Below are 144,179 nucleotides of genomic sequence, written 5' to 3'. Positions count from 1 at the left end.
TGATTGTACTCACACTAGCATCAGTACATGCAAATTTTTTTCCAGGTTTTTCTGAAATCAGCCTGCTCATCATTTCTTAAAGATCAATAATATTCCATTATATCTGGTCTCTGCATTTTTAAAAAACTGGTGAGCTTTATTCTTAATTCCAGGACATTAACTTTCTACTACTTGCAGAACTAACTTGGATACCATCCTAGACCTAATCCAGAGACCCAGCACCTCAGGGAAAATGCTTGCCACATCTGCATTGCTGACCATTTTCAAGGTCATCAAATTGCCTTAATATATAAGTTCAAGCCTGCAGTGGCTTCCTGATTCTCCTGGGGATAAAGGGGAGATACTAACTCAACCATTACTCTGGGCATAGCCAAGGCCAGGTGTTGGAGCTAGCCATGAGGACCATCCAAGGGAATTTAGGCTATATCATTCATTGGCCATACAAAACACTCAACGTATAAAACTCAGAGGGAGGTGATTGTACCTAAACTTTCAGCTCATTTCCTGTGGTGGCTGTAGCAAATGATTTTGTCATGTATCCTGGGGGTTAAATGAGCCCCCCCAAGGCTATGTGTTCCCCTAATATCAGCCCTGTACTAACTGAAGAAGCCTGGGTTCAATCCAGAATCTCCTACTTGAAGGCAGAAGCTAAATGTTTGGTCATCAGCTGACTGGCAGCAAGTAAGGAAGTCTCAGGGACCTGAGGGGTTGTTGGCCCCTTGCCAAGCCTTTTTGGATTATAGGCTCATCCTCAGGGGAGTCACTGTCCCTGGGATCAGTGGAAAAACAGATTTTTACAAAGAAAATCCCAAATTCCATTTAAAAAGAAAAATCCAGATTTGTCCTCTATATTCCTTTCTCTCCATAAAATTAATGTAAAATGAGATACATAGTTTTAAAGTCACAAGAAACTCAATTTCCTTAATTTTTCAATTTTTTTTGCCAGTTCAAAAAAGTATATTAGTACAAGTATATACATGATTGTCCATCTTTTTACTTCTTGTCAATTTTCTGCTCTATACTTTTTTCCTTTATTCCTTTTCCCTGTTTTCTTCCCCCACTCCCACCCCCAGAGCAGGCTTCAGTTAAAGATATATGTATACATATGTAGATTATACACATACATTCCACCCACATTTTTTATATGCCTGCTAATTTTTGCTTTAATTCTGGTCCTTAAATTGTCTTACTATTACTTCTATTACTACCTATTCTTCACCCCTTATTTCTTTATAGATTTTGCAGGGTGTTATACCCTTCACAGTATATATGTAGTGTTGTCCATTAAACCCATTGCCCAAGAGAATAGGATTTCAAAAGTGTGAGCGAGCCCATGTCTTCCCTAATATGCCTGTGTGTCTTAATTCTTCCTCTGTACCTCGTATGTATAATGTAATATTTTTACATCATTTCTGCCAATCTTTCAAGTGGTATACCTTATTGTTGATATCTTAAATATATATTTCCTATGTAAAACAAATATGTAAACAATTTGTCCATGTTAAAGTTTGTTCATGTTTAATTCCTTAAAATGAGTTATTTTATTAGCTTTGCGATGTTAAATTTTCAGTTAGCTTCAGGTTTGGTTGAAAGTCCTGAAAATCTGCAAGTTCATTGAATGTCTTTTCACATTCAAAATTATAATTTTAGTTGGTTATGATATTTTTGGCACAGGCCCAGTTTTGATTGTTGGTAGATATATTTCCAGTCTTTTACTGTGGCTCTTGATATGTCTTGTAAAAGCTGCAGTGTATTTGTAGCTGCAGTGAATTTGAATTTTTTTATTGTAATTTAAAAAACTATTTCTTTGATCTGGGGATTTCAAAATTTGGTACTAATATTCCTATATATGTTCCACAAAAGATTTCATTGTGGTGGTAATTGGGGAATTTTTTCTATTTCTACTTTCCTCTCACAATGTATCACTCTAGGACAATTTTCCTGAATTATTTCTTGCATTATTGTGTCAAGCTTCTTTTTTGGTCACAATTTTCAGGCAGTCCAATTCTTATATTTTCTCTTCTTAGTATGATCTGTCCTTTTATGTTTCACATTTTACCATATTTTTTCAGTCTTTACAATTTGTTTTATTTCTTGGTTCATCATAGCTTCCCCGGCTTCCTCTTACCCAATTTTCATTTTCAAAGGATTTTTTTTTATCTTCCAGACACTACCTCCTTTGCAAGTTAGTTATCTGTGTTTTCATAATTTTCCGGGTTTTGTTTATTTTTTCTTTAGTTTTTCCTCATTGTCTCTCATTTGGTTTTTAAATTTTTTGAGTTCTATGAATTCTTTGGGCAGGGAGCTATTTCATATTACTCTTTGGGGTAGCAGCTTTTTTATTAAAGTGTATTTCCCCTCTGAAGGGGAACCCAGATCTTCCCTATTCCCTATTCCTATAATATGTTTTGATGATGGGGGGTTCTTTGCAGATTAATTTTTTAAAATAAGTATTAGGGTAAGTACCTCTAATCAAGGTCTGTTTGGGGGGAATGGTATTTCAAACTTCCCTACCCTCTGACCAGGAACCTCAACCAAGAACTCCACCCTCCTGCAAGAACCCTCAGCCAGCAGGTCCCTGTCCCGCTGCTTCCACACTCACAGGGTGCTGGTCCCTTCTTGCCAGAGCCTCATTCTCAGGTTCTCAGTGCCATAGCTGGACTTGGTGATCCTTATCAGTCCAGGTTCACTCAGGCCTCTGGGACTCAGACCTCAACTTGACAAATAATTTGGGAGATAAAAGTCTCTGTGGTTCCTGCTGAGGCTTCAACCACCTAGATAGCTTGAAGGGTCTCCACTACTTGGTTCTATGGATGAGCCTAAAGGTGTTTGCCCTTCAGACAGGTTAATGTCCAGTCCAATGGCTTTCTTCAGAACTTCTTGGATTGTATCTGAAGGACCCGGTTCTGTGACAAGTCTTTTGTTTTTAATCAATCTATATTTGCCCTGAGGCACAAATTTGTTCAATTCGTGGGGGAAATCCAGAGAGTGAAATTTACCAATCTACCATCCTCCCAGAATCCTCCACAAGAAAATTTGTTTAAAAAAAAAAAAAAAAACTAAAATGGTGTTTGATGTTTGGAATATCAAATGTTTGGAACGTCCTCCCTGGGGCCTTTGGGTGGAATCATTGGGGACAATCTTAGGAGGATCTTGTTTTCCAGGGACAAGACAGGCTGGATTTGGCAGCTCCTTTTGGGAGGAGCACTGACTGATTTGACAGGAAAAACCGAGGTGACTTCTTGATGATCCTGAGGGAGAACAAGAAGTAATTGCCCAACCATTATAATAGGCACTGCCAGTGTCATGTGAGGTACCGCCCAGGCAAATTTCTGACCCATAACGGGTCCACAAGATCCTCCTTCTGTGTCACTGACCCAATACGAATGATATCCTGGCCTTTGATGCAGGACAGCTGCTCAATGCTGGAGCCCAAGGTGCAATCCAGTGACCTGGAAGTACCACTGACTTGGCCTGCTGGTACAGGTTTTTCTGCCACACCTTGACCAAGTCTGTGAATGAAGAAGAAAACATGTGAGCAACGGGGAAGGAATCAGGAAAAAGGTTGTGGATGGGAAACAGAGCAGCAGAACAGGGATTATGATCTACCAAGAATGATACCTGGTCTTTGGAGGAGAACCGGACCCTTTTTGATGTGCTCTTACATGTTCTACCTCATTTCTTACTTGGAAGCCCAAGAGACAACTTTATTACTTCCAGTTTTTCTTGTACACCATTTATTTGTACAGAGTTGTATGAAATCACCCTCTTAGACTAAGAGCTCTTCCAGCGAAGGGCCTGGCTTGGGCCATTTTGTTCCCCCAGTGCTTAATATGGAGCTTGGCCCACAGCAGACAATAAATGTTTATTGACTATTGCGTCCACTTATTCTTTCCCCTTTCACTCTCTTCTAAATTCTCTGTACTCTGGCTTTTTACATCCTCATTCAGTTAGTTTTACTAGCTAAAATACAAAGTTACTAATAACTTCCAAAGTACAAAATTGAATTACCTCTTTTTTGTTTTGTTTTGTTTTTAATTTTAATATTTAACCCATTATATTAAATTTTTTTTCTTCTACTTTTTTTTAAGATTTTTGCTTTATAGGTTCTCTTCCTGATCCCTATACACAATTAAGAAATTGCATGTGAAGTTATGCAAAACATTTCCATAAAAGTCAAGTTGTGAAAGAAAATAGATCTTCCACCCTAATGAAAATAAAAACCCATAAGAAAAGCTTGAGCTAAAAATAAAGAGAAACGGAGAATATTTCAATCTGTATTCAGATACAATCACTTCCTTCTCTGAAAATGGATAGAATTTTTTTTACTATAAATCTTTCAGAGTAGTTGTGGATGATTTACTACTGAGAATAACAAAATCATTTACAACTGGTCATCCCAGAACATTGCTATTGTTTTGTATGTGATATATTTCATTTTGTTCATGGAGGACTTCCAAGGTTCCCTCCCTCCCCAAGAACATCCTGCTCATCATTTCCCAGGGAACTATGATATTCCATCAGAAAAATTTGATTCAATTATTTTTCTTTACACAATTAGTTCCTAATTGTATTTACCCCCATTTTTCTCATCTCTCCTCAGAAATGTTTTGACAACTCCCTCCCATAATATGACCTGTTCTTTTCCCCTTCTCTTTCCCTTGCCCTTTCTCTTTAACCTCCTATTTTCCTGCAGGGTAGATTCTATGCCACTATTGAGTATTTATGGTACCTCCTATTCTAATTCTGATGAGACTAAGGTTGGTTCACTCAACCTCTCCTCTCCCTCTTCCCCTCCATTGGAAAAGTTGTTTCTTGCTTCTTTGTCTTATGGCACATAATTTACATCATTCTACTTCTCCCTATCCCTTTCCCACTACATTTCTATCTCAATCCTTATTTTCATCTTTTTTAAAAAAGATATTATCCTTTCATATTCAACTCACACCTCATACCCTCTCTATGTATACTCCTTCTAATTGCCATAATAATGAGAATGTCCTAAGGAATTAGAAGTATCATCCTCCCATGTAGGAATATAAACAGATAAAACTTAAACCACTCACAGGTATATTGATCCTTCATCAATTGAGTTCTTTTCCCCAATTCCCACATAATATCTGTTGAAGATTTTGACCTGGATGCCCAATTGCACTTGAATCTTCACGTGTCCAAAACACAATTCTTTGTTCCCTACCCTCTGCCCTCTTCTGAAATTCCCTATTCCTTTGCCCAGGTTTTCAGGCCCAGTCATCCACAACTCTTCTCCCTGCTTATCAACCATTTAGTTAGACATCTTTCAATTCCTTCCTCAATATCATTTTCCCCACAAGTTTTCTATTCTTCATTCCCATAGCTATCAACCTGATGACCCTGTATACCACTCTTCTATTCTAAAAGCCTCATTGTTCCATTAGGATTAAGTTTTCTGATGTTATTTTTATATACTGTATCTTGCTTATTCTTAGTTCGACTTCTTGTCCTCCCTTGTAGAATTTTTTTTAATATCTTCCTCATTTAGTACAGTGACTGCTATAAGATTAAGTATTACTAAATGTTTGTTGATTGATTCTCACCCTTGGGAAATATTCTATTTCTTCTCCCAATGCTGGATGTCAAGGATTTCCTGAGGGAAAAGAAGGTCAACAAATAAGTACTAAGAACTCTGATTACAATAACTACCCTATCTTCCCATCTATTAGGAGTAGAAAGCAGCCCAAGAAGTCCCTAATAACTAGTGCAGGCTACATTGGTACAGGCTAGCCATTGCTTTTCATTGTCATATTTTATATATATATGTGTGTGTGTGTGTGTGTGTGTGTATATATATATATATATATATATATATATATATATATATATATATATTGCTGAGACTATTGGGGTTAGGTGACTTGCCCAGGGTCACACAGCCAGGAAATATGTGTCTGTGATCCGATTTGAACTCAGGTCCTCCTGACTTCAGGGCTGGTTCTCTATCCAGCTGCCCCATTCAATATGTTTTTACTGTAGAACCAGACTCAACACAATTGATTAAAATGATTAATTCCTACAGGCCCCTTTCCTTGTTTCCTCCTTTCTCCATCCCATCTTTCCTCTCTCCTCATCATTACAATTGAGGGAAAGAAGGGAGGGGGATGAGCATTGCATGAAACTTGATCTCATCAGATTTGGCTCCAAGAGACAAGATCAAATATATTTAGTTCAATGCAGAAACTTCTCTCATTTTATAGGGAAATAGGAAAGAAAATAGCAAAGAAGGGGGAGACCAATAAAAGGGAGAACAGAAGTAGAAGGGGAAAGAGATAAGAAATGGGAGGAATTGTAAAAGGGAGGGCTGTTTGAGAGAGGTAGTGGTCAGAAACAAAATATTGGGAAGGGGGGAAAGGAAAGAAAAAAGTAACGGGGAAAATAAGGTGGCAGGAAATGCAGAATTAGTAATTTTAAGTGTGAATGTGAATGAGATGAATTCTCCCATTAAACCGAGTCAGAAAGCAGACTGGATTAAAGAGCAGAATCCTACAATATTCTATTTATAAGAAACACATTGAAAGCAGAATGATACATCTTATACAAATATAACAGCATTCTTTAAAAAAAATTAAATTTTATTTTATTTCCCATTGTTACATGGGAAAGTAAATTTTTTTTTGCTTATACAGGATCATTTTTTCCATATATATTTCCATATGGATCATATGTTGGGAGAAAAAAATCAGAACAAAAAGAAAAAACCAGGAGAAAACAAAAGGGTAAAAATAGTATAATTTGATTTACACTTAGTGTCATAACTCTGCCTCTGAATGTGCATGTCATTTTTCATCCAAAGTTTATTAGGACTGTCTTTGGGATCACTGAACTGATTAGAAGAACCAAGTCTATAATAGTTGATCATTGCACACCCTACTGTTGTGTACAATGTTTTCCTGGTTCTGCTTGCTTCACTCAGCATTTATTCAGGTCAATTTTTTTAGGCCTTTTTAAAATAAACCTGTTAATGAATTTCTATAGATCAATAATATTGCATTACTTTCATACCATAACTTATTCCGCCATTCCCCCATTGATAAGTGTTTCCTTATTCTCCAATTCCTTGCCACCACAAAAAAAAAAAAAAAAAAAAAAAGCTACAAATATTTTTGCACATGTAGGTCCTTTTCTATTTTTTTATGATCTCTTTGGGACCCAGTAGAAAAACTGATGGATCAAAGGGTATACACAGTTTGATAGCCCTTTAGTTGGAGTTCCAAATTGCTCTCCAGAATGTTCTGATTAGTTCACAACTTCAACAATGGATTAATGTTGCAGTTTTTCAACATCCCCTCCAATATATTTATCATCTTTTCTTGTCATCTTAGTCAAATGGATAAGTGGAAGATGGAATGCTCTGAGTATTTTCACTCTCACTCAGAAAATGCTCTTTTGTAGCACCCTCAAGACTCTCTTTAATACCTGTTCAGAGGAGGAATACCTATCCAGCAGAAGCCAGCAGAAGACTTATAGACACCCTTCATCCATCCATATGCCCCATTGTTGGGGTTTCAAATTACTTTTGTTTTTTGTTGACATGCTTACCAATTGGGTGAAAGCTTTCTAATATAGTATTGAACAAGCTCAGGAGGTATCTTAATTTACTAAAAGAGATTTTCCCTTGTTTGGTCCTGTCCCACTCTTTACAGAGTGATAGTAGTCCAACTTTCACTTCACACATAACCCAAACTATGACTGAGGCATTTTAGGCCTGGAATCCTCAGTCTTGGGGAAAGGTAGAGAATATGAATCCTCCCCTCCTGGGAGTCCTTGGATGGTTATATTCACTTGCTCCAGCAGTTGTTGTTTTACATACAAGTCTTGGATGGCTCCCAATTCTTGATCTGCTGGGTACCAAATGGAAAGGATCTCATGAGGTTATTTTAACCATTCTGTTAACCTCAGAGGCCTTCCCACCTGGACTCATGTTTCCAGAATCCAACATGCTATTCCTTGCCTCTGCTTCTCCAGACCTTTCTGACTTCTCATGAGAACCCAGAGAAGACCTCAAACTGCTGTTCCCCAGAACCTCTGGCAACACTGGAAAGTTATATGGAGAAGGGGGAATTTGCCTGTGTCTTTTTTTGCATTTCTCCTTGTTACTTTCCATTTTCTCCAACTTAATTGCTTCCTCTCTATTTGAATGTTTTTCATGCCCTTTAAGCTATTCATCCCAAAAATGAGGGCCCCACTCCTAGTGCTAGTTCTCCATGTCTGCTTTCCACACTTTTGGGCTCCCTCATATTTAGGTTGGGAAACTCAATAGGCAACAGAAACATCCAGGATTGTGCTATGTGCATTCTCAAGGCAACCCACATCTGAGACCTGATGCTACCCCACTTGTACTAGTCACCCCCTTGCCAACAACTTAACCCTAACTATTCCTTTTTCTTGCCAGAAAATCTCTTACCCACATATATCTCAATTCCTCTGTCACAGGCACAAAAAGTGTCAGTGGAACTTGTGGTGGTTTTGTTTTAATTCCAGATGTGGGGCCATGGACTTGTAACACAAACACTGCTGGAGCAAGTGAATATAACCATGCTCACATGTGTCTAAATTTCATCTCAGCCACTTGTACTACTTACATTGAGTTCTTGAGCACTCACTATACCTATGATGAAGAGCCACCTATACAGAGAATTGTGTCTTATCTGTTCCAAAACAATTTCAGCAAACTCACCTACAACAGTTCTGCACCACTCCCCTCCGGTTTTCTCCAGGATCTCCAGGTATATTGTCATGCAATAGAATGACCCCTGGGGAGAGCTAACCCAGAAAGCAATTACCAAAGGTGACCTAGGGCACCATTTATATCCTTGAGGGATGCACTTTTATCTATAAACTGAGACTTCTTCAATTTCACTTTACTAGTTCTCATGGCTCTAGTAGGAGAAATGCCTCTGACTGGAAACCCTCTAAAACCATTATCCTCTCTATCCAATGTATAACTCCTGTAACCACTATGGTGCTCACACCCTTGGCTGCCCGAGTACTCCTTTTACTGTGTATAATGCCAGCATTCTGTCCAACAACCTTACCATCTGAGGAGATCGAAGTGAGTCTTTGGGGAGAATGTTCTGGTATTTAAGAAAGGAAAGAGCAAAGGTCATTCCCTAAACTTCCTCTCTAACCCGAGTGCGACCACTCACCAAATGACTAAGAAAATAGGTCACTTTCTCTAAGAATTCCAGGAATCCCTGGACTTTCTGATCAACATGGTCTTAGACAAGTGGTTGCCCTAGATGATCACTTCTTGACTTTAATGGTGTTGCCTGTTTCTTTGCCAATACCACCTTGGTGAAGGTTGAACTTTGTACTGTGTGAATCCTAAAAAACAAAAGAAAATATTGTATGGCTATTAGATGATATCTCCTCCCCCTCATTCCTTATTCCATTAGTAAGGTTCTAAGGTTGGATTCTATCTTTTTTTTTTATGAAAACTATTAGTAAAAACATTGCTAATCCTGAATTTGAGAGGATGGTGCTATTCTAGCTTCACTTCAGCTCTTCCCTCTGACCTGGAACTCCAAATCAAAAACCCCATCCTCCTGCAATTGCCAGAGGAAGCCAGCAGCCCTCCCTCCCCCTCTCCCCCATGCTTCTGCACCCAGCAGGTGTGCCTATTTCTGCTTGCCTAAGGCCATCTCTCATCACCACAGCTGGACCTATAATTCCTAATCATTAAAGGATCCCCTCAGTCTTCTTGGCCTCAGTCTCCAATTGGTCATGCAGTCTGGGAGGTGATCGTTCCTGTGGTTCAGCCAAACCCAGCTAGCCCCAGGTGGCCATATTTGCTCTTTCCCTGTGGAATTTGTCTAGAGGTGTTTGAACTTCACACTGCTTAATGTTTTTTATCAGTCTATAACACAGTCCTGAATCTGCAAGAAAGATGCCCAACTCTAACTGGAACTAACTCTAAGCAATAAAATAACATAGCAATAGATATTCTAGGAAATGAGCATTTACATAGCAATAGTGCTTTTAATAAAAAACCTCAGGGATTTTTTGATCCTACAAAGTCTAAGGCATAAAATGAAGATGTCAGTAGTTTACAGAAGTGAAATGCCTAAATGAAGAACCCCAATTCTACTTCTAAGATGCGTGTTTTTTAAAAGCATCCTTTGTTCCCTACTTTTTTGCTAATTCTCTTGTAATTTATGCATATTTCAAATAGTATTTTTTGCCTGTCAAAAATCCCCTTTCTTTCTAGAAAGCGACCACGAGCATGTCACACATGAAAGGCACATTTGGAGTCAGTATAGAAGTTCCCTTTTTGTCCTTTTTCCCATTTTAAAGCTCTGGTGAGGACAAAGTGCTCCTCATCGGAGCAGAGGTCCCAGGAAGAAGCAGTTTTGCTTCCAAAGTATTCTTCAGGGTCTCTATGGAGTCACCTTACCTTTCTATCCCCATCTTCAAAAAACTGGACCCATCAGTAAAATTCACCATCTGGATTGTTGAGAGGAGTTTCCCTCAACTCAGGTAAATAGACTCAGTCAAAGTTTCTTCTCAGTAATAATGTCCCTGGACTATGTGGTGTCAGGAAGTAGTTTAGCAGGGTGGAGAGTATGATACACTTAGAGAGTTAAATTGGAAGTGTCTAATAAGAGGACCTGATATTTATTAAGCCTTCTGCTACCCAGTAACAGATGACCTTTAGCTTCTAGAATTCTCTTGTGCCTCATGAGGAGTTGTTCACAACAGTTTTTAACTGTTGGTAAAAACTGTTTTAACTGTATTTAAAGTTCTCAAAGCTGTCTCCACTAGATCGGTCTTCGGAATTTGAGGCCCTATGGATAACTTCTGCAACTCCTGAATGTCTGGGGCAGCCTGACTAATAAAATACATGCTGAGGAGAGCAGCCTCTTCAGAAGAAGTGGATTCTAAGTTGGTCTATTTCTTTTTAGTTTTTTAACTTAAATATACAATAAGAAAAAAACTAAATAGAAATAGAAAAAAGAGAGAAAATGAAAACTAAAAATATTGCCCCATCCCAAGAGAACATTAAAGAGGATTCAAAATATGTGACAATAAATTTCCTTTTTAAGAAAACATATGTAATAACAGAAGACATATTAATAGTTATCCTTTTTTGCTTTCTTTTAGGATTTTTTTTGTTCTCCTCTGGGCAATTTTTACTGTATATTTTTCCCACTTTCCTACCTACTACCTCTCCCAAAGAGGTTCATGATAGAGGAAAAGTGTCCTTCTATGACCAAAATTTTTCTCCACTGGCAGGAGCCCACAAAGTTGGCCAGGGAGAGCTAGAGAAAGCATTAAGAACAGAGTCCTCATCCTTGGGATGTGTGGTTAAAGGGGCAAAGTAAATGGTTTAAGAAAGGTGGGAGAAAGAAATTCACCTGAAGAGAACATAATCAATTTCTCCACCTTTCATCAATGTAAAGATCACAATTTTCAAGTTCCTCTAACAGAGTTTAAATTATTTATAACAAGAAGGCTGAGTCATTTTCATTTTGTAAAGAGCTGGACAGGCCAAAATGAGGTACCAAAGAAAATCAGAAGTAACTTTGAAATCCCTATGGGCATAGCAAATAAGGTATTTAAGGAAACATGTTTGTAACAGAGGACACACAGTGCAAACATTATTTCCGCTCTAGTAACAAACTAATAAAATTGACTTTTTAATTGATGTAACACAAAATATTCCATAAGTTACTTTCCTCAAAGAAAATTAATTTCATCCTGGAAGTGAAGCATAGCACAAATTTGATATACCAGAGTTTTTGCTTGAAATTAGAGAGTGTAAGGCATAAAATTATTTCAGTGGTTCACAGTAGTAAGATGCCTACCCTAAATACCCCAATCTTCCACTAAGATAAGCGCTCTATAAAGGCACTATTTGTTCCCCATTTCCTTATGAACTTCTCTTGGAATTTCTCCTGTCAAAGACTTAATAAAATTTTTGCCACTTGATTTGGAGATTGTTTAAACCTCAGATTCTTTTTTTTTATTATTGTAGCTTTTTATTTACAAGATATATGCATGGGTAATTTTTCAGCATTGACAATTGCAAAACCTTTTGTTCCAACTTTTCCCCTCCTTCCCCCCACCCTTTCCCCCAGATGGCAGGTTGACCAATACATGTTAAATATGTTAAAGTATAAATTAAATACAATATACTACATATTCTTTTAAGATATTTCATGACAGCAGCCCAGAACCCCAATATTTTGGGTGTTCAGCTTTCAATCCTCAACATTTGGTGATTTGTACAGGCAAAGTCTAGTTTTACTTCATCCATTTCAAGATAAGCTCCCCCTTTTTTGCTCTATCCTATGACTAGGATATCCCCTTCAAATGGGATGGTTTGTTGGGTCTTGGAATTTAGAATTTTGGAAATTTTGACATACTTCCCCTCAAGAATATTTGCCACCTTTCACCACCCCCTCCACTTGGTTATTTACAGTCTACAGGAATAAGAAAAAAATGTGTGGCTTTCTAATTCAATTTGCCAATCTATTTCAATTTGCAAGGACTCTCCACTAAGCTGCCTCTTTTAAAAAAAAATAGACTAGTTTGGCCTACAAGATCTCAAAAAAAGACAAGGCTCATTTTTTTGGAAATACTAGTATCAGTGTACTCTGAAAGAGAAGAAATGGCACATCAATATGTCTCCCATTCCTTTTATCTCAATATTTTATATTGTACACTTAGTTGTTCTGTCTGTGTCTGTGTCTCTGTGTTTGCAGAATGTCTATGTCATCTTTGTATTGTGGGTTAGATTCTCTTATATTAAAAAATTAAAAAATCTACCCAGCAGGAAAAATAATAATAAAAAACGCTCAAGGCAATAGTTGAAATAATGGAAAAGGCTTATTAAAGATATTCCCAATTTGGATTAAAAAAGGTGGGGAGGACTACCCTTCTGTAGTCCTAACTGGAGCCAACTTTGTACTACAGAAATAAAGATGAATACTTAAAGTTGTAGAACCCTAAAAAATATTTTAGCAGATTCTGAAAGTTCTGAAATTGCTCATTAAGAAGAGAATTGCAGGAAAGAAATCCTGAGACTAAAAGAGTAATTCCCAAGATTTCACTTGTTTCTGAATCATTTTAACAAGTTTTCAGGTATATAAAATTTATTTTAAGGGAAAATAAAAACTAGATCTTATAAAAGTTCAAAAAGTTATTAAAAGCAATTGACAAGATGAAGATCATTGCAGCCCCTGTTCCTCTTTAACCCTTGTCACCTCAGGTCAGATTAAGAAAAGAGAATGTTGTGAAGATGCTCACACAAAATCATTTGTATTATGTTGACCTTAAAATCATTTCCTTAGATATCAAAATAAGCTATGAATTTTCTGGGATGAATGTACTAATTATTTATAGTATGTCACTCTTGAGAGCTGAAACTGAAGCTCTGGTGTGAAACTTGCTATTTGGGATAAAATCTTTTGGTACCATAATGGATATGGTTTTGAGTTTTGAAATCAGGGCCATTAAGTCAGTAACCCATCATTCAACAGAAATACTACAAATTACTTCAAGGATGTGATTCTGAACTGTTACAAGTGAAGGTTTTTATCTGGGCAGGATCTGAGAGAACAAGCTTAAACTTAAGCTTAAGGTGGAATCCTTCTGGCTCAGTTTTCCATCTTTGTTTCTTTGCTTTCCCACCTGATTATTCTTGAGTGTAACTATGAAGTGAAACTGTTACTCCCTGATTGCTTGCCAGCTGTAACTCTTACCTTAAGTTGAGGAAGCTTTCCATTAGAATCATATCCCTGCTTTTCCCTCTAATTCTGAATTTCTATAATTAGAACAGGTGGTCAATAGAAGACATGAACATCATAACAGACTTTTTTTTAGTGGCAAGAAAATGGAAACTGAGTGGATGCCCATCAGTTGGAGAGGCTGAATAAGTTATGGTATATGAATGTTAAGGAAAATTATTATTCTAAAAGAAGCCATGAGCAGGATGATTTCCACAAGGCCTGGAGAGACTTACATGAACTGATGCTAAGTTAAGTGAGTAGAACCAAGAGAACATTTCACACAGTAACAAGATTATGTGATAGATGTGGTTTTTTTCCACCATGAAGTGATTCAGGCCAATTCTCATAGACTTGTGATGGAGGGAGTCATTTGCATCCATAAAAAGGACAGTGGGTGCTGAACATGAATCACAACATAGCCTTTTCACCTTTTTGTTGTTATTTGCTTGCTTTTTGTTTTCTTTCTAATTTTTCTCCCTTTTCATCTGATTTTTCTTGTTCAGCATAATTGTGGAAATACATATAGAAGAATTGCAATGTTTAACATTAAAAGAAAGAAGACACGAATGTGATGCAAGTATGTAAGACCTTGCTGCTTTCATGACAATTCAATAATTGAATATTTGATACTTAACACTTCCTACCTGTGTGACTCTGGGCAAGTCACTTAACTCCAACTGCCTCAGAAAAAATAACAATTGTAGAAAATATAAAATATTTTGGGATCTGTCAAAGTCAAGAAGTATATTAACATACTTATCCACACAAATAAAGTCACATCTAATGAAATGGAAAAATATCAAGTGCTCTTGGATAGACAGGGTTAATATAATAAAAATGATAGTACTACCTAAATTAATCTAATTATTCAGTTCCATACCAAACTCCCAAGAAATTACTTCACAGAGCTAGAAAAATGAAATATAAAAAGTTTCGGATCTGCAAAGAATCAAAAGGTTATAACATCTTATCACAGACAAATAAGAAGTCAATCACATAAATGGAAAATGACAGTGCTACCTGGATAAAAATGTATATATAAAAGCATAGTCACTAAACTTAATCTAATTATTCAGTTCCATACCAAACTCCCAAGAAATTACTTCACAGAGCTAGAAAAAATAACTTAAAAGTTCATCTGAAAGAACAAAAGGTCAAGAATTTCAAGAAAATTAATGAAACAAAATACAAATGAAGGTGACCAGCTGTACCAGACAAAAAACTGTATTATAAAGCAGTGGTCATCAAACCTTTAGTACTTGACCCAATAATAAAGTATCTATCCATAGAATAAGTTCAATGGTTCATAATTTAAATATCAATGACTATGAATCTAGTTTTGAACAAATCCAAAGACCACAGATTTTTTGTTTATGTTAAGATCTGCAAGAAATGGAATGACACTTAATACGTTACCAAAATAAGTAAAATGGTTTCAATATTAGACATAAAATGATTATTTTAAGAAATTAGAAGATTTAAAAGGATATTTATTCAAATCTGAAGAGAAGAATTGCCAAATGAAGAAAGAAGTTCAATATAGGAAGCAAAAATAGATAATTTGGAAAAATTAAGTTTAAAAGTTTCTGAACAAAAATCAAATGCAGATCTAAAATTATAAGAAGCAGTAAACTGGGAAAATTAGTCTATAGTCTAAAAAGGATAAATGGTAAGGATTAAATTTTCAGATGAAGAAATTGAAACCATTTCTAGCCATATGAAAAAGTGCTCTAAATCATTACTTATCAGAGAAATGCAAATTAAGACAACACTAAGGTACCACTACACATCTCTCAGATTGGCAAAGATGACAGGAAAAAATAATGATGAATGTTGGAAGGGATGTGGGCAAACTGGGAATACTTTGTTGGTGGAATTGTGGAGTTGGTGGAGTTGTGGTGGAGTTGATGGAATTGGTGGAGTTGTGAATATCTTCAACCATTCTGGAGAGCAATTTGGCACTATGCCCAAAGGACTATCAAATTATGTGTATCCAGCAGTGTCTTTACTGGGCTTGTATCCCAAAGAGATCATAAAAAAGGGAAAAGGACCCACATGTGCAAAAGTCTTTATGGCAGCCCTTTTGTAGTGGCAAGGAACTGGAAGCTGAGTGCATGCTTATCATTTGGAGAATGGCTGAAAAAGTTATGGTATATGAATGTTATGAAATGTTGTTCTATAAGAAATGATCAGCAGGATGATTTCAGGAAGCCTGGAAAGACTTACATGAAATGATGCTATGTGAAATGAGCAAAATCAGGAGATCGTTATACATGGCAACAGTAAGAATATATGATGATCAATTTTGGTGAACATGGCTCTTATCAACAAAGAGTGATTCAGAACAGTTCCAATGGTCTTGTGATGAAGAAAGCCATCTGTACCCAGAGAGAGGACAGTGATATATGAATCCCACTTGATCTTAGTGTATTATCCTGCTGATAAATTGCTGTAATCTCTTTAGTAATATTTTATTTAAAATTTTTGCATCAATATTCATTAGGGAGATTGGTCTGGAATTTTCTTTCTGTTTTGGCTCTTCCTGGCTTAGAAATCAATGCCATATATGTGTCATAGAAGGAATTTGGCAATACTCTTTACCTATTTTTCCAAATAGTTTACACAATAATTGAATTAATTCTTTAAATGTTTGGTGTTAAGTCACTTGTGTATCCATTTGGCCCTTGAGATTTTTTCTTAGGGAGTTTATTAATGGCTTGTTTAATTTCCTTTTCTAAAATTGGACTATTTAGGTAATTAATTTCCTCTGTTAACCTGGTCAATTTATGTTTTTGTAAATATTCATCCATTTCAGTTAGTCAGACTTGCTGCTATGCAGCTGTGAAAAATAGTTCCTAATTATTTTAAAATTTTTTGTATTGATGGTAAGTTCGCCCTTTTCATTTTTGGTGCTGGTGATTTTTTCTTTCCTTTTTCTAATCAAATTAAACAAGGGTTAGCATTGTTTTTGTTTTTAAACAAAATCAACTTTTAGTTTTATTAGGTCAATAGGTTTATTAGTTTCAATTTTATTAATTTCTTTGAGTTTCAGAATTTGTACAAAGTTGGGGAAAATATAACTAGTATCTCTTATAAAGGTTCCAGTTCTAAAATATATAAAGAACTGTGTCAAATTTATAAGAGTACAAGTCATTTCTCAATTGATAAATGCTCAAAAGATATGAACAAACTATTTTCAGATGATGAAATCAAAGCCATTTACAATTATATTAAAATGCTCTAAATCACTATTAAGAGAAATGAAAATTAGTATAAAATATTTAGGAATCTATCTGCCAAGGGAAAATCAGAAACTTTATGAGCAAAAGTACAAAACACTTGCCACACAAATTAAGTCTGGTCTAACTAATGGGAAAAATATTAAATGCTCTTGGATTGGGCAAGCAAATATAATAAAGATGACAATACTACCTAAACTAATCTATTTATTTAGCGCTATACCAATCAGACTTCCCAAAACTATTTTAATGACCTAGAAAAAATAATAACAAAGTTCATATGGAAAAACAAAAGATCAAGAATTTCAAGGGAATTAATGAAAAAAAAAATCAAATGAAGGTGGCCTAGCTGTACCAGATCTAAAAATTATATTATAAGGCAGCGATTACTAAAACTATCTGGTATTGGCTAAGAAATAGACTAGTTGATCAATGGAATAGGTTAGGTTCAAAGGACAAAACAGCCAATAACTTTAATTATCTAGTGTTTGACAAACCCAAAGACCCCAGTTTTGGGGATAAGAATGCATTATTTGACAAAAATTGCTGGGAAAATTGGAAATTAGTATGGCAGAAACTAGGCATTGACCCACACTTAACACCGTACACCAAGATAAGGTCAAAATGGGTTCATGATCTAGGCATAAAGAATGAGATCATAAATAAATTGGAAGAGCATAGGATAGTTTACCTCTCAGACCTGTGGAAGAGGAAGGAATTTATGACCAAAGAAGAACTAGAGATCACTATTGACTACAAAATAGAAAATTTTGATTATATCAAATTGAAAAGTTTTTGTACAAACAAAACTAATGCAGGCAAGATTAGAAGGGAAACAATAAACTGTGAAAACATTTTTACAGTCCAAGGTTCTGATAAAGGACTCATTTCCAAAATATATAGAGAATTGACTCTAATTTATAAGAAATCAAGCCATTCTCCAATTGATAAATGGTCAAAGGATATGAACAGACAATTTTCAGATGATGAAATTAAAACTATTACTACTCGTATGAGTGTTCCAAATCACTATTGATCAGAGAAATGCAAATTAAGATAACTCTGAGATACCCACTATACACCTGTCCGATTGGCCAGAATGACAGGGAAAGATAATGCAGAATGTTGGAGGGGATGTGGGAAAACAGGGACACTGATACATTGTTGGTGGAATTGTGAATACATCCAGCCATTCTGGAGAGCAATTTGGAACTATGCCCAAAAAGTTATCAAACTGTGCATACCCTTTGATCCAGCAGTGTCTCTACTGGGCTTATACCCCAAAGAGATACTAAAAAAGGGAAAGGGACCTGTATGTGCCAAAATGTTTGTGGCAGCCCTTTTTGTAGTGGCCAGAGGCTGGAAAATGAATGGATGCCCATCAATTGGAGAATGGTTGAGTAAATTGTATATGAATGTTATGGAATATTGTTCTGTAAGAAATGACCAGCAGGACGAATACAGAGAGGATTGGCGAGACTTACATGAACTGATGCTGAGCGAAATGAGCAGAACCAGGAAATCATTATATACCTCAACAACGATACTGTATGAGGATGTATTCTGATGTTAGTGGATTTCTTCAACAAAGACAAGATCTAACTTAGTTTCAATTGATCAAGGATGGACAGAAGCAGCTACACCTAAAGAAAGAACACTAGGAAATGAATGTAAACTGCTTGCATTTTTGTTTTTCCTCCCGGGTTATTTATACCTTCTAAATCCAATTCTCCCTGAGCAACAAGAAAACTGTTCGGTTCTGCACACATATATTGTATCCAAGATCTACTATAATCTATTTAACATGTATAGGACTGCTTGCAATCTTGGGGAGAGGGTGGAGGGAGGGAGGGGAAAAATCGGAACAGAAGTGAGTGCAAGGGATAATGTAAAAAATTACCTTGGCATGGGTTCTGTCAATAAAAAATTATTTAATAAAAAAATAAATTTAAAAAAAGAGAAATGAAAATTAAAACTCTTGACACCTCTCAGATTGACTAAGATGACAGGACAAATGTTGGGAGAAATGTGAGAAAACAGATTACTATTGGATTGCTGGTGGAGTTGTGAAATGATCCAATTATTCTGGAGAGCAATCTAGAACTATGCCCAAAGGGTTATAAAGCTGTGTATGATGCCCTTTGACAGAGAAGTGCCATTACTGGATCTGCATCCCAAAGAAATCAAAGGACTCACATGTACAAAAATGTAGCAACTCTGTCATAGTAAAGAATTGGGAAAGGAGTGGATGCCCATCAATTGGGGAATTGCCAAACAAGTTGTGGTATGTGAAGGTACTGGAATATTATTGTATAATAAAATGATTATTTACGTGAACTGATGCTGAATGAAATAAGCAGAACATTGTACAAAATAACAGCAAGAATGTATGATAATTATGAAAGGCTTGGTTCTTAATAGTTCAGTGATCCAAAGTAATCCCAATTTTGGACAGAAAAATGTTATCTGCATCCAAAAAAAGAACTGAGGAGAATGCATTCAGAAAAAGAACTGACATTGAGTGTAAATCAATACATGCTATGTTCACTTCTGTTTTTCTCTCCTATGGGATTTCCCTTTTGTGATTTTTCTCTCCTGACATGATTCATAAAGAAATGTGTATTTCAAAAAGTTTAATATACATGTATAACCAGAAAAAAAGGCAGTACCAAAAATGCTTTCAGAGAAATCCTGAATTAGGATTAAAAAGTCATTCATTTTTGTGGTTTAGAGCTTAATTTCAATTAGTAAAACTTAATTCAATGAAATGAGAAGCCAGAGTGCAGAGTTTAGAAGTGAAAGGAGAAATAAGTGAAGGAAACAGTCAGTCAATAAACATTTATTATTGGCTACAAGCCAAGATCCGTACTGAGCATGGAGTATAGCAGACCCTGGCCTGGAGGAGCTCCCAGTAGCTCCACACAAACAATTTTGCACAAATAAGTGGTTTACAAGAAAAATTGGAAGTGACTCCATGCAAACAATTTTGTACAAATTAAGTGGTTTAAAGAAACATCAGAAATAATGAAGTTGTCTCTTGGGCTTCCTTCAAGAATAATATGAAAGCATATTCAAGAACACAATGAAAAAAGGGTCCAGTTCTCCTTGAAAGGCCAGCTATCCATCTAGGTACATCATAATATCTGTTTTGCCGTCTTTCTCACCTATAGTGTTTCCTCATTGCTTCCCCTTTGCTCCTAAGTTCTCTTCATCCACAAACTTGGTCCCATTGCCTCAGAAAAGCATCTTTCAGAAGGCCAATTCAGTGCTGTCACTAGGTCCCCTTCACTGGATTTCACCATTGTGGGAAAAAGATCCCCTGTCCAGCACTGAGCATGTACCCCCACCCCAACTGCCAGACTGAAAATGAGGCAGGTTCACTGCCTTACAGGAAGGAGCTTGTGCCCTCTTCATGGTTCGAACACCTGGCTTTGCTTGTGCCACACTTGTCTGTTCCCAGAGTCATGGATGAGCCATAACCTTCCTTTGAGCCCCAGGACCATCGGGAAGCCATCCCAGCCCTGCCCTTCCATCAGTGGTTGGACACAAAGGAAACCTCGGTGGACATAAAATTGGTCACCAAATGCAGTGCTCCTCAAAAGTGCAACCTCAAAAGCCAGCCTGCCGTTGCAACCCACAACTCCTCAACTGGCAGAGCAGCTTTCGGGGTCCTGAGCACCTTCCTGAGATTGTCCCAGGCAAAAGGACCTTTCAAGGCTGATTCTGATCAATTCCACCCAAAGGCCCCAGTCAGAAATTGCTAACCACCAGGCTCCTTTTAGAGAATTTCTTAATTATGTAATTTGCAAAGTACTAAGAAGCTGCATCTGCCCTATTGGGCCTAGGACCTCCCTTTGCCAAGGAACACTGCTAGCCAGGGGCCACCCAGACTTCAGTCTCTGGATTCCTGCTTCATTTGATGAGCCAGATACAAATGAAAAATCTTAAGGGCACTGTGAACATCAGTTTTTCAAAAAATTTTGAAAAAAAAATTTAATTTTTCAAGGAATTTTGTGTTTCTTGTGACTTTAAACCCATGTGTCTCATTTTACATGTCATTTTAAATTTTATTTAATTTTTAAATAAATTGGGATTTTTTTCCCTTTAAAATCAACTTGATTGAACAGCTTCCATGGGCAATGACTATCCTGAGACTAAACCTGTAATATTAAGACTGCTAGCAGCTCGAGTCCCCAAGACTTCTACACCACTCCCAGATCAGCTATTAGCTGAACACGTAGCTTTGGGGTTCATCACTCAGGAGATCCTAGACTCTACTCCAGACCTCTCCAACTGCCACAAGGCAGCTGTTGGAGGAATACAGCCTTAGGACTTTTCTGACCTTCAGGCCATTAAGACCTAAAAAATCATTTACTAAAATAACCACAAGTAGTGCTGAGCTAGCTTTCTCCCCACTTCTTGAGTTCTATAAGTTGATCATTTTGTAGGGCCAGTAAATTGAGTTATATGGAGTTGAGGACTGGTCAGGTCTTTATTTGGTGGGCACATACAATACCCATAGTTCCCTGGGCCAGAGCTCATGGGGGAAAACTTACAGAAATGTGTTTTTAGGCCTGCAAGTTCACTAGGTCAAGTGTCGGGCTATTATCTAATTTACTGGGCCTGTGTAAATTTTAGGCACATCATTACTGATATTCATTAGTTTCATAAAAACATTTTCACCAATTCAGCATTGGTTATCTTTACCTCTGGCATTCATTTGAGTTTAGGTACCTGGCTCTGCAAAGTAACAAGAGGAATATCACCTAAATGAATTCACATAGTTTGGGGTATGTTTTATGTCATTTCACCAGGATCTAGCATTTAAGAGTTTTAAATACCTTAGGCCCATTACTACAGCATTCCTAAAAATTGCATTAATTTAGCAGACCTCAAAATTGTACATCAGAAACGTCCCACTTGATTCTCCTCTCAAGCATTTAGGACCCAAATTAATTTGGTGAACAGGGATGAAGGTCTCATCTTCTGCAGTTATTTTCTGCTAGAAGGGGTCCTAGAGATGTTACTGCCTAGTGGGGTCCAGATTGAGGAGCATAGATTTGTGACAAAGAGGTTAGGGAGAATCCAGGAGGTGCTAGGTCTCTGGATCAGGTACAAGATGGTATCCAGGTTGAGCAAGTGGCTGGAAGTTCATGACCTATAAGTTAGAAAAAATAAAGTTACTTAAAGATGCAACAAAAATGAGCAGAAAAAAAAGATTAAATTGAAATAAATATGGGATTCAATAGGGAAAGTAACCAAGAACCCTATCCAGATGAAAACTTGGCTGGAGGGGGAGAGGTGTTGGGAGTGATGGGGCAAGTAAAGGGGTGGGGATAAGAGAGGGTTGTCTAACATCCATAAAATCTTTTATTTTTTAGGATTAATTCAGTAGGAAGTTCGACCTCCCCCAAGGTGGTGTTGGCAAAGAGACAGCTTCCACCACTCAAGTCAAGAAATGAGAATCTAGGGCCAACCAGTTGTCTAAGAGCATGTTGGCCATGGTCCAGGGACTCCTGGAGGATTTAGAGAGAATGTGCCATTCTCTTAAATCATTTGGTGGGTGGCAGAGTCAGGTTAGAGAGGTTATGTTCACGTTCTAAATACCCAACCTAGGGAATGAGTTTTGCCCTTCCATTCCTTAAATACCAGAGAATATTCTCTCCAAAGGCTTTCTTCTATCACATTAGAGGAATAAGGTTGGTGGAGGGAACGTTAGCATTGTAAGAACTAAAAGGAATATTCAGGTAGCCAAGGGTGCATGCACCAAAGTGTTTACAGGGGTTAGACGTTGAATAGAGCAGATGACAGATTGAGAGGGATTCCAGTCAGAGGCATTCCTCCTAATGGCATCTGAGAACTCTCAATGTGAAATTGGAAGACTCATGTTACAAAGTGCATCCCTCAGGGGCAGAAATGGTGCCCAAGGTCACCCTTGATAATTGCTTTCTGGCTAGCTCTCCCTGAGGGGCCCTCTAGTTGCCTGATATTATACCAACAGGAATGCCCATTCACAGGATACCATGGACAAGCCCACAGGCTTAATGTGGTATAGAAGTATTGTAGGGAGTTTGCTGAAATAATTTTGGAAAAGGTACTGCACGATTCTCTTCAAGTGGTCTATATAGTCATACATACAGTGAATGCTCAGGTCCTCATTATAGCTAGTCTAGGTGCCTGAGGTGAAATTAATATGGGAATGGTTACGTTCCCTTGCTCCACTAGTGTTTGTGGAGCCCATAGCTACCATAGGTGGGCAAGAACAAAAGTCATTTTCTGGAGTTACTTCCTGATGGAAAGGGTCATAGAAATGTCCCTGTCTAATGGCGTCCAGAGTGAGGAGGGGAGATGTGCAACAAAGAAGGTAGTGCAGGATCCAGGGGGTGCTGATATCAGGATTACAGGATGGTAACCAGGTTAACCAAGTAGCTGGAAGTTCACAGAAGAAATAGAGCTCACAAGAAGGTGGAAAATGAAGGGGCCGAAAATGAGCAGGAAAGGAATGATTTAAAAGGGGACCAAGTACGGGATTCCTTAGGGGGAGTAGACAAGAGCTTCCCTCCCCAAAAAGGGAAGATTTTTTGAGAACTTTTTATAAATGTCTTACTTCCATCCTGGTTTTTTAAGAACTCTTGCAATATGAAGTTCAACTTTCCCCAGGGGTTGATGTACGTACAACAGCAGATGTTGGCACAGGCACAGCCACCAACCCTAAAGGCAAGAATTAAGTAATTTTAAGAGGCTTTTTACCCCCTCTTCCCAAGTCTGCAAGCACAACTTAGGGAGGACTCCCTGGAGATTCATTTTCTGCACCTTTCCCCAAGACTGAGGATGCCAGACAAAGTGGGGATAATTAGTCTAAAATGCCTCAGCCACAATTTGGGTTATCAGTCAAGTGAAGGCTGAACTACTCTCATTCTGTAAATAGTTAGGCACTCCAAAATAAGATAAAATTTCTTTTAGTAAAATCTTTGATACCTCCTGGGCTTATTCAGTCTTAAAAGGGAAGGCTTCCACCGAATTGGTAAAGATGTCAAGAAAAAACAAAAGTAGTTTGAAATCCTTGGAGTGGGGCCTACGAATAAAGTCTATCTGCCACTCTTCTTCTGGATAGGTAACCCTTCTCCAAACATATTTAAAAAGCTGTTTGGGATAGAGGATTATTTAACAGCACCATCAGGATTTACTTGAGCACATATTGGACAAGCTTGACTAACCTGCCTAATTATCTACTAGCTTGTGTCCAGCAAAAATAGATTTTATAGAGGCAGCTTGGTGGTGCAGTGGATAGAGCACCAGCCCTGAAGTCAGGAGGACCTGAATTCAAATCTGCTCTCAGACACTTAACACTTCCTAGCTGTGTGACCCTGGACAAGTCATTTAACCCAAATGCCTCCGCAAAATAAATAAAATTTAAAACATTTAAAACATTTTTTTTAAATAGTTTGATGTAAGTCAAAGAGAAGTTACCACTGGCTTGCCTCTGGAATTGGAAGCTGGCCAGAGAAGGTTTGAAACACCCAGAGGGGGAAAAATTATTCTCTAATAAGGGCCTTTCTCTAACAAGGGGCTGTTCCTGGAAACTATAAGAAAGTATACAAGAGTCAGGGAGAGGGTGGAGCAGGGATGTCATGGTTAATTCTGCAAGCTTGTTGCCTCTGATCTGGAATAAAATATTACTCTCTGAGTTCAGGGACAACCTGCAGTCAAAGTAGAGTTTCCCCTGCACATTTTATGGGGGAAGTTTGGTCTTCAGAAATCCCTCTTCTTTCTAGAGAGCCCCATGAGCATATGAAACCTAAAAGGCACATTTGGAGTCAATATCGAAGTTCCCTCTCAATCCTTTCCCCCATTTTAAAGCTTTGGTGAGGGCAATGAGTTCTTCCCTCTGAGCAGAGGTCCCAGGGAAAAGCAGTTTAGCTTCCAAAGTGCTATTGAGGGTCACCATGGAGTCACTTACCTTTCTGTCCTTGTCTTCAAGAAAATGGACCCATCAATAAACCATTCACCATCCAGGTTGTGGAGAGGAACATCACTCAAGTCAGGGCCACTAGAGTAGACTGAATCTGAAGTTTCCCCACAACTATGAATAATGTCACTGGACTGTATGGTGTCAGGAAACAAGGAGGCAGGGTGGAGATTGTGACACACCCAGAGTTAAATTGGGAATGTTTAGTAGAAGGGCCTGATATTTGGTTAGCTTTCTGCTAGCCAGCAACAGATGGCCCTTGCTTCTAGAATGCTCTAACCCAGTTGAAAGCTGTTCAAAACGGTTTTTAACTGTTGGTAAAAAAAAACTGTTTGTAACGGTTGTTCAAAACTCCCAAAGCTTTCTCCAACAGCTGGATTTGGGGAATTTGTGGCTCTGTGCCTAACTTCTGCAGCTACTTGTGAATATCTGGGGCAGCCTAAGTAATAAAATGCATGTTGAGGACAATGACCCCTTCAGGAGAAATGGGGTCCAGGTTGGTGTATTTTTTGTTTTTTTGGTTTTTTTTAACTTTTAAATCAATATGTAAAAACAACAACAACTTAAAACAGAAAAGACAGAAAGAGAAAAGAAAACTAAAATTATTACCCTGTCCCAGTAGAACATCAGGGAGTTTTCAAAATATGTAACAAATTTTCTTTTCAAGAAAGCATATACAATAAGAGAAGACATTGTATACATAATAGTACCTTTTTTTGCTTCCTTTTAGGATTTCTCTATGCACTTTTTACTTTTATCTTTTTTTTCTCCTTTTCTTCCCTACCACATCTCTCATGCACACTTTCATTCAACATATATATAATATATTAATGTACACATATATATGTGGACATGCACATACACATACACAAACACATACATGTATATGTAAAATGTACTTTTTACATACTCAAGTATACACACACATGTATTTACACAGACACATAAAACATACATAACCATAACATCTAAAACAACTTTTATTTGACTGAGGTGTAATTTCTCTCTTGATTGAATCTTTTGTAAGTTTTACATTGTTTAAGATTAATGATTAACTCTAATATTTTTCTCATAAATTCTACTTCTGATCCTTATTGTATTATTTTTGTATATATCTTATTTTCCATCCCTTTTCTGTTTTTTTAACTTGCTCTTACTTCCTCTGACAAGTCTCCCTCTCTTATCCTCTCCTCCCACCATTTCCTTCCCTCTTTATCCTATTTCCATTATCACTCTGATTAATCTAAATACCTTTCTGAGGACCATCTTATTCTATACCATCCTGTCAGCCCTTTTATTTTTTTCTCAGTAATCTATTGTCCCACTACCATTATTCTACACACCCTTTTATACCCCACCTTATCTTATTCCCTTCCTCCTTTCTTCTTTATAGATTTTGTATGGTGTTATACCCTTCATGGTCTCTCTCTCTCTCTCTCTCTATATATATATATATAGTCTCTATTTAACCCATTTTAAATGTCAGTAGATTTTCAGAACTATGAATCTTGTCCATCCTTTCCCCTCCACAAGAGTTCTTCCTCTGCACTTCATTTGCATAACATAACTGCTATATTTATCTTTGCCTAAACAGTATTGCTTTTTAGACTCAATTTTTACTCAACTCTGCCCCAATCTCTCTTTTGAGCAACCCAATTAGTGATATTAATCTTACATATATGATATATATTTCCATGCACAACATATAAATGATTTGTCCATGTTTTCCATTTGTCCTTGAAATTAATCTTGGATATTGACTCTTCTATGTTAAATTTTCTATTAAATTTGGTTTTGATTGAGACAAAATCCTGAAAATCAACAAGTTCGTTGAATGTACTTTTTTTATTCTTTGTGATCAATAATTATTCTGAATAGGATATTCTTAGTCACAGGCCTAGTCTTTTGTTAGAATATATGTCATTCCATGAACTGTAGTCTTTTATTGTGGTTGCTAAGTCCTGTACATTTTTAATTGTAGCTCCAGCATATCTGAATAATTTTTTGTTTTGTTCCTTGTAAATTTTTCTCTTTGATCTGAGGATTTTGAAATTTTGCAATAATATTCCTATGTGTTTGCCAATGTGATCAGTGGATTTTTTTTTTCTATTTTCCCCTTCTATCACTCTAGGACAATTTTCTTGAATTATTTCTTGTAATATTGGGTCAAGGATATTTTTTTTGTCAGAGTTTTCAGATAGTCCAATTATTCTTAGAATTTCTCTTCTTGATCTGTTCTCCTGATCTGTTCTATTTTGTCATTCTTTATATTTTGTTATTTCTTAGTCTCTTATAGCTTCACTGGCTTCCCCTTGCCCAATTCCACTTTTCAAAGAATTATTTTGTTCATTAAATCTTTGTATCTCCTTTTATACCAAGTTAACTTTTTCCCTTATCTTTTCTTGGATGGTTTTTATTTATTGTAGTATTTCCTCAATCTCTCTCACTTAATTTAACATTAATTAACATTACTCTTAGGAAGAGATTTTTTTTACATTTCACTATCCTCCTGTGAAGATGAGGCCCAGTTTTCCTTATTTGCATAAAAAGTTTCTATGCAAACATTTTTTTTATTGTTGCCTGTTCATTTTTTTTTTAAATTTTAAATAAGAACTATGTGAATAAGTACTTCTAATCATGGAGTGGGGGCATCATGCCTCAACCCTGCTCTCCTCTTTGACCTGGAAGTCCAAACCAAAAGCTATAAACTTCTGCAAGTGTGGAAGGCAGCTGTGTTCCTGCCCCCCTGCTTCTGCATTCACTAAGTGTGTGAATTCCTTCTCATATTGAGATTCATGACCAATGGTGTATCCAATTCAAAATGTCTAACAGTTATCATGTGAGAACTGGGGAGTAGAGTTCAGGAGGACTAGGGCAGGATCAATATATTTGGGGATGGTGCATGTGGAGATGAAAATTGGATGCCAGGAAAATTGGTGAGGTCCCCAAGAAGGAGCACACAGTGCAAAAAGATGTTCAATGACAGAAGTATGGGGGGCCACCACATTGGTCCATGACATGAATAAAGATCCAGCCAAAGAGACTGAACAATAAGCAGGTCACACCAAGTCAGTAAAGAACCCAGAGAGAGAAGAAACACGAAATTTCAGAAAAGAAAATATCCTGGAGGAGAAGAAAAGGCAGTCACTACCAAAGTGCTGAAGAGTCAGGATTAAAAAGAAAGAGTTCTTTCAGTTGTGCACTTTAGAAGTCATTAGTAACTATTCAATTAGTAACATTCAATCGAATGAGAAGGGGAGAAGCCATAGTGCAGAGAGTTTAGAAGAGAGTGAAAGGAGAAAGAATAAGTGGAGGTATCAGTCAGTCAATAAACATTTATTGTTTACTATGGGGCAAACTCAATAATAAGCACTGGGGGATCAAAAGAAAGGCCCAAGCCAGTTCTTGACCTGGAAGAGCTCTCAGTCTAAGGGACTGCAATTAACTCTGTACAAATAATTGGGTTTAATTAAGGAAGTTGTCCCTTGGTCTTCCTGTGGGTATGAAAAGTCAGCACATGCAAGAGAACTTTGAAAAGGATCCAGTTCTCCTCCAAAGGGACAATATATATGCAAGAGCAAGTTCCAAAAAGTCCAGTTCTCTTCCAAAAGTCAAGTATCACTCTTAATCTCTACTCCTGCTTCTGTCTTTCCCACCTACATTCAGTGTTTTCTGATTCCTTCCCCTTTGTTCATATGTCCCCTTCTTCATCCTCAGACTTGGTCCCATTGCCTTAGAAAAGTCTCTGCCAGCATGGCTCTACCATCTGGCCTTAGCTGGATTGCACCTGATTCTGGATGTTCCTAGAGTCATGGCTGAACCATTACCTTCCCTTCAATCCCAGGAGTATCAGAAAGCCACTCCAGCCTTGTCCTTCCATTGGTCACCAAATGCAGATACCAGCCTGACTTCTTTCAAACCTCAAGCAAAGTTCTAGGCAAAGAAGTCCTCAGATCCTAAGCATCTTCCTGGTGTTTTGCTCAGGCTACAAGATATTTCTGGTGTGTTCCACCTAATAGCCCCTCTCTTCAGCAATTGCTGATCACCAGGATCCTTTTTCACAATTTGTTAAGAAGTTAACAAATCTACTACCTAGAAACAGAATAAGTCCTGACTATTGAGCTAAGTAATAGCCAAGTTCCATGCAGCTTTCATTTTTGGGTCACCCCTTCAATGAACATTGATTGTAAAGCCACGCATATTCCAGATCCTAATGTCCAGAACTAAATGACTGGGAAACTCTAATCCTGAAAACAGACCAGCAAGCCTCAATACCAAAACTTCAAGATCCTCAGGCAAGACCTCAAATGGGCATTGACCCTGAGGACACAAGTTTCCCTGGCCACATCTTTTGGGCAATGCCTCCATCCAGCCCCAACCTCCAGCCAAAAGCTCCTCTAGAATCATCAACTACTCACTGAAAATGTCAATGGGACCATACCATTGGGTCATATGAATATACTTCCATACTTCCCTACTTCTGATTCTCCATTCAGTCCTGCACACCAAACTGAATTAAATCAGATTTCACTACCACATTTCTGGATATAACTCCCAAAAATCTGAAAAAACCAAACAAACAAACAAACAACAAAAAAAAAAACTAAGAAGCCAACACTCCAACCCACAAATATAAGATTGTATTTAAATCTCAATCAGATTCTAAGGATAAATTTGAAGTTCTTAACAATTGGTAGTGAGCACAAGTCTGGGGCTGCAATAACCTCTGACCCTGAACTGAAATTTCCATCTGAAATTCCATTCCAACCCTTATCATTCAGATCTCTGCTACCAAGATATCCAAGGAGACAAAAATGAATTTAAATTTAAATTCATCTATCATGTAACTTTAAAATGAATGTTTCATCTTACATGTGATTTTCAAATTTTATAGAGAGAGGAATCCAGAAGATGTCTGAATTATTTTTTTAAAATATTTTGTTTTTGGTTTTGTTTGCTCGTTTTAGGCTCAAAAATCTGGTAATTTAATCCACTGCTTCCAAGAGCAATGACTATCCTGAGTTGGAGCCTGGAATTTTTTTTTTCCTGAGGCAATTGGGGTTAAGTGACTTGCCCAGGGTCACACAACTAGGAAGTGTTAAGTATCTGATGCTAGATTTGAACTCTGGGTCTTCTGATTTCAGGGCTGGTGCTCTATCCACTGTGCCACCTAGCTGCCTCTGAGCCTGGTATCTTAAACTGCTAACACAGACTTGGCAGCTGCCAACCCTTGGGTTGCCAAGACCTCCACACCACTTCTGGGGCCCAGCATTCAGAAGGTCTTACATTATACTCCAGACCTCTCTAACTGCCACAGGGTAGCTGTTAGGGGAACACAGTTTTAGGGCCTTTCTGATCTTTAGGCCATATAAGGCCTGAAAAATCATTTACTACAGCAGTGATAAGCTGAAAGCTAAGCACGGTATCTTCTCACTGCCTGAGTTTTATAAGCCAATCATTTTGTAGGGCCAGTAAATGGTGTTATTTATTTCTTTGACAGAAAAGAGGTCCCCAGCACAGACCTAGGGGAAGAGAGAAAAAAAGATCTCACTAAATGTTAAATGAATATCTCACTATCTCTCTCTTTCCTCAGAGTGATAGAATGAAAGACTTCACAAAAAGAGTTATCTTAAAAGAATTCTCAAGTTCAAGTAAATCTCCAAGTAAATAAGCAAAATTGTTTTATATGACAAACTGTGGGTCAATTTCCAAAAGAAGTTAGCAAAGAACCAGGAGCAAGAAGGTAAATTCCTAGGGAAAAGTGAAATGAGAAATGAGCAAACTGCTTCATGTCAATGATATCCTGATTTAATGGCTTAGATGTGGAGTGGAAGACTGGTCAGGCTCTTACCCATAGTACCCTGGCCAGGGAATCCATAGTTCCCTCTTTGGGGGGAGGGAGGGGAGGGCCTCCAGAGAAACCTTCCAAAAGTGTGTTTTTAGGCCTGAAAAGTCATAGGTTCAGGGTTAGGACTGTCTGGTTTAACTTTGGATACCTCATTATTGATGCTCAATAGTTTTAGAAACCCCATTATCACCAACAAACAGGCTAGTGTCTTGAACATAGGCTTTTGGACTTAGCTATCTGGCCTTGTAAAATAACCTGAGCAAGATCACTGAAGTACAATACTCCTAAGGTAAGATAGTTTGGGGTCTGTTTTACATCATTCTCAGCATCTTAGAGCTTTTAATACCTTGGTCCTATTAATATATTATTGCTGAAAATTGCATTAGTACAGCATTAGTACGCTTGGTCTTCAAATTCATTTGGGACAAAGGAACAAAGGTCTCATTTTCTAAAATTACCTCCTGCTAGAAGAGGTATAGAATTGTCCCTGCCTAATGGTGTCCAGATTGAGGAGGGGAAATGTGTGACTTAAAGAACTTAGCACAGGATCCAGGAGTTATCTTGGTCAGGAGAAGATGGTAATCCAGGTTAAGCAAGTAGCTGGAAGTTCATAGCCTAGAGCCTAAAAGAAATAAAGCTCACAAGTTGGTTGAAAATGAAGGGACTAAAAATGATCAGGAAAATAATTAAAATTGGAATAAGTATGGGATTGCATAAGGAGAGTAGCCAAGAGCCCTCCCCTCAAGAAGAAGCCTTTGTAAGAGGAGAAGTTTTTGTAAATGTCTTACCTCCATCCCATGTTTTTTTAGGACTCAAGCAGTATGGGACTCAACCTTCCCCAGGGGTTGATGTACATACAGCAGGAGGTGTTGGCACAGGCACAGCCACCAATCCTAGAGGCAAGAAATGAGTCTATGGATTACCATGTGGTCAGGAAGTCCAAGGATTTCCCCATACAATACCTTTCCAATCCTCCAGCGGTTCTGGGGAACAGCAGTTTCAGGTCTTCTCTGGGTTCTCTTGAGGAGTCAGGAAGGTCTGGAGAAGCAGAGGTAACAGGAACAGCAGGTTGGAGTCTGGAAATGTGAATCCCGCTGGGAAGGCCTCTGAGGTTAACAGCAGGGGGATGGTTAAAATGACTTCATGTGGTCCTTTCCTTTTGGTGCCCAGAGGGTCAGGACTTTGGACTAGCCAAGATTGCAAGTCCCCGCCTTTACTGGGGTGACAGTCTGGGGATGAACACCTGCTGGTTTGGGGAGATGTTCACATATTCAGAAAGGGCCTTCGGGGCTCTGCCAAGCTGTGGGGCAAACTGGGTGACCAAATGCTGTTCTGATCTACAGAATGTCAGAGGGGAAGCATGGCCGCCCATGAGAAAGGTCAAAAGGGCCCTAGCTCAGTGTTCTCAAGGGCACTGCAGACTGAGTTTTATTTACCCCCTCTTCCCATGTCTGCAGGCACAGATTAAGGAGGACTCCCTGGAGGGGAGGATTCATTTTCTCCACCTTTCCCCAAGATTGAGGATGCCAGACAGAGATGATAATGTAAAGTGGCTCAGTCACAGTTTGGGTTAACTGTGAAGGGAAGACCAAACCACTGTCACTGTGGAAAGAGATGGGCAGGCCACAGTAAAATCTTTTTGTAATATCTTTGCTACCCAATTACTGATGTCAGTCTAAATATATAGTATTCATTTCTATGCACAATACATAAATACTTTGTCCCTGTTGAGTTCCTTGAAATTAAAATTGATTATTGGCTCTTACAGGAGCCAATTTGGGTTTGGTTGAGACAAAGTCCTGAAAATCTGCAAGTTTGCTGAATGTCCACATCTTTTGTTCACTATTATGGATAATTTTCCTAGTTGTTATTTTTCACTTCAGGCCTACATCTTTTGATTGCTTGTTTATATTATTCTAGGACCTGAGGTCTTTTATTGTGGCTGCTGCTAATCTACAATTCCGATTTTAGCTCCAGCATATTTAAAATACTTTATTTTTTGGTTTTTCTCTTTGATTTGGGAGTTTTGAAATTTGGCAATACTATTTCCATGTGTTTTTGACAAAGGATCTTTTGAGATAGTGATAGGTTAGTTTTTTCTCTGTCTACTTTCCCCTTGTGTGCTTTCACTTGAGTACAGGTTTCTTTGATTAATTTTTACATTATCAACGTTAACACTTTTATGTAACCTTTTTTTGGTCACAGCTTTTAGGTAATCCAATTCTTAGAATTTCTTTTCTTGACCTGTTCGCCACATCTGCTGTTTTTCTTATAAAGTGGTTCACATTCTTTTTTTTTTTTTATTTCCCCCATCTTTTTTATTCTCATACTAAGTTTTTATAGTTGGATTCTTCTTTGCCTTCATTTTTTTAAAAATGATTGACATAATGTAGCTGTAATCCAGGAGGTGGAAGGGTAAGAATGGTGCCTCTAGGTTTGCTTCAGCTCTTCCCTCTAATCTGGAATCCTAAATCAAAAGGTCCCCTCTCCTGTAAGTCCCTGCCTTACTGCTGTTTTCCAGCTTTTTAAAATACATGTTTTAAATAAAACCCAAATAAAGCATTTCTATATATTACTGACAAAGTTCATCAACAAGAGATAGAAAGAGAAATTCCATTCAAAATAACTATAGCAAAATAAAATATTTGAGTATCTGACTTGCCAACAAAAAAACAGGAACTATACGAACATAATTACAAAATACTTCTCACACAAAGTCAAATCTAAAAAATTGGGAAAATATCAATTGCTAATGAGTAGGCCTAGTTAATATAATAAAAATGACAATTTTGCCTAAATTTATCTACTTGTTCAATGCCATAGCAAATTGCCAAAAAATTATTGTATAAAACTAGAAAAAAACATAAAATTCATCTGGAATAACAAAAAGTCAAGAATATCAAGGAAATTAATGAAAAAAAAAATACAAAGGTTGGTGGTGTAGTATCAAACCTAAAACTATTATAAAGTAGCAGTTATAAAAACTATTTGGTATTGTCTAAGAAATAAGTGGTTGATCAGTGGAATAGATTAGATATACAGAACACAACAATCACAGTCTATAGTAATCCACTATTTGATTAAAGCCACCAAACTCCAGCTTTTGTAATTAAAAACTCACTATTTGACAAAAATTACTGGGAAAAATGGAAAATATGGCAGAAACTCAGCATACACCTCCATCTCAAATCCTATACCTAAAACCAAGGTCAAAAATGGGTATATGACTTGGGCATAAGGGATGATACCATAAATTAGGAGAGCACAGAATAATTTATCAGATCTTTGGAGAAGAGAGAATTTATGACAAAAAAAAGACTAGAACATAAAAAGCAAGTGGACAACTTTGATTTCATTAAATTAAAAAGGCTTTGCATAAACAAAACCCACAAAATCAAAATTAAAAGGGAAGTACAAAGTTGGGGGGAGGGAATATTTACAGCAATTTTCAGATGACAAAATTAAAACAATGCTCTAAGTCATTATTAGAGAAATGCAAATAAAAAATCTGAGATACCACCTCACATATCTCAGATTGGCTAAAGTGACGGGAAAAGATAAATGTTGGTGAGGATATGGGAAAAATGGGACACTGGTGCATTGTTAGTAAAATTGTGAAATGATCCAATCATTCTGGAAAGCAGAAGGGAGTTATGTCCAAAGGGCTATAAAACTCTGCCTATCCTTTAACCCAGATGTGCCACTACAAGGTCTATAATCCAAAGAAATCAAGGAGGGAAAAGGACCCACATGTGCAAAAATATGGCATCTTTTTTTTGGTATCAAATAATTTGAATATGAGATGTCCATCAATTGGAGAATAGTTGAATAATCTGTGGTATATGAAGGTAATGGAATTTTATTCTACAAAAAAAAAATGAATTTTATTCTACAAAAAAAAATGAACAAGCTGATTTTTAGATAGAAAGGCCTGAACAGATTTGATTCTGAGGATGCTGATCCTCAGCTGGAATTGATGCTGAGTGAAACAAGCAGAACCAGGAATATATTGTACACAACAGCAAGAACGTGAAATGATCAACTTTGAAAGGCTTCTTTTCAGAGGTTCAGTGATCCAAAGCAATATATATATATAGACTTTGGACAGAAAATGCCATCTGCATCCAGAAAAAGAACATCTACAATGCATTAGTATCACATAGTGTTTTTAAGTTTATTTTTAATACATATTGCTTTATGAATCATGTTGGGAGAGAAAAATCAGAGCAAAAGGGAAAAACCATTGGAGATATAAATGGGACATCAAGTTCAAAATGTCCTGCCGAGGTGTTTCAATTGTGAAACAGCTCAGGAGATCAGGAAGATCAATATACCTGGGAATGGTTTGTAGATAATTGTTTACCTGGGAAATTTATCAGGTCCCAAAATAGCATACAGAACAAAAAATTGACCAATAACAGAGGTATGTTACTAACATTCAATTGAATGTGAGAAAGAAGAGTGCAGAGAGTTTAGAAGAGAGAAAGGAGAAATAAGTGGAGGGATCAGCCTGTCAATATTTATTGTCTGCTATGGACCAAACTCTGTACAAGGCAATGGGCACATACAACGCCACAAGCCAATCTGTGAGCTGAAGGAGCTTGCTATCTGTACCTGTACAAATAAATGGTTTATAAGAAAATTGGATGTAACAAAGTTGTCCCTTGGGCTTCCTGTGTGAAATAACAGTACATGTAAGAGTATATTGAAAGGATCCAGTTCTCCAAAGGTCAAGTATCACTGAGTAGATCTCTGCTCCCTATTCCGGTACTATCTTTCCCACCCACAATTTATTTCCTGATTTCCTTCCCCTTTGCTCACCAGTTCCCTTCTTCCTCCACAGACTTGGTCCCAGTGCCTCAGAAAAACCTCTGCCAACAGACCAGGTCAGTGCTGTTACTGAGAAGGTCAGGGCCTTCTCAACGAATTTCCCCTTTATAGGAAAATGACCCCCTCCCCCAGGTCCAGCACTGAGCAGGTGCCCACCCTGAACTGCCAGATTGCCAGATTGAAATTAATGCGGGGTCACTTCAGTGCCTCACAGGAAGGAGCTTGTGCCCTCCTTGTGGCTTCAATACCCAACATTGGCTGTACTGCACTTAGACTCTTATGTTCCCAGAGTAATGGCTGAGCCATAAACTCTCCTTCGATTCCAAGAGCATCAGGAAGCCACCCAGCCTTGCCCTTCCATCAGAGACTGGACACAAAAGGAACCTCAGTGGTCCTAAAAATGTATCAAATGCAGTGCTCCTCAAAAAATGCAGTCTTAAACCCCAACCTGCCTCCCCAACCCATGACTTCTCAATTGAAAAGAAGCCTTCAGATCCTGAGCACCTTCCTGAGATTGTCCCCAGGCAAAAGAACTGTTCAGTACACTCCACCCAAAGGTCCCAGGCAGAAACGGACCACCAGGATCCCTTTAGGGACTTTTTTAAAGGTGCTTAAATGTAGAGTAAGAAGCTGTATCTGCCCAGCCTACCAGGCTGAGGACCTGCCTTTGCCAAGGAGCACTGCTAGCCAGGTTCCATCCAACTTTGGTCCCTGGGGTCCTGCTTCTTTGGAAGAGAAACCAGAAAGGCACTGGACATTCCTTTTTTGAACAACAAAAGGAACTTTCAGTGATCCAGATTCTTATACACTCAACCCAACATCCCCAGTCAGAAACTGCTGACCACCAGGATCCTTTTGTAGGATCAAGGTTACTTGCAAAGTACTACCAAGAAGCTGCATCTGCCCTGCCTACAAAACTGAGGACCTGCCTTTGCCAACCAATACTTCTAGCCTTGGTCCCTGGATCCCTACTTCATTTGTTGAAAAACTACAAAGGCATGATTGTACATCTTTTTTTCAAAATCTTTGGAAAAGAAAAAATTAAATTTTCATGGCATTGGCTGTGCTGCACCTGATTCTGGATCTTTCCAGAGTAATGGCTGAGCCAATGTCCTTTTACTCCAAGGAGTATCATCCATCCCAACCTTGCCCTTCCATCAGAGGCCAGACACAAAGGGAACCTCAGTGGCCATAAAATTAGTCACTGAATGCAATGTTTTTCCACTTGGCCTCAAAATCTGACTTGCTTTTTCCCCCTGGCAAAGAAGCCTTCAGGTCCTAAGCACCTTCCTGAGGTTTCCCAAGGCAAAAGGATCATTTAGTAGACTCTACCTATAGTCCCCAAGCAGAAACCGCTGATCACCAGGCTTCTTTTAGAGGATTTAAGGTAACTTGTAAAGTACTACCAAGAAGCTGCATCTGCCCTACCTACCATGCCCAGGACCTGCCTTTGCCAAGGAGGACTGCTAGCCAGTTTCCATCCAACCCTGGAGCCCTGCTTCTTTGGAAGAGAAACCAGAAAGGCACTGGACATTCCTTTTTTGAACAACAAAAAGAACTTTAGTGAGACAGATTCTGATAATATTCAACCCAACATCCCCAGTCAGAAATTGCTGACCACCAGCATCCTTTTGTAGGATCAAAGTTACTTGCAAAGTACTACCAAGAAGCTGCATCTGCCCTGCCTACAACACTGAGGACCTGTTTAGGAGGTTTTTGCTTGGGAGCTTAGGAGCACTGCTAGCCAGATTCTACTCAGCCTTAAGTCACCAGGTTTCTGCTCCACTGAGCATTGATAAGGGCAGAGATATTGCAGACACCAATGCCCAGATGAATGAAAAATCTCAAATATGATACTGGACATCTTCATTAGAATTTTGAAAGACAAAAATTTTCATAATTTTTAAATACTTCTGGTGATTTTAAAACTCTCATTTTAGATGTAATTTTTCAATTTTATGTAGAAGGGAACATATGACTGAATTTTTTCCTTTTTAAATAGATTGGGATTTTTTTCCCCTTTAAAATCAACTACATTGATTCACAGTGAGTACCCTGAGACTAAGACTGCAACATTAAGACTGCTGGCAGGGACTTGGCAGCTGCCTCAAGTCCCTAACACCTCCACACCAGTTCTGAGGCATCTATTAGCTAAACATGTAGCCTCAGGGCTCATCACTCAGGAGATATTAAACTCCAACCCAGACCTCTCCAACAGCCACAAGGCAACTGTTGGGACGAACACAGCTTCAGGGCCTTGCTGACCTTCAGGCCATATAAGGTCTCAAAAATCATTTACTAAGGCAACCACAAGCAGTTATGAGCTAAAGGCTAGGCAAAAGCACCTCCCACTGTAAGTTGGTCATTTTGTAGGACAAGTGAATGTTGTTATATGAAGTTGAGAACAGGTTAGGTTCTTAACTTTGCGGGCAGATGTAGTTCCCATATTTCCCTGGCCAGAGTTCATGGGGGGAGTCATCTCCAGAGATGCATTTTTTAGGACTGAAAGATCACTAGGTCAAATGTCAGGCATCTAATTTTATACTGGGCCTGTGATAACTTTAGGCATCTCCTTACTGATGCTCATTATTTTCATTAAAATCCATTTTCGCCAACCAGCAGGCTGGTATGTTGGCATTCCTTTAAGCTTAGCCATCTGACTCAGCAGGATAACCTGAGAAAGATCACCTAAATATAGGACTTCTTCATTCAGATAGTGTGGAATCTGTTTCATATCCTCCCTGGAATCTGGCATTTTAGGGTATTTAATAACTTGGACCCAGTACTACAGCATTTCTAAAAATTGCATTAGTATAACATTCCTAAAAATTGTATCACATTAGAAATGTCCCACTTCATTCCCCCTCAAGCATTTGGGACCTAAACTCATTTGGGGCAAAGGGACGAAGGTCTCATCTTCTGCAGTTACTTCCCGCTGGAAGGGGTCGTAGAGATGTCCCTACTTAGTGGGGTGCAGATTGAGAAGGGGAGATGTGTGACTTAAAGAGATTAGGGGTAGAATCCAGAAGGTGCTGGGTCTCTGAATCAGGTAGAAAGGAGTATCCAGGTGGAGCAAGTAATTGGAAGTTCATGGTCTGGACCCTAGAAGAAATGAAGCTTAGTAGTTGCTTTAAAATGCAAGAACCAAAAATGAGCAGGAAAAGATTGATTAAAATTGGAGTAAGTATGGAGTTCAATAGAAGGAGTAGCCAAGAGACCCCACCCAGAAAAAAAAAAAAACTTGGAGAAAATGTCTCGTATTTATAAAGACTTTTGTTTTGTTTTTTTTAGGATCCTCATATATGGCATTCAACCTTCCCCAGAGTATTGATGTACATAAAGTAGGAGGTGTTGGCAAGGAGACCATCACCACCACTAAAGACTTTAAATGAGCATCTAAGGCTAACCAGTTGTCTAAGAATATAATATGTTGGGGGCAGCTAGGTAGCACAGTGGATAGACACCCTCAGCCCTGAAGTCAAGAGGGCCTGTGTTCAAATCTGTGTGACTCTGGGCAAGTCACTTAACCCCAATTGTCTCAGGAAAAAAAAATGTTGGCCAGGAGTCCAGGGATTCTTGGAGGACTTGGGAGAGAGTGCACCACTTGCTTAGCTGTTTGGTGGTAGATGGCACTCGGATTAGAGAGGATATTTTCATGTTCTAAGTACCCCACCCAGAGAATGAGCCTGACCCTTCCTTTCCTTACAAACCAGAGAACATTCTCTCCAAACACTCACCTCGATCTCATCATGGTAAGGTTGGTGGAGGGAATGTTGGCATTATACATGGAAAAGGAGTATTCAGGCGGCCAAGGTGCATGCACCAAAGTGTGTACAGGATTAGACATTGGATAGAGCAGATGACAGGTTGAGAGGGGTTACAGTCAGAAGCATTCCCCCTAACAGCCATGAGAACTATCAAAGTGAAATTGTACAAGACTCACTTTACAGATAAAAGTGCCGGAGGTCACCTTTGGTAATTGCTTTCTGGCTAGTTCTCCCCAGGGGCCCCTCTAGTTGCATGGCTTTATGTCAACAGGAATGTCTGTTCTCAGGATATTCTGGAGGAGCCTGGGGAGAGGGATGCAGAAGTGTTGTAGGTGAGTTTGCTAAAACACTTTTGGAACAGTTTTGGTACTGCTGTTCTCTCTATAGGTGGTTTATGGTCATAGTATACATATGACATTTTTACATAGTCATAGGTATAGTAAGTGCTCTAGCCCTCATATACAGGTGGCTAAGGTGAAATTAAGACACTTGTGAGAGTGGTTATATGCACTTGCTCCCCCAGTGTTTGTGCTACAAGTCCTTGGCTCCATATCTGGGATGTAAACAAGGCCATCACAGGTTTCTGCACCTGTGATTAGACATGCTGAGCTATGAGAGAGATTTTCTGGCGAGAAAACAAGTAGTTAAGGTCAAGTTGTTGGCAAGAGGGTGGCTACTACTAATGGGGAGGCATTTAGGGTGGAGACCGTGACTCTCAGAAATGTGGCCTTTGCTAAGAGTGCGTCAGGTCAGAGCTGCCGGCTGCCGTGGGGATGTCCACAGCACACATCACAACCTTGGACACTCCTGCTGCCTATGGAGTTTCCTAACCTAACCAAGGAGTTATGGCCCCACTGGAGGGAGCTCCAAAGTAGGGTAAGGAGACCTGAAGAAAGAGCACTGGGAGTAGGGCCCTCATCCTTGGGATGAATGGTTCAAAGGGCACTGAAAAAGATTCAGTAGTTTGAGAGGAAGAAATTAAGTTGGAGAAACTGGAAAGTAAAAAAAGAGAAATGAAAAGGGTTAAAAAAGAACACAGACAAGTTCACCCTGCTCCATACGATACCTTTCCAGTGTTCCAGGGGTTCTGAGGAACAGCAGTTTTAGGTCTTCTCTGGGTTCTCATGAGGAGTGAGGAAGGTCTGGAGAAGCAGAGATAACAGGAGCAGCATGTTGGATTCTAGAAACATGAGTCCAGGTGGGAAGGCTTCTGAGGTTAACAGCAGGGGGGTGGTTAAAAATACCTCATGTGGCCCTTTCCATTTGGTGCCCAGTGGGTAAGCCAAAATTTCAAATATCCTAGGTCCCCCACATTTACTAGGGTGACAATCTGGGGATGAATACCTGCTAGTTTGGGGAGATGTTCACATATTCAGAAAGGGCCTTCGGGGCTCTGCCAAGCTATGGGGCAAACTGGGTGACCAGATACTGTTCTGAATCTACAGAATGTCAGAAACATGGCCGTCCTTGTAAAAGATCAAAAGGGGCTGAGCTCAGTGTTCTCCCCAGGGGCACTGCAGACTCTCAGTAGTCTTATCAGGAGGCTTTTTACCGCTCTTTCCATGTCTGCTTAGGAGGATTCATTTTCTGCCCCTTTCCCCAAGACTGAGGATGCCAGACAGAGAGGAGATAATTACTCTAAGGTGACTCAGCCACAGTTTGGGTTATCTGTAATTTAGTAATTTAGCCTCCAAAGTACTATTGGGGGTCACCATGGAGTCACCTACCTTTCTGTTCCCATCTTCAAAAAAAACTGGACCCATCAGTAAACCATTCATCATCAAGGTTGTTGAGAGAAACATCTCTCAAGCCAGGTCAACTAGAGTAGACTGAATCTAGTTTCCTCACAACTATGAATAATGTCACTGGACTTCGTAGTGTCAGGAAACAAGATGGCAGGGCAAGGAGACACACCCAGAGAGTTAAATTGGGAAGTGTCTAGTAGAGAACCTGATATTTGGTTAGCCTTCTGCTAGTCAGCAACAAGAGGGCCTTTAGCTTCTAGAATGCTCTGAACCCACTGGGGAGCTGTTCAAAACGGTTTTTAACTGTTAGTAAGAACTATAACTGTTGTTCAAAACTACCAAAGCTTTCTCTAACAGCTAGGCTAACTTGTGCAACTTCTGAATGTCCTGAGACAGCATCACTAATAAAAGGCATGTGGAGGACAGTGGCCCCTTCTGGAGAAAAGGGGGTACAAGTTGGTGTATTAATATTTCTTCAGCTTTATAATTCCAAATTTTAAAAAAACAAATAAAAACAGAAAAACAAACAGAAATGGAAGAAAATTACAAATATTGCCCCGTCCCAGCAGAACATCAGGATGATTCAAACTATGTAACAATAAATTTCTTTTTTAAGTAAACATATATAATAGAAAACATTGTATTCATAATGGTGTTTGCTTCCTTTTAAGATTTCTTTTGTTCTTTTCTGTGCACTTTTTGCTTTATCTTTTTGTCCCCCTTTCCTCCCTACTACATCTTCTTGCAGGCTTCAGTTGTGCACAGATATATTTATATAAACCTGTATATCTACATAGTCATGTGGACATACACATAAACTCATTCAAATTTATAAAAAATATTCATATACATATACTTACATACATAAAAACATATACACATGTGTATATACATAGACATATAGACATACATATCTATAACATCTAATTTTTATAGAGCTGACATAATGCAGACCTCTCGATTGAATCTTTTGTAAGTTTAACAGCGTCTAAAATTGATGGTTATCCCTTGATATGATTTTTTTTTCTCATAAATTCTACTTCTGATTCTCATTGTAGTGTTTAATGTATCTTATTTACTATCCCTCTTCTGTTCTTTAAGTTGACTTGCTTTTCCTGGGGATATGGATACCTCACTTTTCTTCCCTCCTCCCCATCCTTTCTTTCTCTATCCTATTTCCATTATCTCCACACTTTATCCCACTTACTTAGTCTAAATACCCTTCTGAACCCCACCTAATCCTATACCCCCCTTTAAATCCTCCTTTATATTTTTCCCAGTAATCTACACACCTTGTCCCACTACCATTATTCTGAATACCCTTCTATACCTCCACCTTATCCTAATTCTTCCCCTCTTGTTTCTTTGTAGATTTTGGACGTGCTGTAGCTTTCATGCTCTTTCTATGTACAAGTGCTTCCAATTTAACCCATTCTCAATGTTTGGAGGTTTTAAGAACTACAAGCAGTCCTCCCATTGAAATGCCTCTAGATCAGTTCTTTCTCTGCAACTCATTTGTGTAACAATTACTATATTTATCTTTGCCTAAACAATATTGCTTTTTTGACTCAGATCATACTCAAATCTTCCCAAGTCTCTCTTTTGGATAACCCAATTAATGATGTCCATTTTACATATATGGCATAAATTTCCATGTACAACACAAATGATTTGTCCATGTTGAATTTCTTTAATCGTGGATATTCAGATTTAGTATTCTTTGCCAAATCCCACTGGAGAAGGCCACAGGATTTAGACTGACATTCAGAAATAGCTTCTTCTATTTTAGCTACCTTATTTTCCAACAGCTGCTGCATCTTCACAAAGAGGGCTTCCATGCAGTTTTCCGAAAACATTTGTGTTTCCCTACCCTGAGCCTGACCCTAGAATCTCAACCAATCTCTTAGGGCCTGAAATCTCCACACCAGTCTTGGGCCAGCTGTTGAACACATGGCATCAAGGGAAATCAGGAGATCCTAGACAAAACCCTAGACCTCTCCCTTTGTCACAGGACAGCTATTGGGAAAACACCAGGTCACAGGGATCACAAGACCCCCATAATGTATAAGGCCTGCAAAATTATTTCCTAAACCAAGCACATGCAATGATGAGCTGAAACCCTAGGTACAAGCACCTCCCACTGCTTTTGAGTTCAATAAGAATTATGTAAGGTCAGTGAATAATGTTATAAATCTCTAAATTGGCCTTAGCAGGAAAAAAGCCCTAGACATTGGGGAAGGGAGAGAAGGAAGTATGGATCTCACTAAAATGGTTTGGAGATCATTTCTTTCCTCTCTATCTTCAGAGTGATGGGGTTAGGGACACCACAAAAGTTAGTTTGGAGATCATTTCTTTATTTTCAGAGTGATGGGGTTAGAGGCACCATAAAAGTTGGGGGGAGGGTTTGTTGTTGTTGTTGAGGCATATCAAGCATTGTCACAAATATCATGAAAGAATTTGCAAACTCAAATGGGGAGGAACATTTACTTACACAATAAACTAATAGGCTAAGTTCCAAAAGAAATGAGCAAAAAGCCAGGATCAAGCAAAAAAAAATTCTAGGGAAAAGTAAGTGAAACCAGATTCTTCCTGTCACTGATATGCTGATTTAATGGCTTAGGTGGAATTAGGAATTGGCCAGGCTCCTCCTTTCTGGGCAAATGAAGAATCCAGAGTTCCAGTTAGTTTTTAGGTCTGAAAGGTCACTAGGCTAAGTGGCCTCCCTCTACAATACATGTGCCTTAAGTTTGGGCATCTTATTATGGATGGTCCTTAGTTTCAGCAATTCCATTATCACCAACCAGGAGGCTGGTATATATTACCCCTATCACTCTTAGCCTTAGCCACCTGGCTCTTCAAAGTAACCTGAGCAAGATTACCTAAATACAGTTTTCTTACATTCAGACATCTCTTATATACATCATCCCCTAAATTTGGCAGCACCTAGCATTTTAGGGATTTTAGTACTTGGGATCTGTTACTATAGCATTGCTGAAAGTTGCATTAGGATACCATTTCTCAGGATTATACCAGAAATACCCCTATCATTTCCAGAATTCAAAGACTGGAGAGCCAAATTCATTTGGGGCAAAGAATGCATGATCTCATCTTCTGGAGGTAACTCTTGCTGGAAGGGGTTATAGAGATGTCCCTGCCTAACAAGGTCCAGATTGAGGAGTGTTGATGTGTAACTTAAAAAGACTATCAGCAGCTTCTCGGGGATACTAGATCTCTCCATCAGGTACAAGATGGTGTCCAAGTTCTCTAAGCAGCTGGAAGTTCATGTCTTGGAACCTAAAAAGAAATAAAGTTCACAAGCTGATTAAAAATGCAGAGACAAAAAAATGAACAGGAGCACAATAATTAAAATTGGAGTAAGTATGAGGATCAGCAGGGACAATAGTCAAGAGCCCCCCAAGAGGAAGACTTTGGGGGGAGATGAGGCTTTATGAATGTCTCACAGTCATCCAGTCTTTTTCTAGGATCAGCACTGTAATGTGGGAGGAAGTATTTAATTTTGAGAAAGGAGAAATGAAAAGAAGAGGTAAAGGGGACACAGACAAGCTTAACCTTCTCCATGCAATACACATCCAGTATTATAAAGGGTCCTGGGGAAGGGTAGTGTCAGGGCATGTCTGGGATCACATGAGGACTCAGGAAAGTTTGAAGAAGCAGAGATAAGAGGAGTAGCATGTTGGATTCTAGAACTGTAAGTCCAGCTGGGAAGGGCTCTGAAGTTAACAGCAGGAGGATGGTTAAAATGATCCTTTGTGGTTCTTTCCTGTTTTGTGCCCAGTGGGTCAGCACTTTAGTAGGTCCTCCAGATTTATTGGGGTGACAATATGGGGTTGGGCATTTTCTGGCTGGGGAGATGTCCACGCATATTCCCAGAGGGCCTTCTGGCCTGTGTCAAACTGTAAGACAACCTGAAGGATCAGATGCTGTTCTGAATCTACTAGAAGATCAGAGGTGAAGAAAAGCTGCCCATGTGAACATTCAAAGGGGCTAAGCTATTATTAGGAAGTTATTTACCTTGTCCTTGTGAGTAACCAGGCACCGCTTAATAAGTAGTCACTGGAGAGAGCCTTTTTTTTTTTTTTTCCTTTTTTTATTATTAAAGCTTTTTATTTTCAAAACATATGCAAAGATAATTTTTCAACATTGATCCTTGCATAACCTTGTGTTTTAGATTTTCCCTTCTCCTTTCCCCTTCCCTATATGGCAAGCAATCCAATATATGTTATATATGTTAAAATATATGTTAAATCCAATATTTTAAGCATATTTGTATAATACTGTACAAGAAAAATCAAATCAAAAAGGAAAGAAAATGAATAAGAAAACAAAATGCAAGCAAACAAAAAGGGTGAGAATGTTACGTTGTCAACCACACTCAGTTCCCCCAGTCTCTCTCTGGGTGTAGATGACTCTCTTCATCACAAGTTCGTTAGAACTGGCCTGAATTATCTCCAAAAAATAATGCATACTTTTATGTTGAATATACATTGTTGACATTGTTTTTCCTCTATCTCTTTCAACAAGAACTGATTCTTGTTTTCTTGATTAACAGAACAATAAATCGAGACTTATTCTTTAGATTCTGAAATATGCTCACATTGAAAATTTAAGACCAAGCAGGATGAAACGCTCGATACTATGAAGTATGTGGCTTATGTGGAAAGGATTGTAGGATGTGGACATTTTTTAAATGTTTCATCACTCAAGAATTTTATGTTGTAATCTCTCACTTGGAATTCATTCAGCAGAATAGCTGAAAATAAGTCATTCTTGATACATAGGGACAAGATCTAGATTTGCATTTTTCTTGGTATGGGCAATACCTGATGGAGGAAACTAGACCAATGCAGGTCAGTACCCTCTTTGTAACTTACATTTATAGAGAGTAGAAGTTGGCATGAGAGGCTAGAACAATCCATGCTCCTCAGTGCCACTTATAGGTCCTCCCTCAGCCATTCTCTCTCTCAGGAACTTCTTCCTTGAGGACCACTCAATCCAGATTGACCAACCACTTCAAAGTCAGCGAGCTACTGTCTACTGTCCTTTAGAACACTACTCCATTCTTGTCCTGTTCCTAGGGTGCTTCTAAATACATATTGATACATCACAGCCTCGATTTAACCTCACATTTCTTCAATTAAATCATTTCACATCTTTTCCCCTATCTTACATACAAAAAAGGTCAAATCTTTAATTTCACACACACACACACACACACACACACACACCACTTGTATGTTCATGCATTTTGGGATTGCTTTGTTTGATGACAATTTATGGTCACTCTACCTTTGTCTTGAAACCCCAAATCCTTTCTATGCCCTTGTTGTGACCTGTCTCATAAGCCCATGATGCCTGCACTGACTCCACTCTTTCCCTTTTCCTTTTCGTGACTTCTTGTTAAAGTGATTCAATTCCATACAGACTCTCTCAATTCCTTTTTCCTTTCATGCTACTTCCATTTCCAAGTCTAATTCTGGGATCATTCCCATTATCTACTGTCTTCATTCCATCATACTGCTAAATGAAGCTGGAGAAAAATCCAGAAACCATGCTGACTGTTCTACTGCAACTGGATCTCATATCATCTCACCAAGGCCTTTCCAGCTCAAAGGAAAACTTTGATACCGCCTGCATGAACTCATTACCCTATTCTCCATGCCAGTTCTTCTAAACTTTTGCTTCCTCAAACTTGCCTCATCTTTTCTTGAATTCTGCTTCTTCCTCTACTTTATCTCACATTACCCAGATGCTTTCAGCCACTCTTACTTTCTTCACGTCACTCCAGTGAAGAAGTGGACCTCTTCTCCTTGCAAACAAACCTCTCTCCATACACAAAGGATCCCAATCTAGCCCATCTTCTCCAGTGTTACCTTCTCTGTCTTCTCACTCACTCATTTTACTGACTACAAGCATGGCCATCTCCCCATGCTTAACTGGAATCCCTTGTTCTATCCTTCCCTGATAGATATCTCCTCTCTCTGGCCCTTTGAGGTTCAACTTCCAGAGAAAATCAACTAGAATTAATGCTTCTATTTCCTCTCACTCTCTTCTAAAGTGTCTGCAAGGAAATTTCTGACCTCACCATTCAATTGAAACCACTCCCTCCAAAGTTAATACTGATTAACACTGATTTCTCCTTCATTGCCAGAACCAATGGCCATTTCTCAGTCCTTAAGCTTCTTGATCTCTTTGCATGCTCTGACATTGCCAAACACCCTCTTCTCCTAAATACTCTTTTCTAGCTTTACCACTATGGCACCATTTGATCCTACCTGTTTCACTACCTGTTTCCTTTTCAGCATCTCTCTTTGTTAGTTCTTTGTCCAGGGTGTGCTCAGTTAACATTAGTGAATGTGTTCCCCAGAGCTTTGTCCTAAGGCTTTTTTTCTTCTCCCATGAAATCTTTTCACTTAGTGATCTCATCAGCTTTGATCAATTAAAAGATCATCTCTAAACTGATGATTCTCCAACCTACTCATCCATCTCTACTCTCTCTCCTAACATTCAGAATTCACATCCCAACTATCTCCTGGATATCTCAAATGGGATTTTCTGTACACATCTTAAATTCAACATACCCCAAACTCAACTCATAACCTTGCTTCACAAAACTTCTATGTGAAGGGCACCATTTATCCTGCTAGTTAATCTGGACCTAGGCTGAAAACCTAGAAATCATCATGGAATTCTCACTCTTTTTCACCCCCTCATTCCACATCCAAACTATTACCTTGTCCTGATACTTTTAACCATTGTGACATTTCTATCATATGTACCCTTCTAGCATTTGGTATTGCTACAATCCTGGGGCAAATACCCTTCCTCCCATGCAGCAATAGCCTACTTATCCAAGTTTCTTTTCACTCTGGTCCTTCCATCAGTCCAATTAATTTTCCAAAGCACAGATTTATGTCACTTCCTCAATCCCCAACTCAATTAACTTCAGTGACTCCCTATGTCCTCTATGATCAAAGATAAAATTTTGTGTAGCAGTCAACCTTCCCTATCTTTCCCCTATCTTTCCTCCCCTATCTTTCCAACCTTCTTAACCCTTATTTCCTCCCACTAATTATGGAATTCAGTGAAAGGGAACTCCCTACTTTGCATTACGTTCCAAGGGCACAGGTCTAAGAAGTGACAGAAGAGCGAACTAGAATCTGTCAGATCATATTGCCACTACAACCCTCAAAGCCCACCCAACCAAGATCTTCCCTCCTCTGTCTTCTTTCCAGTATTCTTCTACCTCCTATCACATGTTAACATATTCTCAAATTCAGTGGCACTAGTCTCATTGCTACTTTTCACATGAGATATAGCCTCTCCTGTCTCTTGAGCATTTTCAGTGGCTGTCCCTCATGCCTGCAATTCTCTCCTTCTTTATCTCTGCCTCCTGGATTCCCTGACTTCCTCTAAGTTTCCGCAGAAATGCCACTTTCTATCACAATCCTTGAATTTTTACCCCATCATCTGAATACCTTCTTGCATGGATTATGTCCAATTGTTCCATAGAGAGCTAGGTAAAGAAAGGACCCAGGGAAATCATGGATGATAGATTGGGTAGAAGGTCAAAGGGATTCTGATTTTTGTCACAATGAATAGGAATATCCTCTTGAATCAAATAGGCCTATAAAGTTGAAATGGTTAAGTGCAGAAGCGGCCCCCAAAGAGATTGTTTTTCTTCCTCCAAATTCTCCATGAGATTTATTAATGATCTCTCTCCTTTTGGGAAGGTTTCACTAGATGAGAAGCTGCTGGTTGGGTGCAGAAAGTAAGGGAAGAAAATAAGTCTTTAATAATCACTTCCTATGATTCATGCATGGTGCTAAGTGCTTTACAAAATCATCTCATTTCATTCTCACAACAAATCTAGGAAATTTTGTTTTCGAGGAAGGTGAGGAGGATTAAGGTTGTATAAATTGACCAAGGATTACACAGTCAGTCAAATTGGAGCCAGGACTTGATCTGAGGTCTTCCTGATCCTGAGTCCTATATATTATGCATTGTACAACTCCACCATTGTGGATAATAACTTCAAAGGTGTGAATGAAGATAAAATATTTTAGGGAAGATAGAAGAGAAAGAAGAAGCTGTCAATTTTTGTTGCCTTATCAATAAAGAAACCATATGTCTATCTTTGATTTTACATGAATCGGAAAGAGAAAAAATTAAAGCTGAATCAAAAAGTTTTATAGAGAAGCCTATCAAATTCCCCTTATGTATTCACACTGAACACAAACATTTTCCCTTATTAATTGGCAGAGAAAGACTAGAATTTTTAAAGTTCAACATTGGGAGATATTTTTAATCTTTGGTACAGATGCACTGTAGTTGGAAGAGTGACAACAAAACTGTTGAATGAGAATCATTAGGAAATACAGTTTGAAACACAATTAAGCAAAGTGGTCTTAGTAATGTAATATAAAAACTTCCTCTCTTTGAACAAATACTCCAGCCTGCAATGATAAAGATGATTGGAAGACGGTAAGTGTTACAAAGGCAAAATGGTGCCTTAGGATTTCAGGTATACCTTACAAACCCTTAGTAGGATAAAAGGCCTGGAGTTTCATCAGTCCAGTTTTGCATGAGAGAGAGACAGAGAGACAGAGACAGAGACAGAGACAGAGAGACAAACAGAAGAAAAAGCATTATTTTTATTAACTTACTAGACTTAATTTTTGCTGGGGTATTATGTTCTTCCTGAGCAAGCTGGGAGCCACAGAGATCCCAACACAGGCTGGAACTTGACTAGCTAAGAGTGCAACCTGCTTCCTCTTCTGCCAGATGTTCTTATAGGTAAGACTCCTCATGGTACCTACTTTTGTAGTAGTGGGATGCCAGAATATATGTAGGAAAGAGGGAATAAGAGAGTTTGTATCTCTTCATAGGGGTATATTTTTGTGGGAGCAAATTATCCCTAGAGCTCAATATGAGACATTCCTTGTGCCAGAAATAGGAGACAGAGTTGCTTCTTCCTCTGTCAATGGGGGAGCAGCTAGGATACAATTTATACCTTGAGAGAGGACTCTCTCATGTATACTCTGGGGAGGAAATACAAATCCCCTGAGCCTCAGATACTTTCAAAATTGATTTTTGTTCTTGTTCCTAATAAGCTGAGTTGTGAAATTAAAGCATATTGAGTGAACTCTCAGAAATTTTGTGATTTGGGCTGTCTGAGAGAAGCTACTCACCCTGCACTAAAGAACTGTTGCTTGAAACCACAGGAAATGAGTGACTTTTACCTTTAAAGATACATTCTTTTTCTGACAGATACTTTGTTACAATGTTACTGGAAGGATAGCTCTCTTCTCCCCCTCCCCCACCTCCCTTCTCCATTTCATCTCTTCCTACAAGTATGTTTCTTTGTTGCTCTCTTTGGATTACTTTTAATGATGAGCTGAAACACGATGAGTAAGGAGGAAACGGAAAAAGGGACTTGAAAGAATTGATCACTTTAATCAATTGTGTTGAGTATTAACTGGATACTATAAAGCAAAACCCAGCAAGGAGACAAGAACTAGATTTACAAAAAGTACTCTAAGCTGAATAAAATTTGGCTATTAGGCCTTCTGGGGCTGCTATTCCTTTATTGGAAGGATGGCTAGTTATTGGAACCAGAGTTCTCAACACTTTATTTATTTATTTATTTATTTTAAATGTATGTTACTTAAACAATAAGAAAAAAGAAAGTCATATGTCAGCTGAACATCAGGAAGAACTCAAAATATCTTAACAAAACCAGTTCAAGAAAGTACATATTAATCAAAAAAATAATATTCATGAGTGTCCATCTTTTACTCCTTGTAAATTCTTTTCTCTGCTGTGCACCTTTTTTACTTTATTCTTTTCCCCCCTTTCATCTCCCCCATCCCCAAGCAGATTATAGTTTGAAAATGATATATTTATATGTGGATACACACACACACACACACACACCCCTTTCCTATCCCTGCTTTCTCTGCTTTAATTCTGCTCTTTAACATGTCTTGCTATTACTTCACCTTCCTCCATTTATAATCCCTCACTTGTCTTCTTCCCTAACACTTTGCTTCCTGTCCACCCATTCCCTCCCCTTTATTTCTGTCTAGATTTTGGAGGGTGTTATACCCTTCATGTTATATATGTAGTGTTATCTATTTAATCCATTCCTGATATATTTTCAGAACTACAAACCCTTCTTCCCTCTTCAAATGCATTTGTGTCTATTCTTCCTCTGCACATCATTTGTATAACATATTACTATTTTTTACCTTCACTCTGCCCCAATCTTTCTTTTGAGTTGCCCTATTGTCGAAGTCAATCTTAAACATGTGCTATATACTCCCTATATTAAAAAAAAAAAAAAAAAAAAAAAAAAGCAATTTGTCCATGCTGAGTTCCTGGAAATTGATTTTTCAATCAATTGAAAAATGTGTTAAATTTTCTATTAAGTTCCCATTTGGTTGATAGAAAGTCCTAAAAATCTTCAAGTTCATAATTATTTTGCTAGATATGTTATTTTTGGCTCCAAGTCTAAGTGATTATCAGTAGATATGACTTCATGACCTGCTATTATTGTGGTAGTTAAGAAATCCTGTACAATTCTAATTGTAGCTCCAGCATATTTGAATTGATTTTTTTCTTGTTTCTTGCAATTTTTTCTCTTTGTGCCCTCTTCATGGCTCAGACACTTGGCCTTGGCTCTGCTGCAGATATGCACATTACTCTGGCTGTACCCAGTGCTTCTCAAAGTGGAGCCCCCAAATCAAACCTGTCTTTCACACCTCCTACTCATACCTGGAAAAGAAGCCTTCATATGCCGAGCACTTTCCTGAGATTGCCTCCAAGCATTCCACCTGAAGGGCCCAGGCAGAAAGTGGTGACTACCAGGCTTTCCAGGAATTCTTCAAAAAGTTACTTGCAAGGTACTACTAAGTACCTGCATCTTCCCTGCCTGTGAGGCTGACAATTAGCCTTTACCTTTTCAGTGCTAGCCAGGTTCCACCCAGTCTTGGTCCCTGGGTCTCTGGTAGATTTGATGAAAAATCTGAAAGGCACTGGACATTGGCTTCTTTTTGAAAACTTTTAAAAAATAAACATTTACAATTTTTTGAGACAATTCTTTTTACTTGCTCATCCTCTCCTTCCCCTCTTCCCCTGCACTGGAAAAGCTTTTTCTTGCCTCTTTTTTTTATAGCAGACAGTTTGCATCATTCTACTTCTCTTTTCCTTTTCTCCCAATATATTCCTCTCTCACCTCTTAATTTTGTCATTTTTTTTTTAGAGAAAGATACTGTTCCTTCATATTTAACTCACACCCATACCCTCCATCCATATATACTCCTCCAAACTACCCTAATAATGAGAATATTCTAATGATTATTCTCCAATGTGGGAATGTAAAAGATAAACCTTATGAAGTACCTTATGATATAACTTTCCTGATTACCTCCTTATACTTCTCCAGAGTCTTGTATTTCAAAATCAAATTTTCCATTCAAGTCTGATCTTTTCATCATGAATATTGGAATATTCTCTGTTTCATTGAATGGCCACCTTTTCCTCTGAAGAATTATACTCAGTTTTTCTGGGTAGATGATTCTAGATTGCAATCGTAGCTCCACTGCTTTCCAGAATATCATATTCTAAGCCCTTCAGTCCTTTAATGCAGAAACTACTAAATCTTTTGTTATCCTGACTGTAGCCTCACTATACTGGAACTGTCTCTTTCTGGTTGCTTGCAATATTTTCTCTTTGATGTGAGAGTTCCAGAATTCAGCTATAATATTCCTGAGAGTTTTTATTTTGGAATCTCTTTCAAAGGGCAATTAGTGGGTTCTTTCAATTCCATTTTATCCTCGGGTTCTAGAATATCAAAACAATTTTCCTTGATAATTTCTTGAAAGGTGATATCCAAGCTCTTTTTTTGATCATGACATTCAGGTAGACCAATAATTTTTTAATCTATTTTCCAGGTCAGTTGTTTTTCCAATAAGATATTTCACCTTTTCTATATTTTTTCATGGTGGGGGGGGACATTGTTTTATATCTTGATTTCTCATAAAGTCATTAAGCTTCCATTTGCTCAATTATTTTCCTCAGTGAGCTTTTGTACCTCCTTTCCTGATTGACCAATTTTGCTTTTGAAGGCATTCTTCTCATTAGCTTTTTGCATTTCCTTTTGCACCTCTCTCAATTCTTTCCCTAATTTTTCTTCTATCACTCTTACTTGATTTTCAAAGTCCCCTTTGAGCTCTTCAATGGCCTGAGACCAATTCTTATTTTCCTTGGAGGCTTTAGGCAATAGGAGTTTTGATTCTGTTATCTTCTGTGTGTGTTTTGATTCTCTGTCACTATAATAACTTTCAGTGGTCAAACTTTTTTTTGTTGTTGTTGTTTCTTGCACATTTTACTAGCCTTATTGGCTTTTAACTATTTGTTGTTGTTGTTGTTTGTTTTTGTTTTGTTTTGTTTTGTTTAAGTAGGGCTCTCTTTCAAGGTAAAGGGTGCATTGTCCCAACCTTCAGGGATTTTGTGAAGCTGCTTTCAAAGATCCTTGTAGGAAATCTGATCATAAGCACTCTTTTCTGCCCTGACGCTGTTTAGATGTGCCCGTGCCTCACTATAGTTATAAGAGCTAGCCAGGGTGCTGGCCAGGGCTGGGGCTCTGGCTCTGCTGACAGGGGCTGGGTTGGGATTGCACACCAGACCCTCTCTCCACTGACCAATGCTGCTGATTCAGAGGTCCTACTTTGCTGAAGCTGGGGTCCAGGTTAGAGCTGGGGCCAGAGTGAGCCTATGCTAGGATTGCCTGGTAGGCTCCCATTCTTCTCCCACAGACCTTTTCTGCTGACCTTCCAACCTCTATTTGTGTCCTTGGGCTGAGAGTTCTGGAAGCCACTAGAACTTCCACTGATTCAAAGGCTGGGCTAGGCTACATTTGGGACTGCACATGCAGTCCCACCTTGGTATGCTAAGTGTGCTGAGCTTCTAAGTTGCCTTCAACTGGAAAATGTTCTACTCCATCTTTTTTAGTGTTCTGATGCTCTAAAATTTGTTTAGAATCACTATTTAAAGTAATTTGGAGCAGTTTGGGGGGAGAGGTTGGTCAAGTTCCAGCCTTTACACTTACAATTTTGGCTTTGCCTCCTTTTTATTTTAATAGTTTTTTTCCCCCCAAATACATGGAAAGTTTTCAACATTGATTTTTGCAAAACTTTTTTGTTCCCAATATTTCTCCCTCCCTCCCTTAATCTCTCTCTCCCCAAGACAGAAAACAATCTAAGTTAAATAACTTCAAGTCCTTTAAACACATAAATACATTTATCATGTAGTGCAATACAAATCATATCCAAAGGGGGAGGGGAACAATACAGAGAAGAAGGAAAAAAAAAAAAAACAAGAATCAAACAACAAAAAGGTGAAAATTTTATGCTGTGATCCATATTTAGTTTCCATAGTTCTCTCTCTGGATATTGATGGCAATTTCCATTCCAAGTTTTTTGGATTTGCATTGGATCACAGCATTGCCGAAAAGAGCCAAGTCCATCATCAGTTGATCATCACATGATCTTGTTAACTGTGTACAATGTTCTTTTGGTTCTGATCATTTCACTCGGCATCAGTTCATGTTAAGTCTTTCTAAGCTTTTCTGAAATCATGTTCATCATTCTTATAGAACAAAAATTATATTCTGTTATATTCATATATCATTCCCCAACTGATGGTAATCCACTCTACTGCCAGTTCCTTGACACTAGGAAAAAAATAAAAAGGCTGCTACAAATTTTTTGCTCATCCGTATTCTTTTTCCTTTTTTATGATCTCTTTGGGATACACATCCAGTAGACACTAGGTCTACTGCTAGATCAATGGATATGTACAATTTTAAAGCCTTTTAGGCATGGTATAATGCAATATTTCATCAAAAAAGAAAATAAAACACAATTTGCATTAAGCAGTTGAAATAAAGTTACCTTGCAAGACCAAGTTTTCTGTGTCTCAGATTCTTATGTCCTAGACCCCAATCCCAACTTTGCCCATTTTCTCTTCCTCAAAATTGGATATTTGGAAGAGATTTTTAAAATGTGTCTATATTGTATTCCTAGGACTGTTTGCATCTTAAAGAAGGGGTGGTAGAGGGGCAAAATAAATCATGCTTAATGAAAAGAAAAGCTCAAAAGAATGCAACTAGTAAAAAGATCAGCCTACTGATCAGTGATAATGAGGTTTCTGAAACCAAGAAGCATAAATAATGACGTGCCTGATGTTAACATAGGCCCAGTACAGAACTGAATACCTGCCATTTGACCTAGTGATCTTTAACCCCTAAAAATTCACTGTAGTTCCCCTATATTTCTGTCCGGGGATCTATGGGTACTACAACTCCCATACACAGCAAACACAGCAACACAGCAAAAACCTGGCAGCAACTACTTAAACCAATAAACTAGCATAAGCATATCGTGGACATATTTCCTGGGGGCTCATTGCTAACTTCTTCTCGCTACCTTGGAGACCTATTTGAGCTTGTGAAGTATTTCATGATGTTTGTGATAATGTTTGAGGTATCCCCAATATTTTAGGGTGTCTTTGACCCCCCATTACTCTGAAGATAGAGAAGGAAGCTATCACGTCTGTGATCAATTCCAATGAGATCTCTACTTTTTTATCTTCTCTTCTAAAACTGGGGTGGGAACATTTTTTTGCCACGGGCAATTTGTATATTTATACCATATACTGGTCCTATAAAATTCTCAATTTATAGAACACAAGCAGTAGGTAGTGTTTATGCCCAGCTTTCAGCTCATCATTGCCTGTGATTGCCTTAGCAAATGATTTTGCCAGACTTATACAACATGGGAGTCAGAGGACACCCAAAGCTAAGTTTTCCCTCAACAGCTACAGACAGTTGGAGAAGTGTGGGGTTGAGCCTAGGATCAAATGAATAATGAAACCCAAAATTAAGTGTACAACCAGCAGCTGCCAAGGGGACTACTGCAGAGATCTCCGTGACCTAAGGCTTTGAAGCTTACCACTGAAAGCAGCTGATTCAATCTATTTATCTTCTTCTATATGCCTCTCTCTAAATAAAATTTTAAAATGGCATGCTTAATGAGAAACACATTTTAAAGCCACATGAAGGATTAATTCCTTTTAAAAATATATAATTTCTCTTTCATCTCTTAGGAAATCTCTACAATAAATGCCCATCGTCATTGTGGAAGTTCGGATTCAAATTTAATTTTAGGGTCAGAGTTGACTAGAGTCCCTGCCTTGTGGTCACTGCCACTTGTTAGAACTCAGCCTTACAGTTAAAATTCCAGAGAATTCTAGACATATTGTGAATTCAGTGTTGACTTCCTGGTTTTTCCAAAGATTTTTAGGAGCTATTTCCAGAAACGTGATAGTGAAATATGATTTAATGTCAGGTTGGAATTCAGGACTGGATAAAGTATCAGGAAGTGGGGAAGTATGAAAGTAAATTTGTTCATGTGGCCTGATGGTATTCAGTGAATCAGGTAAATCTGATGGAGAGATTATCTGAGTTAGGGATTCTAGAGCAGCTTCTGGTTGGAGGTTGGGGTTGGATGAAGGTTTATTCAATAGATATGATTCCAGGAAAACTTGTGTCTTCAGAGTCAATGACCTTCCCTTTGAGGTCTTCCCTTAAGAACTTGATCTTTTGTGCTTCCTGGTCTGTTTTGAGGTCTGTTGTTTCTTGGAGCACAAAGAATCTTTCTGATAGCCTAATTTCCAAATACTCTTCTGCAGTCAGAAAAAAATGGTGGTACTATTCTGTGAATCCTAAAAATAAAAAACAAAAACCAACAAACAACAACCTGGATGGATATGAGACATTTAAAAAAAGTCCCCAACCCCTAAGGTTTCCTCAAGGTGTGGTTCTTGATTATCCATCCTACATAATTCCATATTTCCTCCAATTTTAATTATTCTTCTCCTGTACATTTTTGTTTCTTGCGTATTTTACCAACTATTTCTGCTAGACTCCAGGACATGAACTCAAACTGGATACCATCTTCTACCTGATGCAGAGAAGCAGCACCTCTTGGATTCTGCCTCTAACCTTTTTCAGTCATACATCTCTCCTGCTCAATCTGGATTCACTAGGCAGGGACATCAATATGAACCTTTCCAATAGGAAGTAATTATAGAAAGTGAGACTTTTGCCCCTTTCACCCAAATGAATTTGGGTCCCACATGTTTGAGGGGGAATAAAGTGGGGCATTTCTGATGTTCAATTTTGATGAATGCTATACTAATACAATTTTCAGAAATGCTGTAGTAATGGGCCCAAGGTATTAAAAGCTCTAAGATGTCAGATCCTAGGGATGATGTAAATCAGACCCCAAACTATCTGAATGTAGTAGTGCTGTATTTGGATGGCCTTGCTAAGGTTATTTTTATGGGGTAGGAAGATAAGCTCTGGGCTAAGTGAATAAGCTCAAATGAATGTCAGTGGTCAAAAATCCAGGCTTCTAGTTGGTGCAAATGTTTTTTTTTAAACCAATGAGCATCAATAATTAGATGCCCAAAGTTAACACAAGAGCAGTACAAAATTGAATGCCTCACACTTGACCAAGAGACCTTTTGTTCCTTGCTCCCTCTTCTTTTCTTTCAGGGTCCACGTTCTTGTCCCGCGGGTTGGGACAACCTTTCAAGTCTAAAACCACATCTCTGGAAGGTTCCCCTCATGAGCTCTGGCCAGGTAAATAATTAAAATCATGCAATTTGCATTTCATAATGCTCTCTAGTTATTCTTTGACAATAAATTCTTTTCTTCTCCAGAGCTCAGAGAAGTAGACTATCCATTCTTCTCCTAATTTACTTATATCACCCTTCATGTCTAAATCATGAACCCATTTGGACATTATCTTGGATAGGATGTTAGATGTTAGTCAGGGCCTAGTTTCTGCCATAGTTCCAGTTGTCCAAGCAATTTTTGTCAAGTAGTGAGTTCTTAACTCAGAAGCTAGAGTCTTTGGGTTTATCAAACATTAGATTACTATAGTTATTGACTATTGTGTCTTGTGAATCTTAACCTATTCCACTAATCAGCTATTTTATTTTTTAGCTGATAGTATTTTTGATGATTGGTACTTTTTATAATATAGTTTTAGGTCTAGTATAGCTAGACTACCTTCATTTACATTTTTCCATTAATTCTCTTGAAATTTTTGAACTTTAGTTCTTCCAGATGAATTTTGTTATTTTTTTAGTTCTGTAATTTCTTGACAGTTTGATTGCTATGACAGTGAACAAGTAGATTAATGTGAGTAGAATTGTCATTTTTATTATATTAGCTCACCCTACCCATGAAAACTTGATAATTTTCCAATAATTTAGATCTAACTTTGTGTGGAAAGTGTTTTGTAATTGTGTTTTCATAGTTTCTGGCAGTGTCTTGACAGGTAGCCTCCCAAATATTTTATATTACAATTATATTAAATAGAATTTCTCTTTGTACCTCTTTCTGCTGGATTTTGTTGGTCATTTATAGAAATACAGAAATGCAGTATTTATGTGAATTTCTTTTGTATCCTTCAACTTAGCTAAAGTTGTGAATTGTTTCTACAAGGTTTTTTTTAGTGAATTCTCTAGGATGCTCTAAGTATCTTCCTCATTATGTACTCTAATTCCTTCAATTTCTTTTTCTTCTCTTATTGCTAAAGATAACATTCTAATATAATATTGAATAGTAATGGTGTTAATGGGCAACCTTCTTTCACCCAGACCTTACTGGGAATGCTTATAGTTAATTTCCATCACATATGATGTATGCTGATGATTTTAAATGGATATTACTGATCATTTAATGAAAACTCCATTTATTCTTATGTTCTCTAATGTTTTTAATAAGAATGGATGTTGGATTTTATCAAATGCTTTTTGGGTATCTATTGAGAGATAATCATATGATTTCTGTTAGTTTGGTTATTGATAAAATCAATTATACTAACAGTTTCCCTGATATTGAACCAGCTTTGCATTCTTGGTATAAATCCTACTTGGTCATAATGTATTATTCTGTTAATAAATTGTTGTATTATTTTAGTAATAAATTGCTATATCACTTTGCTAGTATTTTATTTATAATTTTTGCATCAATATTCACTAAGGAAATTAATCTACAATTTTCTTTCTCTGTTTTTACCCTTCCTGGCTTAGCTATCAGCAATATATCTGTGTCAGAAAAGGAATTTGGTAGGATTCCTTCTTTCCTTATTTTTCCAAATAGTTTGCATAGTATTGGAATTGTTCTTTAAACATTTGGTAGAATTCATGTGTAAATTCATGTAACCCTAGAGTTTTTCTTGAGATTATTAATAGCTTGTTTTCTAAAATGGGACTATTTAAACAATTTATTTCCTCCTTGTTAATCTGTGCAATCTATATTTTTGTAAGTATTCTATTCATTCATTTCATTTAAAGATTATCAGACTTATTGACTTATACAATTGGGCAAAAATAACTCCTAATTATTGTTTTAATTTGCTCTTCATTGGTGCTTACTTCACCCTTTTCATTTTTAATGATGATATTCTTTCCTTTTTCTCATCAAATTAACTAGGTTTGTCTTTTTTAGTTTAATAGTTTTCTCGCTTTAAAATTTATTAATCTCCCCCTTTATTTTCAGAATTTCAAATGTGGTATGATATTAGGACTTTTAACTTGTTCTTTTTCTAGTTTTTTTAGTTGCATGTCCAACTTTATTTATGCAGATACTTTGCAACATTCCACTTAGCCCTTTCCCTTTCTCTCAGCATATTCCTCTCTCATCCCATAATTTCATCATTTTTTACTCTGACTGTAACGATGGAGATACTGAGGCAAGGTAGAGATTAGAGAGTTTAATATTTTATTTGAAAGGAAGAGATTTACTGGGACCAAATGGATTTATAGTTTGATCCTGGGGCTGAATGAGTATCGTCTCCAAGATCCAGCATCCAGCAGCCAATGTGAGTTCTCAATGACATATATTTGCACATGGCTCCAAGCTACCAGGGGATAGATGGAGTCAGGGACAGAGTCAATGGACTATCAATCCTGTTCTGATAGGATGGGGGGAGGCACTGAACATTCTGATAAGTAGAGGTGGGGTCATGATGTCTTAAGATAGAAGGTCTTTCTCCTTATCTGGATCATGATGATTAGGAGGGAGGAGTGGTGTTGCAGGATTGAGCAGAACACTTAGGAACTGAGGGAGAACAATTTAGGGAAACCCAGGCAAGACAATTTAGGGAAACTGAGACAGGACAACTAGGAAAACTGAGGCAGAACAGTAAAAGGAAACTGTGGCACAATAAGACCTGTGCCCTCTGTCTATAAACACTCCTTCTAACTGCCAAAATAATGAGAAAGTCCGAATGAGCTACAAATATCATTCTATATATAAATGAAACAGATAAGTTTGTTAAGTTTATTAAGTCCCTTGTGATATCACTTTCCTGATTATCTCCTTATGCTGTTCCTTAGTCTTATATTTGAAAAGAAAATTCTTCCATTCAGATCTTGTCTTTTCATCACGAGTGCTTGAATATCCTCTGTTTCATTGAATGAATGAAACTTTTTCCTCTGAAGGATTATACCCAGTTTTGCTGGATAGGTGATCCTTGGTTGTAATCCTAGCTCCATTACTCTCCAGAATATTATATCCCAAGACCTCTAATTCTCTAATGTAGAAGTTGCTAAATCTTGGATTATCCTTATTGTGGCTCTAGAGTACTTGACTTGTTTCATTCCAGATGCTTGCAGTATTTTCTCCTTGACATGGGAGCTCTGGAATTTGACAATAATATTCCTAGGAGTTTTTATTTGGGGATCTCTTTGGGAAGATGATCAGTGGATTCTTTCAATTTCTATTCTTTCTTTCTATATATCTTTGTAAATACACCATGTGCATTTGTGAGTTATGTATATATGGAAGCGTATATGAGTATTACCTATATATATATATGTATATATATATATATATATATATTCATGTGTGTTTGTGTATGTGTATGTGCATATCCAGATATATGTGTGGACATAAATATATCTGTGCTGAACTGAAGCCTACATGGGAGATGTGATAGGGAAGAAAAGGTATGGGTGGAAGAGAGAAGTAAAAAGTGCATAGAAAAGAGCAAAAGAAATCCTAAAAGAAAGCAAAAAAGTAAAAGGACTGTTATGAATACTATGTCTTCTATCATATATGCTTTCTTGAAAAGGAAATTTCTTGTTACATATTTTGAATCCTCCCTGTTGTTCTGCTGGGACAGGGAAATATTTTTAGTTTTATTAATCTATTTGGATTTTTCCCTTGTTTTATTTAAGTATTAATTTAGAGTTTAAAATAAAGTTTAAAAACTAAAAAGAAATACATCAACCTGAACCCCACTTTTCTTGAAGGAACCACTGCCCTCAGCATACATTTTATTGATTAGGCTACTCCAGACATTCAGTAGGAGTGGCAGAAGTTAGCTATAGGGTCACAAATTCCCCAGACCCATCTGCTGGAGAAAGCTTTGGGAGTTTTGAACACCAGTTAAAAACAGTTTTTACCAACAGTTAAAAACCGTTTTGAACAAGTCTCTATTGGCTTCAAAGCATTCTAGAAGCTAAAGGCCATCTTTAGGGTTGCTGGCTAGCAGAAGGCTAACCAAGGCTCTGCTAGCAGACACTTCAATTTAATTCTGAGTATATCATATTTTCTACATTGCCACTTTGCTCTCTGAACCCATATGGTCCAGGGCATTATTAATAGTTGTAAGGAAACTTTAGATTCAGTCTACTTTAGTTGAATTGACTTGAGAGATGTTCGGTCTCAACAACCCAGATGGTGGACTTATGGGTCCAGTTTTTTTTTTGAAGATGGGGACAGAAAGGTAGGTGAAACTATGGTGATTCTCAATATTATTAGCCTCCTATTGGAGGCTAAACCACTTCCTTTTGGACCTCTGCTCAGAGTGAAGAAGTCATTGCCCTCAACTTACCTTTAAAATGGGGGAAAGGAATGAGAGGGAATTTATATGCCAAATGTGCCTTTCCTGTTTGACAGGCTTATGGGGCTTTCTAGAATGAGAGAGGATTTCTAACAGCCAAATCTTTCCCCATGAAGTATGCTGGGGAAATTCTTTATTGACTGCAAGCTGACCTTGAACCCAGAGAGTTATTTTGGTAATATTTTGGAGAGGACAACAAAAGGGGGACTTAATTCCAGGTCAGATGTAACACATTTGCAGAATCAACTACCAGAGAGCTGCTGAATGTTTGTCTTTAACCATGACAATCCTACACCTCTTTATAGTTCCCAGGAACAGGCTCCTGCAAAAAAAAAAAAAGGGGGGGGGGTGGCGCGGGAGGGGACATATGCCCTGTGTTCCTCTGGGTGGTTTCAAATCCCTCTGGCCAGCTTCTAATCCCAGAGGCAAGCCAGTTAAAAATTCTTTTTGCCCTACACCAATTTACTCACTTGGAAAAGAATAGCCTTCAGTCCCCTGTTAAATCTACTTTCTCTGGAAACAAGTCAGCAGCAATAATTATGCAGGTTTATCAAGCCCCACCAGTATTTGCCCAAGTAAATCCTAAAAGTGCTATTAAATATTTGTGTCCCCAACCCTCTCGTTTAATACCAATTCCGAGGAAGCATACTTATTCTGGCACATAGACTTTATTCAAAGGCCCATTTCAGGGGTTTCAAACTACTTTTGGTTTTTCTTGAAATCTTTACCAATTGGGTGGAAGCCTGCACTTTGAAAACTGAACCAAGCCCAGGAGATATCAAAGATTTTAGAAAGATTTTACCTTATTTTGGAGTGCCCAAATATTTACAGAATGACAGTAGCCTTCCCTTCACAGATAACCCAAACTGTAGTTGAGCTACCTTAATTATCTCCTCTCTGTCTGGCATCCTCAGTCTTGGGGAAAGGTGGAGAAAATTAATCCTCCCCTCCAGGGAGTCCTCCCTAAACTGTGCCTGCAGACATGGGAAGAGGGGGTAAAATAAAACTGTCTGCAGTGCCCCTAGGGAGAACACTGAGCTCAGCCCCTTTTGATCTTTCTCATGGGCAGCCATGCTTCCCCTCTGACATTCTGTAGATCAGAACAGCATCTGGTCACCCAGTTTGTCCCACTGCTTGGCAGAGCCCCAAAGGCCCTTTCTGAATATGTGAACATCTCCCCAAACCAGCAGGTGTTCATCCCCAGACTGTCACCCCAGTAAAGGCGGGGACCGAGGATACTTGAAATCTTGGCTGGCCCAAAGTCCTGACCCTCTGGGCACCAAAAGGAAAGGACCACATGAGGTCATTTTAACCACCCCCTGCTGTTACCCTCAGAGGCCTTCCCAGCAGGACTCACATTTCCAGACTCCAACCTGCTGCTCCTGTTACCTCTGCTTCTCCAGACCTTCCTGACTCCTCAAGAGAACCCAGAGAAGACCTGAAACTGCTGAAACCTGGAAAGGTATTGTATGGAGATGGGGAATTTGTCTGTGGCCTCTTTTTTTTTAACCTTTCTGCATTTATCCTTGTTACTTTCCACTTTATCCAACTTAATTTCTTTCAAACAACCTGAACCTTTTTCAGTGCCCTTTGAACCATTAATCCCAAGGTTGAGGGCCCCACTCTCGCTTGGGGAGAGGGGGAAGGAGGCAAAATTATGATGCCCCATAATTTTGTGGTTTCTGTATACAATGTTCTCTTGGCTCTACACACTTCAGTTCATGCAACTCTTTCCAGGCTTTTCTGAAATTGGCCTGCTCATCATTTCTTATAGACCAATAATAGTCCATTCCATCTGATTTATGAGTTTTTAACCCAACTGGTGAGCTTTATTCCTTTTAAATTCCAGGTCATGAACTTCCAACTATTTGCAGAACTTGGATACTGTCTTCAACCTGATCCAGAGACCCAGCACCTCATGAAAAATGCTGCCACCCTCTTTATGTTAAACATCTGTATTGCTGACCAATTTCAAGGTCACCAAACTGCAATAACATAAGGCCAAGCCTGCGATGACTTCCTGATGCTACTGGGGATGAAAGGGAAATAATGAACCATTACTCTGACCACAGCCAAGGCCAGGTGTTGGAACCAGTCATGAAGAGGACCCAAGGGCATTTAGGCTATTTATACCATTCATTGGCCATATAAAATTCTTAACATATAGAACTAAAGCAATGGGAGGTAATTGTACCTAATTTTCAGCTCATCATTGCCTGTGATTGCTGTAGCAAATGATTTTGTGCCTCTTACATATCCTGGGAGTTAGATGAGTTCTCAAGGCTCTATGTTCCCTAAGGTCTGGGGCTGAGTCTAGAATCTCCTACATGATGATGTTTGGTCATCACCTGGCATGGAGGTCTCAGGGGCCGAGGGTTGGCCCCTTGACAAATCTCTGTAAAAATTCCAGGCTCCCCCTCAGGGTAGTCACTGCCCCTGGGATAATTGAAAATCTAGTTGATTAAAAAAAAAAAAGAAAATCCCAGTTAAATTCCATTTAAAAAGGAAAAAAAATAAATCCAGACTTATCTCCTATATTCCTCTTCCTCTAAAGTTTTAAAAACATGTAAAATGAGGCAGTTTTAAAGTCACAAGAAATTTTAATTCTCTAATTTTTTTTCAATATTTTTGTTTTAATTAACAGTTCAAAAAAGCATATGTATTAGAAGAAATTATGTTCATGTGTGTTCACTTTCTTGTAAATTGTTTTGTTTTCTGCTCCATATGTTTTCCTCCCTTCTCCCACCTCCCCAAGCATGCATAGTTAAGAAAGGATATATTTATATATACCTATGTAGATATACACATGCATTCCCCCCACATCTGTACACATTTTTCCTATGCCTACTGAACTTTTGCTTTAATTCTCATCCTTAACTTTACTTACAATTAACTCCCCCCCCAAAGGATCCCTCCCTTTGTGTTTTCCCACCCAACATCTGCCCATCCCTTACACCTTATTTCCTTACAGATTTGGAGGCTGCTATACCCTTCACAGTATATATACAGTGTTGCTTATTAAACTAAGAGTACATTTTCAAAAACATGGGCCCTTGACCCACTTATGCCTCTATGGCTATTCTTCCTCTGTACCTCATTTGTATAACATTCATATTTTTACATCAACACTGCCAATATTTCTCGTGAGTGGTATGCCCTATCATGAATATGAATCTTAAACATATAATATACATGTAAATATGTAAATAATTTGTCGGTGTTTAAACAGTTTTGTCCATGTGGAATTCCTTAAAATGAATCATTGATATTGGCTCTTCTATATTTTCAATTAACTTTTGAGTTTGGGTGATTGAAAGTCATGGAAATCTGCAAGTTCACTGAATGTCCTTTTCTTTCTAATTCAAAATCATGATTTCACTGGATATGGCCTTTTTGGCTGCAAGCCTAATTCTTATAATTGTCAGTAGATAAGTTTTCAGGTTTTTAATAGGGCTGCTGATAACTATCTTGTTCAATTCCAACTGTAGCTCCAGCATATCTGAATTGTTTCATTTGTTTCTGGCTAAATTTTCTTTGATCTGAGGGTGGGTGGGGAAGGGGGTTGAAATTGGCACTAATATTCCTATGTATGCTCTACAAAGAACTTGAGGTCGTGATTGGTGAATATTTTTTATTTCTACTTTTCCCGCTTATGTTACATCACTCCAGAACAATTTTCCTTGAATTATTTCTTGCATTATTTTGTCAAGGTTCTTATTTTGGTCACAATTTTCAGACAATCCAATTCTAGTTTCTCAATCTGTTCTCCAAATCCGTCTTTTTACTTAAAAGACGTTTCACATTCTGTTCTATTTGTTTTCAATTTTTACAATGTTTGTTTTATTGATGTCACAACTTCCCAGACTTCTCCTTGCCTCCTCATTTCAGAATTATTTTTATCTTTGAGATTCTGTACCTCCTTTGCAAGTTGGTTACATTTTTTTTCATAATCTTTTGGTTTATCTTGGACTGATTCTCTTTTTAATTTTTGTTTACTCAATGTCTCATTTGCGTTTTAAATTACTTTTTCATTTATTTCTTCTATAAATTCCCTTTTGAGTGGGGAGCCATTTCACATTATTCTTTGGGATAGAAGCTTTTTTTACTAAAGTACCCCACCTCTGAAGGTCCCTAGTCTTTCCTGTTCCCATAATAATTTCAATGGTAGGATGGTTCTTTGTAGGTCCATTTTTATAAGAAGAATTAGTGTTTAGCACCTCTAATTGTGTTGTAGGGAAAAGTTCTTCAAGCTTCCCTTCAGTTCTGCCCTCTAATCAGGAAGTCCAAAGCAAGAGTTTCACCCTCCTACAAGTACCCACAGTCAGTAGTGTCCCCACCCTGAATTCAGCTTCTGCACTCATGGGATGCTGGTTCCTTCTCACCAAGGCCACATTCTTAGGTTCTCAATGCACAGCTGGACCCTGCAGAGATCCTAATCAGCCAAGGTTCAACTCAGGCCTCCAAGACTCAGTTCTCAAGTTGACAATCTGGGAGATGAGTCTCTGTGGTTCCTGCTGAGGCTTCCTAGCTATCCTAAGAGGTCCCCACTTAGGATTTAGCCTGGAAGTGTGTGTTTCTTCAGATATTTTTGAGTTATATATGAAGGACCCCTGTTCTGCCCCAAGTCTTCTTTGGTTTTTAATCAGTCTATATTTGCCAAGGTGCAAATTTGTTCAATTTTTGTTGAAATTGGGAGAGCTTGAAATTTAGCAGTCTACTTGTTCATCTTCTCAGAATCCTCCACATGAGAATTTTTTTAAAACCCCCAAATGGAACTTGATGTTCAGAACTTTCTGCCTGGGGCTTTTGGGTGGAATGGTTTAGGACAATCACAGGGAAAGTCTTGGTTTTCAGAGACAAGGATGGATTTTAAAAGTCATCTTGGGAGGAACACTGACTGATTTGACAGGAAAGACTGAGGTAGCTTCCTGATGATCCTGTGGGTAAATAGGAGGTAATGGTTCAACCATTATAATAGGTACTACCCGTGTCATATAAGGTATCACCAAGGTGAATTTCTAAACCATGATGGGATCACAAGCTCCTTTTGCTGGGATATTGACCCAGCATGAATGTTATTATCCTTGCCCTTGAGATGTGGGACTCTTGCTCACTAATGGAGCTCAATAGTGCAATATGATGAGATGACCTGGGAGTACACTGATTTTGCCTGCTGGTACAGGTTCTGCCACACCTGGACCAAGTCTGTGAATGAAAAAAGGAACATATGAGCAAAGGGGAAGGAATCAGGAAACAGACTGTGGGTGGGAAAGAGAGCAGCAGAATAGGGATGATCTACCAAGAGTGATATCTGACTTTTGGAGGACAACTGGACCCTTTTCAGTGTGCTCTTGCATATGCTCTCATTTCCTACTTAGAGGAAGCCCAAGAGACAATTTCATTACCTCCAAATTGGAGGTAAAAATTTGCCAGAAAAATTTTCTGGCAAACCACTTAGTTATAAAGAGTTGTTTGCATGGAGTCACCCCCTTAGACTGGGAGCTCCTCTAGGCCAGGGACTAGTTTGGGCCTTTCTTTGTATCTCCCCAGTGCTTACTACAGAGCTTGGCCCACAGTAGATGATTGTTTACTATCGCCTCCACTTATTTCCCCTTTCACTTTTCTAAACTCTCTGCATTCTGGTTTCTCACATCCTTATTTAATTTTTATTAATTGAAATGAAACGTTAGTAATATAACCTCCAAAGTACGAAATTGAATGATCTGGTTTTTTTGTTTTTTTTCCTAAACTTAATATTGTGTGGAATTAACCGAGTGAAGATCTCTCATGGGAATACAGCCTTAAAAGTATACCTTAATTGTGACTTGAGACTTTATTGGTATCCAATAGAGCAATAGCTTAAAAAAAAAAAAAAAAAAAAAAAAAGGTTGCAAGTGTTTGTCCCATCCTGCTTCCCACCACCTCTTAATTAGCATTTAAGTACTGCCTTTAAAGTGATAATGACTTTGAATTCTCTTACCCTGTTTGTATAGCAGTCCTCTAGGGAAATACAAATTATTCTTAATGACTTGTATACTGTTTTGTTCTGGGATAGATTTCTGCAATTAGAATGTAAGCCTGGACTCCCCCCAAAAATGGGAGAAAAGGCCAGGCTGGAGGATTGGGGGCTTCAGAGGCTTCTGTGTTTAAGTTATTTTAATCTTGTATTTTTCAGTTTTTACTTTACACTCCTTTTACTGACAAACACATTGTCAGATGGGAGACTCACGCCCTTTCTTGTGAGATCGTAATAAATCCTTTTTTGCTTTTTCTTACTCTGAGAGTCTCTGTTTCTTTCCCATACAGATGGGGGCTCTTTCTGTCACATTTCCTGTTCTTGGTTGTCTCCTGTACCAAATCTTTGGAAAGACACCCTCCTGATAGTTCTCTGGTGATCCATGCATTTGGTTCAGGAACTCCTAGTCTCATCTGGTAAACTCTGGAAGAGAGACACTCAGAGAAAGCAAAAATGGAAATAGACTAGCAAAGATAGAGGATTGATTTGGTCCAGGAGATAAGTCAGCTGAGAAAAGTTTTAAATCATTTAGATAAGTTGTACAGTACAGTCCAGGTAAAACCAAGAATTAGGGGAAGAGAGAGACTGCCAAACAACTGATGAGAAATCTGGGTGACTGGGATTGGGATTGGGAGAATTTAGGCAATTTGAGTCTGTAAAAGGCTCCCATTTCGCTTTGAATGGTAAGAACTGATTGGAGGATGGGGAGGTAAGAGACCCTGTAAGAAGACTCTGTCAAGCAACTGGTGAGTCATCAGGATATTGGATAATTCTGAGGCAGTTTGAGTCCCTAAGGATTCTATTTTCCTTTAGTAAGATCAGGTGAGTCCTCCATTAAACGAGGATAAGATACCGTGTGAACCTTAGGAAAAAAAGCAACTGGCTCTAAACCTGTCCTCGGAAGATAGTTCTTTAGGAAGAATTGGGATGAAGTACCAAATTGAACAAGGATTAAATAGTATTGTTTTTGTATTCTTAAAGCTCTGTAAATAGACAATTTTTTGCCACCTTAAATTTTAGGACTGTGTATGTTTAAATATTCTGATTCTGAAATTGTATGAGATAATTATTAACTAGTGCATACTAAAATTGTAAAATTTTTTATTATGTAAGATTTTAGAAATGTGTGCATTGTTATTAAAGTATTGTTAACTAGAAATCTAAACCTGTATTTGATTTGATGATTAAATTTTTGGTTCTCTGGTAACTAAAGAGTTCACATGTTTGTATCTCCTAATTAGATAAAATATATTTAAGCTGATATGTTGTTTGCTAAATTGTATATTGGGCAATTTGTAAAATTGTATGAGCTTGTGCTTTTAACATTTTGTCAGCCCAGCTGCATATGTAGTATAAAGTTTGTGAAAGTTAGTCTAAACCTATTTAAAATATTAATCTTAAAAGGTAACCTTAAGGTTTGTCTTGCTTTCTCCCTTTAACAAAGAAATTAAAGCAAGAAAATTTGGGAATGTGTGTAATTTCAGAGCAAATTGTATCTGAAGAGATATATGGGAAGAGATTGAGATCCCTCCAGAGGGACCCTGACTCCAGAATATCTAGGTTAGGTTTTGGTGAAACTGAGATGTAGGGGATGGATAGAAGCTTTCCCCTAAGCTCTATTGTATTAAGGGTTAGTGGAATAGCACTGGAACAAATTGTACTTAAATATAAATTGGTAGATACTATTGATTCTGAATATGGAACATAATTTACTTCTAAGGTTTTATAAGAAATAATGGGGAAGGGGTATCAAAGTGGATGGGAATTCCATACATCTGGGTATCTGCCCTCATCCGGGAAAGTGGAAAGGATGAATCAGATTAAGAAACTGATTACTAAATTGATGTTAGAGACTAAATTGCCTTGGACCAAATGTTTGCCTATTGCTGTTAAAGAATTAGAACTGCTTCCAGAAGTGACCTGAGATTTTCTCCATGTGATGCTGTTTGGTTTGCCCTAAACCAGGCCCTTAAGAAACCGAGTAGGAAAGAGGAAACTATATATATATACAGATTCCAAACATTCTAAGGGGGTAGTACATACTTTTGGAGAAATTTGGGAGGAACAGGGCCTCTTAACTAGTAAGGAAAATGATTTGGCTTATGATGTACTAATAAATTAGTGTTAGAAAATTTACTATTACCATCAGAAATAGAGGTGGTACATGTCCACCATGGAAAGCTAGCTAGAAGCAAGAGGAAATAGGCTTACAGATTAGGAAGCAAGGTGAACTGGACTAACAAGGAATACCCCATGTTAATCTTAATGTTTCACATAGATCATCCCAAAATGATCCCTGTCTTTAATAAAGGAAAGAGAAGAGTTTATTAAAGATGAAAAGTACCTCCAGACTGGAGAAAAATGTTAAGCAAAGGAATAAGAGAATTGATGGGAATTTCGGGGAACCCAGGCATTGTGATATGATTCTTAAACAGTTTGGATGTATTGGGATTTATTCAGTGGCAAAACAAATCTCAGAAAAACCATTTTTACTACTAACAAGGTAGGTTTGGATGAAATGTTTGCCACTAGTACTTCTCAAGAGTCAGACTAGCTCTTAGATGACATATAGGATTATCACCCTTTGAAATATTATATGGAATGGTTGGGGAAGGGGGTGGGGAAAGAAAAAGGAGAGGTCTCATCCTTTCAAAGAATTTTTAAAGAAATTATATACTGGCCCTGTCCCCATCCCTTTTTAGTCCTTAGGACACAATGATTGCTGATCCAGACAACACCTTTGGAGTTTGCAGTTGGAGAGTGGGAATTTACTAAATCCTAGAAGCAGGGTGAAATGACCTTACTATATGTTACAGATGAATGAGACTGCAGTCCAGAGGCTAAGAATCTCAAAAGGATCTTAAAGGACTTGTGGAGGAACCTCAAGAACAAACTGCTTAAGGACAATTTATAACCTCTAAATTGACTTAGCAATTAGGAATGTTTTGATGGGAGGGAGAGATTAATTGTGCTTAGAGGAATTTTAACAATACTGGTATTGTTCTTATTTATATTTCCAGAAAAGTTTATAGAAACTCCTTGATTGGAGGAAATTGAATTAACATTTTTTAGGATGAAGAAATTAAATTTAATTCTGATAGGGTTCTTCAATGTGAAATTATGACAGTACATTGATTGTATTGAGTAATTTTTAAATTGCTCCTATTAGGGAGATTCTGAAAACATTGGTCTATGTCTGTCCCTTTAAACATGGTTAATGCCAGAAGATGCTTTGAATAGTATTAACCATCTTGAAGTAAAATAATTTGTGTAATGCTAAATTCAAAACCATCTACTTAGATAAGAATATAAGCTGTGAATTTTCCAAGATGACTCTTAATAATATCCATGTAAGTAGGTATAAGTCAATACTTATGGATATGTGAGTCTTGAGAGCTAAATTCACCTGAAGCTTTGATGAATGAGACTTGCTTTTTGAGATAAAATCTCTTGGGACTGTAGCTGATATTATTTGAAATTTTGAATTCAGGTAAGGTTGTATGATGGATCATCAAGCCAATAATCCACCATCTAAAAGGAATATACCACAAGCTACTCAAAAGGAATGTGTTCCTGAATTTTTACAGGTGAAGGTTAGTACCTGAACAATTTAGTAACAAGTACCTTGTTAGGGAGGACAATCTTTACCTCCATATAAAAGTGGGATTTTTTGACTCATTTCCTAGTGGAGTAAGAGCCAGTTTGATTATTCCTGAGTCAGGATATCATGTACATGAGAGGACATGTATATCCTCTCAGGCTGAGGCCTGAAAGATCTTTTTTTTTTATTTTAATCATGTCCCTGCATTTTCTTAACAGCAAATTTCTATAATCAAGTTAAGTGTTCAGTAGATATAAGATATTGCAGTTTCCTATCTGAAAATATTTGGTCATTATAAGTAGGTAAATGAATATTGGCCTAGTCATTTATCTGTTTTGCATATATGTTTGTTTTAGTATTTTTGTTGATGCTGAAACATTTTTGTGAAAGATTACTATTCTAATCATTGGGGACACAAATGGTTGAGGGTGATGACCCCAGATAGGGGTTGAGGGTATAGAACCCTAATTTGTATGCTGAATAGGCTAGACACTATTAGGCCTAACACTCCAAGCCACAGTCAAAAGAATTACTAACCAGATGACAAAGGCACTGGATTTTTAACAGATTTAAGAGCATATAATTAGCAAGGAAAGGACTTTTATAAATTCCTTGGTGGAACTCAGTAGAAAGGAAGTACCCCATGAGGTTGGGACATGCCCTAGCTAGCAGGCTAAATCCTGAAAGGTACTTAGCAATCTAAAATAGTTAGTTATAGGGAGGAGAAGTGGCGTCGAAAATCATAGTGGAGTTAGGAGAAATACCACATGGTATGGGTGAAGGGAAATATTAATAGGCAGGATGCTGCAATGGACTAACCCAGAGAGAGTGGTGGTCATGGAATGGCCCATAAGTAGGTTTTATAGGGAACATTTAACCTCAGAGACATGACTGGGATTTTCACAGAAGAAAGATTGAGCAATCTGAAGAGAAAAGTCCAGTTAGACAAGGATAGACCCCAGTAGAGAAAACAAGGCAGGTCCAGGGGGATTAGAGACTGAGAACAAGGTGGTTGAGGAAATGTATAAATAATGGTGGGAGAGGTCATCAAAGGTTAAATAAAAGAAGAGGTATTGTGTGGAATTGAGTGAAGACCTCTCATGGGAATATAGCTTTGAACTATAACTTAATTATGACTTCAGACTGTATAATAACAAATAGAGCTGTAGCTAAAAGAAGCAGGAGTTTGGCCCTCCTGTTTCCTCGCCACTTATTGATTAGCATTTAAGTACTTTTAAAGGTGATGATGGCTTTGAATTCTCTGATCAAAAATATCGGCTTGTATAGCAGTTCTCTAGGGAAAATTAAGAGTTTATTATTATTGACTTGTACTCTTTTCTTTCTGGGATTAGAATGTAAGTCTGGACTCCCACAAACAATGGGAAAAAAAGGCCAGGCTAGGGTGGGAGGTGGGGGATGGGACTGCTGTGTTCAGGCTATTTAATCTTGTGTTTTTCAGTTTTTATTTTGCACTCTTTACTGATCTTGTCAAATGGGAGATGCCATTTCTCCTAGATCATAATAAACCTCTCCCTATTTACTTTTTCTTACTCTTGAGAATCTATTTTTGTAGTTGATATTGTCCCACACAATATTCTACCCAAGTAACATTCAAAAATTTTTCTTTTACATTTATTTTTAAGACTTTTTGCATTGTAGGTTCTCTCCCTGATCCTCATCCACAATTAAGAAACCACATGTGAAATTACGCAAAACATTTCCATGAAAATAAAGCTGTGAACAAAAACATAAATCTCCAACCATAATGAAAATAAAAACTTTCAAAGATTAAGTTAAAAATATAGAGATAAAAAAATAGAGAATGCTTTGATCTGTATCCAGATACAATCATTCCTTCTCTGTGAATGGGTAGGATTTTTTTTTTTTATCATAAGTCCTTCAGAATAGTTGTGGATCATTGTACAACTGAGAATAAGTCATTTATATGGCTGATCACCCCAAAACATTGCTTTTATTTTGTATAAGATATATTTCACTTTGTTTATAGAGGATTTTCAATGTTGGTTTGTTTTTTCCTGAGAACATTCAGCTTATTTTCTGAGAACCATCAGAGAAACTTGTTTTTTAAAAAATGTATTTACAATTAGTATTGCTAATTGTATTTACCTCCATTTATTCTTTTTCCTTTCACCCAGTCTCTCCTCAAATGTTTTGCTACTGAGCACTGATTTCCCCAAAATGACTTGTTCTTTTATTACCTCTCTTACCATATCCCATTCCCTTCCAATTTTTCTGCAGGGTAAGATAGATACCCCTGTTGAGTATTTATGGTATCTACTATTTGAGCTAATTCTGATGAGAGGAAGGTTCACCCATTCCTCCTCCCCCTCTTCCCCTGCACTAAAAAAGCCTTTTCTTTTATAGCAGATAAAACTCTTTCCCTTTTCCCAGTACATTTCTATCTCCTTATTTTCACTATTTTTTTAAAAAGATATTATCCCTTCATATTCAACTCACACCCCATATCCTCTGCTATGGCTACTCCTAACTGCCATAATGAGAATGTCCTAAGGAGTTACAAAGATCATCCTCCCATGTAGGAATGTAAACTGATAAAGCTTAAACTACTCTTAGGTATATTGATCTTGCCTCAGTCTCTCAAGCTCTCTTCCCCAATTCCCACATAATATTTGTTGGACATTTTGACCCAGATGCCCAATTGCTTCTGAATCTCAATGTATCCAAAAATACAATCCGTTCTTTGTCCCCCACACTCTGCCCTCTTCAGAAATTCCCTTTTCTGTACCTAGGTTTGCAGACTGTCATCCACTTTTCTTGCACATATCATCCATTTTAATTAACATTTTTCCCACAGTTTTCTTTTCTTCACTCCCATAGCAATCAACCTGGTGATTCTGTTCACCTCTCTCCTAAACAATTCTGATAGCCTCATTGTTCCATTAGGATTATACCTTCTGATGCTCTTCTTATAAACTCTGTATTTATCTGGCATATTTTATTTTAGTTTATGTACTTTTTGTCCTCCTCCTTAGAATAAATTTTTTCCTTGTATCTTCCTCATTTTGCACAATGATTCATATAAGAAAAAATATTACTACATGTGTATTGACTAATTGATTCTCACCTTTGAGAAATATCCCATTTCTTTAAACCATGCTAAATTTCTTTTTTTTTTTAATAGTCTTTTATTTACAGGTTATATGTATGGGTAACTTTACAGCATTGACAATTGCCAAACCTCTTGTTCCAATTTTTCCCCTCCTTCCCCCCACCCCCTCCCCCAGATGGCAGGATGACCAGTAGATGTTAAATATATTAAAATATAAATTAGATACACAATAAGTATACATGACCAAACCATTGTTTTGCTGTACAAAAAGAATCGGACTCTGAAATGTTGTACAATTAGCCTGTGAAGGAAATCAAAAAATGCAGGTGGGCAAAAATATAGGGACTGGGAATTCAACATAATGGTTTTAGTCATCTCCCAGAGTTCTTTTGCTGGGCATAGCTGGTTCAATTCATTACTGCTCCATTGGAACTGATTTTGTTCACCTCATTGCTGAGGATGGCCAGGTCCATCAGAATTGGTCATCATATAGTATTGTTGTTGAAGTATATAATGATGTCCTGGCCCTGCTTGTTTCACTCAGCATCAGTTCATGTAAGTCTCTCCAGATAACCATGCTAAATTTTAAGGATTTCCTGAGGGAAAAGAATGTCATGAAATAAGTACTAAGAACTCTGATTCCAATAACTATTTCATCTTTCCAACTAAAGGAGTAGTAAGCAGCCCAAGAAGGCCCTACTAGCTAATTTGTCACAGCCTAACTATTTTCATTTCTAATAGTTTTTACACTAGAACCAGCTTCAACACAATTGATTAAAATGATCCATTCCTACAGGTCTTTTTTGTATTTTCTCTTTTTCCTTTTTTCCTCTCTCATTAAAAGTAATCAAATCCACTTTATGACAATGGAAGAAATAAAGAATAAAACTTAAGCAGTGTCAGTAAAAATCTATAAAGGGTAAAGTTCATTTTTTTTTCTGCTGTGGTTTAAAGTGACATATTTTAAATGGATCGTAGGTGATTTCTTCCAGACTGCCCAAATCACAATATTTGAGTAATTCCAATATTTGATTTCACAACATCCTATGATCCTGTCAGGCTTACAATCCATGGGCTCCCGGTCCTGCTTCTTTCCCCTAACAGTTCATATTTGCATTCTCAAATCCACAACGTAATAAATAAAATGTAGGCCAGCAAGGCCATCTTAAAAGTCCCGACCAATAGTCTAAGTTGAACAAGTCTTTCTTAACCCTTTCAGTGCCTTGAAGCAAATCAGCTCTCAAGAAGAAATGACAGACTGGCTACCCAATTATAATGAGAAAGAAATTTTCCACACCTACATTTGATATCTATAGGTAGAATGAACTGTGCCCACACCCTCCAATTTTTAAAAAAAAGCAATGAAATAGACATAAATTTTGAAATTGAGAATTTTTTCTTACGAATTGAAAATATGGCTTGGAGAAAGGTCAGATAGGCTCCACTATGTGTCAGAAAGTTGTCAGAAAAAGGTAAAAGAACATTGATGCTGCTCAGTTCAATCTCTTCCCCCGTTAAGGGGATCCACACATCTCTTATGGTTCAGCTTGATCCATCAACTAATGGAATTGTTTGAATGCTCTAAGCAATGAGAGCACCTAGAAGCAGGGAACAGCCTTTACCAAAATGCCACCTCATTTTATCCTATCAATCCTGTGAGAAAACTGAGGCAAACAGATTAAATGATTTGCCTCAGGGACACTCAGCTACGTCTGAGACTGAATTTGAACCTCAAGTCATCCTAACTCCCAGGCCCAGTTCTCAAGTCCTTACATATCTTCTACTTAAGAACAAAGTAGCTTATTAAGGATAAAAAACATCTCAGTTATAGTCATCTTAGAGGGTTTGTGTTATCTCCCCAGAGTCTACAGAAGAGAGTTAACTTGTATCAATTATATCCTAGCTGGTTTCCCATTGAGGACAGAGGAACAAGTATTTTTTCCATCTTCTATTGCTGGCACAAGCAATGCTTCTCACATTCATCTCTAGACCAGTTCTCACAAAAATACATCTCATCCCAAATACAAATGCTCTCATTCCTTCTCCTACACATATTTGGCTGCATCCCACAAATTTTGGTATGTTGTCTTATTATTGTCACTCTCTTGGATGAAATTAGTGTGTCTATGATTTGCTGTTTCACACATTCACTCTTTAGGATGAGATTATTTAGTTTCGTATTACTTTTTGGTCCATTTTCCCTAGCTTTTTATTGAATGTAGTTTTTATTTCATCATGATCTGTAAAGAATGCATTTATTATTTCTGCCTTTCTGCATTTGATTTAGAAGTCTTTATGTCCTAACATATGGTCAATTTTTGTATAAGTTCCATGAACTGCCAAGAAGAAAGTGTACTCCTTTCTGTCTCCATTCAGTTTTCTCCAAAGATCTACCATACCTAACTTTTCTAGTACTCTATTTATCTCTTTACCCTCTTTATTTATTTGGTGTTTTGATTTACCTAATTCTGAGAGTGCAAGGTTGAGATCTCCTACTATTATAGTTTTGCTGTCTATTTCTTGTTGTAGTTCTCTTAACTTCTCCTTTAGGAATTTAGATGCTATACCACTTGATGCATATATGTTAAGTATTGATATTACTTCATTATCTGTGGTACCCTTTAGCAAGATATAGTTTCCTTCTTTATCTCTTTGAATTAGGTCAATTTTTGCTTTTGCTAGATCTAAAATCAGGATGGCTACTCCTGCCTTTTTTTTTTTTAACTTCACCTGAAGCATAATAGATTCTGCTTCAGCCTTTTACCGGTACTCTGTATGTATCACACTGCTTTAAATGTGTTTCCTGTAAGCAACATATTGTGGGAGTCGTGCTTTTAATTCAGTCTGCTATCTGCCTCTGCTTTATGGAAGAGTTCACCCCATTCACATTTACAGTTAAAACTATTAATTCTGTATTTCCTGACATTTTACTGTCCCCAGATTATTCTTTTCTCTTTCCTTTCCCACTTATCTCCCTCCCCAGTATTTAACTTATGGGCCCCACTTGCCTCAAGCAGCCCTCCCCCCCTTTCGAATCTCTTCTCCTTAGAGTCCCTCCCCCTTTCTAATACCTTTCCCCTACTCTTTTTGTATTCCCTTCTATTTAACCTACCCCTTCTCTTTTTTGTTTTTCCCCTCCCACTTTTCAATGAGGTGAGAGAAGTTTCTCTGTAAACCAAATATGTCTAATATTTTCTCTTTGAGCCAAATCTGATGAGAGTAAGATTCACACAATGTTTATCCCTCTTCCTTCTTTCCCTCAGATATAATAGGTTTCTTTTGCTTCTTTGTGAGATGTAATTTCCCTCTTTTTACCTCCATTTTTCCCTTTTTCTGGTACAATCCCCTTTCCACCTCTAGTTCCTTTTTATATTATAACAGTAAAATCAAATTATACATGTACTCTCTATGTATGCCCATAACAGAAATACAGTTCTCAAGAGTTCTTTTTAGATTTTTGTGCTTCTCTTGAGCTCTATATTTGGAGGTCAAATTTTTTGTTTAGCTCTGTTTTTATTTTCATCAGAAAAAAAATGGAATTCACCTGTTTTATTAAAGGCCCATCTTCTTCTCTGGAAGAAAATGCTCCATTTAATTGGGTAGTTTATTCTTGGCTGCATTCCAAGTTCCTTTGCCTTTTGGAATATTACATTCCAGGCCCTTTGATCTTTCAATGTGGAAGCTGCTAGATCTTGAGTAATTCTTATTATATGGCTCTGAAGTATTTTAATTATATTTTTTTCTGGCTGCTTGTAATATTTTTTCCTTGATCTGATAGTTCTGGAATTTAACCACAATATTTCTTGGAGTTTTAATTTTGGGGTCTCTTTCAGGAGGTGTTCAATGAATTCTTTCAATGACTATTTTACCTTCTGTTTCTATGACATCTGGGCAGTTCTCTTTGATGATTTCCTGAAAAAGGGTGTAGATTCTTTTTTTCATCATGATTTTCAGGGACTCCAATAATCCTTAGGTTATCTCTCCTAGATCTATTTTACAGGTCTGTTGTTTTCCCAATAGGTATTTAACATTTTTTTCTATTTTTTCATTTTTTTTTTGTTTTGCTTGATGATTTTTGATGTCTTATTGAATCATTCATTTCCATTTGTTCAGTTCTGATTTTAAATGAATTATTTTCTTCATTTACTTTTTTTTTTACTTCTTTTTTATTTGTCCAATTGAGTTTTTAAATGAATTGTTTTGTTCTATGGAATTTTCATTTCACAAAAATTGTTAAGAGTAATTTTCTTTTTCCAATTCATAAATTCTGTTTTCCTGGGAGTTTTTTATCTTTTCCAATTCACAAATTCTGTTTTCCTGGGAGTTCTTTATCTATTTCACATTTCAGGGAGTTGTTTTCTTTTTCCCCTTTATCAAATCTTTCTTTTAATGAGTTATATATGCCTTTTCTAAACCCTCTTGCAGAGTTTTCCTTTTTTACCCCATTTTTCTTCTAGCTATCTTTTAAGATCCTTTTTAATTTCTTCTAGGAGAGCCTTGTGTGGTGGGGACCAGGCTATATCACCTGCTTCATCTGTCTGCTTTTAGTCTCCTCAGAGTTTGAAATCTGTTCTCTTTCTCTATAGAAGCTATCTACAATCAGCTCACTTTGCCTTTTTACTCATTTTTTAAAATTGGGGATCTGCTTTTAGGGCAAGGAGGTTCCAAGCTTCCTTTACAGACCAGGAAGCAACCATGGCTGCACTGAAATTGTGCTGTGTTACTCCTGGTGCTGAGTGGGTGTAGCCAGGTTCCATGAGATTCTGGAGCTTTGGGGTACACTCTTTACCTTTTGTGTTTGTGTTGGGTGTTTTATAACTTCTCTGTTGATCTACTGGCTTACAACCAGGGCAGAGTAGCCAACATTATGGTAGAGTCCTCCCTGTAGATTCTCCACCCCATAGAGACTACACCTGCCCCTGGTCTGCTCAGTGTGTGCTGGCTGCCATGCTCTGTCTCCCTATCTGTGCTTGGCATGCCAGGTTCATTGATGTAAGATAAATTTCCAACCTCTGTTGAGTATATATGTTATTTCCTCTTTGAGGCATTTCTGATGAGAATAAAGATCACTCATACTCTCTCTCCTCTCCTTCTTCCCTCCACTACAAAAGCTTTTGTCTTGACTTTGTTTTTATGGAAAATAATTTGCACCATTCCATTCCTCCCTTTACCTTTCTCCCAGTACATTCTTCTCTCATCTCATTAATTTCATCATTTTTGAAAAATATTATCCCTTCATATTCAAATCAGATCTGTGCCTTCTATGTACATTGCTTTTAACTTCCATAATAATGAGAAAGTTCTAATAATTTACAAGTATCATCCTCCCATATAGGAATATAAACAGATAAAGCTTATTACATCCCTTATGATAACACTTTCCTGATTACCTTCTTATGCTTCTCCTGAGTCCTATATTTGAAAATCAAATTTTCCATTTAGCTCTCATCTTTTCATCACTACTACTTGAAAATCCTCTATTTCATTGAATGAACATCTTTTCTTTGAAGGATTATACTCATTTTTACTGAGTAGATGATTCTCGGTAGTAATCCTAGCTCCATTTTACTCTAGAATATCATATACCAAGCCCTCTGGTTTTTTTTAATGCAAAAGCTCCTAAAACTTGGGTTATCCTGACTTTGGCTCCACTATACTGTACTTGTTTCTTTCTGGATGCTTTCAATATTTATCATTCATCTGGGAATTCTGGAATTTACCTATAATATTCCTATGAGTTTTCATTTTGGAATCCAGAGGGAACATGCTGACAATCTCTGGTTCAGCTCCCCATCTCCCATAAGGCCTCTGGGCTTTCCTGAGAAGTCAGGGGGCAGTGACAACCTGTGTTGTAATTAAATTAGAGTGATACTAAGTGGCAAAAAGTCATCTACATACAATAGCAAGTTGTTTATGTGGACCCATGTGCACAGTGTGCCATAGTTATATAAGGGTATAAGGCTGAGAGAATTTGGAATAAATAGATGCTATTTTTTTCCATCCAGGTAAGTCCCACTTCACCACTCCTCTTCTAAGACCAAGGACCAAGACTGTACTGAGGTCCTCCAGAGAGTTAGTCTGGACACAACATTTGGTGTTCAATGCAGGCAGGGCACAAAGCAGCTTTACCAATGCAATCCCAGTGGAGTAGTCCCTATGATATTAGGAATAAGGTAAGCATAAAAACAGGCAAGCAGGAAGATTTGGTAAGGGCTAATCTAATCATTTTCATTTTTCAGCTGAAATGGGGCAAAGAGTAATAACAGAGATTCCCTAGGAAAGTATGATGCACACTTAGTTTCAGAAGCAGATCATTGAGTTCTCAGATGCTCAAGACTGCACGTTGGCTCTCTAAGGAAGAGAATTTGGAGCCAGAGATGTAGAAGATAGTGGGAGAACAACTAATTGAATACAATGGGATAAAATTGGCTTCAAGGAATCCCACATATAAGAAAAAGATTCCTTCCCATTTATTCATATATTCCTTTCTTTATCCACAGACTTGGTCCCATTGCCTCAGAAAAGCCAGCCCCTCCCCCCCGAACTGGATTTCACCATTGTAAAAAGAACCCCCCTGTTAAGCATTGAACAGATTTCCTACCTCAACTGTCAGGTTCCAAGACCACTGTCTTGTGGCAGGAAGAAACTAGTGTCCTCCTCATGGCTCCAACAACACCTGGTCTTGGCTGTGCTGCACCTGAGATTGGCCATTCCCAGAACTATGGCTGAGCCATTACTTCCCCTTCAGCACCAAGAGCACCAGGAAGTCACCCTAGCGTTGCCTGTCTATCAGAGGCCAAATACAAAGGGAACCTCCGTGTCCTCAAGGTCAATTAGCTAGTGCATTGTTCCTCCAGCCAACCTGCCTTTCAAACCTCAGACTTCTTCCTGGAAAATAAGCCTTCAGGTCCTGAGCACCTTCCTGAGCTTTTTCCCAGGCAACAAGATTTTTTTTCCATTAACCTAGACTCCGGTACATTCCTCTCAACAGTCCCAGTCAGAAATTGCTGACCATTGGGCTCCTTTTTTAGGATTCATTAAGGAGGTTAGAAGCATACTACTAAGAAACCAGATCCATCCTGACTACTAGACCAAGGACTTGTTTTTGCCAAGGAGCACTGGTAGCCAAGTTCCACCCAACCTTAATCCCAGGTTCCTGCTCCAATGGGCATTGATAAGGGCAGGGATATTCCAGACACAAATGCCTAGGCTGTGGATTAACCAAAACTTGATGATTATGAAACAAATCTCAATGAAAAACCACTAAGAAAATATTGGGCATTTTCATCAAGAGAATTTCAAAAAAAGAAAAATTAAATTTTCATAATCTTAAAAAAATTATTGATTCCTGTATCTCATTTTATATGTCATTTTGAAATTTGATGTGGAGATGGAGAAATAAAGGGGAAAAGTCTGGAAAAGTGGAATTTTTTTTCCTTTAAAATCACTATGGCCAACTCTTAAGTCTCTGAGACGTCCATCCCAATCCTGAGACAGTTGTTGGCTAAACATGCCTCTTTGCTCATCACTCAAGCTGTCCTAGACTCCACTCCAGACCTCTGCAACTGCCACAGGGCAGCTGATGGGGGAACATGTAACCTTGGAGGTTATGTGACTCCCATGATGTATAAGGCCTGCAAAATCCTTTCCAAAGGCAACCACAAGCAGTGATGAACTGAAAGAGAGGTACAATTACTACTGCTTGAACTCTATGAGGAAAATTTTGTAGGATCTGTGAATAATGTTATAAAAATACAAATTGCCTTTGAACAAAAATAGGTCCCCAAAATAGTCCTAGTGGAAGAGAGATTTAAAAAATAATAGAAATCTCACTGGAATTGGTATGGAGATTATGTCTTCCTTCTCTATTTTCAGAGTGAAAAATAGAGACTTCCCTGGAATTGGGATGGAGATCATGTCTTCCTTCTCTATCTTCAGAGTGATGGTGTCAAAGACACAGTGAAATGTTGGGGCCCCTTGAGAATTGTCATAGATATCATGAAAAAAATTTGAAAGCTTAATGTGTTTCCAAGTTAATAAGCAATATTTATTTACATGATAAAGAGTGGGCTAAGTTCTTTAAAAATGTTAATATCTAGGAATAAACAGATACATTTCTACGGAAAAGTGAAAGAAACCAGGTGCCGAATTGATGTCACTGATGATGATGCTAATTTAATGATTTAGACATAGAGGAATGCTCCAGTTCTTTCTTTGAGGACAGATGTAGTACCCATTTTTCCCTGGACAGGGCTCATATAGGTAGATTTTAGGCCTGAAAGGTCACTAGATCAATGAGGGTCAACAACAATTTTTTATTGCACCTGCCTTAATTTTGGGCACCTTATTATGGGTGCTCCTTAATTTCAGCAATTCCATTATTACTGACCAGCACACTAATATCTTGACCACTGACATTCTTTTGGTCTTAGCCATTTGGCCCTAAAAGGTAACCTGAGCAAAATCATCTAACATCCTAAGGCTGCTAGTATCTGGTGCCCATTGTTACAGCATTCCTGAAAATTACATTATTATACCATTTTTCAAATTTTCATATCAGAAATGCCCCCATCATTCCCACCATAAGTATTTGGGACCCAAATTCATTTGGAGCAAAAGGTGTATGATATCTTCTGGAGCTACTTTTTGCTAGAAGGGATGATAGTGGTGTCCCTATCTAGCAAGGTCCAGACTGAGGAATGATGATGTGTATGATGTGATGAGGGTAGCTGCAGCTTCCATGGGATGCTGAGCCTCTGCATCAGTTAGAGGGTTGTATCCAGATAAAGCAAGTAAGTGAAAGTTTCTGTTCTGCAGCTTGGAAGAAAAAAAGCTCAAAAATTGGTTTAAAATTCAGGGACAAAAACTGAACAGGAGGTAACAATTAAAATTGTAATAAGTATGAGGGTCAATATGGACAGTAGCCAGAGGAAGTCTTTGGAGGGGAAATGAGGTTTTTATGAATGTCTCACATCCTTCCAGTATTTTCTAGGATCAGCACTGTAGTGTAGGAGAAAGCAATTAACTTGGAGAAAGTGAAAAGTAAGAAGGAAAGAGGCAAAGGAGAGGAAAAAGGACAGAGACAAATTCACCCTTGTCCATGCAATAGATTTCCAGTGTTATGAAGGTCTTGAGAAGTATAGTGAATGGAAAGAAAAAAACATTATTTTCTTTGGGTGAGAATCAAGCAATTAATCAACAACTATTTAGTAAGCACTTGTTTTTGTGACACTGTTCTGAATGATGAAGATACAAAAAACAACAACAATTTTATTCTAATAGGGAAGACAGCAAATATAGAAATTACCATATATCAAATAAATGCAGAGTTAGATGGAAAGGAACCTTAGAATGCATCATCATAATGGAACATTGAAGTTATTACAATATTTCAGAGAAGTAATGTAGAGGGCAATAGCTACATGAGTGAAGGTATTGCAGAAGAAGGATTTAAAAGACATAGTGACTAAGTGGATGATAGATATATAATGTAAACAAGAGAGAAGAGTTGGGGATGACTCTGAGTCTGCAAACCCACAGCTAAATATGAATTTTGAAATGCAAACACATTTTTAAAAACCTATAAAGGCAAATTGATTTGAACAATTAGGAATTGTATGTTGATGTGGTGATCATTCTAATGTCCCTTCAAAATTTAAAAAGGATATAAAAGGAATTAAATAGGAAAAACAGAGATCATGGTGAGGGAGGTGAGGCTTGTTCTAAAATTTAAAAGTGAGAAAGAGAAGTAAAATGTCCCTACCTGTATACTTTCTCCCAAGATTATCAGGTAATAATCATTTTAACAAGTTAGCCTTAGCTTATAGAAGAGATGCCTTTTTTAAAAAAATGTATTATAATTAGCATAAAACATCTCCTGAAAACTCTATGATACATTCTCCCTCAATGAGTCAAATGGAAAGTAAACCCAAAGAGGCAGCTAGATAGTGCAGTGGATAGAGCACTGGCTCTAGGATGTAAGGGAATTCAAATCCAGCCTCAGACACTTACTAGCTATGTGACCACAAGCAAATCACTAGATCTCAACTGCCAAAAAAAAAAAAAAAAAAAAAAAAAGTAAACTTAAACTTAGACAGCACATGCATCTAGAGGCATAATTCACAGTTACTGATTATCAAAAGAAGTTTCCTTTAGTCAAGGCGAGTTACCTTGACTAAGCCTGGTGTAGTTTCTTTGCAAAGCTGTGAATATATCCATTGTAGACTTTGCGTTCAAGTTAGATAGTGCTCTCAGCTGATACAGGGATATAGGTTGGATGAAGGAAATGTGCCCTTCTATACTGCCTACTAGTGTGTCAGGCACTGAGCTAAGCACTTTACAAATGTAGCCCACACTTTTCTGGGTGTACCTGGTTTTGATGTGGGTACCCTCAAAAGATTTTTTGAGTCCAATTACCTGACATGGAGCCATGTAGGAGAGGTGGTACAAGTTGCCTGTGTCTTTACAAGTGATAAGTCAATTCTCTCTCTTTTCCACTATCATTTTGGCTGTGGGTTTTTTTTCCTTTTTTCCTCAATAGTATTTTATTTTTCCAAATACATGTAAAGATACTTTTCCTGTTCATTTTTGTAAAACTTTGTGTTTCAAATTTTTCCCCTTCCTCTCTTACCTCCCCAAGACAGCAAAGATTCTAAAATAGGTTGAAACATGTGCAATCTTTTTAAACACATTTCCATATTTGTTATATTGTGCAAGAAAAATCAGATCAAAAAAGGGAAAAAACCACAAGAAAGAAAACAAACAAACAAACAAACAAACAAACAAAAACCCATGCTTTAATCCACATTCAGTCTCTATAGTTTGCTCTCTAGATGTGAATGGCATTTTCCATCCCAGGTCTATTAGAATTGTTCTGGATCATCTCATTGCTGAGAAGAGCCAAATTCCTCACAGTTATTCATCACATAATTTTGTTGTTACTTTGTACAATGTTCTCCTGATACTACTCACTTCACCCAGCATCAGTTCATGTAAGTCTTTCCAGGCTTTTCTTGAAATCAACCTACTCATTATTTCTTATAGAACAATTGTATTCCATTACATTCAGATACCATAACTCATTCAACCATTCCCCAATTAATAGGCATCTACTCAATTATCATTTCTTTACTACTACAAAAATTTTTGTACATGTGGGTCCTTTTCCCTTTTCTATGATCACTTTGGGATACAGATTCAATAATGAGCCAGCTAGGTCAAAAGGTAGTTTTTTTACATAATGTAAGACATAGTCAAATGAACATAAATACAAAATAAGAAACAGTGTAAAACTTACAATTACATGCAAGGTATATTTTCACATGATACTGTTGCCTAGAGATACATGTAATTATATTTCAGGTTTATCTGTAACATTAGAACTCAGCTAAGCGACTACTCTAATAGACTATAATTCTTTTGTCATGGACAAATTTCTCAGCTCCCATACCAGAGCTGGTAGATAATGGGTGCTGACCATGAGTACTATCACAGACTTATTTGTTTATATCTGGGCTGGCAAGCATTCTAAATTGGCTAGATTTATTTTTAAGCCCTATGCGTTGAACCTGTACCCTAAAAGTCTATTGAAATTTGGGCAGGAAGAGAGTTGTCTCTGGATTCAATTGTTGTAAATAATAATAATAATAATATTTATTATGATAATGGTTATTATTATAGTTTACTCAATACATCATGTTCAGTGCCCATATCTGCTCCCTACAATTCTGGCTCCAAGGTCATTATGGCTCAAACTCCCAGATCCCACCTTTCACATGCTGAAGCTGTGGATAAGGAACTAAAACTGGAGGCAAACACCATGAGGATTATTTCTCAGAGCCAGAGATAAAAGAGAAGTAAGCAGGGAAATATGTTCCTTCCCTTCTCACCAGTTTACTTCGTGGTATTCACATTGGGAACAACTGAAAGAGGAGCAGAAAAGAAAGTGAACAGCTTAGTTTTGGCAATTTTAAAAATACATAGTAAATCAAAGAGGCTGCCCTATTCTCATGGTACTGCAGTTAATGAATTCTTGCAGTCATTTTTCAATTGTGTCCAACTCTTCATGAATTCATTTGATGTTTTCTTGGAAAATAAAACTGAAATGGTCTGCCATTTTCTTCTCCAGCTCATTTTACAGATGAGGAAACTGAGGCAAATAGTATCAAATGACTTGTCCAGGGTCACACAGTTAATAAGTGTCTGAGGTCAGATTTGAACTCAGAAAGATGAGACTTCCTGGATCCAGGCCTAGGGCTCTCTCCATTGTGACACCTGGCTGCCTAACCAGACCACCAATGGGAGGATGGGAAGTCCAATATCCTCCACACCCTTTAACACTTTCAAGGTCCTTCTCCAGCCATAGACCTGGACCAAAGCTGGAGTTGAGAAGACCTCTCCTTCACCCCACGTAGTTTCTTCTCAGAAGTTTTAGCCAAATGTCCTGTTTGTTCCAACCTTTCAAATGAATCTGGTTTTAACTAGCTTAGCAAAGTTATATGTGACCTCTGAGAAACAGCTGAGTTCCCAGACTAGCCTGGCAAATCTTGGACATAATCCTTGTGCAGCTTCTTCCCACTTAGCTTCATCATCCTGCAAAATTCCATCGACTTTAATATTTCACCTCATCACTATCCTCTTCCTCTCTGATTAGAAAGTGGGGTCATGAACCCTAAATCTTCATTTAAGGAGAGACTCCAGCTTAGATATCTCCTCCTCTCTGGCCTGGCTGCACTACTTTGGGACTTCTCTGAGTGACTTCTCCACCCTATCCTCCTTGTCAGGTAACTCTGCTCTCTTCCCCATCCACCTCCTCTTTTCAGCTTCCTTTGTGTATTGTCTTCTCTCTCATCAGATTGTAATTCTCAAGGACAGGAACTGTCTTTCTTTTTTGATATTTGCATTCCCAGCACTTAACACAGTGGCCTAAACCCTACAATTTATTGATTGTGCCACAGTTTCACCTAGTGATCCAGATTAAAACAAGTTGTGGTTTGGACCACATCCTTGCACTGAATGGTGGTAATTGGCAGAGAGAACTGAGCAGAACCAGAATAATTTATACCAGAATAGCAAAATTGTAAAACTTAAATGTCTCTTTCATGTAATGATCAACTCTATTTCCAGAGACCTTAAGATGAAATATGTTAACTACTGACAGAAAGATGATAGATTCAAGATGCAAAAATAATTTATACTTTTGGACACGACCACTGTAGGAATTCATTTTTCTTGACTCTTGACATGCTTATTTTTTATAAGATTTGTTCCTTTTTCTTGATTTCTAGGAGGGAGGAGAAAAAAAAGGGAGAGATGGTAAGCAATTGTTATATTCTCCAAAAGGTCTAAAACATTTTTCAAATGAATAGAAGAGAACAAAAGGAAATTTATAAGGAAGCATAGGCAAGCAGGACAGCTTTGAAAATAACATGCAGAATTTATTGTTTACTAAAATTTTTTAAAGCAAATGGTGCATACTGGTACAAAATGGAGGCTCACAGTTTCATATAGAATCCTCCTTTTGTGTTCTTTACAAAAGCGGTCCTTTTTGAGTGTTTAAATTTAAAATGTTTTTTCATTAAAAAAAGAAAATTTGCATTCGATATAATTTCAAGGTAGGTAGTATGAATTCAAAATACTTAAAACAAACATAGGCAAATATCACCAGCTAAATGTCATTGATTACCCCCAGCCTTCAATGCCACTGGTTCCCTAGAGATGGGTGGGACAATTCTGATGGAAGATAAATGAAAGGTAATTGGTGCTTTATGATGTCAAGGTTCCCTCTGACCTCCTACATATACTCAAGCACCAGAGGCTCAACTCTCCAGATATCAGATAATATGCATCTAGTTTTCTCTGCATCCCAGAACACAGTATTCTCAGGAAAAAAATGCTATTCTTCTGATGGCTCCTGGCTCCAAGGAGCCAGGATTTTACTTTTTTATTTACTTTACTAAGAACTCAATTAGTCTCCCAGCCTCCCTCCACTGGGGAAGCTCACAGATACCATCTACAACCTTAAATTAGAATTGTACTGTGAGATTCCTGATCTTTGGGGCATTGGAAATACCTCAAAGTTTCCTTTTCTTCAAATAATTCTTACTGGTAAGAAGAATTGTGATAACTATTCTGCATGTGTTTGAAAATTTTCTTGGTTGGGGAGAGGGAGGAATTACCTATAGGGCCAAATTATAATTTAAAAGTTCTTAAAACTTTTTTGTGTCATGTACTTCTTTGACAGTCTGGTGAAGCCAAACTTTGGCAATCTTTGGTTCCTTTTCAGTACTGTGTTTTTAAATCATATCTAAAATAAAAATTATATTTTTTGCCTTCTCAATGGATGGGAGGGAAAAGAGAATTTGGAACTAGAAGTAAAAAAATAAGGCTTCACGGGGAAAATTCATACATAAGATTACAAAGGAAACCAAGTATATTGAAACACAGAATCAGAGAATTTAAGAGTTGGAATGGACTTTGGTGACCTTCTAGATTTAACCCACACTTAGAAGTAATCTCCACTGTAACATAGCTAACACATGGTCAGTCTCTGGTCTTCATCTTCAGATTAGGAAAATTGAGGTGCAGGGAAGCTTAAGTGACTTAAGTACCTAAGATCACATAAAGTTCAATTAGAAAAAGGATTCGAATTCCAAATCCTCTGACTCCATCCATCAGTCCTCTTTACATTATATTGCTTTCAATGGAAACAACCTAAAAATATAAATATTAATGGGGAAGAGAGGAGAGAAAGGGTGAACAGGGATTATTTCACTAAATAAGAAAAAAGAACAGGAGCTAAAACTAAAATAAAAATTGCATTTATCTCCCTTTACATTATGACCAAAAATTGTCTCATATTGATTATATTTATGCATGGTTTATTAAAAGACTACAAATCAAAAGTCTAAAATGAAATTCTTAGAGGGTTCAAGATTTCCGCAGGTGAGTCATACTATCCCTCTTTAAGTCGAAAACCAGATTTTTAAAGTAATATTTCACCTTAAAAGGGATACTTAAGCGACTAGATTTCTCAACATCATGTCAACCTTATGTTGGAGTTATTAAGGTTATATAGATGGTTGTAGGGTACCTTGGAGATTTTTTTTATCCCTCTTGTTTTATCATCATCAAGGTAGATCATCAAGGTAAATAGATATGGGACCTAAATAAATATGGGGCAACCAATGAAGAGTTTTGACTTTCTCAATATTCCCCAGTCTTCAATGATCCTTCTAGAAAACAATTTGTGTAATCAGTCTATGATAATGCTGGATATTATCTGTAATGTTATTCAGGGATGCTTGCATATTACTTTTCTGGGCTTTTTGAGAGAAACTGACAGAGAGAAATAATATTTGTTATTTGAGTCATTAATGCCCCAGACCTTCTAATAATAGAGATGTAGTTTCTATTTCCTAATGGGGAAGTCTGGCTATAAATTCATTTAGATTAAAAACAGTGACTGATACTTATATGACAGAGACTATTCTGGGTGTTATAGCAGAAAAATATTAACAAGGTTTCTGTTCAAAAGCCATTAAAGGTAAATCATTGCCAGAAATGTACAAGAAATTACATTTTTAATTAGGTTACAAAATGAATTCATTTTTATTTTGTTAGGAAGAACCCATAGGAAAAGGGCCAGGTCATAGATTCCCTTTTACACATGTTCACCAGATTTAACAATGGATATTCACGCCACACTGTGATATCAGTAATATCTCAAATACCAAACTGGGTCAAAACTATATTATTCCTGCTATAGAGAGAGGTGTCTGAAGGAGCACATCTAATTTTCTCTATCTTTCAGGACATGGCTGTCAAGAGTAATTTTTTTAATAGAATAGTTTTTATTAATCCTTTTAATTTTACTTCCTTATTATTTACTAATATGTTCTTAGGCTTCATAAATCAGGAAGGTCAAAGAACCTTATCCTGCCTCCTGCTCTTATAGTTCCTACAGGTAAGGATCGGTTTGGGAAAAGGCTCCCTGTGGAAAAGGCAATGCAAGAAGACTCTCTGATCTCACCTAATATATCTCAAAAAAAGTTTTTGATATGTAGCTCATTTCTAATTGAACATTTTCTAGTATCTCAAAATAAAATGCATGTAATCATCATGCAAAGAAGAATACTAGAAAAATCTTTGGAGGATGGTGAAAGGGGAAACAGTTGGATTTTGAAATTATAGCATCATTTTGTAAAATCAAAAATATAAAAGCTGGTCTTAGCAACTTGTGATTCAAGGAGGTTAGGAAAAGAAATCTCCTAAGAAAATGTTCTATGAAATCCAGTAACACTGGATTACAGTGTGTTTCTTGCTGCATTTGTCATATAAGACACTCCATCTCTGGGCATCTCCACTATTGTATCCCATGCCTGGAATGCTCTGCTTTCTGACTTCCTTCAAATCTCAACAAAAATCATACCTTTCCTAGGAAAACTTTTCTAATCCTTGTTAATTCTAGTACCTTCCTTCTGCTGGTTAACTTCCATTTATCCTGTCCATATCTTTGTTTTGTATATAGTTGTATCAATATTGTTTCCCCACCTTAGACTGTGAGCTCCCTGAGAACAGGGACCTCCTTTTGCCTTTCTTTGTAATTCCAATAGTTATCATAGTACCCTGCATGGAGTAGTTAATAAATATTAATAACTGATTAATACTTAGTTTCATGCTTTTTTGCTTTTGACTTCAATTCTTAGTAAGATTCCTGTGAAAGGATAGATAATTCTGTTCTTTCCTTAATTCTTTATCTCTTTAAATAAATGGATGAGTTCCTTCCTTTTTTTTTCTTTTTTTCTTTTTCTTTTTCTTTTTTTTTTTTTTTTTTTTTTTTTTTTTTTGCTGAGGCAATTGGGGTTAAGTGACTTGCCCAGGGTCACACAGCTAGGAAGTGTTAAGTGTCTGAGACCAGATTTGAGACCAGGTCCTCCTGATATCAGGGCTGGTGCTCTATCCACTGTGCTGCCTAGCTGCCCCTGAGTTCCTTCCTTTAGGGAAGTTTTTGAAGGTAGGAGAGTTTTGAGACAATGATTGAATGTTTCATCTGTTGCCAATTGTTTTGATTTTAATCTTGAGATAAGAAAAGAGCAACTCTATATCTAAAATCAATGACCTGGAATGGGAAAAAGAAATTATATGAGTTTAAAAGGAGTGCCTCAGACAGGCAGAGTAGGGTGAACTCATAAGGAAGTAAGTCTTTGGATAATGGGTAGAGAAGCTATCCATTTGGGACAGAGGGAATGATGACACTAAAATCAGTGTACTCGGTACTTATTTGTCAAAAAATCATTTTTCTAGCAAATCCTTCAGTACCTAAACGGGAAGAAAACATCCAAGGGTGAGAAAACTTGAGTCATGTTCAACTCTTTATGACTCTGTATGGAGTTTCTTGGCAAAGATAATTGAATGGTTTTCCATCCTTCTTCCATGGATTAAGGCAAAGAGAACTTAAAACTTTGCAAAGCTAGTGAGTGTCTGAAGCCAGATTTGAAACCAGGGCTTCCTGATTTCATGCCTAGGGCTCTATCCACTAAGCCACCTAGCTTTCACACATACATGAAAATTGTAAGTACTACTAAGATGACATCTTGGCCATCCAATTAACCATTGGTCACTTTCCCACACACCTTATATGTATACTATTTCCTTACCATTACTAATTCATGCCTTTTATCTGCAGACTTGGTCCAGTTCCCTGGAAATAGTCACTGGTACCAGGCCAAGTCAGTGCTGTTGCCGTGTCCCCCTCACCGGATTTCACCGTTGTGGGAAAAAGACCATCTGTCCCAGGTTGAGCAAATGTCCTATCTTGAACACCAGGTCAGAATCACCCCCATATCCCCACCACATTCTTATTATTATCAGAATGAACTTGGATCCTCGCCATGGCTCAAACATCTAGCCACAACTACACAACTGTCTCAATCTTTTCCCAGGGCAAAGGCTGTGCCTTTACCTCATCTTCATCACCACGATATGGCTAAAGTCTCCCCAAGTAGCAAATACCAGAAAGTCACCTCAGTCTTGGCCTTACATAATAGGCATGACATTGAGGCCAAAGTTGCCTTGAAATCCTTCCAACAGGAAGCAACTCCTTCAAGCTCTGACCACCTTCCCAAGATTTTCCCAAGCTGTGAGAATTCAACTGATAATCTACTGTCTGTCAACCAATCACTCTCATCTCCATCATTCTCCGACAATAAAGCTGAGTTTTCCCCATTCCTCAGCCATGGGTCCACGACAGAAAAAGGAATATATTCTGACTTCCAGGGCAAGGACAAGCTATCTGTTATCTCAATGAGCTCTGGTAACCAAACTAAAGTTGCAAGGAGGCTCCAAAGCCAAGTCAGGGCTACAACTGCTACTACATTAGGAAATTTAGATTTGAGACATACAGCCTCTATTACCTCATCATCACTTTGTTTTAACCACTGGTCCAGGCCAACAGCATCAAAAACATCAGAAGTAGACCACTGGGTCCAGGCAAAAGCTTCCAAAATGTCATATCCTGACCTCCACCTCAGGGACACAGTGTCACTATTAAGATGTATTGACCATCACTCCAGGCCCTTGACTGACTATTCATTACACCTGAACCAGAAAACTAGAGCAACCACTACAAACTCATCCTGCCCCAAACGTATTAAAGCCAAAGCTTTGCCATCACCAGCTCCAAACCATCGGGCCAGGACAAGAGCTACCTCATCACAAGGTGTTAAATCATGGGACAAGGGATCAGCTAATCACTGGGTCACAGCTACCTCTGTGCCCTTCCCATTACACCACCAAATGTATGACGTTCCAATCAAACAGGCATCATCCCAATGCACTCTTCATCATCAGGCCACTTGTCCACCCACTCCTGAATACTACCAGGCCAAGTACGTGACAGACTCCAATACCCACATCTTGCTTCAGAAAGAAAAAAACCGTACAGAAGTCATGCCACAAGATCTGGACTACCAGTTCACAATGCTAACAGGCCAGGTATACTGGTCAACATCCTCAGTGAACATGGAATACAATGGTACTGCTTCATTTGACTATGACCAGAGTACCACAACTCCATTCAGTCCTAGATACCAGACTGAGAGTGAACCAAACCCCCAACCCCAGATCACACTTCAAATGGAAAGAAAGAATGATTGCCAAAGAATATCAGTAAGATCAGACTATGAGGTGACACATTTCATGGACCAAGATCAATGGGCAACACCTTCACAGGGTGTAAGAAACCCTCAGAACAGAACTGTCTCTGGTCCTGAACATCAGACCATATCTCTATCCAGCAATGACCACCAGGCTGAGGATATAGCAGTAGACTCTAATACCCAGGTCATATTCCAACAAGAACTAGATAAAAGGGAAACATATTGGATGAAAGATCAAAAGTCTTCACAACCATCCAGTGTAGACCACCAGGTCCAGGAGATCCCAGGAGATCCCAGAGACCCACAAACATTCCAACAAGAACTAGAAAAGTGGAAAATACAAGACCCTAAGTTGACACCTTCATCCAGCAATGGTCACCAGGCTGAGACTATACCAGCAGACCATAAAACCCAGGTCATATTTCATCAAGAACTAGATGAGTGGGAAACAATTTGGAAAAAAGGACAAAACAATCAGTCCACATCTCCACCAAACAATGACCCACAAATTCAGAATATGCCAGAAGATGCCAGAGTACATATTATACTCAAGGGAGAACCATGTGATCAGGATAAATTTTATAAAAGACTAGACCACCAACCCATACTTTCACCTGGAAATGACCATCAAATTCAGCATATTCCAGCAGATCACAATGCACAGGTAATATTCCATCAAGAAGAGGATAAACATGAAACATTTTGGACACAAGGACAAAACCATCAATCCACATCTCCACTAAGCAATGACTACCAAGCCCAGGCTACTCCAGAAGACCCTAGTGCACATATTACACTCAAACAAGAACCAGAGAATTTGGACACATTTTGGACAAAAGGACTAGATCAGCAGCCTACGTCTTCACCTGGCAATAAACGGGAGGCTAAAGATAAACCAGACTTCAATTCTAAGACTACACTTCAACAAAAAATAGAAGAATGGAAAACACTTTGGCCAGGAGAACCAGACAAGCAGGGCACAATTCTAACAAACGAGGGTTATTTGGCAACTTCCACATTAGACCTAAAATACCAAGATGAAACTTCACCTGAAACTAACCACATCTCCACATCTCCACCCAACTGTGGTGAACAGGCTTCAGATGTAGCAGAATTTAGCATCCAGGCCACACTCCAACAAAAAATAAGCAAAAGGGAAACATTTTGGCCAACAGAACCAGACAAACAGGCCACAACTGTAACAGACCAGGATTACTGGGCCACATCCCCATGGGACATAAAACATCAAGGCAGAATTTCACCTGACCTTCATCATGGAGTGACACCTCTAATCACACATGAAGATCAGGATTCAGATGTACCAGACCTCAGTCCCCAGGTCACACTCCAACAAGACCTAGACAAAAGGGAAATATTTTGGCCCATAGAACTAGATAAGCAGGCCACAATTCTCAAAGACAAGGAATTCTGGGCCACATCCCCATGGGACATAAAACAGCAAGACAGAACTTCACCTGACCTTCATCATGGGGACACACCTCTACCTATAAATAAAGATCAGAATTCAGATGTATCAGACCTCAGTGCCCGAGTCACACTCCAGCAAGAACTAGGCAAAAGGGAAACTTTTTGGCAAACAGAACTAGATAAGCAGGCCACAATTCTCAAAGACCAGGATTACTGGATCACAACCCTATGGAACATAAAACACCAAGACAGAACTTCACCTGACCTTAACCATGTGTCAACATCTCTACCCACACTTGAAGATGAGGATTCAGATGTATCAGACCTCAGTGACCAGGTGGTCATACCCCAACAAGAACTAGGCAAAAGGGAAACATTTTGGCCAATAAAACTAGACAAGCAGGCCACAACTCTCAAAGGCCAGGATTACTGGGTCACAACCCTATGGGATGTAAAACAGAAAGACAGAACTTCACCTGACCTTCACCGTGGGGCCACACCTCTATCCACACATGAAGATGAGGATTCAGATGTATCAGACCTCAGTGACCAGGTGGTCACACTACAACAAGAACTAGGCAAAAGGGAAACATTTTGGCAAACAGAACTAGACAAGCAGGTCACAACTCTTAAAGGCCAGGATTACTGGGTCACAACCCTATGGGACATAAAAGACAAAGATAGAACTTCACCTGACCTTCACCATGGGGCTACATCTCTACCCATACATGAAGATCAGGATTCAGACGTATCAGACCTCAGTGACCAGGTCACACTACAACAAGAACTGGGTAAAAGGGGAACATTTTGGCCAATAGAACCAAACAAACAGGCCACAACTCTCAAAGACCAGAATTACTGGGTCACAGCCCTATGGGACATAAAAGACAAAGACAGGACTTCACCTGACCTTCCCTTTAGGGCCACACCTCTATCCAGACACAAGGACCAGGATTCAGATATATCAGACCTCAGTGCCCAGGTCACACTCCAACAAGAACTGAGCAAAAGGGAAACATCTTATCCAACAGAGATAGAAAAGCAGGCCACAATTCTAAAAGACAAAGTTTACTGGGCAACACCCACACTGGATCTAAAACATGAAGAAAGAACTTCACCTGACCTCCACCATGGGGCTACATCTTCACTCAGCTGTGAGGACCAGGATTCAGGTGCAATAGACCTCAGTGAGCAGGTCATACTCCAACAAAAATTAGGTAAAAAGAAAATATCTTGTCCAACAGAATCAGACAAACAAGTTGCAAGTCTAACAGACCAGGATTACTGGGCCACATTCCCGTGGGACATAAAACATCAAGACAGAACTTCACTTGACCATCACCATGGAGCTACACCTCCACTCAGTCATGAAGACCAGGATTCAGATGCAACAGACCTTAGTTCCCCAATCATACTCCAACAAGAACTAAGTAAAAAGGAAATATTTTGTCCTACAGAGTTAGACAAGCAGGTCACAAGCCTAACAGACCAGGATTATTGGACCACATTCCCATGGGACATAAAACACCAAGACAGAACTTCACTTGGCCATCACCATGGAGCTACACCTCCACTCAGTCATGAAGACCAGGATTCAGATGCAACAGACCCTAGTCCCCCAACCACACTCCAACAAGAACTAAGTAAAAAGGAAACATCTTGTCCCACAGAACTAGACAAGCAAGTCACAAATGTAACAGACAAGGATTACTGGGCAACATCTCCATGGAATATAAAACATCAAGACAGAAAATCCCTTGACTTTCACCACAAGGCTATAACTCTATCCAGCCATGGTGACAAAACTTCAAATATATCTGACCTCAGTGCCCATGCTATACTCCAACAAGAACAAGGAAAAAGGGAGACATTCTGGTCAACAGAACTAGACCAACAGGCCACAACTCTAACAGATAAGGTTTACTGGACAACACCTACATTGGATCTAAATCATGAAGACAGAATTTCACTTGACTTTCACCATGAGGCCACTTATCCACCCAGAAATGAGGTCCAGGATTCAGACTCAGATGACCTCAGTGCCCAGGCCACACTCCAGCAAGAACTAGGCAAAAAGAAAACTTCTTGTCCTACAGAAGTAGACCAGCAGGCCATAAATCTAACAGATGAGGTTTGCTGGATAACATTGCCATGGGACATAAAGCACCAAGACAGAACTTTCCCTGATCCTTATCATGAAGTCACATCTCCACCCAGACATGAAGACCAGGATTCAGATGTGTCAGAACTCAGTACTCAAACCATAATTCAACCAGAACTAAATGAATGGAAAACATTTTGGTCCAGAGAAGCAAACCGACAGGTTACAACTCTAATAGACAAGGTTTACTGGGTAACACCCATGTTGGATCCAAAATACCTGGACAGAACTTCACCTGATCTTCATCATGAGATCACACCTCCATCCAGCTATGAAGAACAGGATTCAGATTTCATATACCTCAGTGGCGAGGCCACACTCCAACAAGAACTAGGCAAAAGGAAAGCATCTTCTCCTACAGAGCTAGACCAGCAGGCCAAAACTCTAAAAGATGAGGTTTCCTGGGCAACATTGTCATGGGACAGAACTTCACCTGCCACGCCCCATGAGCCTACAAGCCCATCCAGCCATGAAGATGATAGTTCAGCTATATCAGACCTCAGTGCTCAGTCCATACTCCAAGAAGAATTAGATAAATGGAAAACATCTTGTCCCACAGAACTAGATCAGCAGGCCAGAATTCTAAAAGATGAGGTTTCCTGGGCAACATCCTCATGGGGCATAAAATACCCAGGTAGAAATTCACCTGATAATCACCTTGAGGCTACACCTTCATCCAACCATGATTATCAGGATTCAGATCTGTCAGACTTCAGTGCTCAGGAAACACTCCAATTAGATATAAATGAATGGGAAAAACTTTGGCCAACAGAACTGGATCAGGAGGGCACAACTCTACCAGACCAGGCTTCCTGGGAAATCTCCCCATGGGATATAAAACAGCAAGACAGAACTTCACCTGATACTGACCATACAACCTCAACATCATCTAGCCATGAAAGGAAGGATGGGGATGTACCAGATCTCAATGCTGAGGCTATACCCCAACCAAAACTAGACCAATGGGAAATAATGCCATCAATACTAGATCAAGAGTTAAGAGTTGATCTCACAATTCAACACTCCAGGACAATACCTTCAGTGAGCATAATAGAGTCCCAGAATGTGGTTCTATCTGATCCTGAGCACAAAATCATACCTCCATCCAGCAATGACTACCCAGTTGGGGATATATCCAAGCCAAATACCAAGATTACACTCCAACAAGATCAAGATGACTGGGATATATTTTGGACAAGACTAGACCATCAGGACACAGCTTCACTCAACAATGACTATCAGATCCAACATGTCCCAGGCCCTAAAGCTGACATAATTCAAAAAGAACAAGAAGATTTAGATATATTTTGGACAAGAACATTAGACTATCGGGCCATGACTCCAACAAACAAGGATTACTGGACTGCATTTCCTTTACTGAACATAGAACATCACAATATGATACAACCTGATCCTGACCACCAAGTATCATGTACAACCAGCCCTGACCATCAAACTGAAGACACAACAGATCCCAATGTCCAGAGTATATTTCAAACAAAAAAAGATTCATGGGAAACAATGCCACAGGAAATAGAACGCAAGACCCTAATTCTCACAACCCATGATCAGGAAGCAATATTTCTACTGGGCAAAAATCACCAGGACACAAATCTCCCTGGCTCTGACAAGCAAGATTTCATTCTATCCATCCATGACACTGAGGATACTGATGTACCAGGCCCCAATACTTTAGTTACAATACAACCAGAAAAAGGACAATGGGAATTGATGCCCCCTGAAACAGATCACATGGCAATAATAAGTTTCACAGTTCATCAGCAGGAAGCAACACCTTCACTATCTTTAAACCACAAGGACACAAATCCATCTAACTCTATCCATTGGGCAGCTACTTCACTGATCATTTAGTCTGTCATTAGGCCAGCTTTTCTTAGTTAAATTGAATAGACCACTGGGAAACAATGCCACCAGCCCAGGATTTCAACAACACAAAACTATAAGGCAACAACTATACTGAGCATTGACATAAGAATGCCAAACCTTGACTGACCCCCAAAATCATGACATACTTCTACACAACTCTAAGGATGCAAAATCAAATTCCAATGCCAAGATCATATTTCAAAGAAAACAAAGCACTGGCCAAGAACAGATAATCCGACCATAGTCCTTATAGATCAGGTGTCTGAAACAATATTTCTCCTCAATTTAGACCCCAAGAACACAGTTCTACCTGAACCAGACTCTAATTCCACCATGCCTGACCATTAGACTATGGATGCATCAGGCAGCAATGCCCAAATCTCATTTCATATACAAATCCACTTAAAAGCAGTTCATATACCTATGAAGGTATAACTCTTATTATCCAGGATCATGAAAAAACACATTTAGTGGATTTAGACAACCAGGTAAAATTCCACCTTGACTTAGCCACTGAGTATCAACTGCCCTAGATATTGGTTAAAAGACAGTGAAAGTCCAATCAATGCCTAAGGGGTCTAGGTTCCACCATAATTAGGCCACTAAGAAACTATACTACTGGCAACAGACATTCCCACTTCCCAATTCCCTTGTGCATTGACCCTGAGGATACAAGTCTCCCTAATTCCAGCTGTCAGATTACAATTCCCAAGTAGTCCCAACCAAAAGTCAAAAGCTATTCCATACTCCCAAACTAATACCTCCCTCCCTCAGCAAAAAAGTCAGTGACTACAGATCAAGAGGTCATACCTCTGTTTAGTCCTGATCTTCCAGTCACTCTTCTACTCAGTCCTGAAAATCAGACTCCATCACTTGGACACAGTTCCAACAGATATGAATGATCAGGAAACAGTTCTACCAAGACCAGAGTATAGTAAGTATAACACTTTCATCAAGTCCCAGCTGTCAGCCTGAGCATAAAATTAATTCTGAGCATAAAAGGAGATCTGACAATCAATCTGAGCTCTAACATTAGATCCAGATAAAATTATACAAACTCGATGGCATTTAAATTACATCAAAACATACATCACTGAAAGAGAGTCAGTCTCTGCTACAACTGTTCATGCCATCTATCAACAATCAGGAGAAAATTGATGATGACATCTCTATGCAGATTCTCCTGCTAAGAATGAGGTAAACCTCTGCTCTACCACCTGATAAACATACTGCACATGATTATATGGTCTGCTTAATTTGTGCCTCCTGTATCCTAAATAGTAGTTCCCATATTCAGGGAACAAATTATTCTTATGAGGCAAAATTGCTAACCATACCAAAACATCTGCCTGGCTCTGAAGAGGAGATGGGTGTGAAAATTTGTCCTTCAAGTACTGCGCTCAACACTTTTCTTCTTTTTTAATCTTCAAGCCACCCATTGTGGTTTGTCCAGGCCTTTATATTATTCACCAGTTTCTAACTCCTTCCCACTCAGGCTCTATACTCACTATACCTGCAAGGGCAAAATGGCTTCAATTTATACTTAATTATTTCCAGGCATTGAGGGCCACATCTAGAAGTCAACAGCCATTTGCAGGGTAAATAGCCATGAAGAGCAAGAGCAATAGAGAAGAGGGGGCAAGGACATATTGGACATTAATCAGATCCCTGCTAAAAGTATTTCAAAGGTGACCAAGGAGAAATTAAATTAAATAAACATCAATTTTAAAAGGAAATAATGCCATGTGTATATTTGAAATTTGTGTCTGATCCTGTTATTTTATATAGGTAGACCAGGAGACAAGGACCCTATCTCTTCAGTTCATGGGATACTACGGGACTCACTTACACACACATAGGTTGATTAATCGCTCTCCATATTACTTCTCAGGCTGGCCATATTCAAATCAGACAAACTATGTTCAGACTGAATGATAACTCTATACAACAAGAAAGTTTCATTCTTTGTTTTCATACATATGCTACTATAGAGCAATTCAGTGAAAATAGACCTCTTCCTAAAACTTGATAAAATAGGTACTGCCCACAAAAATCATCCCTTTTTAATGAATAGCATCAACTCTTTCTTAAGGTCACATGAGTGAGCACATGTAGATTCCATGTACCTTTCTCCCAAGGAAGGCATCATTGATTCTGGAACAGACATATATCCAGAACTCTTGTCCTCCATTCCTGCCCTTATTTTGATGAACTCTTGATATCTCCAGTTGAAAGTCAAGAAAAATTTAAAAAGGAACCCATTTTATTTTCTGAATCACTAACAAAAACTAAGCACCCTTGGTGTGCCAGCAAGGGCTATTCTTAGGCCTGGGGATATCAAGAAAAAAGTCTCTTGCTCTCAGGAATCTAATAATTCATGGCTAGTCCCAACATTGAACTATTTCCAGTCACTAAAATCCATTCCTTTGGAGACACCAAAGGGCAGCCCCAAACCTATCCAAATTAGAGCAGTCGAGTTTGTCTTTTGTCTTTTCAGAATAGCACTAAAGGACATATCCATACCCTCTCTAAATAAAGTGCTGTCTGGACAATCAGAGACTCTAAACCAAGGTTCATTTTCCAATAAGCTCATAAAATTGATCAGTTACTACGCTGGTCAATTTTCATTCCATTTAATCAACACAACTCTTACAGTTTACTAAGAGAAATGAAGGTGCACCTATGAATATGGGGGATTTTTCTTTTTTTAGTTTATTTTTAATACACATTGTTTTGTGAATTATGTTGGGAGAGAAAAATAAAAAAAAACAGAAAAAATCATGGGAGAAATTAAAAAACAAAACAAAAAAGAAATGAACATTCAGTCTCCTAAGTTCTTTCTCTGGTTGCAGATGAAGTCTATTGGGATTCCATTGGATCACTGAACTACGGAAAAGAACCAAGCCTTTCATTGTTGATCATCTTGATGTTATTGTGTACAATGTATTCCTGGTTCTGCTTGTTTTGCTCAGTATCAGTTCATGTAAATCTTTCCAGGCCTTTCTATAATCAGCTTGTTCATCATTTTTTATAGAACAATAATATTCCAGTAGCTTTAAGCACTACAACTTGTTCAGCCATTCCCCAGTTGATGGGCATCCACTTCTTTTCCATTTCTTTGCTACCACAAAAAGAGCTGCTATAAACATTTTTGCAAATATGGGTCCTTTTCTGTCCTTTATGATTTCCTTGGGATACAGACATAGTAATGGCATGCTGGGTTAAAAGGAATGCCCTTTGGACATAATTATATGGAAAAAAAAATTCTGAAAAAACATCACCAAAAGGTGTACAACACGACAAATAGAAATATTCCATTACACGTTCCTGTTATCTGATCTCAAGTGGGCCCTTGAAGCTTTATGAAATTCTTTATTCTCCTTTGATTCTCTGTCCTATTTCTAAACAGCTTTTTCAAGTAACATCTTAAGCTCCCAATACTTTTCCCCATCTTCTCCTCCCTTCTTTCAAAATATATCCTCATTTCATGCTTTACTGAAAAAGAGAGCCTCTCCTGTGAGTTTCATCATGCGTCTTCCATACATCAATTCAATTCAATGCAACAAGCATTTAGGGGTAGCTAGATGGTGCAATGGATAGAGTGCTGAACATGAAGTGAGGAAGACTCAGATACTTACTTGATGTGTGACCCTGGGTAAATCACTTAATGCTATGTGCTTCAGTTTCCTCATCTATAAAATAATCTAGACAAAGAAATGGCAAATGACTCTGGTATGTCTGCCAAGAAAATACCAAAAATGGGTCACAAAGAGTCAGACATGACTGAAGTAACTGTGTTCCAGGCACTATGCTCAGTGCATAGAATATAAAGGGAAAAATAAAGTAGTCGCTACCTTTAAGGAGTTTACTTTCTACTGGGGGGAAACAATGTGTAAACATGTAGTAATGGTGGCATAAAGTTAGTCAAAAGGATTGTTCAAGCATTGAGTAACATATTTGTACTACCACCACTCCTACTACTGACTCAAGGCCAAGATAGTTTCTATTATAAATGTTCCTTCTCTAGAAAATCTGGTCACCCTCTATTTCATTTTAAGTTCCAAGCCCCAAGTCAGAGATAGTTCTCTGGCAAAACACCTCCATGTTAAGATCTCTTTTATCTAGAGTTGGTCCCTGATCTTTGTTTTCTATCCACTGAATTTCTAATAAGTACACCCAGACTAACAGAGTCTGTGGTTAGCACTATTTATAAAGATGACAAAGTAAACATTAAAAAAAATAGACACACTTTCTTCCTGCTTGGAGGGAAGAATTTCAGGGTTTTATGAGGGAAAGAAGGCAACCAGGAAATATAGGATTACAGACTTGGAGATGATGGTGGGTGAGTAAGGTATGGGGCAGAGGATTTGAGTAACATAGCATCTGTCCCAACACTTCACATGCCTAATCAACCAAAACATCTTCCTGCATCTTATACAAGACATTTTGTGTGATGATTACCTTTGCCTGCATTTTTGCTGTGCCAATTGGCCTTTTCTCCAGCTCCAGATACCTTACACAAGTCTCATCTGGAACTGGATTCCCCTTCAAGTCTCACTTCTTCCAGATCTGAGAGGACTTTGTTCCTGTACTGGTATATTGTGTGAAGAGGGAAAAAATGTTAAGGCAGATGCCCTTCATCCATCCTACCCTCTATTTCAGTCCCTGAGGAAAAGAAAGGTTTCCTGTTTCTTTTGCTGTATTTTCATTTATCTCCTGACTTTATCTCTGTCTAGTTGTGAGGCCTATTTTCTCTTATGTTATTTCTTGGAAAAGTACTAATGTGTTTCCTAAAGTCCAGGCAGACATTATTAGCACCCTGTCAGCTGCCTGCAAGTTTCTTAAATTCATCATGTCCAAAACAGACAATTATATTATCTCCTTAATCTGCTCTCCTCCAAATTTCTCTGTTTCTGCAGAGGTTACTATCACATTAACAGTCATTTTTCAATCTTTCCTCTCCCTAACTCCATTTAGTTGATCAGTGACCAATTTTTTTTGTGTCTATCTCCACAATATCCTTTATACCTCTCTTCTCTTATGTACACAGCCATCAATTCTAGTTCAGACACTCATTATTTCTTTTCTAGACTACTATAGTAACTACTTTTTTAGTTTCCCTGTTTTAAATTTCTCCCCATCATTAATCAATTCCACTATCAAAATAATCTTCCTTATCTGGCATTTCTTGATCAAAAACTTTGGTGGTTGCCCATTGCCTATAAGATAAAATACAATGTATTTCCCATCAACTGAGTGACCACTCTGTTATCAGGAAAATCTCATCACCAAGAAATGCACCATTATGGAGATTGCTTTAGCTTTCATACTCACATCTCATAAGTACCCTCAGTGTGTCTGCTCTTCTGATTGTTAAAGGGAGGAGCAAAATATACTTCTGATAATCTTTCTTTGAAAAGGAACCACAAGCCCAGCTAAATCTTCATTACCCACCTGCTGACTACTTGGTTCAGTTGAATTTGATTTCAACTCAAACTCATATCTATGTAATCCCAGCCTCCCCCCCTTTCCCTTCCCTTGTGTATTTTCCTTCCCTGTTATATTATAAATGTTTTGAAAGCAAGACTACTTTTATTTAGTTTTATCTTTATAATATTTCTTTCAATTATATGTAAAGACAATTTTAAACATTACATTTTTTTAAATTTTGAGATCCATATTTTCTTCCTCCCTCTCTTATCATTATCTTCCCTAAGATAGTGATTGATATGGATTATAAATGTGCAGTCATGTAAAAAATATTCCCATATTAGTCATGTTGTGAAAGAAGAAACTGGTCAGAAGAAAAAAAATATGAAAAAAATAAAGTGAAAGTAATATGCTTTCATCTGTACTCAGACAACATCAGTTCTTTCTCTGGTGGTAAGATAGCATTTTCCAACATGACTCTTTTGCAATTTTCTTGGATCATTGTATTTTTGAGAAAAGCTAAGTCATTCATAGTTAATATTTGTACAATTATTAATAGTAGAATTGTTAATATACACTTATATAATTGTACACAGTTAATCCAATGTTGCTAATATCATATATAATGTTCTGGTTCTGCTTACTTCCCTTTTCATCAGTCCTTATTAGTCTTTCCAGCTTTCTTTTTTCATATTTGTATTGTCAGCACTTAATACAGTTCCTGAGACATAATAGGCCCTTAATAAATATGTTGTCATATCATGTTGTGTTATCTTTCACAGTTTAGTATTTAAGTTCCTATACAATTAGGATCCCACTTATTTTTCTATTCTTATATCACAAATTTTACATTCCAGCCAAAATGGATTAATTGTCCCCTAAACTCTATGGGTTTATCCAGATAGTATGTGTGGGAAAATTTTGATAGATATTTTGGAATATTGCCTATTTTTCTCTAAAATGGACTTTGATTCCCCACCTTCCGGGAGGAGCAGGAATAAAAGGCCATGATCTTGGTCACTCTGTTCTATTCAGAGAGGGGATATTAATCTACAATAAATATCTGCCCCTTGCTAGTTCCTAAAAATATATTTTTAAAGTTCAATCTGCTTTCCTGGTTATTTTTGTGAAAATTAACTACTGATTCTATATTTTATATTATATTTTACTCTGTGATTGATTCTATTCTGTAACCATATTCTGCAGTCTATATAATGAACCTAATCCCCTTCTCTGTCTTTAAATGTAGAAACTTATAAGTTTAAATGTTCAATCTCCCTCTTTCAAATTACATACAAAGGTTTAAGTTTTCCCATAATCACTGCTAATTTAAGGAAAAGTCTAATTTATGTTTATAGATTCAATGATCTCATAAAATACTTTAACTTTTAAGGAATTGTTATTTCAGTACCAGTTGCAAATTACTTTGTGCCAAGGAATTTTTTACCATTCAGAATTTCAGAATTCCCTGAGAATTCTCATGATATCTATTTGCTATCCTTGAAATCATACAAACTGACCATCTTAAGTCCAATTAATGGTGGTTTTATCTCCTTCCCAGGTACCAGTGAATCTACTTCCCTGGACTATAATCAATGATTCAGAAGGCAGCTAGATCCCACAAATTCACAAAACAATTCCTCTGAGATACAGAAGGGGTTGTCTGGATTCCACATATGTGGATACATCCTTTCTTTAATATAGCCAATTATGATCACTCACTCCTATGATGTTGCAAATCCCATAACTTAATTGTATGATTTTTGTTTTGTTCTTTGTTCTATGCTTTAAAAATGAGCTTCACCTTCAATGTGAAGTCTTTTGGCTCACTGAGGCAACAATTGTATTTTCAGAATCATGCACTGCTATTAAAATGTTGTATTGCTCAGAGAATGTATCTCTCAGTTTACTTATGCTGAATTTCACTGCAATACTATCTTTTCAAAGGGATGCCTCAAACTTGTATTTGAAGACCTTCTGACAAAATGTTAATTATGAAAAAGACCATAATAGTTCATGAATAGTGAGTAAATACATTTATCCAAGCAAATAGTAAGCAAAAATCATAGAAGCTACATGGATTAAAATATACCAGTTAACAACCAAAGTTAACAATCTCTCCTACTTGGAAGAAGTTATCTCCGTTCATACAAAAGACTCTGATCTCACCCAAAGGAAAATTCTTCAAAGTTTTTAGTGTAAATCAAACTGGAAATTGAGAATATACTGAAGCTCTGCTTTTCACCTACATGGCTTCTTTCCAGGGCTTATTCTCTTTACCTCTGGATTTCTCCTCATAGAGTTTGTCAGTACATGTATTTTCTCTGTAATTAGGAAACACATTTCTCTTCTCTCAAGCTTTTACACCAACCTTTCCTGGCATAGGTATGTACCATTGTCATCATTCTGCCAATAAGGAGACTTTTATACTATTGTTCTACACTTGTAGCCAAAATTACATCTATACTCCATCTTCACCTCAGTGAATTTTCACAAGCATTCCCTCCAGCTGGAATATATTTCCACCTCTCAGAATCCTTGTTTTAATTCAAGGTTTAATTTGGGTACCACCTTCTTGATGAAGGCTCCCCTTCCTTTCTCCCCATCCCTACTTATTAATGCTTTCTTCATCCTTACTTTTTCTTATGCTAGACTGACTTACATGTATGTCTTATGACCACTATTAGAATCTAAGCTCCAAATGAGTGCAGGGACTATTTCATTTGTCCCATTTCACATAGATAATATTAAATAAATGCTTATTTAATTGAATACTAGATGGAATGCCTTTTGTTCTAGCTTTCCAAAGTTTTATTCACTCTTTTGGTTATATTATTAATGTGTTTCCACATGGAAAAGAATGAATGGGAATGGGTTTGCTGTTCAGCAGAGTAAAACTTAGAAAACAACCTGGAAGCTGGAATTCAGTTTTTAAAATGTCTCTTGTTAACAAAAAAGAAAGAAAGAAAAAGAAGTTAAATTAAAAGAAAGAAGGTGAGGCCTACAGTTTAACACATTCTGGTGCTTGGTTTCCTCCTTGGGCACCTCAAGCTTTTGACTAAGTTGTTTCTCTTCCTTCTCCTCTTTCACCTTATTCATTGACAGTTCTGAGAACTTCCTCACCACATTTTTGATGCTATTATGTCTGGTCTTGTTCTCTTTTCTTCCTTCTATATATTCCTTATTTTTCAAATTCTGCCTTAAACTTCAGGGCATTTGCTGCATTTAGGAACTGAATCACATTTAGGCTTGGGATTTTAATCATCAAAGTCAACATGCGTGCTTCAGACCCAGGCTTTCTCACTGCCTGCATTGTCCTTCAGCTCCATCAATGGTGTCAAATAGTGATTTGTACAGATCTTCAAAATTTTGTCCCTTCTCAGGAGGAGGCAAATCATCTCTTTCTCCTTGTGTTTCAGTAGATTTGTGTTACCTGCTCCTAGCTCTTTCCATTTGGAAAGGTCATTCTCAGATGCAAATCAGAACAACTTGGCCCAAATCATAAAAAGCTCTTCATCTTCTTCAAGGGTCTTAATCCAATGCTCAGGAAGCGGCACTATGGGTTCAAACTGTGGATCATAGTTTGAGTCATTCACATTCTCTGGATTAGGGTTCATTTCAATCATCTCAAAGTCATATCTTCAGAAGCTAACCTTCCACAAGAGCTGGACCTCAATGAAGAAACAGCAAAGAAAAAGCCTGGATCCTAATTTAATAACATGCCTTTCCATTTTGGGAGGGAGTATAAATAGAATCTAGCCCCAGGAAATGAACCCTTGTAATCCTTCATTAGAATTTAGGGTCACCCAGATCGTGAAAGAGAAAGCCAACCAGAGTGGTCTGAATAAAGAGGGATTCTCTTGTCCAGATTGCTGGAGGTAGTTAAATCTCATGATCAACATATTCTCAGTAGGAAGGGCTAAAAACTTCTATTCCATCTCCTCATTAAATGTCTACCAATCAGTTGATTTTCAGTTGTCAAGGGAATTCCTATCTAGGATGATCTAAAACTTTCCTACTTTCCATGTCTTTTGTCTTTGGTTGCCAAGATAAAGCAAACCATCAATATATTATTAACTAGCTTAATTAATAATTTTATTTATTACTAAATATTATCTTATATTCTAATTAACACTATAAAGTTATTATATTATTAAATTATTATTAATTTCCCAGAAACTCTGTTTCCTGAAATTTTTTCTTTCTTTATATTGGCAATATTCCAATAAGAGTGAATAAGAAAGATGACAAGTATAAACAAGAGTTGATGTTTGGTAAAGTGCAAGTGGCAATAGGATAAAGAGCTGAAAGGATCAAGTGCAGAGGCCAGTATGTGGGAACATCAGAGAATCAATGGTAGATTGGGAGGTTAAGGAGAGGTAGTAGTTGCTAATCAGGGTAAAGAGGAGCAAAATTAGGGAAAGGCAGGAGGAAAGATGTAGTGAAAAAGTCACACTTTTCTCTGTTATCTATGCCTCTGATTACTTTTTTGTGTAATAAACAGCCAAAAAGGAAGCCTGAACTTCCTCAATTGTTTTGTAAATAGAATATGTAGGGGAAATCAAGGAAATTCTATGGGACTATTCTTGCTTATTCAAATTTATTTTTTTCTTGTTCAGTCTTTCCATTTGTTTTCAACTCCTTGGTTATATTTGGGATTTTCTTGGCAAAGATACTGGAGTGGTTTGTCATTTTCTTCCCCACTTCATTTTACAGATGAGGAAACTGAAGCAACCAGCATTAAGTAACTTGACCAATCAGTAAGTGTCTGAGGCCAAATTTGAACCTATAAAGAGGAATCTTCCTGACTCCAGACTGGGAACTGCTCCACCTAGCTACTATTCAAATCTCAATTATCAAATTCTGGAAATTATGTCAAGTATGAGCCAGGCTAAACTGAAGTTACCCTTGCTAAGCAAATTAGGAAAATAAAGAAGATTATAAAGGACAATACATATATTCACATATACACATATATAAACAATATGTATGTCAATGCATATATATCCTATTTCCAAAAATAAATGCATTTTAGAAACTTAAAATTTGTTTACATGGAAAATTTGATATGCTAAACCTTTTACATATTTGTCTAAGTAGGTTTCTGATATGGCCCTTTATACTAAGGGATTTCCTCAATATACCCATGTATCAGGTAGTACAAGTATAATTATCCCCATTTTACAGATGAGAGAGGTGAGGATTGAAGCAGTGAAATAACTAAATAAGGGTCATGTGGCTAGTAGTAGGTAGTAGAATCCTTAGAAAGCTGGCCTCTGCCTGGAAGAGCTAATTTTAATTTTACTCCTTGCTAGATAAACCTGAGTAAACCAAACTTTCAGGACCTCCAGGCCATGCTTAAGACTGTAGTTGATATAATAGGAACTGGTCTATACTGGCAGAGTTAATTTCCTCTGAGAAAGTTCCTTGTACCAATGAAATCATGTGTCTAGTGTAAAACAAAAATGAGATTTCAATATGGCAAAGTAGTTTAGATTTAAGTAAAATCATGAAGGAAGTGTAATACAAAGACACACAGAATCAGTGACATTCTTCCACTTTATTTATTGTTCAGATGAAAATAGGGAAGTGTGAAGATTGAAGACAATATTCCTCTCTAGGATCATCTGTTAAAAGAAAGTGAGAAGGAAGTCTCCACTATACTTGGTGATGAGGAAAGAGAGCAGCAAAGAGAAATATAACAATCTGGTGGCTAGTCCCTCATAGGTGGATGTTTGATTTTCCTGGCTTTCTAGAATTTGTGAAATTCACAAATAGGCAGGACAGCTGTGGGGAAAGAATAGAACAGATGGTTATTCAGACTCTGCCAGCTATTTGCTAAAAATGATTCTATCCCCACTCCTACAACATGTAAATAGCAGTTAAACACTAGAAATTATGGTCAATAAAGAGCATAGAAATAATTCTCCCTTGCCCATCTCTTAATGGAATAAGGGACCTGCCATGGCCACATATTCCTACCTTTCCCCTTAATAGCCAAGAGGTCCCTTATATAACTTCATACATCACAAAAGTAGAATCTTAAAAATGGCTTGTTTACTATTTTCCTATTCTGCTACTTTCCTGTATCTGTTTCTTATTTATTCTGTTGTCACATGTGCACATGCACGCGTGCACACACACACACACACACACACACACACTTTTAGGATTGGATGGAAGTCAGAAAGGTCATCTAGTCTAACTTTTGCTTTGTGCAGAATCCTCAAGTTTCAAGTCACTGGAGTTGTCACCTGTGACCCAGGCTGTAACCCAGACTTAGCAGAGGTTGTTAAGGGCCTGGGAAAAGTTGCTGGTATGAAGGCTATGAGTTTCCATACAATACTTATTGACTTAAGTTATTCTCTTCTGTCTTGCTCTAGACCGTAACCCTTTTTACCATAGGTTATATTCAGGGCCAACCTTAGTCTGAAAAGGAGAAGAAATAGGCCAGCAGCAAGCTAGAGGGAAATCTGTGTGGCCACCAGCTATTCCCCTACATGGCTGTCAACTAGAGACAGTGAGAAGGTAAAGACTAATAGATTGCTCTTTGTCTACTATTCAGCACCTTGGACAGTGCTTAGACCCACAGCAGGTACTCAATATTTATCAGATTTGATGATTCCCCTGTTTCTAAGGAATTCATTTGATTGTGTGCTCCCTGTTTCCCGGTAATGTGTCTTTCTACTTACAGGAAGTCGAGCATTTCTTGAGAGAGCCAACAGCTGTGACATATTCTTTTCCTAAGAAACTTTCATAAGTGCTGCCATCTGGGATTTTTGCCAAGCACTCAGTGTTGTCTTTGAACAGGAGGTTTCCAGTTTTGGGTAGGATATTAAAAATGTCTTTATCAGTCCCATAAGTTCCAAATTGGCTCTGGGTCAAAGAGATAGATATGTTATCAGCAGGCATCCATGGAAAAATGAAGAAAAATATAATTTACTCAGGATCAACCTTAGAGAAAACTTCAAAGCAATCCAAATTGACCTTTGGTGTCTTTCTCTTTACCTTGTCACCATTATCCCTTGCTAATATTACCGATCCTTCTTATTTGTCCTCTATCTGGTCCCCTTATGGCCCTAATGGCTATGCCACTGTTTTCTCAGGTCCTGAAAGATTTCTACTTAATGCATTACCCTAGCTAAGGGAAATTTAAAATGCCATTCCTAGAGATAAAATACCTTTATCTAAAGGAATAATTAATAGAATCTGAGGCAGTATGTCATCCAAATGGTGAAGATGCCTTCTGAGAGTAAAGAAGTTTTCAGAATCCCCCTTCAATTATACAATTCAGTAACAACTTCCTTCCCTGGTTTGTTCATTTGGTTTGTCCTTCTTGTGATATCTTGAATTTAGAGACCATGTCTTTTTCATAGTGTCCAGTGTTATGCGAAGTTCTACCAGTGCTATTTCTGACTGTTTTCATTTTGATTTTAAAAAGCAGATAATCAAGAACAAAGACAAATATATTTATCATAACCTATACCCAGGCTGTCTGCCAAGTGATGTAAACCATTATTCTCACCTAGAGAAACAACTAAGTGAAATAGGGTGAGTACAGGAAATCTTCCCAAAGTCTCCTGACAATATCAAGAAGGAACAGAGTTTGAAAAACGTCATACCCCTCTAATTTATAAAAAATCAAGCCATTCTCCAATTGAAAAATGGTCAAAGGATATGAACAGACAATTCTCAGATGAAGAAATTGAAACTATTTCTAGTCATATGAAAAGATGCTTCAAGTCATTATTAATCAGAGAAATGCAAATTAAGACAACTCTAAGATACCACTACACACCTGTCAGATTGGCTAAGATGACAGGAAAAAATAATGATGATTGTTGGAGGGGATGTGGGAAAACTGGGACATTGATTCATTGTTGGTGGAGTTGTGAACGAATCCAACCATTTTGGAGAGTAGTTTGGAACTATGCTCAAAAAGTTATCAAACTGTGCATACCCTTTGAACCAGCAGTGTTACTACTGGGATTATATCCCAAAGAGATTATAAAGAAGGGAAAGGGACCTGTATGTGCACGAATGTTTGTGGCAGCCCTTTTTGTAGTGGCTAGAAACTGGAAACTGAATGGATGTCCATCAGTTGGAGAATGGCTGAATAAATTGTGGTATATGAAAATTATGGAATATTACTGTTCTGTAAGAAATGACCAACAGGATGATTTCAGAAAGGCCTGGAGACTTACACGAACTGATGCTGAGTGAAATGAGCAGGACCAGGAGATCATTATATACTTCAACAACAATACTAGATGATGACCAGTTCTGATGGATCAGGCCATCCTCAGCAACGAGATCAACCAAATCATTTCTAATGGAGCAGTAATGAACTGAACTAGCTATGCCAGAAAAAGAACTCTGGGAGATGACTAAAAACCATTACATTGAATTCCCAATCCCTATATTTATGCACACATGCATTTTTGATCTCCTTCACAAGCTAATTGTACAATAATTCAGAGTCTGATTCTTTTTGTACAGCAAAATAATGTTTTGGTCATGTATACTTATTGTGTATCTAAGTTATATTTTAATATATTTAACATCTACTGGTCATCCTGCCATTTAGGGAGGGTGGGGGTAAGAGGTGAAAATTGGAACAAGAGGTTTGGCAATTGTTAATGCTGTAAAGTTACCCATGTATATATCCTGTAAATAAAAGGCTATTAAATAAAAAAAAAAAAAAAGAAAAAGAAAAACGTCATACCCCTCCATTCTGAGTCAGAAAGCTCGTTAACAGAAGATCATAAAGGGTCCCTGCACATTCTTTTTTACTTTCTATATAGAGACTTAAGACAATAGTGTTAATATATAGCCACAGCCAATGACCCACTTTCAGATTTAAGTGGAAACAAAATTAAGTGACTGGATTCTGGGTCCTATTGACTCATTCAAAGTCCAATTAAGTAAGGAAAAGGGATAGCAAGCACTGGATTATACAGACCTGTTGACCCAATAACACCCAGCGAACTAAGGATGCCTTTTCTTGCCGTGAGATCACAGCATGGTTTGGTGCCTTGGCCAAGTGACAAATCTCATATTGGTTCACATCGCTCTGTCCTCCACTTAAACATAATAACTTAAAGTCATCACTTTTCAGATTTTTTGCCCAAGATTCTGTATTATTTCCTGAAATGAGAATGAAAAGTGATTATCAACAACCATTTCTATTTTGACTAGTTGTTAATCTATAGGCTATCACCCATGTAATTATAGTACCTATGACTCTAATTTACTTCTTCATAAAAATCTATACATCTGTGCCATGATGATTCATGGAAAGAAGAAAATATCTACTATTCTCCCAGGAAGACAGTTCATATTTTATAAGCAATGATCCTTCATCCTATCCTGAATACTTCTGTCCATGAGACTTTTTCTTGAGGTTCAAAACAAACTTTTGGTTTCAAGACCAAGGAGAATGTACTTTGTTCTTCTGTTTCCAAATACCTTTTAGTATAAGTGGAGAAAGGAAAAAAAACTTTATTCTTATGATTGTTTCCCAGACATTGAACACTAGCTTCTATGCTTCACTTTGCTAGGTTCCCCTTGGGGGCAAAATTCTTTGGAGGGTCATTTTTAAAAGCTACTTCACAGGCTCAATGAATACCACATGTCTATATACACTAGCATACTTGTGTGAATACAAATTTCATAGGCAGCCTTTTCATTTTTTATCTATCCTTTGCATTGCTGCGAGAGAAGAAAGCATGGACATTGAAAAGAGTGCTAAAAGAGCATCTTAGACATGATGTTATGATGTGAAACTCCTCTGGGCCTGTTTCCTCATCAATAAAAGGAAGGAGATTGACTAAATAATCTCTGAAATCACTTCTAGCTCTAAATCTATGTTGCTTTAGTCCCTGGGAGAATTCATTTATTCATTCAAATGGTTTTGATTATCATGTGAATAGTTTACCACCTCTTTTGCAGAAAATTTATTAAGTCCTCATGTCAGGCAAGGACTGCAATTGTGTCCCACTATTTCTTTGTAGGAGTCTGGGCTCTAGTCAAAATTGACTTGAAATTGTCTATCCTAAGTGTTGTCTTTGTACTTCCATCATTCTACTCTCACCATTATCCCTATAGAGAATGAATCACAAAGGAGACTTAGAAATGTAAATGGCCATCCTGTCTTCACCAGATTCCCTCTTTTTACATTCTTACTCTCACTAATCTTCCTCACTTAACAGAGGGGGAAACTAAAACTGGGGAGGAGTACTGAGTCAACAAGGTGGCTATGATGATGGGAGGATGTAGACCCTGCTCTTAGCACTCTTTCAAGATGTTTCTTGCTTGCACTCTTTCCCCATCCAATTCTTAACCTTCATTCAAGGCCCAGCTCCATTCTCAAAATCCTCTGAGAAAGAATCCAAGTCAAAACTGAACTCTGAATTTTGAGTCTAAAAGGAAACTTAGGTGGTGCAATAGATAGCACACCAGAATTACAATCAGGGAGTTCAAATTTGATTTGAGACACTTCCTGGCTATGTGACCCTGGGCAAATCACTTAACCCTGTTTGTCTCAGTTTCCTCATCTACAAAATGAGTTGCAAAAAGAAATGATGAACTAATGTAGTATCTTTGCCAAGAAAACCCCAAATGGGGTCACAGAGAGCCAAACATGATTGAAATAACAACAACAACAAATGTCTACACTGCTCTTTGGACAGTTAGTTGTGGATCCTCTGAGTTAACCTTAAGTCTTCTCCTATATTCAGCTGGGACCATTAACCCTGAAATTGTGGGTACCTAAGATGTGGGACTGGTTTTCATATCAATCCAAAAATTTGTTGTTGGGAAATTAACAGTTTTTGAGAGGCTTTGTAGAGAAGTGGATAGAGAGCTGATCTAGGAAGTAGTTAGGAAGCTCAGTGGCCTGGAGTTCTGAGTTCTTAATGGCTATGTGATGCTGGGCAAGTCCCTTAACTTCTGTCTACCTTGATTTCCCTTCTGTAAAATGGGAGTAATGATGGGAATCTGCCTTCCAGTGTTGTTGTTAAATAAACCTTAAAATGCTAAATAAATGCTAGCTTTCATTTTAATGATTGTCATTATTATTAGGAATCAAGATAATCTAGCTTTCCAGTTCCATCTTTAACACATTTAGGGTGTGTGATTTGGTGCAATTCAATTAACCTCTCAGTGGCCCTGGCATCCCTCTAAAAACCAAGCTCCAGGAAAAATACTGATCTGCACTAGCAAAACTATCCCATATCCCTGTGTACACACCTCTGATAGGGGAGAAAAAGGAAAACAAAAAAATTACTAAGCATACATTTCTGCTTCCATCTGTCAGTGTAAGTAAAGAATGGATATTCAGGAATCTACTGTATGTGGGTGGTCATACGGATGACAGGGCATGGACTTGAAACTGAAAGGGACCCTGAAAGCTCCCTTCCCATTCCTACTCCAACCCTTCATTCTGCATTTGAGGACTTATGCAATATCATATATGCAGTCAATGTCAGAGCTGAGATTTGAAAATAGATCTTCTAACTCCAAATCTACTTCTTTTTCTCTTTGCCAAGAGTTCCTTCTTTCTCCTTCTCACCTTACATACCTCAGATTCCTTTTGCTATTATCTCCTTCACCCTTGACTCACATGAAGAGATATCCCCCTTCACCTTGCTAAACAAAACTCTTTACATGATCCTCTTCCATTCTGTTTTCTCCCCTGGATTTCCCTCTTTGACATCCCCACTCTCACTCAAACATCAGCCTCTCTTCATGCACTGGCTACTATTCTACACTCTACAAACATGCCAATGTTTCCTCCATCCTCAAAAAAATTTCACTTCATTCATCCATTCATACCATATCTCTCCTATATTTTGTCACCAGACTTCTTGAGAAAAACATCTACAAGAGGTTCCTTCCCATCCTTTCCTCTCATCCTCTTCTTAGCTCTTTACAGTTTAGTTTGGGATCTCCTCATTCAACCAAAACTGCTCTCTCTAAAGTCATTCAAGATCTGATTGCCAAATCCAGTGGCCTTTTATCAATCCTCATCCTTCTTGACCTTTCTGCAGCCTTTCACACTACCATTCACCCTCTCCCCCTTGAGATTTTCTACTGGTTTTCATGATACCTTTGTCTCCACATTCTTCTCCTGTCCTTCTGACCACAGTTTCTCAATCTCCTTTGCTGGATCTTCATCTAGGTTATGTCCTCTAACTTCATATATCATATGAGTCCTATCCTGAACCTTCTTCTCTTTTCCCCTGATAGATTTCCCTTGGTGAATCTCATCAGTTCTCATGGATTTGATTATCATCTCTATATTAATGATTCTCAAATCTTATCCAGTCATAATTTCTCTGCTAACCTCCAGGTTCTCATCTTCAAATATCTATTGAACATCTCAAATTGGATGTCCTATAGATATCTTAAACTCAATGTGTTCAAAACTGAACTCACAAGTCTCTTCCTACTCCAAATGTTCCATCCTGTAGTCAACTCCCAAAGTGATCTTCCTAAAGGGTATATTTGAGCATTTAACACTCCCTCCCATCCAACACACACACACACACACACACACACACACACACACACACACATTCAATAAATTTTAGTGATTCTCTATCACTTCCAGGACCAAAGATAAAAATACTGTGTCATTCAAAGTCTTTAATAAGCTGTCTCTCTGTATCACCCTCCTCAATTTTTTCTTTTTACATTCAACATCTCTGTCACACTTTCTCTTTGCTGCTCCATAAAGGAGACACTACATGTCCCACCTTTGGGCATTTTCACTGCATTTCTCCAGTATCTAGAATACTCTCTCTGTTAATCTCTACTTCCAGGCTTTCTTCTTTCCATCTTCTACAAAGAAGACACTCCACCATCCATAATTCTAGTGCCTTTCCTCTGTTAATTATTTCCAATTTTTCTGCAGATAGCTTGTTTGTATATAGTTGTTTGCACATTGCCTCCCCCATTAGACTGGGGGCCTCCCTGAGGGCAAGAATTATCTTTTGTTTTTCTTTGTCTAGGACTAATGCCTGACACATAGTAGGCATTTAATTGATATCTATTGATTAACACAACTTCTTAAGAGTAATAGAAATAATGTCAGTTATTAGAAGTGTAAGGTGATGCTACTAATTGTGCACAGTCTCTGTCACAATTTTTATATGTTTTTAATATTTTAATACTTTTAAAAATATTTTTATTTAAACTCTCATAATATAAACTCCAAGAGTCTGGGCCTGAATCTTAGCTATATTTTCTATATAATTACTAGAGTTCAAAGAGACTCAAGAAAGCAACAAGAGTCCAACTCTTTCATTTTATAATTGAAGGAACTAAGACTTTGAGAGGACAAGTGATTGGTCAGAAGTCACATAAGTAATACTAAGATTTGAACTCAGATTCAGCTCTAAATTCAGTGCTTTTTTATTATAATCTACAGCTTCTCCTGGCATCTAACATAGTGTTCTGCATAACCATATGTACTCAATTTCTCTTTGTTGGATTGAATTGTGCAAAATTGCTATAAAGATCCATGTGCCACCCTTGATCCTGACTTCATAGTTCACTGAAACCTAGAGGGAATCACATACCATTTACATTATCCCAGACGGTGCTGTGTTTCACAAAAGCAACATCTCCTTTATTCTCAACCAGGCATCTACAAAAGATGAAAAGCAAGTGAGCATTAAAATTCTCTTTCTCAAAGAGAATCTTTTCCAGAATCAAACATCTTCCTTTTATAGGAGTGTGGACTTTAAAGCTGTAAGGGACTTTGGAGGTCTTTGAGTCTAATCTCCTCATTTTCCAAATAAAGAAACTGAGGTCTAGGAATTGTTGAGTAAACAGAAGCAGGATTTCAACCCAAATCCTTTGACCCAGGAACTAGTGCTTTTTCTGTCATGTCATGCTAAAACCACTATATTCATATAATCCTCGCAATGTTCTCTTCAATAATACATTTCCATTCATTTTATTTGATATAAGATAATTGTCTTCATGTTATTTTAGCATGATAAAAGTTATTGCTTCCTACAATATTTTAGTGGTATCTTTATGATATAATCTCTAAAACAAAATTTCAGTGATTGATACCAAAACACTACTACAAAGTGATTAGTGATTGATTATAGAACAAAAAGAAGTCAAATGCTTTAGTTACCATAATCCATTTTGATCAATCATAATTTATTCAAAATACTACTGATGATACCAATGTAAATAAAGTAGTAAAAAATTTTATAATTCTATTATCAGAGCACTTTCCCAAGCATTATGAACTGCTTAATGAGTACAATGGAATTGCTTGTCATCAATAAGTGTTTAAAAATTTGGAAAGATTTTAATTCAAAAGCTCTTTTTGTGAGATGATTCACAACAATTTCCACTTCCTTATTTTATGTAAGTCACTATGGGGGCAAGGGAGGGTAAGGTGGGAGAAAGAATTGAGAAGGAGGGTAAATATATTTCCATTCATCACATTTTGGCTTTCAAATTTGGAGTTTCGCCTTTAAGTGTTCTATTTTACTTCTTAATCATTCATAAAATTAGCTATGGAATTATATTTTAAAATGTGAAAACAATTCCTGCAGAGCAACAGGATCACTAAAAGCAAAAAAAAATTGGAGACGGGCATTTCCATATTTGCATTACTACTCTCTTTGGGATTTGATACCAGAACTAGATTTGTAACTTTGTTTCAGAGTTTTGTTTATTAATAGTTTTGTTGCCTTGTCTCTGTAGATACCTTTGTGTTATCCAATTGTTCATAATGGGCCAAAGTATATAATATTAGTAGCAACAATCTACCTAATACCATCCATAGTTATAGTCAAAGGAAGAATTCTGAACCAAGGATAGAGGCAATCACAAAAGATAAAAAAGTTTTGTTACTTATAGCCTATATGATCTTGGACAAGTCTCATGATCTCTTGGTGCCTCAGTTTCCTTATATAGAAAATAAAGGGTTTACCTTTTAGGACTCTTCTAGTACTAATAATCTATGATTCTATGATCCCTTTTAAAAGGCTAACCTTCCCAGCATGATGAAGACCCAATGTCAAGCATCTCCTTTGACATGTTTTAGCTTTTAATTACTGTGTTCTGGGTAACCTTTTCAAGATTATAAATTAGATAGACGTGTCTGTGCTTAGCAGAAGGAATTTCCTACAACAATATCACAGGTCTGTCTTTTCACAGGCTTCCTTTGAGAAAATTTCCAGAATCACTGAGCACTAAGAATTTTCTTGCAGTACCTAGGTGGCACCATAGTGCACAGAATGCTACGCTTAGAGTCAGGAACTGATTGCAAATCTTGGGCAAATCACTTCACCCTGTTTGCCTCAGCTTCCTCACCTGTAAAATGAACTGGAGAAGGAAATGGCAAACTGCTCCAGTGGCTGTGCCAAGGAAATCTGAGATGGGGTCACAAAGAGGCAGACACAACTGAAGTGACTAAACACCAGCAACTTTTTAGATCAATCCCAACGTGGAATAAACACCTCAGGAAGCGGTAAGTTACCTATCTATCTCACTTCCCAGAAGTCTAGATCAACTCTTAAATATTAGGAAAAGAATTTCCTCTTGGACATAAATTGGATTAGATGGTTACTGAGCATCTTTCTAATTCTGAGATTCAATAATTCATTCCATGATAATAAAAGAGACAAAGTAATCATAGCACTAAAGTAAGATCTAGAATAACCTTAGAGAATCCTTTTGGGCCAACTTTATTTTTACAGAGAACAATTGAAGCTTAATGTATTCAACATCATACAGGTAAATAAGTATCAGAGGACATGTGTAAACTTAGGTTTTCTGACTCCACAATCGGTATTCTTTCCAATGCAATGTGCTGCTTTTTCCTTTAGCTATTCAACTTCTAATGTATATTGTCTTCACTCCAACTAAGAGGCATTAAAAGGCCTCATTGCCCATCAGTCTGTTAGGAAAAAAGATCCAACAGCCACACAAGAAATTTGATGATACTGGCAAATGACCAAACATACAGAGCCACTGATCTGGACTATATCCTATTGACCTGGTCTAAAATCCTTAGTGAAAGTGGGAAGACCTCACCAGTAGTCATGGATCTGCCCCTAACCAGCTGCACAATCCTGAACAGGTCATACAAGGTTTCTCCACTTCAATTTCCCTATCTATAAAAATATAAAAGTACACTAGAAAAATTCAGGGCTTCTTAAACTTTTTCCACTCATGACCCTTTTTTACCCAAGAAAATTTTACATGGCCCTGGATATAATAGGTATATAAAATAATTCAATCATAATTTCATGACCCCCACATTACAAGATCTCAGTTTAAGAAGCTAGGGACTAGATGATCAATAAGAGCCCTTTCTGATTTATAATTTTACAATTTAACTATTAATCCTGTGCCAGTATCATTTTCATTTCTACATTACTGGGAAAGAATTTATAAGCTGTAATAATGAGCAATCCATGACAAAAGGCTTGAGTCTAAGAGAATAGGAAGGACAACAATGGGAGTAACAAAAGGCCTGAGTCCAAGAGAATAGGAAGGAAAGCAATGGGAAAACAAGGTATCTTGAGGGATCTTACAGATAAGAAAGAGTGTCTTCCTCAGGTATCAGGGACACTTGGATCCCTGATCATGTCATTCATTGTGTTCATCTTTCAGTTTCTTTGAAAGACTATTTCCTAAAGCTGATACCCTTCTAAGTATAGCCCAGAGCTATTAAACTGAAGGAAGAGTTAATGTATTGGAAAGATGTCAAGAAAAAAAGGGAGAAGAGACTGCTGTTGGTGATAGTATTTTAGGGTTGGGTTTAATACATTTACCTAAAAGCCCCATTGTAGCCATAGTAGGTTTCTTTGGTATTAGAAACACATTTATCCAAAACTGGTGAGTCTGGATTGCCAATACATAAGGAACAGAGATTGGAAGTACGATCAGCACCGGGAGCACAAGATTCACTGAAGTATTTATCTGTACAGAGAAAAGACAGTTGTTTCTTGAATAAATATGAGTGCTTCCTTTTATTTTCCATGTCAAAAACCTCTTTTTAAATTACATAATTGCCCCAATTAAATGAAGACATATGATCATAAGCCCAGAACCTGAAATAAATCAGAGGTTCAGAGATAAGGCAACATTGCAGGGAGAGAAGGTGACTCCACCCACACCCCTGATGGTGATTTTTTTCTTTCTTTTTTTTTTTTTAATATTTATATATTTAAAATTTTTTTAAAAACAAAAAGAAAGACAGAACATGGAAAGTAAAAATATATATTGTCATGTGCCCAGCAGAATGGCAATATTCAATAAATTTCCATTTCAAGAAAACAAAGAAGACATTATATTTATGACTGTCCATTTTTTTGGTTGTTGCTTCCATGTAGGTTATTCTTTTGTTTTTTACTGTACACTTTTTACTTTATTCTTTTTTCAGATGGTGATTTTAAAAAACACTCAAGGCTCCTATTTAGAAAGTCAATTCATATACTACACCATCATCCAAGTTAGTGACTGCTTTTCTCCTTCAAATCTGCCCTTAATATGTTTTAACTTGATTCTATACATATAGAAATAGCATTCTCTGCCACCCAAGGTAATGAGGAACTTCACAGTGTAAATTTCCCTAAGTCTCTGACAATTAGAGAAAATCAGACTTCCTCAAAGAACCAGCTTACCAAATGCACAGGAACCGGTTTGGTTGTATATCAGGCCCATGGGAATGTTCCAGCCAGCAGTTCTGTCAACTGCTGTGTGGCAGGATTTCTTGCCTTTCAGTGAATTCCATGAGAGATCAGTACCTGACCTAACAACAGCCACAGCATAATAACCTTGAAAATAACATACACAAAAAAGCAAAAGTTAGCATTGTGAGCCATTCCAGAAAGGGCCATTTGATGCCACTAGACCAAGCCTACTTCATGCCTTAGGGAAAACAGATATATAAATGTCCTCAGAATCATAAGAATCAGAGCATTGGAAGAACCTCAGCAGTCATTTACTTCATTTCTTATGACCAGAAAGTTAATCTATACTATAACAAACTCAACAAGTAGTCATCTAGACTATTCTCAAAAGACTTTTCAATTAAAGAGAATTCCATTATTTCCTAAGGAAATATCTTCCATTTAATTATTTGTGTTCAGTCATTTTTCAGTAGTATCTGACTCTTTGTGACCCCATTTGGGATTTTCTTGGCAGAGACACTAGAATAGTTTGAGTTTCCTTCTCCAGTTTATTTTACAGATGGAGAAACTGGGGTAATCAGAGTGAAGTGACATGCCCAGGGTAACACAACGATTAAGTTGTTTGGCTAGACTTGAACTCAGGAAAATGAACCCAGTGATCTATCCTGTGCTACCTGGTTAACTCTTCCATTGCTGTCTTTACCCTCAGCCATTCAGACTCACCCTCAGCAAGTTTATTCACACAGTCCTCTCCATGACTCTTTCCATTCTTAGGTGCTGAAAAAATAAAGAAGCCAGAGGAGTAAATCTTCTCTCTGCATTCACTAAATATCAGGTCTTCTTAAGCATAAGTGTTTATCCCATTACAATGTTATTCTATTCCATTCCATTAAGGAGAATCCATTCCATTCTATTCAGGAGAATTTTTGATTCTCCACAGTTTAGAATAACATGAAAAATGAAAATTCATTCCTATTCAGCTAACTTGGCTTCCATTTTGATCCCACCCTTAGAGTGTTCAAATGACTCAGGCCCAAATTTTCTTTTTCTTTGTGCTTTTTGATCACTTCAGGGTTTATTAGAACCTTTCTATACCAGGCACAAGATGCAATATATGACCTTTGCTATATATTTGTATATAATATGTGACCTTTGGTATATATTTTGTATATAGCAAAGGAAAAAAAATGAGAAAAAGCTAACCTAAGCTGTCTCAACTATCTCAGGGCTTTAAATGTTTAAATGATTATTTGTGATTCTAATTTGCCCCTTTGATATGTCCCACCCTTCTTCTGCTACCTTAGTGAGAGCTATGTGCAAAATCTTTTGTTCAGAGGCTAGAGAGAATCAAGCTAAAGGAGAAATATTCCCTCTACTTACTGTAGTTTTCTGCTAGGACAGGCACCAAACCACACTTGCCAGCAATATAAACATATCCTCCATCAGTACTCATGGCATCAGCTTCCCCTTTCTGTGGAAGCAAAGTAAATCATTACAAAAATATTGTTCCATGTAGCTTAGGAGCCTAGGCTCTGCCCTCAGAACTGCCACCATATACACTTAGTGACAGGGCTGATTGGCTAGGGAGGAGAAGGATGGGAAGTACAGGAACTTAGGTAGAGTTTCACATGAGAAAATTATCTTCAATATCAATCTCATATAGCAGACCAAAACTTTTAAAGTTACTTCTAAGGTTTCTGGAATCATAAATCTAGAGCTGGAAGTGATCTTCAAGGTATTCTAATTCAACCCCCTCATTTTATAAAAGAGTAAGAAAGTAAACAGTCTAGGATCCAATACAGGAGACCCAAAACACATGGTGTTTTAAAATATTACATTTTATAAATACAAAGCTTTTACTACAAGAAAATCCCACTCTCTCTAGCATGGGAAAGAGGGGGTGAATTTCTTCTATACTAAGTCAAGGTACTCATGTCACAGAGAAGGGTACAATAACACATCTTTATGGGCACATAACAATGAAAAAAACATAATTCGATTGAGGCAGGGAGTAAAGTTTCCGGGTGTTATCTACAAAGTACAAATTCTTTGACTCATCTCTGTCCATATCACAAGGCTAATAATACACTAGGGATGTCTAAGGAGACCCAGGTTTTCTTCTCAAACATAGATTCCCAGGAGCACCAAAAAGCATTCACATATTAGTCTCTGACTTTTGACTCCACTGAGTTCCTGGTCATGGAGGAAGGGACTCAAGTTGAGTGGCAGCACAAAATGGACTGTCTGAATAATGGCAGCCATATACTTTGTTCATGGGAAGTTGGTCTTTAATGTAATTCCCTAACAGAGTAGCTCAGATACAGAAGAAATATTGTGATCATTATCATTTTTTTTATCATCTTCCTTCTCTGGGAGGAAATTCCTACTTTGAATTTAAAAAGTTTATAATTAGACGTTACTTTCAATATCACTTATACCAAACTTTCCATTTTCTAAGCAAAGAAACTGAGTTCCAGTGAGCCAACAATTTTTTTCAGTCACACAATTGATAGAACCATTAACTAGTGATCCTCCTAGGCTAAAGAACCCCGAGACACTGATACTGTACCAAAATGGGAGCTACCTACCATTATCTTGACAATGCAATCTTCAGAGTTTTCTCCTACTTCACATTCAATGACTCCATTACTGAACACGCTCCATTCATCACATTTTTTCTTTTCATCATCATTTACTGTGCACCACTTCACCTTCTTGTCCCCTAAGGGATGAATCTTGTCTAGGGCATGACCTGGGAAAAGAAGTCAAGAGTTGCACTATGCAAAAGCTTTAACTATGACCAGTGAAAAAAGAAATGGCTTTCTGAAGGTTTGATCTTTTGAGTTTATTGATTTACTAAATAATATATGGTAATTACCCAACAAACAAAGACCAGACTCCTCAACTTAGGTCTGGACCCTGAAAACAGGGGTAGTTAGACTTTTATACATTAAAAACAATTATTCAAATACAATTAATTAGAAAGAAACAATACAACATTGAGTCATCTAATTTGATGAAAGAATAGAGATTTTCCAAGTTGGGAGGAAAAATACAAACAGGTACAATTTTTGAAATCAAAATTACTCCCCCTAAGTATAAATAATCAACACAGCAACAATAACTGATTGATATGGAGCAAGTTTTCAGATAAGAATTGCTTGAGATGTACATCTGTAAGAACTCTATCATTTAATAAGAGAATCAGAATACAAATCACAACACTGATCTAGCCCTGGAAGAGATCTCAGAAGCCATCTACTCCAACTCCTTCATTTTATAGAGGAATAAATGGAAGCAGAGAAAGTTTACATGACTTGGCCTAAGGTTGTGCAGGTAGCAAGCAATGCTTTTAACCTAGATCTTCAACCCTAGAACAGATCATTTTTCATTTCCATTTCCACTCTCCCTACAGCCCTGATATACTTTCCTTAAGTGTAATTAATAAGTATTAACTGTGTATATCAGATGCATATGTATTCATATATACATATATAAGATTTCCAAGATTCCTCCTGATTCCTCCTATCCCTGAAATTCTTTGATATATAATCGAATTCTCAAATATATTATATGTATATATAAAATATATATAAGTTAGTATGAGATCTTTCAAATATGTGATTCAAATATATGATTTCTAAGGTCTTTTCTATCCCTGACATTCCTTGATTCTGTACTTCCCTAGTGATATCAGCCAGGCATTGTGCTAGAGATCATGGATATTTCAAAAACAAAAGTAAAATATGCCAGATGTTTACTTTCTAAATGTTTTTTTTTTCTTCTTTTATCTTTTTTTTTTCTTTTTTGGCTGAGGCAATTGGGGTTAAGTGACTTGCCCAGGGTCACACAGCTAGAAAGTGTTAAGTGTCTGAGGCCAGATTTGAATTGAGGTCCTCCTGACTTCAGGGCTGGCACTCTATCCACTCCACCACCTAGCTGCCCCCTAAATAATTTTTAATTAACTGATTTGACCTGGCCTTTCAAGGACCTTCCTACAGGATTTTAGAGTGTTATTTTCCTTTGATGGCCTCTGTTTTTCACATCTTTAAAATGTGGAAAACAAATACATGATCTCGAAGGCCTTTTATATCTTTGAAATTCCCTGACATATAATCAAGATTCTCAAGTATATGACATATGTATGACTGAGATCTTTCAAATATGTGATTCAAATATATGACTTCTAAGCTCTCTTCTATCCCTGACATTCCCCGATTCTGTACTTCCCTAGTGATACTAGCTAGAAACTATGATGGATAGGAAGATTTCCTGAGTAGCTGCACTGAGGATCACAGATATGATTGGAGAGGGGCATTCTGAAAACTTTAGAAATAATACTGAATATAATGTAGAACTTCTGTATGTAGTTCTTAAAATGTTTGCCCCGTCCTTCATCAGAACTAACTCTATAAAGCTCCTAGACTCAGATGACAAGTAGAACCATCTGGCCTGACAATCTATGGGAGACTAGTACAAGAAAGCAATTTAACCCCTCCAAATTTCAGTTTTTCCATCTTATCAATTGCCAAAGATTTTTTAAAAGGGTCAAATGCCTGGAAGCATTATAATGTCTTACAATGACTGCAACTGAGTTAGAATCATGGACCCATATGCTAATAATGTACTGCTTGGGCCCCCACTCCCCATCTCTGAAATGGACCAGAGTCTGCTTACCTTTCATAGGCTTGATGGCCTGGATGAATTTGTATCCTAGGTACAATTCATAGTCCATTTTTGGAGGTACTCTCAGAAGTCTATTAGCAGAGTCCTTAAATAGCAAGTCTTTTCCATGTTGGGAAGCAAATAGATTGAATTTCTCTGATTTGCCCTTGCCAAAATGCTCCTATTCAAGGGAAAAAGAGAATCATGAATGAAAATTGCTAACAAGGGAAGAGGTAACTCAGTATTTGGTCCTTTTTGCTATATTCCTTCATGAGTTCTGTAATCTAATCTGCTTCCATACTTTTAATTATCATCTCTATGCCATTGCTTCACCAACCCTTTTATACTGTCCTAATCTCTCTTGAGCTCCAGTCTGTTTCTTTCATCACCATCCACCTATTAGAAAGTTCTACAAACACCCAAAACAGATCTCATGATCTTGTCCCATACTCACATTTTTCTACTAAATGTTTCTATTTTAGTCCAGGCCTTCACCATCCTTCCATTTACTCAGGTTCACAATTTTGGAGTTTTCCTTAACTCCTCACTTTCCTCCCTCCCCAACTTTTACAATCCATGCCTAATTTTGTGAGCTTCACAACCTTTCCTATATGCATGCTCTTCTTTCCTCTTCATTCCTCCTCTCCTTTCCACCACTACCTAATTTCAGTCCCTAACTTTTCCCCTGTACCATAGCAATAGCTTCCTAATTGGTCTCCCTGCCCTATTTCTCTCTCCTCTTCTCTCCAACATATCCTTCACATAGTTGCCAATGTGATGTTCCTAAAGCCCCATGCTGACAGTGTTACTTCTCCCTTACTTAATAAACGCCAGCGATTTCTATCACCACCAGAATCAAAATATAAACTCTGTTATTTAAAGGCTTTCACATGATTCCAACCTACCTTTCCATTCTAATTACATATTACTCTTTTTCACTCACTCTATTGTTCAAACTGGTCTTGCTATTGTTGATACAGAACACCATCTTCCATTGCCTTGTCCACTTTGCCTACGCTCCTTTTCACCTATACTTCAAACTGGTCTTCTTGCTACTGCAAATACAGAACACACATATTCCATCACCATGTCCACTTTCCATAGAATTCACTCTTTCTCCATATCTGCCTCTTTGAATACCTTTGTTGCCTTCAAGATTCAGCTCAAGCGCCACCCTCTACATAAAATTTAACCTGGCCTCCTCAACGCTATTCATCTCTCCCATATACTACTGTTCTGTCCTTTTCAATCCCGGGAGGAACTGATTGTATCCTGTAATCCATTTATATGATACCTCTTTCAGAACATCCTAAACACCTCTATCAGGTTTGTTGCATAATCAGAGATTCCATCTTATATATCTCATAATCTTGTCTACTTTGTAGGTCTCTATTAATCTCCCAGTTTATCTATCTCCATTTATCTTCTCTAAGACTTTCGTTTAATTGTATTCCAAAGCATAATGTACCTTAGGGCAGTTGAATGAGAAGCATCTTCTTAGTTCTTTACCCTTTGAGAAATTACCTCTCTTATAACCATAAACAATTTTGATTACATTGAGAATCATCTGTTCAATCATTTCTTCCAAAATGATCACAAAGGAAATGTTCAGCAACACTAAACTTGTATCAGAAAGAATAGAGTTCCAATCGGGCCTCAGATATATAGTAGTTGGATTTTTTTGAGCAAGTATCAGAAGAATAGAGTTCAAATCTGGCCTTAGATACATAGTAATTGGATTGTTTTGAGTAATTTAATTGTAAAATGAGGATGATTTCTATGTGGCATAAGGTGTTGGGATGGAGTCAAGAAAATTCATCTTCCTGAGTTCAGATCCAGTACCTGACACTAACTAGTTGTGTGACCCTGCACAACAATCCTATTTACTTCAATTTTCTTATCTGTAAAATCATCTAGAAAGGCAGAGCAAGCCACTTTAACATCTTTAAAAGGATTTAAAGAGGAACAGGAATTAAGAACATAATAAGAACTTAGCAGAAGGAAAAGATGATCAATAGTGATATGAAAAAATTCTCTAAATCACTAATAAGTAAAGGGATGAAATTTAAACAACTCTGAGGTAATGCCTCACACCCATCAGACTGACTAAGATGTTAAAAGCAAAATTGACAATTGATGAAGAGGCTGTGGGAAAAGAGGTACACTATATATATATATATATATATATATATATATATATATATATATGTACTTTTGAGGACCTGCGAACTAGTCTAATACTAGAAAGCAATCTGGAATACTCCAGAACTGTGCACAATAAACTCTGCATGCCTTTTTTTTTTTTTTTTTTGCAAGAAAGGATATCTTTTTTTTTTCCAGTAAGTTTACTAATTTTTAATATACATTACTTTATGAATCATGCTGGGAGAGAAAAATCAGCAAACGAGAAAAACCATGGGAGAGATTGGAAAAAAAAAAAAAACAGAAACAAAGAAATGAACATAGCACATGTTGATTTACATTCGGTCTCCTTGGTTCTTTTTCTAGATACAGATGGCATTTTCTTGTCAAGGTTTATTGAGACTGCATTGGATCAGTGAACCACTGAGAAGAATCAAGTTTTTCATAGTTGATCATTACTCATTTTTGCTGTTATTGTGTACAATGTATTCCTGGTTCTGCTTGCTTTGCTCAGCACCAGTTCATGTAAATCTTTCCAGGCCTTTCTAAAATTAGCTTGTTCTTCATATTTTATAGAACAATAATATACCATTATCTTCATATACCACAACTTGTTTAGCTATTCTCCAATTGATGGGCATCTATCCTTTTCCAATTCTTTGCTACTACAAAAAAGAGTTGCTACATATATTTTTACACATGTGGGTCCTTTTCCCTCCTTTAAGATTTGCTTGGGATACAGACCCAGGAATGGCACTGCTGGGTCAAAAGGTATACACAGTTTTATAGCACTTTGAACATAGTTTCAAATTGCTCTCCAGAATAGTTGGATCATTTCACAACTCCACCAACAATGCATTAGTGTCCCAGTTTTTTCACATTCCTTCCAACATTTATCATCATCTTTCCCTATCAAATTAGCCAACAAATGGAGGTGGTATCTCAGAGTTGTTTTAATTTACATTTCTCTAATCAATAGTCAGAGCATTTTTTCATATGACTATAGATAGCTTTAATTTTGTCATCTGAAAATTATGTCATATTCTTTGACTATCATTTGGGGATGACTTGTATTCCTATAAATTTGACACTTTTAAAATATATTTTGAAAATTAGATCTTTATCAGAAACATCGGCTGTAAAGATTTTTTCCCAGTTTTGTACTTCCTTTTTAATCTTGTTTTTGTTGGGTTTGTTGGTGCAAAAACTTTTTAATTTAATGTAGATTTTTTATTTTGATTTTTGAATAAAATGAAAAATTTTAAATTTAAATTTAAAAATTAAATTAATTTTTAAATTTAAAGTTGTCAGTTTTTCCTTTTATAATATTCTCTAATTCTTCTTTAATCATAAATTCCTCCCTTCTCCAGAGATCCGATAGATAAATTTTCACTTGCTCTCCCAATTTGTTTATGCTATCATCCTTTATAGCCAAATCATCTACATATCCTTTCACCCTGTAATACCACTACTAAGTCTCTATCCTAAAGAGCTCAAAGAAAAAGATTCATGTGTGCACAAATATTTATAGCACCTCTCTTTGTTGTGGCAGAATTGGAAACTGAGGAGATGCCCATCAATTGAGGAATGACTAGAAAAGTTATGATTTATGAATGTGATGGAATATTATTGTGCCATAAGAAATAATGAAGAGAATGGTTTCAGAAAAACCTGGGATGATTTATAGGAATTGATGCAAAGAAGAGAGTAGAAGTAGGGGAACTATCTGCACAGTAACAGCAACATGAATAAAGATGAGCAACTGTGAAAGACTTAGTAAATATAATCAGTGCAAGGCAATGCAATCAAAAAATGTCATACAACTTCTGAGAGAAAGCTGATATTCGGAGTACAGATTGAAGCATATTTTTTTCTTCTTCCTTTCTTTTTTCTGTTTCACCCCAACCCCAGAACAAGTCTAACTTGTTTTTTTAATTTTCATATGACTTCATATTTGTAATGAGTTTCGTATTTCTTGCCTTTTCAATAAGTGAAAGAGTGAATGGGCAGAGGGACAGAACTTAGAAGTGAAAATAAAATTGAATTTTAAAAAAGGAGAAGAAAAAGGGATGGCCAATACCTGTGCAATGGAGAGAAGATCCCAGATCAAATCTTCCTTGCCGTTTACACTTCGGGCCACAACAGCATGAGCAGCAATCCTGGCCAGGTGGCAATTCTCGTACTGATCGATGGGCCTTCTTGTGTTGTCAGGGCACAGTAGCTCATAATTTTCTTTTTCAGCCTCAGTTTTAAGGTTGTCTGCAAGAAAAAGCAAAAAACTCCAATAAAAGTAGAAAGACCATTCTCAAAGAGAATAAGCATTTATTAAGCTTCTATTGTGTGCAAAACACTTTAACAGGCATTAAATGAGACATATTTTAAATAAAACTAAAAGATCAAAAGAAAAAAATCTCTGACTAAAATCTATAATGAAATCAGAATTCTAGGCCAAAATGATGCTAAGCTGACTAATTTTTGTGCTTCTAAAATCTTGGCAATACTCTGTCTTGAATTCAGGAATATGAATCTTCTTGACTCTAGACTCAGCACTCTATCTACTGCATCACTGAGAGCAAATTTTAAATATTACCCTCCTGAAGGCAATGTATTACTTGGTTGTAATTAATTATCCATTAATATTTTACTTTTTTTTTTAAAGAATATCTTAACATTCTTCTTCCCCATCCATCTCCACCTTTCCACTTCTCGTGGCTGTTGAGCCTTAATGATTCCACCTTTTATGTCCCATATTTTTGTCCTCACTCTGAAGGACATTACAATTTAACAAGGTGACCAGGCACCAAGGTGGGTAACTTCAATCTATGAGTATTAGGTGGTGGGAAGGGATGTTGATGAAAAGGTTAATAAATAACTTTGCGCCAGGAACTCCAGCAGATGGTAAATAATATAATCATAAGACCACTGTGAACTTTTTAAAATTCTCTTCAGAAGAGCATTGTAAGAAATGAGGGCAGGAAATAGAATGAACCAGAATGAGGTTAAATAAAGCTGTGTCTGATGCTTGGGATAGTGGGGAATTGGGCCTCTCTACCCTAGTACTTACCTAATACAGTTGTATGCTTGACAAAACTCACTTCTCCAACACCATCCTTCAGGCACCTAGGGAAAAGGAATGGACAGAGTCCAGCCTTAATAGCTTAGCCTATGCTTTCCTCTAGCCATTACAGATATAGAAGCATATGCAGGATTTCCAAAGCAAAGGAATCTATAGAGTATCTACTTCACCAAGGCTTGTAAGGCAACAAAGGTAGGAAGTCCTAGAGCTAAGATTCAGACCTAAGTACCCATCTCCACCAACTCATCTAACTTGCATGATCCAATTCATCCCTTCTCTTGGCTAGACTGCTAGATACTAAAGAGCTTTCTTAGTCAGGCCCTTTGTCTTTCTCCAGTTTAGGCTTAGACTAGGTCCAAGAAACTGAAAGAACTGGCAATGATAATATTAATACTAATTAACAGTGCCTCTGCATATAATGCTATATGTTCTAGTATTTTATATAAATTTGTCTCATTTGAACAAAGTAGAAGTGGCCGTGGAAGGAGAGGGACAAAGAACAAGCTACCTGCTGTCCTGTCCCACTAGTTTGGAAAACCAGGGTCAGGATGGTTGAAGTTAAGTGTGACTATTTATGGAGCCCAAGAAAATCATAGAGACTGGGGAAAATGTTCACAGACCTATTGATGCTTGACATTTCACCAGAGTTATGGGGAGGGTTCAACTTACTGGAATGCTCCTGAGTAGCCAAAATAAGGTTCTCTGTCTGAGCAGACACACTTATCACCACCTTTTCCAGCACACAAAGAACACAATTTAGGATTCCTTCCCAATGCACAGGGAACACAGCTGCCTGAGAAGAACCTGGCCACAGCTATAGAGAGAGAAAGAAACAGCACACATGAGCAGTGTAAAGGGTATGTGGGAGGACAAACAGAAACAATGTCCATCTTCAGATATAAACTTTCTATGCTTGTCTTCTTTCCAGAAGACATATCAATAGCAATCTGCATGAACATAGAGAAATGAAATAATTGCTTTTCATTTTGGATGAATGAGTTAGCAAGATCAACAATCTACTTCTAAATTCAATTTCAGTGTGACCCCCTTTTGGATTTTCCTGGCAAAGCTACTAGAATGGTTTGCCATTTCCTTCTCCAGCTCATTTTACAGATGAGGAAACTGAGGCAAACAAGTTAGTTTAGTCACTTGCCCAGGGTCACATAGCTAGCAAGTGTATGAGGCCACATTTGAACTCAGGAAGATGAGTCCCCCTGACTCCAGACCCAATATTGCATATACTGAACCACCTAGCTAGCCCAATAATTTCCCACTTTCATTCTTAACATTCAGTCCTGGGCCTATCCTTCAGGTGTTAATTCTGAGCCAATACCTTACATCAAATATACATCTACCCCCTAATTCCTGGAAAAGTCTCAAAGCCTAGAAAAAAAAATTAATTAATTCTAGGAACTACTTTTTCGATATTAACCTGAGAGTCTATGAACTGGCTTTTAAAAAATATATTTTTTTTTTTCCTAACTTGTGATCCTATGTGTTTTATTTGTATGTATTTTATTTTATAGGTTTTACCAGACTGATGAAGAGATTCATCACACCAAAAAAGGATAAGACCCCTGAATTAGAGGAAGCTTCTGGAGAACATTCAAATAATAGGGTGCTTTGCATACTAAGAGAGAGGCAGCACACTGCTATCCAAGTCTGGGCAGACTTTAAGGGTAAAGACTGCAGGCAAGAAATTGGTAATGAATAAAAAGTCAAAGGTTCAGATGATATTCTTTTTAGAAAGCCCAATTTTCTTTCTTTGTTGGAGGAAACTAGGATTGTGACTTGCCCAGAATCACAGAGCTAGTAAGTACCTGAGGCTGGATTTGAACTCAGATCCTTCTGATTTCAGAGTTACCCAGTTGTCCCTGAAAATACAATTTTCAAACACAGAAAGAAAACTACATCATGCCCAGATCTTTACTCATCCTTATTTGTCCAGAAAAATCTTTCAGCAAATTTTATGTAAAATTTGCCTTTCATTCAAGACATACATTCAAATTTTGCACACTAAATCAAATAAAGATTGGTAATAATTGATGACAACAATAAATAATATTTTTATTGTTGTCATTGTATATATGATCGTCCTCTTTGTGGTTGTTATTTGTTGGTGATGGTGGTGATATTTGTCTTAGTCTTCCAGTTTCTGATGTGTATAGTGAATGTGTGTTAAATGAACAAAGAATATGGGAAAGTGTCAAAAAAAAGTGGCCTCTAATATTTTATATAATTGCATCATTGGATTTTTAACCTCTTTTACATAATTGTATAAACTATAACAGACTGCTTAGTGAGGGGGAGGAAAAAGAAGGAAAGATGAATAGTATTTGGAACTCAAAACTTTTTTTAAAATTTTTTTTTCAAATCGCTTTAACATATAATGGTTGGGGGATGGAGGGGAGAAATAAAACATTTTCTTAAAAAGGAAAAAGAAAATTGGCTTTTGAGTCAGGAAGACCTGAATTCAAAGTCCTGCCATGTATAGTCAAGTTCCTTGAACTCTCAGTGTCCCAGACACCTTGAGTCTAAGTTTATAAGTTATAGTAGAAAATTTTCCCCTCTTGAGAACTCATTTCACTACTGAAATCAGAACTGGTAGGGAGAAAAAACTTAATAATAATAATACTGCAGCTAATAACCACTACATTCAGAGTTCTCACTGTATTTGCCAGCTTACCATCCTCGATGGGTTCTGGTGGTCCTTCCCACTGCAATAGGCCAAGTGCATAAAGCGTCCCCACAGGGATGATCCACCCAGCTGACCTGCCCAGGCCAGTGTGACAGGACTTCTTGCCTTTGAGGTCCTTGAATTCAAAATCAGTTCCTTTCTTCACAACAGCCACACCAAAGTACTGAGTCAGAGGTTCTATACAACACAGAATAAACAGGAAGATTCTCAGCTAGGAGTCAAAGACAAGAAGATGGCATTCTCTGATGATCTCTTAAGGGGTGGGGAAATCCCAAGAAATATCTGGGATTCTGGACTTGGATTTGGTGATCAGGTAAAGGAAGAATTTAAAAATGCTTATAAAATACATACCCACACCCACAAACATACATGTATACATACATATATACACACGATATATTCTTTATATATGTATAAAACACAAAATAATGAAGAGCAAAATGAATAGAACCAAGAGAACATTATATAAAGTAATAGCAATATTGTTTTAAGAACAACTTTAAGAAAATAAGTTATTTTGACTATTATAAATATCCAACTTAATTATAAAGGACATATGAAGAAAGACACTACATTGAGAAAAAAAACTGATAAATAGAAATAAATGTAGAATAATACATACATACACTTATTTGTGTCTAATGGTGGCTATCTTGGGAAGAAGTACAGGAGGGGAGAAAAAAAATCTACATGATGACTTTGTTGCATATTTAAAAAGGAATAGCAAGTTATGCATAGATTTGCAGTTTCAAATGCAATCACCTTTTTTACTATACTGTATTATGGAAATGCTTGTTTTATTCCCTGAATTAAGAACAAAATAAATTTTTAAAAAGAAAAGAAAACTCTTCTTTAACTGTTATAGGAGAAAATAATCAAAGCTCCCTTTTCAAATCATTAAATTTTGGGAATTTTTACAATGGTTCTATTCAGGCAAATGAGTAGCTAAGAAAAGCCCCTAGTTTGCATTTTCCATCTTTACAATCTCTTCTCAGGCAATTTCCCAGCTAAAATCCTTCTATTGTTTTGGTGATCTGAATGATGCCTCTTATTTTTTTTTTTTCCCTCTGTGCTCCTTACACCATGGATTTGAATTCTCCATTGCCAGAAGTACATAGAGAAAGTAAGTTGAGTGGGCAGAAAGGGAGAAGGGGAAACTATTTTTATAAGGCCATTTTCTATAATCACAGAATTTCTGGAAGTTTTATCCCACAGCTAAAACCATATTCTCTCATTCTCATTTTGAGAATAACACAAACTTCACTTTCTGGATCATCAGAGTTTGATTCTGTCAGCAACTCAAGGGTTGTCCAAAACTCCTGTTTTGACTTGGGAGCCAATATATGCAAATCAAGAACTCACTTGCTTCGGTACCATAGTCTTCAGCAACAATGGGTTTCAGATTGTAGGGGACCAGACCTGCTTCGTAGATAAAACCACCATCAATAGTCACAGCATCAGCCTCATTATCCTGAAAGAGATGAGTGAAAACAGCTTCAGTGCTGAAGCCCCTTAGCTCTCAGTAAGGAACACATGTAATCGGTAGGTTTGGAAAGAAATCATAGAATTTGAGGACTAGAAAAACCTTAACAAAGCTACATTGTCCTTTACCCTGCCTTGAAGATAACTGAGATGATTCAGTGAGTCTTGAGTCATAAAGACCTGATTTTAAATCTAGCTTTAGACACTTACTAGCAGTATGACCTTGAACAAATCATTTATCTCTGTTGCCTCAGTTTACTCAACTGTAAAATAGAGATACTAACAGCACCTATTCTCAGGGTTGTTAAGAGGATCAGATAAGGTCTTTATAAAAAGTACTTAGCACAGTAGGGATTTAATAAATCCATAGTTCCTTCCTATCTTCCTTGGAACATAATAGAAGCTAAATATGCCAAAAGTTCTCTCTCCCATAAAGTGGGGGAAAAAAATCTCTCTCATTAATCCTTCCTGCCTGTAATTTCCCTGCCTTCCATTCAAACAGCATTTATGAAGCCCTTCCTGATAAAAAAAAATGGCCAAAGAAAATATTAATTTTTTTGGTCTCTGTCCTTAGGAAAATCTACATAAAGATAATTGGATATAGAATCAAAAGCCAAAATTTGAATTCAAATCCTGGCACTTCTATTTACTGTAGGTACCTTAGGTAAAGCACTAGACCTCTCTAAGTCTCAGTTTTCTCATCTATAATATGAGGAGGTTGGATTAAGTAACCTTGAAGGTTCCTTCTTGCCCTAAATTTCTAAGCTATGAAAATTGATAATGCTAAGTATGTAGGAGTGGGGCAGATTTCCTTTTCATTTGTACATCCATTGAAATATTAATTATTTACCAATCATACCCTCCAAAGTCAAAGGGTCTAGGTTCAAATCCTAACTTGTTTTAAATTACCTGGACAACCTCAGGAAATCTTGCTTAATCTCTCTAGGGTTTCCTTATCTGCAAAAAAAAATTTTCTGGGGGGAAGGGAGGACTGCGGGAAGGGGAGGAGAGCTAAACCGAGTGACATCAGAGGTCCCTTTCAGATCCAAATCCATGATTCCATGATCTTTTTCCATTTGTACTTGAATGCTTCCTTCACCTAAGTTCTCCTCCATCCCTAGAAGATAGTCTAGAGGAATTATTGTGGCCAAAAATAAATAATAGTTCACCTGGCAGCTGAGTATCAGATAAGGAGCATCGCTGCACTGATCTGGAATACCTCATCTGGCAGGTGCCCCAATCACTAGACCCTCACTTAGCTGATGTCTTTCCAATTTGTCAGGCCTTGCCAAAGCTTGCCCTTTGCTGGCTATTTGCAAATAGCCTTAAAGAAGTCAGGGTTCATTCCATGCCATTACAAGGTAGCAAAAGAGATGGCAAATTTTTTTTTTAATAACTGGGTTGCCATTACATTAAATCATTTCTGGATTTTCTTTTTCTTTTCTTTTCTTTTTTTTTTTTTTTTCTGAGGCAATAGGGATTAAGTGATTTGCCCAGGGTCGCATAGTTAGGAAGTATTAAGTGTCTGAAGCTGGATTTGAAATCAGTTCCTCCTGACTTCAGGGCCAGCACTCTATCCACTGTACCATCTCGCTGCCCCTTTCCCTCTATTTTCCATGCAGCTGCTTTCTCAGCATAATTCTGTCTCCCCCTCTCTCCTCTCCCCCCTCCTTTTTGAGGAAAGCACTTTTTTCCAGAATTATTGAGAAATAAGAGTTTCTTTGCAGCAGCTAGGTGGCACTATAGTACACAGAGTGTAGAGTTAGGAAGAATCATCTTCCTGAGTTCAAATCCGCCCTCAGATCCCAAGCAACTCAGTTAACCCTGTTTGCCTCAGTTTCCTCATCTGTAAATTTATCTTGAGAAGGAAATGGCAAATCACTCCAGTATCTCTCCCAAGGAAACCCCAATGGGGTCATCAAGAATCAGACAAGACTGAAACAACTGAACAATAACAAGAATTTCTTAGAGACCTTCATGGAAGGGAAACATTAGTGTAATGAAACAAAGTAAGAGGATTGACGGAGAGCAGAGAGAACATTCTTCCATTCTCCTTCAGGCAGACAGTCACACACCCTCCACCACTAACAAGGGCTTGTGACCTACTGAGATGGCCTTGACACAATCCATGTGGGAGGTTTTCTTAATGCAGGCCAGACTGGGGCTGTTGGTGGTCTTTAAGGCTTCCTTAAATTCGTTACATTTCTTCAGCTCATTTTCTGATATGGCACACCATCTTACTTGTTGTTCTGAAGAAGCCAGGCACAACCCTAAAGGAGAAAAGCCAGAGGGAAATGATTTCGTGACCACACTAACTTCTCTCAACCAGGAGTAGAGAAGGTGTCCTCTATCTCAGATCCTGCATCTTCCAGAGGGGAGCACAGAGGAACAAGACCTCCGGTGCTTGCTTGCAAGATAGGACACTGTGCCCACCAAATAATTAAACAAAGCTAGTAACTCGACCTGCATTAATTATCAGCTCTCAATTATCCAAGCCACAAAATTTCATTTCTGAGATGCCTCCCCTTTACTTCCAAAGCTAGTAGGGAAGAACTCAGAGGACAGAAAAAAGTTGATACCCCCTCCTCTCTCCCAATTATTTTCCTCCTCATCAGTGGTGCTTTTTTTGAGGGGGGGGAATAATGGAAGGGAGTTGTTTTGTTAGTGCTGCTATTATTTTTTTCCATAAGTCTTTCAGTATGAAGCATAAAATAAAATATAGAGGACTTCAAAAGAAACCAACTGTATTAAATAATTGGAAAAAAAAAAGAACCTGCAAACCCCAAGTTAAGAACCTTTAACTTAGGGGAAGTTAGGTGGAACACTGAGTAGAGCACTGATCCTGAAGTTAGGAGGGTCTGAGTTCAAATCCAACTCTAGACATTTACTAATACTAGACAATTCACTTAATCTTGATCATTAAAAAAAAAAAATTTCTGACATAGAGAAGCTCAAATCAGCTTTTTTAATGTGTTAAGTCAATCCTTCTAAGATCCATGCTTCTCCCAACATTAGTCCTTACTTCATTTTCTTTTCTTTCTTTTTGTTTTCTTTTAGGGATAACTGGGTTTAAGTTACTTGCCCAGGATAGCACAACTATCTTACTTCATTTTCAGAATCCTTTTTTTTTGTTTAATCCTTATACTTCTAGTCCCTCCATGATTAACTGGCCTGTGGTTTAGATTTCACTAATAGTTTAGTTTGTTTTTTTTTTAAGGACACTTGATATAAGTTGGAAGAACTGAATTTAAATGCTACCTCTGTTGCTTCTGACCTGTTTGTCTCTAAAAGTCATTTAATTTCTCTTAAGTTCCATGTCTGGAAAATCAGGAAGTAGGACTAGTTGCTTTTTATACTTAAACCAAAATATGTGTCAGTTATTTTTAGTATGGTCTAAGGTCCTTTCCACTTCTAAAGTCATAATTTTGTAGTTCTAGGACAGCACTGAAATTATCATACATGAAGCTTCCCAGCTTAGAGGGAACTGCTGGGTTTTGAACTCAGCTCACATTGTCTTTTAGAAACTAGGGTCACCCTCATGACAAGATGAAACATCAGAGGAAGAATTCAGCAGAGGGAATATCCTTGCATTACAGCCACAGAGAGCTGGCAAAATATTTAGTTCCCAGAACTAAGACCCACCAAGTGGGCTGGCTGTGTGCTGGGCTTAGCACTAGGGATGATATCATCCTCTAGTAAAGTATATTGCTTGGACCAGCACCAAGTGTTTACTGAGGGATTTATCTTCCCCTATTTACAAGGCCTTCTCTCACACAAGTTCACAATCCCTGTTCCTTCTCACTGATAGGAACTGCATCCCTGTTCTCATCACAGAATTCCGATTCTGTGCCCCACAGGGTGGCCAAGACCCCCCAAAAGTTGAGACAATGACTTCCAGCAGGAGCAAAGAATATATGTATTGTTCATTTGAATTATCTCAAGATCTAAGAATTCTTTGTTGTGAGCCAATTCCTTTCATGTATGGGTGTGTGTATGTGTGTGTGTGTGTGTGTGTGTGTGTGACCCCAACATCAGTAGCATCAAGCCCTCTTTCTTAGCAGGTGGGTTTCTGCCTGCAGCTGTCATTTTGCTCCTTCTGAAATTAATTAAACTTCTGTTCAAGTCCTGATTCTCCTTTCTCTAGCCTGCAGTATTTCAGTTTCAGCCACTCTCAGATTAGAGACTAGTTCTGATCAAGTTGACAGGATAGCTAAGAGGTTCCGTGGATAGAGCATCAGTCCTGGAATCTAAGACCTGAACTCAAATCTAGTCTCAGACATTTACTAACTATGTGATCTGGATAAATCATTTAATCTTTTTTGCTTCAGTTTCCTCATCTATAAAATGAGTAAGACAAGGAAATAGCTAACCACTCCAATGTCTTTGCTAAGAAAACCCTAAATGCGGTCATAAAGGGTCAACCACAATTTAACGTCATTAAGGAAATATAAACACAACAGCTCACAGGAATATATTCAAAGTATGTTTTACAAATATGCAGAAAACCAAAGCCCAAAGTCTGGGGATTCTTTAGCTATAGATTGAAAATATCCTACAGTTTCCACTCAACCTCTTTGCCCTCAAGAGACATGTCCTCAGGCAGTTTTTCCCAGAATGAATAATTTTTGCAGTTAAAGTGTCTTCGTTTGCAAAATGCAACGGTGGGACCCAGCTCCCTAAAGTACCATAGAGGACCTAAAGGGACCATGTCCTTCAAACTCCTTTGCTATATATCCTGTAAATAAAAGGCTATTAAATTTAAAAAAAAAAAAAAAAACTCCTTTGCTAAACATTTAAATTCTTCAGTCTCGTTCTGACCTCATCTTTCCAGACTTAAATATTACTTTCCTTCAAGCACTCTACCTTGCAGCCAATCTTTCCTCCTTGCCATTCTTATACATAATGTTCTATCTGCTGTGTTGGCATCCACTGTTCCCCGTGACACTAAACTGACCCTCCTCATTTAACTCTTACAAGCTTTTGTTCACCTCAAAACTAGGCTCACAGGCCACCTTCAACATTAGGCATTTCCTTATGCTCCCACACTTAATCTAATGGGTCCTGTACTTCACCTACATTTAGCCCTGAGAGACTTAGAATGCAATTAATTGCAATACCTTCATTTTACAGGGAGGGAAACTGAAGCCCAGAAAAATGAATAAAACTTCTCCCAGTGATATAGGAAATAAGTGCCAGTGACAAGAGGAATCCAAGTCCTTAAATTTTTCTTCCAATGGTCTTTCCTCCATATTACAGTCAGTACTTCAATTTAGACTTTAGAACTTTTATCCAGAATTATTAGTTAAAATAGGATGCTGTTTTGATGGCTGAGGTAAATTCCTCCCCACCTTCCTTCTTCTTTCTTTGCCCTCCTCCTCTCTACATGATCCCCTCAATTCCCTGAAAGAAAAGGAGAGGGGATATCCTAAGATCTGTTTCCCCCCACGTGGGGCAACTCCAATTCCTCCTTAAGGATTTGTTAAGAGGCAGTGTGACTTCAGAAATCAAGACCTAGGCTCACTTGATGAGCTTTTTTCCTCCTGCCTCTACAGCTTTTAACCTGGGACCAGAGAAGTTGGTTTTATGTTGTTGTTTTTTAAATGTTTGGATGAGTCTATTTCAATATGCCCAGCTTCCTTTGTCATTGCATATATTTTATTTTGTGCATTTAAAACATTACTCTCAGAAAAGGTCTAGAAGCCTTCAATAGGCTGCCAAAGATGTCACACACACACACACACACACACACACACACACACAACATTAAGAATCCCTGGACTAGATGTTCTCTATTTTTAAAGTTATGATTCTATGCTTCTTTTTATCTCAGAACCTGCATTTTGGTTTGATAGTCCTACTTTCTTCAAAAGCAGGTTCTACCCACTGACTACTGATCAGAAAACCTCAGACAACTTCTGGATTTCTATCAGGCCCTCCTGTTATAAAATAACCTTTTAAGATATGTCTCCCATTCCTTTCAAAGAAGCTGTGTGATATTGGGCAAATTATTTAACCTCAGTTTCTTTATCTGCGAGAAGGTTGAATTTGATAACCTCTTAGGTCACTTGTAACTTCCTAAACGTCCAGTATTGGAGGAAGGAAAACTTGAGTTAAATTTTATCTTAGATTCTAACTAGTTATGTATCTATTTGTGAATCTCTTAAACCTCTCTGAGGTTCAATTTCTTCATCCATAACCTGGGAATCTTAATAACAGCCACCTCACAGAGTTGTCCTGTGGGTCAAATAAGATACCTTATGTAAGTGCTTTATAAACCTTAAAATGCTGTATAAATATGGGCTCTTAATATTATTAAATCTACAAGGGAAGCAGGTCAGGATCTCAAAACTTCACTCACAGATAGTTTAATCCCTTGATTGATCTCTCTTCCAAGCCAGGTTTGATTCTGCCTCATTCACATTTCTTTTGTGAAGATAGGGTTGGGAATTCACTGACTGACACTCTCTAGTGTTCTGGTAGCTTTAGAGAAAGCTCAGTTCTTTCTCACAAAGAATGGGTAGAGAAACTGCCCACCCCCACCTCACCTCAAATCAACAACCCATCTAAATCAACCCCTTTTCAGTGGTCACTTACCTATTATCCCGAAGGATAATAAGGCGGGAAAAGTGAGTCTCATTTCTTTGTTGGTTCTGGGTCTGGCAGCAAGGGGGTAGTGGGGCTCCTATCACAGAATAACCCCCTAGATTCTGTGATGGCTTCTAAGCTGCTCTCCTGGCCCTTTTATAGAGAAACAGGAGCTGTGTTAGCAGAATCAGTGACCTAACAGTGTTTGTCCTTCCTTGTTGCCCAATAGCCACTCAGCCACCTTCTTCTCCCTCTTTCCTCTTCCCTCCCATTTCCCCCTCCCCTTCCTTTCTCCTCCTCCCTTCTTCTTCCCCTCCCCTTTCTCTCCAGTGATCAGTACATTTTCAGCAAGGTTTGGGCTATGTTACTTCACTGCCTGGCAGGAGCCTGGGGAAGGAATGCTGATTAATGAGGATGGAGCTAGGACTGGGGGAGAAAGAATTAGGAAAAGCTATAGATGTTTTGTAAGGGCCTTTTGTGGTTAAGTACCTCAGGGGTTCATACATTTGAAATCAGCTAGGCCGGAATCAAAATGGAAAAGACCCATTCCTCATCCAACAATCCCTTTTTAAGGAGAATGGATGAGAATGGGCAGCTTGAAAATGTCACTGATTAAACCCTGAATTTAGGATTTTTCCTCCATTACTGCTTTTATTCCTTTAGGATACGGATAGGGACAGGACCTAAAAGAATAATTATAATCATAATAGCTAATATCTTTATGATAACACTTTGAGGTTTGCAAAGCACTTTACATATATTATCTCTTTTAAGGTAATCTCCTGAGAGAATTTTTGATTCTCACAACAATCCTGTGAGGCAGGTATTATTATCTCCATTTTACTAGATAAGGACACTAAGGATCAGAAAGCTTGTGACTTTCTGGATTCAAATTTATTTCTTCCTAATTCCAAGTCTA

At 37.7% G+C, this 144,179-nt stretch overlaps 2 protein-coding genes, 4 long non-coding RNA genes and 1 pseudogene across 7 annotated transcripts; 2 read left to right on the top strand and 5 right to left on the bottom strand.

The window, feature by feature from the left end:
- Positions 1-946: 946 nt before the first annotated feature.
- Positions 947-10,701, bottom strand: LOC116422384. Its single transcript, XR_004232998.1, has 4 exons — positions 10,430-10,701; positions 9,183-9,360; positions 5,577-5,626; positions 947-3,512 (listed from the first exon to the last, which is right to left on the bottom strand). It is a non-coding gene; the product is annotated as an uncharacterized LOC116422384 (long non-coding RNA).
- Positions 10,702-19,828: 9,127 nt separating this feature from the next.
- On the bottom strand, positions 19,829-25,492 carry LOC116422383. Its single transcript, XR_004232997.1, has 3 exons — positions 24,966-25,492; positions 23,613-23,716; positions 19,829-22,163 (listed from the first exon to the last, which is right to left on the bottom strand). It is a non-coding gene; the product is annotated as an uncharacterized LOC116422383 (long non-coding RNA).
- A 9,849-nt stretch (positions 25,493-35,341) lies between these two features.
- Positions 35,342-41,463, bottom strand: LOC116422386. 2 transcript variants are annotated; one of them, XR_004233001.1, is made up of 3 exons: positions 41,147-41,463; positions 40,486-40,561; positions 35,342-38,754 (listed from the first exon to the last, which is right to left on the bottom strand). It is a non-coding gene; the product is annotated as an uncharacterized LOC116422386 (long non-coding RNA). The 2 variants fall into 2 exon arrangements; XR_004233000.1 differs by having other exon boundaries at positions 35,342-40,561.
- A 20,266-nt stretch (positions 41,464-61,729) lies between these two features.
- Positions 61,730-66,119, top strand: LOC116422385. The gene is made up of 3 exons (XR_004232999.1): positions 61,730-62,052; positions 63,505-63,631; positions 64,019-66,119. It is a non-coding gene; the product is annotated as an uncharacterized LOC116422385 (long non-coding RNA).
- Positions 66,120-87,544: 21,425 nt separating this feature from the next.
- On the top strand, positions 87,545-99,129 carry LOC111720180 (the record flags this gene model as incomplete). The annotated part of the gene is given in 3 exon segments (XM_031961290.1): positions 87,545-87,659; positions 92,564-98,835; positions 98,837-99,129. Coding segments are annotated over 3 exon segments (6,450 nt in total), but the record flags the coding sequence as incomplete, so codon positions are not given.
- Positions 99,130-106,861: 7,732 nt separating this feature from the next.
- Positions 106,862-109,010, bottom strand: LOC111720181 (annotated as a pseudogene).
- Positions 109,011-110,481: 1,471 nt separating this feature from the next.
- LOC100925261 (serotransferrin) lies at positions 110,482-143,405 on the bottom strand. Its single transcript, XM_031959756.1, has 17 exons — positions 143,270-143,405; positions 138,782-138,945; positions 136,556-136,664; positions 135,182-135,370; positions 133,165-133,309; positions 132,484-132,539; positions 131,500-131,678; positions 127,290-127,458; positions 125,201-125,364; positions 123,993-124,083; positions 123,336-123,389; positions 122,604-122,756; positions 121,752-121,899; positions 118,524-118,591; positions 113,903-114,087; positions 111,633-111,816; positions 110,482-110,727 (listed from the first exon to the last, which is right to left on the bottom strand). Exons 1-17 carry the CDS (start codon positions 143,310-143,312, stop codon positions 110,693-110,695), a joined length of 2,136 nt encoding a protein of 711 aa, XP_031815616.1. The 5' UTR covers positions 143,313-143,405; the 3' UTR covers positions 110,482-110,692.
- Between the last annotated feature and the right edge of the window lie 774 nt (positions 143,406-144,179).

Source organism: Sarcophilus harrisii, chromosome 3 (assembly GCF_902635505.1).
Source record: "Sarcophilus harrisii chromosome 3, mSarHar1.11, whole genome shotgun sequence".
NCBI lineage: Eukaryota > Metazoa > Chordata > Mammalia > Dasyuromorphia > Dasyuridae > Sarcophilus > Sarcophilus harrisii.
Note: the sequence above shows the minus strand (reverse complement) of the source record. Positions and strands in the feature narration are given on the sequence as shown.

Coding starts and splice junctions, on each gene's coding strand:
- LOC100925261 (XM_031959756.1), bottom strand. CDS start 143,312: ATGAGACTCACTTTTCCCGCCTTATTATCCTTCGGGATAATAG. Junction 136,665..138,781: donor ATTGTGTCAAGGCCATCTCA/GTAGGTCACAAG, acceptor CATCTCTTTCAG/GATAATGAGGCTGATGCTGT. Junction 135,371..136,555: donor AGACTATGGTACCGAAGCAA/GTGAGTTCTTGA, acceptor TGTGTTGTATAG/AACCTCTGACTCAGTACTTT.